The sequence below is a fragment of the Rhinoderma darwinii genome, chromosome 9, assembly GCF_050947455.1.
Source record: "Rhinoderma darwinii isolate aRhiDar2 chromosome 9, aRhiDar2.hap1, whole genome shotgun sequence".
Classification (NCBI taxonomy): Eukaryota; Metazoa; Chordata; class Amphibia; order Anura; family Rhinodermatidae; genus Rhinoderma; species Rhinoderma darwinii.
The window spans coordinates 71031569-71175747 of NC_134695.1; the positions used below are offsets into that span (position 1 = coordinate 71031569).

Here is a 144179-nt window from a genome sequence, read left to right on the forward strand (position 1 = left end):
GTCGTCTTCTGCCCGCATAACAAACAATAAATATTTTATTTTAAAGAAACTTTATACAATGATACAAAATAGAGGAAAAAAAAAAACAATTGGAAAGAAAACGTAGAAAAGCCGGAGCAGCCGTGGACAGGGAATGTTCTAATACCTAAATAGTTCTGATCTTGCATTGCATCACTCATACTCTAGTCACATCCGGAGCTGCATTCAAAACTATGCTTTCCCATTTATTCTGAGGGTGCAGTAGCAACACATCCCACTGCTGCCCCCTACTGGTTTATTGCTCTCTTATGAGAAAGTAGTAATTATATCAGCCAGGTATTGTGTATCCAGAATGCAATGCACCAAATTACAACACTTTATAGAACTTTGACCAGGCTGTTAGGCTTGGGCTATATGCCAGTTTCAGACACATGGGCAAAAGTAGACATTATTGGTCCCAATAGCAAAACTCAGAATGGGACCCACTCTCTAAATGCACTATACCTTTATTAAAGTTACTGTCCGCAGAGCTTTGTTTTTCTGACTTGATAAATGAAATAATTCTGACTGCCTGCAGCCACCACTAGGGTAGCTTACAGCATATGGATTTATACGGCTAGTATTAAACTCTATGGGAACTGTATATATCTGTATGTGGTGAGCTCCCCCTAGTGGTGGCTGCAGGTAGCAGAATCTTACATAGTTCTATGGGAGCTGTATATATCTGTATGCAGTGAGCTCCCCCTAGTGGTGGCTGCAGGCAATAGAATATTACATAGCTCTATGAGAGCTGTATAATATGTATGTAGTGAGCGCCCCCTAGTGGTGGCTGCAGGTAGAAGAATCTTATATACAGCTCCTCTAGAATTATATATCTGTATGTAGTGCGCTCCGCCTAGTGGTGGCTGCAGGTAGCCACTATGACAGGTTCCCATTCACCAGGGGCACCATAGCGGTCACATGCCCTGCTTCTACGGTAGGTACGCCACTGGCAACAAATGCAGCAGTCACAATAAAAGTGAATGAGGACCATAAATGTTGCGCAATTAGGGCTTGTACTACTGTTGTGCCCTGGGTATATGCTGTTTCCTACAAATATCGTTTATACACAGAGATATAGGTATCATAATAACTCAGTGTTTCCTTGTTTAATACATTTTTTAAATTTTCACGGTGGGGCTTATGTCACAGTGGTGTGTTACCCCTGTTTTTAAACTAGTTACTATTAAAGATATCTTTTTACTTAGTTGTCAATTCAGTGAACCTTATAATTAAAATTCTTTATATTGTGGGAGCACAATTAGATTCTATCTAACTATACAGTGAAACTATATTTAATCTATACAGTCAATAATTTTGTTTTATCTGGGTATGGCAGCCTTTGCACTCTCAGATTTAAACACAGAAGGGTGGATGAGTGAGGCCAAAAGTGTTTTCTCTGAATGTGAACTGGTGTATACAGTTCAGGGTGCGTCTCTTAAATCTACCTTTAAAAACCTTAATAGATTGCATAAAGATTATACGAGAAGTTGGTGGGAGATCCAGAGTCTGGAAAATTATTTAAAGAACAAGATAGTTCCCAGAGGCCTCAGGGTCCCCATTGTCCCAGCATTAAGATTAAAAACTGCTAATATAAAAGAAAGGTGGGAACAGGAGATTACAGGGAGTTCACTTAGGCTTATGCAGATTTTGGTAGAGGAGGAAAAAATTCAGTTCGACTTTATTAGTGCTGAGCTTAAAAAAGAGATTGAGGCAGCTAAATCCCTGGTAGATACCCCTGGTTTTGATAAACGGGATAAAATCCTTCAACAAACTTTAGAGAGATTTACTAATCATCTTAAGGAACGCAAACACTTCCAGTTCCAGAGAGATCTACAGGAATTTAGGGAGAAAAAAGCGTATGATTTTGTCCATACACAACAACAACAATATCAACAGACCAATAGGGGGCCGAGGGAATCTGACCCTTCCACATCAGAGAGTGAAACCACAGACTCTGAAAGAGTGGGTCCACTTTTCGGTGGTAGCGGTGGGAAACAAAAGTTTAGGGGAGGAGCTAGAGGTAGAAATAGAGGCCGTGGTAGAGCCTCTTCTAATAGTGGCAATAATTTTTTGGCCAACAATCCTCCCATTTCCCGCTATATGCTGAGGGGACAAAAGGATTAATGAAGGGAAAAAATATGGATAGACTACAAATCATTAACCTATCTGAATACAATTTGAGCGCATCAGAGAACACATTATTAGAGAAAGGACTTTCCTTTGTCCCCACAGTTAAATTTGACTCTTTCTCGTGGATAAAAGATCTTAATTTATTTGCACGTAAACTCAAATGGATTAAATTTTTCAAACATCATAATAGAAAAAAATGTATGGAACTAGGGTTGGAAGAGTCTGATATGGAAGGCCTTGCAACCTTGGAGGGGTTATTAGAGGAATCTGGAAGAGCTCCAGGTCTAGGTCCCTTTACCAACCTAAAAATGAAGAGTAGAAAGCTGCCACCTATAGGAGATTTTACCAATGTGGATTTATTTGTGGATATGGTGGGAGATGAGATCAAAAATCTTAGTCAGGATAGTAGGGGCATGGATAACAATTTGTCCTGGTCCGAACGATTAGCTCTGACCACTCTAGAGAAAAAACAGAACATCGTGTTAAAAGCATCTGATAAGGGTGGTAACATTGTGGTCATGAGTAGGGATGATTATAAAAAAATGTGTGAGGACATATTGTTTAACCATAATTGTTACACCATTTTAAAGGATAACCCCACAGCACTATTCAAGAAGGAGTTGCTGAGCATTCTGAGTGATGCAAAGAGCAGATCCTTGATTAGTGCAGGAGAGTTTGGGTTCCTGTACCCACAATTTCCTGTTATGGCGTGTTTCTATAGCCTGCCCAAAATCCACAAAGGGTATCCTCCCTTACGTGGCAGACCCATTGTTTCAGGCATTAACAATTTAACTCAAAATGTGAGTACTTATGTTGATCAGGTGTTGCGCCCCTTTGTCTTAAGTCTTACATCATATGTACGTGACACCATGGATGTCTTGAAACAGATTGATGGTATTTCTCTGGAGAAAGATACAATCCTGGCTAGTTTGGATGTTGAGGCTTTGTATTCATCCATACCTCACAAATGTGGCTATAAAGCGATTGAGTACTATTTGGGATCAAGAGGTACACAGTTTGCTGCTCATAACCAATTTGTTTTGCAGTTATTACAGTTTGTTCTTGAAAAAAATATATTTATATTTGAAGATAAGATCTTTCATCAGCAATGTGGAACTGCAATGGGGAGTCCCGCTGCTCCCACCTATGCAAATCTATTTCTTGGCTGGTGGGAGGAGACAATTGTTTTTGGTGACAAATTTGTAAATTGGACTTCATCCGTTGGACTGTGGATTAGATATATTGATGACGTGCTTATTCTCTGGAACTCTTCAGCAGACGAGTTCCATAAGTTCGTAGCAGCCCTCAATAAAAATGATGTAGGACTTAGGTTTACATGTGAGATCAGTGAGAATGAACTGTCCTTTCTAGACTTGAAAATCATAAAAACGGAAGGAGGTACAATTCGCACAAAGGTACATCGGAAAGAGACAGCAACAAATAGTTTTTTGCAATGGAATAGCTGTCATCCTTATTCCCTCAAACGTGGCATTCCGAAGGGCCAATTTATGAGAGTACGTAGGAACTGTAGCTCTATGGGTGATTTTGAGTGCCAGGCCCAGGAACTCAAAACAAGATTGAAGGATAGAGGTTTCCCCAAGAGTGTTATTAGAAAGGCCTATGAGGGAGCTAGGGATGCAGATAGGCAATGTCTTCTGGTCCCTAAAAAACGGAAAGAGAAACAAGTTACCAGACTCATAGGCACCTATGACTCAAAACAGAATGACATTATGCAGATACTGAATAGGTATTGGCGTATTCTCAGTTCTGATATAGATCTAGCAGATCAGATCACACAGAGGCCTTCTGTCACGTATCGGAGAGGGAAAAATATAAGGGACAGAGTCATGCACAGCTGTTTTGACCCCATTTCACATAGGGGTACATGGCTGGATAGACAAACACCAGGCACTTTTAGATGCGGTGGTTGTAAAGCCTGTGATTTCATTCTTAAAGGAAATAGCTTTACCAGTGTTGTCACCCAAAAACAATACAATATTCGGGACTATGTCAATTGCAAGACAGTTGGAGTAGTCTACCTTATTACATGCCCATGCCCCCTAAATTATGTGGGTAAAACAGCACGACAATTTCGTCGTCGTATTAGGGAGCATGTTGGAGACATTATTCATGGTAGGGACACTCCAATATCTAAGCACGTGCATGCAAAACACCAAGGCCAGGCAGCAGTGTTAAAATTTCAAGCAATTGAACTTGTCAGACCCCCCAAGAGAGGAGGGGACTGGGATAACCTGATTCTACGGAAGGAAGCGCAGTGGATCCATAGACTGGAATGCATACAACCACTAGGTCTAAATGAGCAGACCAACTATACATGTTTCATTTAAAATGTGTGTTACCATCCCCCTATAGGTGTTTTACCTTGGGGTGGGTGAGTGTTTATCTGCATTTGTGCATTACTTTTTTGAGATGGCTATACTTGTTAGCCAACATACAAAGAGATCGTTTTGTCAGTTTTTCTAAGGAACAGGGACCTCAGCAATTTCTTCCACCTCATATGTGTCTTTTTCTCTTGAGTTCCTTTGTGAGGTTGCCCACTTGCGGTGGTACACTGTGCCGCAAGATATACTTACAATATATTATCTTTTAGCGCTTACCTCCTCGTGTTTGGCAGTCCGGGCGACACGTCCTTGGCTTCCACTGCGCCTGCGCGTTCGGTTTGATGCGGCCGATGATGGCCCCTGGCTGTCAGCTGACGGCGGGGGGTCACATGGGCAGGTGTCACGAATCGAGAGGGTGTTGTGATTGGTCAATTCATGTTTTGCCGCCGTACACGATGGGTGGAGTTTAGCGTTTATAGTAACCTAGCGCCTGCTATGGAGTATGCCGTTGACATCGATACGTGCATCTTCCCGTGACGCACAGCGGAATATCCGCTGTTGAAATACTAATATCGCTGGTGATAAGGCCAGAGTTACCAAGATACGGACCCCTGAAGATGAGTATCTGAAACGCGTAGGGTCGTTTAATGTTTAAGGAATGTGTGCATTGGGGACAATATATTGTGTGAAACCCAGCTTTAGGAGATCCGTAATTGTCGGACACCTATGCTATAATTAGGGCTTGTACTACTGTTGTGCCCTGGGTATATGCTGTTTCCTACAAATATCGTTTATACACAGAGATATAGGTATCATAATAACTCAGTGTTTCCTTGTTTAATACATTTTTTAAATTTTCACGGTGGGGCTTATGTCACAGTGGTGTGTTACCCCTGTTTTTAAACTAGTTACTATTAAAGATATCTTTTTACTTAGTTGTCAATTCAGTGAACCTTATAATTAAAATTCTTTATATTGTGGGAGCACAATTAGATTCTATCTAACTATACAGTGAAACTAAATGCACTATACCTTTATTAAAGTTACTGTCCGCAGAGCTTTGTTTTTCTGACTTGATAAATGAAATAATTCTGACTGCCTGCAGCCACCACTAGGGTAGCTTACAGCATATGGATTTATACGGCTAGTATTAAACTCTATGGGAACTGTATATATCTGTATGTGGTGAGCTCCCCCTAGTGGTGGCTGCAGGTAGCAGAATCTTACATAGTTCTATGGGAGCTGTATATATCTGTATGCAGTGAGCTCCCCCTAGTGGTGGCTGCAGGCAATAGAATATTACATAGCTCTATGAGAGCTGTATAATATGTATGTAGTGAGCGCCCCCTAGTGGTGGCTGCAGGTAGAAGAATCTTATATACAGCTCCTCTAGAATTATATATCTGTATGTAGTGCGCTCCGCCTAGTGGTGGCTGCAGGTAGCCACTATGACAGGTTCCCATTCACCAGGGGCACCATAGCGGTCACATGCCCTGCTTCTACGGTAGGTACGCCACTGGCAACAAATGCAGCAGTCACAATAAAAGTGAATGAGGACCATAAATGTTGCGCAACTTTTTTTAAATGATATAGTTATAGTTTTACACAGATGTCTATTTCCTAGTAGAAGCCAGGAGTTCTCTGAATGCAGCTTGGGAGGTGACTAGAGTAAAAGACAATTCAAGATCAGCGCAAAAAAAAATACAGCAAAGTTGTTTAAATGTATCTGTAGATTGAACATTGTTGTACGAGTTTAGAGGTGGAGCGTCACATCATCACATCCAGGTGCAGTCAAAACCCAAATCCCTTCATATGGGGCAGACCACTGCTCTTCTGTTGCCCATCCTCCACCTCTTGAAAGGTGGCATCGAACGTGTAATTTTGCAGACCTGTTCTCGGAAATCTCCACCAGCGAGGAAACAAAACAGGGGGTTGATACAAGTGTTTAAACTGCACACAGCCATCTCGATGAAGAACAAGGCGTCTGCTCGCTCAATCACCAGAGCACCGTGCGTCCCGAACGCTCTCAAGATAATACACGAGTTCCTTGAGGCGTGATACGGAAGATAGAGGAGAGCGAAAATCACCAGAGTGGAGCACATGAGCTTGGTCAACAGGTCTCTCTTCTTCAGCCTGTGCATCACGATCCTGCGCAGCTCCCCCACGCTTCTACAGTAGCAATAACATAAGGAGGCAAAGGGCAGGAGACAACCGATGGTGGTGGTCAATAAGGAGTACGGAAGAGTCACGCGAGTTTCTTGAGAAAACACGTAGAGGGAGCAGATGGTTTTATTGTTTTCGCAGATCTGGGTTCCAGCCAAGAAGGTTACGGGAAGACTACTCAAAGACGTGGCTGCCCAAACGGTCAAGCAAACGATCAGGGACTGGTGCTTCTTCAGGAGCCGGAGAGACTTGAGAGGATGCACGATGGCCAAATAGCGATCAATGCTCAAGCACGTGACAAAGTAGATACTGCAGTAATAGCAGGTGTGGTAGACCGTCCGGGTCATCTTGCAGATGGCATCTCCGAATATCCAATGGAGTTGGTTGAAGTGATAGTAGATGAGACACGGGAGGCAAAGTATCCAAGTGATGTCGGCCAAGACCAAGTTAAAGAGGAAGATGGTGCTCCTGTTCCAGCGCTTGATTCGAGACACCAGGATCCACATCACGGAGAGGTTCAGGGACAACCCAACCAGAAGAATGAAGAGGAAGGTGACCGGGAAGATGATCCTCTGGATGGTGCCCAGGAAGGTTCCCGCCATTTCACAAAAGTCAGTCTCGACCCTCTACAAAACAAACAAACAGGTTATGGATCTGGATATTGAGTGACACTATATGGCCAAACGTACAGTATGTGGACATGCCACCTAATAATGGAGTTCAGGTGTTTTGTATACTACATTGTTAGCAGTATGGGTCGTACTAAAGAGATCAGTGACTTAACACCCGGCACTGTCATAGGATGCCACCTTTACCATAAGTCTGTGCATGCAATTACTGATCTGCCCTGGTTACCTGTGTTATTATTATCTGCTAGATCTGCCCCGGTCACCTGTAAGTGTTATTATCTGCTAGATCTACCCCGGTCAACTGTAAGTGCTATTATTATCTGCTAGATCTGCCCAGGTCACCTGTAAATGTTATTATTATCTGCTTGATCTGCCCTGGTCACCTGTGTTATTATTATCTGCTAGATCTGCCCCAGTCACCTGTAAGTGTTATTATTATCCGCTAGATCTTCCCCGGTCACCTGTGTTATTATGTGCTTGATCTGCCCCGGTCACCTGTAAGTGCTATTATTATCTGCTAGATCTTCCCAGGTCACGTGTGTTATTATCTGCTAGATCTGCCCTAGTCACCTGTAAGTTCCAGGGGCGTAGCTAGGGGGGGCAGGCGGGGCATGTGCCCCGGGCGCAAGGGAAGGGGGGGCGCCGAAGACCAGCTGATCGCTGCTGACAGGCGCCCTGTATGTCGGACACCTGCAGCAGCTTAGGAAGAGCCAGGAAATTGGGGTCTGTGACAGCCAGGGAGTGGACCAGTCCAGTCACCTGACCTCACATCAGTGACATGAGGTCAGATGACTCAGGTCAGGGGACAGGTCCACTCCCGTGCTGCAGCCTTCCAGCTCTGAAGTTACACATGCCGAGAAGCAGAGAGGAAGCTCCGCCCACAGCCCGTCCTGACCTGTTAGCAAGGAGACACGGTGAGTGTGTGTGTGTGTGTGTGTGTGTGTGTGTGTGTGTGGCGTGAATACAGTGTGCGTCTCTGTGTTTGTATGTGTATATGTTACAGTGTGTGTGTGTGTGTGTGTGTGTGTGTGTGTGTGTGTGGCGTGAATACAGTGTGCGTCTATGTGTTTGTATGTGTATATGTTACAGTGTGTGTGTGTGTGTGTGTGTGTGTGTGTGTGTGTGTCTCTGATATCTACTACATTATCTGTACTCAGAGAGTTATCAGTGTGCTATCTGTAGTGTTACATAGGACAGCAGGTAACATCTACTACATTATCTGTACTGTGTAGCAGAGCTAAGATTGTAATTTAGCACAATGTGTTATCTGTGTTGTTACATAGGACTGCAGGTAACATTACTACATTATCTGTAATCAGAGAGTTATCACTGTGTTATCTGTGTTGTTACATAGGACTGCAGGTAACACTACTACACTATCTGTACTTCGTTATCACTGTCTTATCTGTGCTGTGTACATATGTGCCTGTGTGCGTATATATGGGTCTGTTTGTGAATGTGTCTTTGTGTTTGTATATACGCTGTGTGCGCGTGTGTGTGTGTGTGTGTGTGTGTGTGTGTGTGTCTATATATTTGCCTGTATGTATTCCAGAATGTGTGTATGTATATTTGCCTGTATGTCTAAATATCTGTCTTTATGTATGTACAGTATATATGTTCCAGCGTGTCCATATATGTGGTTACGTTTTGGTTTGTGTAGGGGGCGGCAATAGAGAGTACCGCACAGGGCGCCATCCAAGCTAAGGTCGGCCCCGGCTGTCACCAACCCTAGTCAGAAGGAACTCCATCGCTGCCTGCGCCGCATGACCTCCTCGGCTCCTCCGGTAAGTCACACCAGGCAGAGCGGGGAGTGGTTGCGGTAGGCTACCGCTCACCGGTCTGTTCGCAGTGTGGCGCTAAGTACAAGGGGTGGGAGTGTGGCGCTATTTAAAACGGGGGAATGTGGCGCTATTTACAAAGGGGCAGCGGGCTGTGTGGCACTATCTACAAGGGGGGGGGGGGGAGTGTGCCGCTCTCTACTAGGGGGGAAGCGGGCTGTGTGGCACTATCTACAAGGGGGGCTGTGTGTGGCGCTATCTACAGGACGCTGTGTGGCCTCTTTAATTTATTTTCTGTTAATTTATTTTTATGTTAATTACATTATAGAACTATATCGCTTGTAAAATGTAGAAATGCTTTTATGCTCGCGTTACATTAAAAAAATTGTGAAAAAAAATTACACCTCATTGATTGGTAGGGAAAGAAAACATGGCGAGGGGGAAGGAGATGTCGGGAAATAAGTTGGGGGGGGCGCCAATCTGAATCTTTGCCCCGGGTGCAGGAGAACCCAGCTACGCCTCTGGTAAGTGCTATTATTATCTGCTAGATCTGCCCCGGTCACCTGTGCTGTTATTATCTGCTAGATCTGCCCTAGTCACCTGTAAGTGCTATTATTATCTGCTAGATCTGCCCAGGTCACCTGTAAGTGCTATTATTATCTGCTATATCTGCCCCGGTCACCTGTAAGTGCTATTATTAACTGCTAGATCTTCCCCGGTCACCTGTGTTGTTATTATCTGCTAGATCTGCCCAGGTCACCTGTAAGTGCTATTATTATCTGCTATATCTGCCCCGGTCACCTGTAAGTGCTATTATTAACTGCTAGATCTGCCCGGTCACCTGTGTTATTATTATCTGCTAGATCTGCCCTAGTCACCTGTAAGTGCTATTATTATCTGCTAGATCTGCCCCGGTCACCTGTGTTATTATTATCTGCTAGATCTGCCCCCGTCAGATGTTAGTGCTATTATTGTGGAGTGGAAGTGTCTAGGAGTAAAAGCTCAGCCACGAAGCGGTAGATCTCATAAGTCACAGATGGCGGCGCTGTGTGCTGAACCGTATGGTGTGTAATAGCCGATCCTGTTATATAACGCACTACAGGAGATCTACACTGCTTCTGGACGTGGCAGCTGCACTAGAACTGTGCAACCAGATTCGGCGCTTTCCCGTTCCAGCAGGACTGCGCTTCTGTGCACACAGCGAGCGCCATAGAGACATGGGGTGAGGAGTTTGATGTTGAAGAACTCGAGTGGCAGCGGAGCCTGGACCTCAACCTCCTCCAACACCTTTGGGATGAATTGGAACGGCCATTGTGATCCAGACTCTCCACTAACATCAGCGCCCGACATCACAAATGGGCACAAATTACTAAAGACACCCTAAAATCTTCCATGGTTTTGGAGCAGGATTGCCAACAAGCTCATATAGGCGTGCTGATCAGGGGTTCACATACTTTGGGCAATATAGTGTTTGTAGGACTACACTTCTTTGGTTGATGTAGGATATAGCAGAGCAGACTCTGGCAGTAGATTTACCCGCAGTCCTATAGAAACCACATAACACCGTGATATCACCATTGGTTATGCCAAATGACAAACTTAGCTCTACTACATCTGTATTCTGCTTTGCGCAGAGTGGAGCGGCTGAATCAATGTCTACAATAGAAACCTTGAGGAAGCGGCCCGGAATACATGGTGCTGGACAGAGGTCCAAATCAACATATTGCGACATTTGTTGCCAAGGGGGCGTGGCTAAGCAATCGCTACATAGTATTATTTATTCTGTCAGTCATTCTCTTTAGAAAAATATTACGCAAACAAATCGATACATGATAATCAGTGCGTTCACTCACCAATGGAGCTTGCACTTCAATCCCTCCCCCCCGGCTCAGATACATACACTACAGGAATCAGCATGTTTTACCCTGAGCAAACGCCTGGGGACACGGGAAGAACAGTCCAGCAGATTTTGCCTTCATTCCACTCAAATCCATGACCCCAAGACATGGAAGGCGGTAATTCCAGATCCTGCACCCCCAAAAATTCCAAATATCGTCAGCTCCAGTATAAGAGAAGTGCTTTACAGCGATGTCTCACTATATAGAATTGGGAAATTGCTTAACTAACAACTCCAAAATACATGGTTATCACCTGAGAGGTTAAGAACAACCAGGGGAGGCGCTCCAAAAATACAGAAGGTCCTTTATAACTTCACCCACAGGGATTTTAGAGCCCCTTTATCCTATGGCAGGTCATATTCCTATAGTCTATGGATAGCAGGGAGGGGGGCGACAAAGTTTTGAAATCTCAACGTTCATATTATATTGGGGGGGGGGGGGGGATTGTTACTCAGGTTATTTCCCTCCAATATTCTGCACAATAGGTCGGATTCACTCCAAAACGCAGCGTTCGCCCCCATACGCAGAACGATAGATTTACTTTACGGACACTTTAGGCAACTTTTTGGGACAAGTCAGTCATTGGGTCTCGTAGAACAGAGAATTGGAAGTGTAGGAGCGCGACCAGACGCCATGTTTAACCTGAGGAGGAACACATCTCATACAGCGCCAGACATTTTAAGAAGTCCCATGGCGGAGACCGTGTCATAAAAAAAAATAATTGCACCCAGAAGACGGATCTAGATTTCATATATGACCCCGATATGTCGTTATTATAGAGCCAGAGGCAAATGATTAGAAATGGTTGTGTTACAATAGATCCCTTCTACATATGTAGCAGAGCTGGCTTTGCCATTTGCCTCCTTGGAGTTGCATAGTTTCTGCATAATAATAAATCCTCTGTTGTATGCTTACCTGCAGTCCTATGTAACACCCCTGAAGATCAGGACCAAGTCACAAACACCGCTCTACTACATCTGAACCCAGTAAGAGAATACAGTGGGTTTTCTTGCAGCCCCAATGAAAAAACACCCATCACACCGGGATATCACCATCAGCTGTGCCAAATGACAAGCTCAGCTCTGCTACATCTGTATAGTGACAGTAACTGGGACGCCATGTGTAGTAGAGCACACTGATCTCACGATCGCTGCGCTCACCTGCTCGGAGAGTCGTTCCATCCTCGGGTACAGGTCGCCGTCTGTTCTCCTCGCAGGATCCGAGACGCTGTTTGTTCCTGTAGGACGTTTACTAAGGCAACGGCTGGAGAGTCAGCAATGTCCGGCGGCAGAACATTTCTCCCGACCCTGCGGTCTCTATAGAGCGCTCATGTCGAGTGCGGAGGAGAAAGTGACGAGCAAATACGTTCCACTGACATCTGATAACGACAGGCGAAGCCGCTCTGCAGCGCGTGAAGGGGAACGATGATCTGGTCTACGGCAAACCCTGGACCCTCCTATTAGAGACCTGAAGTAATAAACGGAATTTATACTAATAAAATTGCGCACTTGGTACGGTAAATTTGGCGCAGATCGCTAGGCCTGTTATACACATCACCTCATGGCTGGCGTACAAATACATTAAAATTAGGCGCCACAAAACGGCGGTCAGCTGATAAATTTGGCGCACTTCGTGACTAATTAACCACGTCCCTTTTTCAACACTTATCGAAACTGTAGAGGGAAGAGTAACGCCAATCAGAACATCTCCCCCTTCGTGTTTCAATTATTTACTTTTCAAGATCTCTATTTGCAGTCAGTGAATGGCTACATTCGTGCACATCCTGTACAGACCTTCTACTTCCAACAGCTGAAGGTTTGTTACAACTGTATCCAGTCTAAGCAATTCTCCGTGAGGTCAACAGTTAGAACTCCGGACTTATACATCGACCTGCACCGATAATTTGTAGCAAACTATCAGGACAAGAGAGAAATTTGTGGTGCGAATGTATTAAGCTCATAAATGATGATCTAGATTGGATACAATTGTAACAAATCCTCAGCTGCGTGAGCAATTATCAATCAGGATCATTCTTGACCTAATACTTCTCACAGCTGAAGGTTTGTTACAGTTATATCCATTCTGGACAATTCTCTGTGAGAACATTTTGGACTCCAGGCTTATACATAGACCTGCACTGATACATTGTAGCAAACTATCAGGACAGGAGAGAGAGAGGAGTATCCAGTTCATAAATGATGGTCTATACTGCATGCAATTGTAACAAACCCTCAGCTGCGTGAGCAATAATTGATCAGGATCATTCTTGCTTATATCCAGTAGCTGAAAACCTGGCCAGACCTAATACTTCTCACAGCTGAAGGTTTGTTACAAATTGGATCCAGTCTAGACAATCCTATATGAGAAAAACACATTAAACACAAATTTTGCTTCTGTCCTAATAGTTTGTTACAATGTATCAGCGCAGGCAAGGCTCGCTTAGGTCCAGAACTCTAATGGAGACTCTAAAAACATATCATATGGCAGATGTCACATTGTCACGGCTTACCTTATGAATCCATGACGCTGGCGTGTACACCGCATAAAACGTATCGTCCTGGAGTGCGGCGCGTAGAGCTCGTTGTCAGATTGGAGGAAATCGGAGCCATATATCAATCCCCCGTTACTGCACATCTAAACTTCCAGAAAACTTCTGACATGTCAGAAGTTTTGATCGGTGGTGGTCCAAGCACTGAGACCCCCAACCGATCGCTATACCAACTGCGCGAGAAAAGCCGATCAGAAACCAAGCGGCTCAGCCCTCACCCGAGCGACTCTGCCGCTTCAATTTAGCGGTCGGTGGGGGTCTTAGTGCACGGACCACCCGGATCAAAACTTCGTACATGTCAGAAGTTTTTTGAAAGTTTCGTTACGATTTCTTGTGCAGCCCCCGATTGTAAAGCTTCTAAAACAAGTCTGTGCAGCGGGGAGAGGGAGTCTCTTATACAGAGGAGAGGGAGTCTCTTATACAGCGGAGAGAATTCCTGACAAAATAACCCAAAACCCTTTTAAGTGAAGTTTATTTTCTCCATACAAGCAGCGTGAAAACACAATATAAAAACGGAGGCCGGCGCTGAACCGGCAGAGAAATGTACGAAAATAAAAAACGCAAATTATTCACAGATCAAAGTTCAACGTAGAAAATACAGAAAAACATCAGTAAAAAAATAAGATGGTGACGCAGTAAAGACTTTCCTTCATGTTCTCAATGAATACTGATACGCCAATGGCCTCGGCTTAGAGCGGACCAGTCGTCGGCGTGGTCCGGCGGCCGCCATTTTGGATGTCGACACCGTATGAGTTCGTGATGGATCAGGATATTGGCGGACAGGGGCGACATAATAGTGTTATTGGGGTCTTCATGAAGCTTTGGTATTTTCTGTGAATTGAATCAGGGACCGTATTGGCTAGGATTTATATCCAAGATGGCGGCACAGGAGCACCTTTTAGTGGTATATTCAATATGGCGAATTTCATGATGGCGGATCAGTAATATAATTAGTTCAAATGTTTCTAGGATGATCTCAGCCGCGAGGGCACATCCGTTTTTGGTTGGATGATCAACGATCGTTACGTCTATGGCGGTTTGGCGAAGATTTGACATTATCATGATTGGGTGTTGGATATGACTGGAGGACCACCGGGCTCGTGGCTGCAACGTAATATACACAACAATTGTGATATACGGGGGTTTCCATGGCAAAAATATCGCCTGAATTTTACATTTCCGAAACGCACTAATCAAGGGGAACGACATTATATACCCTGGGATACAACCGACCCCTCCGGCTGAGCGTTGAGGATCGGCTGAAAATCACAGTAGAGCAAGGTCTTATTTAATCGGATCTACAATCACTAAGTTTTCCAAGAAACCAGCAGCACAGAGGATTTGGAGCATTTTTCTAATATACTTGATCAGACTGATGCGCCATTTCTGTATTACAGAGCACTGATCCCCGTTCTCCCACCCAGACACCGTGCCCGCTGTCACCACTAGGGGGCGATCTGTATAGAGTTGTATATGGTTCTATTGACCTAATTAGAAGCTGCATACAGGTCGCCCCCTAGTGGTACTAAAGAAACATAGCACGCCTGCCTTACCAAGTGTATTAGGAAGATGCTGTAAATACTCTGTGCTGCTGGTTTCTAGGAGAATACTTGACAGGGGGTGGAGTAAATATGTCTACAGCAAAATATTGAACTTCAGCATCTTTAATAAATCATCTCATATTAATCAGAAAGAATTAAATTAATGTGACAATGTAAACAAGCGTCTACGGACGACCACCGAGGTCAGTACGAGCATCCCCCCGCCCCCCCCCCCCCCAGATACCAAACGAAATCCCTCGACATCAAGTTATACCCAAGGAACGGCTGAGCCGAATATCTGTTCCTGGGAAAGCTGGATGTGAAGTAATAAGACCCCATTAGAGCTCCGGTGGGAACCCCAGAATGACTTATGTGCCAAGTGTGGGATGTAGCAGAACTAGGCAGAAATGACATTCAGGGGCCTAAGAAAGCTGGGTGACAAATGGTGTGAATGGGCGGATACCCAGAAGCAGATAGATAACTAATTAACAGATGAACAGAACATTGGTAGAAGGAAAGCGGTGGAGGGGATGTAAGTGCCGTCTCCTAGGAGACAGAGATCCCACCACGAGCGATCTTAAAGATCAAGGATTTCCGTTCCGTTCCACGATGTATAAAATAAAAACCGCAAAAAGTGGAAGGAGACGTCCGAGCTGAACCACCGCAGCGACCAGGAATAAACCAGGCGCTGGTATAATCATTGAGGGGTGTTGGATGTGGCCCCGACTTTGAGGGTCCTGCACGGATGATGGGGGTGGTGGTGTTCCTGAGAATCCCCATAATCCGCTGTAATCATGTAAATGACGGACCCTCCGTACCCAAGACGAGGGTCCCAGTAAAGTCCGGCCATATTAACTCAGTGCCCCCAACAGATGAACCCTTGTGAACGATGCCCTATCCAAGGAACCCCCCCCCCCCCCCCCAAAAGGCACTTTAGGAGTTTTACCTCGAGATCAGCTACAAAATACAACAGTCACTTCGTACAAGCGCCACAAATAAATACGGATACGAGGAACATGCTATAGATCTGCTGCAGTTCTCCTTGCCACCACACGGGGAACTATAATCATGCACGTTTATAGAAGGTGCAGTTTTCTTGAAATTAAATACTTCACAAGGGCAAGACATCTGAATAAACAGGGTAAATACTGACAAGTATACGGGACTTGGTTTATATATGGGGCTGTATTACGTTTCCATGTCTTATGAGGGTTTATGGAGGTGATGGGAGGGGGGTGGGGGAGGGGGGCCTGGCTACACCAACCAAAGTAAAGAACTGCTGCAAAGACAGGAGTGAATAGATCAGGCGTCAGCAACCTTGGCTACTCCAGCTGTTGAGAAACTACAATTCCCAGCATGCCCGGACAGCTTTTGGCTGGGATAATGAAGCCTTTGCCTGTCTGGGCATGATGGGAGTTGTAGTTCCTCAACAGCTGGAGTGCTGAAGGCTGCTGATCCCCGAAATAGACGATACAGACCCAACTCCTAACAATAATTATAGACATTGATGGCGCACATAAATGTAAGACCCTCAGACGACCCCCGGCCACTAAGCAGAACGGCGGCAGACATTTTTATGTGGCCCTGTTTTTGTCCCTGGGGAGTAGTCCTATCCAGGAACTTATGGGGACCCGGCAATCACCCGCCAAGTTTGCGCTGCTCTTTGCATTTGTGGGTCCGTTGCAGACAGGTAAATTATGGCTGCCATTCGCGCACCATTAAATATCACCCGTAGCTCAGGCCTTACAATATAGAACAGATGCCAGGACTTACACACACACACACACACACACACACACACACACACACACACACACACACACACACACACACACACACACACACACACACACACACACACGACACACACACACACACACACACGACACACACAGGACTGTTGGCATAAATCTAAAAAACAAACATTTTATAAAAAAACATTATATTAAATAGAAATAAAAACAGAACCGTCTCGTGAGAACAGTCGACGCTGCAGATTTCTTCATAATAATCAAGGTCTGAGAATATAATAAAGCACTTCCGGGAGGTAGGACAGGGTAAAGCGTAAAACCGCCGGAACGACGACCGCACTCCGGCATCCACATACAGATGGCTGCGCCACGTATACAGTCAGTGCGCCACGTGTCACATTGTGGTTAATCACCACCAATAATAAGACCCGTCACATGGCCGGAATCCTGTAAACCAACACTGACGGCTACAAAGAACGATATGTGGATTTATAAAAAAAATAATTCAAAAAAGTGAATCATTCCCTGAAAAAAAAATAAAAAAAATAAAATCAAAGTCCATCATTGGGGCCAATTTAAAAAAAAAAAAAAATTATATATATTTCTGTACTGTGTATGATAAAAAATAAAATAAAACAAAACATTTGCTCACTTAAAGTTAAATGGACACAAATCTGACATATTGCATTGAGGGGGCGGAGCATGAAAGGGGCGGTCTCTTTGTATCCTTGTGTCATGCTCCGCCCCCCCCTTAGGTCCTGCCCGAAGTATAACACTATCAATTTTACCAGAAGTTTTCCTTTGAGCTTATATGTGATTTTTTGCAGATCACAGCGACACCAACAATGTAAGAAAAATGACAATAGAAAGGTGCCATTAAAAATAGGGACTATTCAAGGTCATGCATTACAATACAATATATTGCACAGAATATTAAAAGGCACACTATCATCAAAGTGACAAGACATAGTTAAAGTATTTTTGCAGTGGTTTTTTTAACCAGTGTAAAATTACAATTTTCACACTGGCCACTAGATGTCAGCACAATTACAAATATTCTCAGACCGGTATCTCGTTTTACAGCATACAGTGAAATAAATATTAACCATTCATTATCATTAATAAAGGATTAATGACAGAATAACAGATCTATTGTGCTGCCTGAGCCAAGATAAGCGGCTTTCACAAGAACATTAGCAAAGGGAAGCTTTGTGTAGAAGCCGACACAGCGAAAAGAGAGAGGACAGGCCATAGACCCCCTCATGCTGTGCAGACCGGTTAGGACACAATACCAGTGAGGACTGCCTCCAAAAAGCACAAACATAAAACAATCATTGCATGAAAGATAAAAACTAAAAATAAATCCCCCGCACCTCTAATACTTTGCTCTTTTAACCGAGCTAAAATGATATTTGATGATAGTGCCTTTTAATAAGTAAATGTACACAGCACATTGTAAGGTTATAGGCAACACATGAGCGTTCTCCTTTAAAATATCTGGCAAAACTGAAGGCGGTACAAGGAGCGGGACAGAACTGTGGAGGTGGAACCGTAAGTGAATGAAGTCACAGATAATAATGTATCATTAAAAAAATTGCAATTAATTTGCATAAAGAAGCAGATCTTTGCCTCAATTTGAAGAAAAAAACCAAAACACATTATTGTCCTGTGGCCCCCTAGGATACCCCATTGCCTCATACCCACTAACTGGCAAGCAGGTTACTATAATGACTCATCAGGTAATGCAGTGTGATAAAACAGCAGGACTGGGGTCCCTGTATTTATCCGCAGCCCCAGAACTGGCAGCAGCCATAGTGGACGAGTTGAATGTTTTATAGAGCCCCAGGCAGCGTGGAATAGGGCGCCCTCTGCTCCGTCCTGCCCGCTACGCCAAAACACACAGAAGTAACGTGGCTTTATGATATGGCTTGAGCGCGCAGTGTCCCAGGGTGCAGCGGAGGAACGGCTACATGGCGGCAGAGAGCTGCACTTTCCCTTCCGTGGCTACGACTTGTTTGGCCACCTCCACGCAGTTGTCCTTCTCGCACAACTTTTGCCGTAACTTGCACAGTTCGTACTCGTGAAGAATCTTCTGCGTCAGGTACTTTTCCCGTTTGATTCTGGCCTTCACCTCGGATGGGACATCGGGGATCAGCCAGGCCACAAAGAACTTGACCACAAACACGACATGCTGAAAGATGAGTAAGAAGGTCATTAAGACTTGTTTTATCGGTTTCAGGAAAGCTGGGTGACAACCACCATGACATATAGGAGCTCAGCCTTGGGGGTTGTCACCCAGCTCTCCAGAAACGGGTGCTTGTAAAACACGCTCGTTATTTGAGGGGAGCTCTACGTAACCGCACGAGTCGACCCACTACGGGAGGAAGTGATGCCAGGATTTCGGATTTACAAATCTGAAGCCACGCGCTTCGTAATTGCCGTTTTCTAAGTTGACCTGAGCCGACATCTCTTAAAGGGATTCTCTACGATTACCCTCCATTTCCATGTCCTATGTAGGAAAAGTCAAGTGGGATTTATTCAAATGAAGATTTGATGTTCACGTCAGCTGGAAATGGCCACAGTTAACAACCCCTTTATGATGGGGGAGTTCAGTATTTTAGGTGGAGTCACCTTGTACAATAATATGACATTTAGTGTGGTCCTGTTTGGGGAAAATGCCCTCCAGGCCCTGGGCCAGAATTCTGCCCACTTTATGTATTCATTTTCTTTTTGCTGTGTACTATAAAGAAATCCCATTTTTCGTATAACTACCTCTGATTACTAGGACCCCGATCATACCTCCATAATGATGATAAATGCCATCTTTGCCGCTAGTATGTGCCAGAACTGCATGGTGTGTAAGTATCTCCTCTCGTGGTCTGGAGGGTAGCGATAATCTCTGTACCTGTGAAAACAAAATACAAAAAGTTGAGCTTATAATGGAGACAATGAGCAGGAATTACCAGTCATTAGCAAATCCAGCCAGCAGATGGCGCTGTTCTTACACTGAAATTGTCATTTACTATATAGCCCGGCCCCATATATTGATGATCTTTATCCTTTAAGAGGTTAACAAGCCTGAAGCAGCTGTATATAAGCTGGAGGACATGGCTCGGTAATATTAGGGTATATCCGGGCGTTACATCAGTGACTTTAGACACACGAGAATTATTTGCACTATTCTAAAATGGCTAAGAATCGCCTTCTTTGTGGGGTTTGATGGCCGTGATCCAAACAAGTGACAAACCTGCACATTGTGATGTTCATCTCGTTTTCCAGCGGCATGCTGATGTTATTAAAATTGGAAACGTCAAACACAGAGAGGCTGCTGCTGATATATCCCGACATGGGAGACGCCTGGTTATCAGAGTAGGCGTAGTAGTAGACCAAGCGCGGGATCATGTCCGAGGTGAAAGCAACGATAAAAGCCTGAAATAGAGGAAAGCAACGCAAAATAGTGGTGTAGGAAATACGGGAGCGGGGTCTGTTCATAGTGAAGGGGGTTCCTGATTTTAGGGTTAATGCAAATTGCAAAACCATAGAGCGGAACGTGGAGACCCCTCCCTGCAGAGACTCCGTCCCCATACATCAGACAGAATACCTCCATCAGGTGACCGCCATATGAAACACAAGGTACAGTAGGGTCACAAAAACACGTGTGCGCCCTATTCCGACTCCACAACCCCAAAGTTATAAGGAACCATAATACATCCGTGTGCATAAAGGTCTCATGTAAATAAAAGTATAATAGGAGTATAATAAAAAGTTCTGCAAGTTTCCAGTACACTTTGTGTTTCAATTCACCAACATTTTCAAGATCTCGGCTTGCGGTCAGTGAATAGAAAAACATTGAGATCTAATAGTTCTCGCAGCAGACAGGTTGTTACAATTGTATCCAATTCAAACATTCCGCCGCTAACTGAACAATCAACTCCAGGCGGATACATTTTACCTGCACTGAAACATTGTAGCAAACGATCAGTAGTATTTAGCTGACAGAGTTGCCTAGATTGGATACAATTGAAGCAAATGCACTGCTGCAAAAAGACTAGATCTGTACAGGTCTGTAGCCCCTGGATGCCACATACCAGGTGGTGTAGCCACCGGGACCCCGTCAAATCCCAACTGTAAGTCTGACCACGTGACTCTGGAGGTCAACACATATGTGATCAGCGCTGGAAGACATGTACATAGGGGGCTCCATAGTAAAATATCAATGAGGTGCCCACATCTACTCTTGTCAAGGGGTGCCATCCCATGCAGGAGAGATTGGGGAGAACGAGATTGCAAAACCAACCGACAGAGTCTGCCCAGAATACTCACATTAGTCACGACGGATAATATGGCCATGCCGTTCAGGATCTCCTGCCAGACCCCGATGCTGTGAGCCTTCGCTGCAAATGGCCGTCTAAACTGCGTGGTCAACTTCCAAGAGTCAACACGAACCTCCAGGATGTTATTCAGGAGAGCGAGGAGCGGAGCCAGAGGAAAGGAGGCCACAAATAAAGTGATGAACCCAAACTGGATAACTGGAAAATAAGAGGCAGCCAAAGTGTAAAATACAATAATATCTACAGCCACTCACCCCAAACACGAAAATAGCACTACTTATAATAGTCCATAGGGGGCAGTATTATAATAGTTATATTCCTGTATATAGGGGGCAGTATATTCTTGTATATATGGAGCAGTATTATAGTAGTTATATTCTTGTATATAGGGGGCAGTATTATAGTAGTTATATTCTTGTATATAGGGGCAGTATTATAGTAGTTATATTCTTGTATATAGGAGCAGTATTATAGTAGTTATATTCTTGTATATAGGGGGCAGTATTATAGTAGTTATATTCTTGTATATAGGGGTCAGTATTATAGTAGTTATATTCTTGTATATAGGGGCAGTATTATAGTAGTTATATTCTTGTATATAGGGGGCAGTATTATAGTAGTTATATTCTTGTATATAGGAGGCAGTATTATAGTAGTTATATTCTTGTATATAGGGGGCAGTATTATAGTAGTTATATTCTTGTATATAGGGGACAGTATTATAGTAGTTATATTCTTGTATATAGGGAGCAGTATTATAATAGTTCTATTCTTGTATATAGGGGGCAGTATTATAGTAGTTATATTCTTGTATATAGGGGGCAGTATTATAGCGGTTATATTCTTGTATATAGGAGCAGTATTATAGTAGTTATATTCTTGTATATAGGGGGCAGTATTATAGTAGTTATATTCTTGTATATAGGGAGCAGTATTATAGCAGTTATATTCTTGTATATAGGGGGCAGTATTATAGTAGTTATATTCTTGTATATGGGGGCAGTATTATAGTAGTTATATTCTTGTATATAGGAGCAGTATTATAGTGGTTATATTCCTGTATATAGGGGGCAGTATTATAGTAGTTATATTCTTGTATATAGGAGCAGTATTATAGTGGTTATATTCTTGTATATAGGGAGCAGTATTATAGTGGTTATATTCCTGTATATAGGGGGCAGTATTATAGTAGTTATATTCTTGTATATAGGGGGCAGTATTATAGTAGTTATATTCTTGTATATAGGGGCAGTATTATAGTAGTTATATTCTTGTATATAGGAGCAGTATTATAGTAGTTATATTCTTTTATAGAGGGGGCAGTATTATAGTAGTTATATTCTTGTATATAGGGGCAGTATTATAGTAGTTATATTCTTGTATATAGGAGCAGTATTATAGTGGTTATATTCCTGTATATAGGGGGCAGTATTATAGTAGTTATATTCTTGTATATAGGAGCAGTATTATAGTAGTTATATTCTTGTATATAGGGGCAGTATTATAGTAGTTATATTCTTGTATATAGGGGCAGTATTATAGTAGTTATATTCTTGTATATAGGAGCAGTATTATAGTAGTTATATTCTTGTATATAGGGGCAGTATTATAGTAGTTATATTCTTGTATATAGGAGCAGTATTATAGTGGTTATATTCCTGTATATAGGGGGCAGTATTATAGTAGTTATATTCTTGTATATAGGAGCAGTATTATAGTAGTTATATTCTTGTATATAGGGGCAGTATTATAGTAGTTATATTCTTGTATATAGGGGCAGTATTATAGTAGTTATATTCTTGTATATAGGGGGAAGTATTATAGTAGTTATATTCCTGTACATAGGGGGCAGTATTATAGTAGTTATATTCTTGTACATAGGGGACAGTATTATAGTAGTTATATTCTTGTATACAGGAGCAGTATTATAGTAGTTATATTCTTGTATATAGGGGCAGTATTATAGCAGTTATATTCTTGTATATAGGGGCAGTATTATAGTAGTTATATTCTTGTATATAGGGGGCAGTATTATAGTAGTTATATTCTTGTATATGGGGGCAGTATTATAGTAGTTATATTCTTGTATATAGGGGGCAGTAATATAGTGGTTATATTCTTGTGTATAGGGGCAGTATTATAGTAGATATATTCTTGTATATAGGGGCAGTATTATAGTAGTTATATTCTTGGACATAGGGGGTAGTATTATAGTAGTTATATTCTTGTATATAGGGGGCAGTATTATAGTAGTTATATTCTTGTATATAGGAGCAGTATTACAGTAGTTATATGCTTGTATATAGGGAGCAGTATTATAGTAGTTATATGCTTGTATATAGGGAGCAGTATTATAGTAGTTGTATTCTTGTACATAGGGGGCAGTATTATAGTAGTTATATTCTTGTATATAGGAGGCAGTATTATAGTAGTTATATTCTTGTATATAGGGGGCAGTATTATAGTAGTTATATTCTTGTATATAGGAGGCAGTATTATAGTAGTTATATTCTTGTATATAGGGGCAGTATTATAGTAGTTATATTCTTATATATAGGAGGCAGTATTATAGTAGTAATATTCTTGTATATGGGAGGCAGTATTATAGTAGTTATATTCTTGTATATAGGGGGCAGTATTATAGTAGTTGTATTCTTGTACATAGGGGGCAGTATTATAGTAGTTACATTCTTGTATATAGGGGCAGTATTATAGTAGTTATATTCTTGTATATAGAGGCAGTATTATAGTAGTTATATTCTTGTATATAGGGGCAGTATTATAGTAATTATATTCTTGTATATAGGGGGCAGTATTATAGTAGTTATATTCTTGTATATAGGGGCAGTATTATAGTAATTATATTCTTGTATATAGGGGCAGTATTATAGTAGTTGTATTCTTGTACATAGGAGGCAGTATTATAGTAGTTATATTCTTGTATATATGAGCAGTATTATTGTAGTTATATTCTTGTATATAGGGAGCAGTATTATAGTAGTAATATTCTTGTATATAGGGGCAGTATTATAGTAATTATATTCTTGTATATAGGGGCAGTATTATAGTAGTTATAGTCTTGTATATAGGGGGCAGTATTATAGTAGTTATAGTCTTGTATATAGGAGCAGTATTACAGTAGTTATATTCTTGTATATAGGAGCAGTATTATAGTAGTTATATTCTTGTATATAGGGGGCAGAATTATAGTAGTTATATTCTTGTATATAGGAGCAGTATTATAGTAGTTATATTCTTGTATATAGGAGGCAGTATTATAGTAGTTATATTCTTGTATATAGGGGGCAGTATTATAGTAGTTATATTCTTGTATATAGGGGGCAGTATTACAGTAGTTATATGCTTGTATATAGGGAGCAGTATTATAGTAGTTATATGCTTGTATATAGGGAGCAGTATTATAGTAGTTATATGCTTGTTTATAGGGGGCAGTATTATAGTAGTTATATTCTTGTATATAGGAGCAGTATTATAGTAGTTATATTCTTGTATATAAGGAGCAGTATTATAGTAGTTATATTCTTGTATATAGGAGCAGTATTATAGTAGTTATATTCTTGTATATAGGGGGCAGTATTATAGTAGTTATATTCTTGTATATAGGAGCAGTATTATAGTAGTTATATTCTTGTATATAAGGAGCAGTATTATAGTAGTTATATTCTTGTATATAGGAGGCAGTATTATAGTAGTTATATTCTTGTATATAGGGGGCAGTATTATAGTAGTTATATTCTTGTATATAGGGGGCAGTATTATAGTAGTTATATTCTTGTATATAGGGGCAGTATTATAGTAGTTATATTCTTATATATAGGAGGCAGTATTATAGTAGTAATATTCTTGTATATGGGAGGCAGTATTATAGTAGTTATATTCTTGTATATAGGGGGCAGTATTATAGTAGTTATATTCTTGTATATAGGGGGCAGTATTATAGTAGTTGTATTCTTGTACATAGGGGGCAGTATTATAGTAGTTACATTCTTGTATATAGAGGCAGTATTATAGTAGTTATATTCTTGTATATATGAGCAGTATTATTGTAGTTATATTCTTGTATATAGGGAGCAGTATTCTAGTAGTCATATTCTTGTATATAGGGGGCAGTATTATATTCTTGTATATATGGAGCAGTATTAGACTAGTTATATTCTTATATATAGGGGCAGTATTATAGTAGTTATATTCTTGTATATAGGGGGCAGTATTATAGTAGTTATATTCTAGTATATAGGGGGCAGTATTATAGTAGTTATATTCTTGTATATAGGGGGCAGTATTATAGTAGTTATATTCTAGTATATAGGGGGCAGTATTATAGTAGTTATATTCTTGTATATAGGGGCAGTATTATAGTAGTTATATTCTTGTATATAGGGGCAGTATTAGGGCATGACCACACATGGCGGAATTCCTCCGCAACTGTCCGCATCAATGCCGCACAGAATCTGCGTTGCAGATTCTGCAGCGGATCTGCACAAAATGTGCAGAAAATTGATGCGGACTGGCCGCTGCGGACTGCAGGAAAAGTGCTTCTCTTCTCCCTATTCAGTGCAGGATAGAGAGAAGGGACAGCACTTTCCCTAGTGAAAGTCAAAGAAATTCATACTTACCGCCCGTTGTCTTGGTGACGCGTCCCTCTTTCGGCATCCGGCCCGACCTCCCTGGATGACGCTCCAGTCCATGTGACCGCTGCAGCCTGTGCTTGGCCTGTGATTGGCTGCAGCCGTCACTTACACTGAAACGTCATCCTGGGAGGCCGGACTGGAGACAGACGCAGGGAGTTCTCGGTAAGTATGAACTTATATGTTTTTTTACACATACATGTATATTGAGATCGGTAGTCACTGTCCCGGGTGCAGAAACAGTTACTGCCGATCGCGTAACTCTTTCAGCACCCTGGACAGTGACTATTTACAGACGTCTCCTAGCAACGCTCCCGTCATTACGGGAGCCCCATTGACTTCCTCAGTCTGGCTGTAGACCTAGAAATACATAGGTCCAGCCAGAATGAAGAAATGTCATGGTAGTAAAAACAATACGCTCCGCAGCACACATAAGATCTGCGGACTTCATTGCGGAATTTTGACTCTCCATTGAAGTCAATGGAGAAATTCCGCCATGAGTCCGCAACCAGTCCGCCACTGCTCCGCAACAGACAGAGCATGCTGCGGACACCAAATTCCGCTCCGCAGCCTATGCTCCGCAGCGGAATTGTACGCATCGTGTAAACGAACACTGCTAAATTAAAGTGAAAGTCAATGGAGAAACGGCTCCGCTGCGGATTAACGCTGCGGAGTGTCCGCAGCGGAATTTAAGTGAAATTCCGCTATGTGTGAACCCGCCCTTATAGTAGTTATATTCTTGTACATAGGGGGCAGTATTATAGTAGTTATATTCTTGTACATAGGGGGCAGTATTATAGTAGTTATATTCTTGTATATAGGGGGCAGTATTATAGTAGTTATATTCTTGTACATAGGGGGCAGTATTATAGTAGTTATATTCTTGTATATAGGGGCAGTATTATAGTAGTTATATTCTTGTATATAGGGGTAGTATTATAGTAGTTATATTCTTGTATATAGGGGCAGTATTATAGTAGTTATATTCTTGTATATAGGAGAAGTATTATAGTGTTATATTCTTGTATATAGGAAGCAGTATTATAGTAGATATATTCTTGTATATAGGGGGCAGTATTATAGTAGTTATATTCCTGTATATAGGGGCAGTATTATAGTAGTTATATTCTTGTACATAGGGGGCAGTATTATAGTAGTTATATTCTTGTATATAGGGGCAGTATTATAGTAGTTATATTCTTGTATATAGGGGGCAGTATTATAGTAGTTATATTCTTGTATATAGGGGGCAGTATTATATTAGTTATATTCTTGTATATAGGGGCAGTATTATAGTAGTTATATTCTTGTATATAGGGGGCAGTATTATAGTAGTTATATTCTTGTATATAGGATCAGTATTATAGTAGTTATATTCTTGTATATAGGGGCAGTATTATAGTAGTTATATTCTTGTATATAGGGGCAGTATTATAGTAGTTATATTCTTGTATATAGGGGCAGTATTATAGTAGTTATATTCTTGTATATAGGGGGCAGTATTATAGTAGTTATATTCTTGTATATAGGAGCAGTATTATAGTGTTATATTCTTGTATATTGGGGCAGTATTATAGTAGTTATATTCTTGTATATAGGGAGAAGTATTATAGTAGTTATATTCTTGTATATAGGGGGCAGTATTATAGTAGTTATATTCTTGTATATAGGGGGCAGTATTATAGTAGTTATATTCTTGTATATAGGGGGCAGTATTATAGTAGTTATATTCTTGTATATAGGAGCAGTATTATAGTAGTTATATTCTTGTATATAGGAGCATTATTATAGTAGTTATATTCTTGTATATAGGAGCAGTAGTATAGTAGTCATATTCTTGTACATAGGGGCAGTATTATAGTAGTTATATTCTTGTATATAGGGGGCAGTATTATAGTAGTTATATTCTTGTATATAGGAGCAGTATTACAGTAGTTATATTTTTGTATATAGGGGCAGTATTATAGTAGTTATATTCTTGTATATGGGAGCAGTATTATAGTAGTTATATTCTTGTATATAGGGGGCAGTATTATAGTAGTTATATTCTTGTATATAGGGGGCAGTATTATAGTAGTTATAGTCTTGTATATAGGAGCAGTATTATAGCAGTGATATTCTTGTATATAGGGGGCAGTATTATAGTAGTTATATTCTTGTATATAGGGGGCAGTATTATAGTAGTTATATTCTTGTATATAGGGGGCAGTAATATAGTAGTTATATTCTTGTATATACGGGGCAGTATTATAGTAGTTATATGCTTGTATATAGGGGCAGTATTATAGTAGTTATATTCTTGTATATAGGAGCAGTATTATAGTCGTTATATTCTCGTATATAGGGGCAGTATTATAGTAGTTATATTCTTGTATATAGGGGCAGTATTATAGTAGTTATATTCTTGTACATAGGGGGCAGTAGTATAGTAGTTATATTCTTGTATATAGGGGGCAGTATTATAGCAGTGATATTCTTGTATATAGGAGCAGTATTATAGTAGTTATATTCTTGTATATAGGGGGCAGTATTATAGCAGTGATATTCTTGTATATAGGAGGCAGTATTATAGTAGTTATATTCTTGTGTGTAGGGGGCAGTATTATAGTAGTTATATTCTTGTATATAGGGGCAGTATTATAGCAGTGATATTCTTGTATATAGGGGGCAGTATTATAGTAGTTATATTCTTGTGTGTAGGGGGCAGTATTATAGTAGTTATATTCTTGTATATAGGAGCAGTATTATAGCAGTGATATTCTTGTATATAGGGGGCAGTATTATAGTAGTTATATTCTTGTGTGTAGGGGGCAGTATTATAGTAGTTATATTCTTGTATATAGGGTGCAGTATTATAGTAGTTATATTCTTGTATATAGGAGCAGTATTATAGTAGTTATATTCTTGTATATATGGGGCAGTATTATAGTAGTTATATTCTTGTATATAGGGGCAGTATTACAGTAGTTATATTCTTGTATATAGGGGGCAGTATTATAGTAGTTATATTCTTGTATATAGGGGGCAGTATTATAGTAGTTATAGTCTTGTATATAGGAGCAGTATTATAGCAGTGATATTCTTGTATATAGGGGGCAGTATTATAGTAGTTATATTCTTGTATATAGGGGCAGTATTATAGTAGTTATATTCTTGTATATAGGGGCAGTATTATAGTAGTTATATTCTTGTATATAGGGGCAGTATTATATTAGTTATATTCTTGTATATAGGGGCAGTATTATAGTAGTTATATTCTTGTATATAGGGGGCAGTATTATAGTAGTTATATTCTTGTATATAGGATCAGTATTATAGTAGTTATATTCTTGTATATAGGGGCAGTATTATAGTAGTTATATTCTTGTATATAGGGGCAGTATTATAGTAGTTATATTCTTGTATATAGGGGGCAGTATTAGAGTAGTTATATTCTTGTATATAGGAGCAGTATTATAGTAGTTATATTCTTGTATATAGGAGCAGTATTATAGTGTTATATTCTTGTATATTGGGGCAGTATTATAGTAGTTATATTCTTGTATTATAGTAGTTATATTCTTGTATATAGGGGGCAGTATTATAGTAGTTATATTCTTGTATATAGGGGGCAGTATTATAGTAGTTATATTCTTGTATATAGGGGGCAGTATTATAGTAGTTATATTCTTGTATATAGGAGCATTATTATAGTAGTTATATTCTTGTATATAGGAGCAGTAGTATAGTAGTCATATTCTTGTACATAGGGGCAGTATTATAGTAGTTATATTCTTGTATATAGGGGGCAGTATTATAGTAGTTATATTCTTGTATATAGGAGCAGTATTACAGTAGTTATATTTTTGTATATAGGGGCAGTATTATAGTAGTTATATTCTTGTATATGGGAGCAGTATTATAGTAGTTATATTCTTGTATATAGGGGGCAGTATTATAGTAGTTATATTCTTGTATATAGGGGGCAGTATTATAGTAGTTATAGTCTTGTATATAGGAGCAGTATTATAGCAGTGATATTCTTGTATATAGGGGGCAGTATTATAGTAGTTATATTCTTGTATATAGGGGGCAGTATTATAGTAGTTATATTCTTGTATATAGGGGGCAGTAATATAGTAGTTATATTCTTGTATATACGGGGCAGTATTATAGTAGTTATATGCTTGTATATAGGGGCAGTATTATAGTAGTTATATTCTTGTATATAGGAGCAGTATTATAGTCGTTATATTCTTGTATATAGGGGCAGTATTATAGTAGTTATATTCTTGTATATAGGGGCAGTATTATAGTAGTTATATTCTTGTGTGTAGGGGGCAGTATTATAGTAGTTATATTCTTGTATATAGGGGCAGTATTATAGCAGTGATATTCTTGTATATAGGGGGCAGTATTATAGTAGTTATATTCTTGTGTGTAGGGGGCAGTATTATAGTAGTTATATTCTTGTATATAGGGTGCAGTATTATAGTAGTTATATTCTTGTATATAGGGGCAGTATTATAGTAGTTATATTCTTGTATATAGGGGGCAGTATTATAGTAGTTATATTCTTGTATATGGGGGCAGTATTATAGTAGTTATATTCTTGTATATAGGGGGCAGTATTATAGTAGTTATATTCTTGTATATAGGAGCAGTATTATAGTAGTTATATTCTTGTATATAGGGGCAGTATTATAGTAGTTATATTCTTGTATATAGGAGCAGTATTATAGTAGTTATATTCTTGTATATAGGCGGCAGTATTATAGTAGTTATATTCTTGTATATAGGGGGCAGTATTATAGTAGTTATATTCTTGTATATAGAGGGCAGTATTATAGTAGTTATATATTTGTATATAGCAGGAGCAGTATTATAGTAGTTATATTCTTGTATATAGGAGCAGTATTATAGTAGTTATATTCTTGTATATAGGAGCAGTAGTATAGTAGTTATATTCTTGTATATAGGAGCAGTATTATAGTAGTTATATTCTTGTATATATGGGGCAGTATTATAGTAGTTATATTCTTGTATATAGGGGCAGTATTACAGTAGTTATATTCTTGTATATAGGAGCAGTATTATAGCAGTGATATTCTTGTATATAGGGGGCAGTATTATAGTAGTTATATTCTTGTATATAGGGGGCAGTATTATAGTAGTTATATTCTTGTATATAGGGGCAGTATTATAGTAGTTATATTCTTGTATATAGGGGCAGTATTATAGTAGTTATATTCTTGTACATAGGGGGCAGTATTATAGTAGTTATATTCTTGTATATAGGAGCAGTATTATAGTTGTTATATTATTGTATATAGGGGGCAGTATTATAGTAGTTATATTCTTGTATATAGGGGGCAGTATTATAGTAGTTATATTCTTGTATATAGGAGCAGTATTATAGTAGTTATATTCTTGTATATAGGGGGCAGTATTACAGTAGTTATATTCTTGTATATAGGAGCAGTATTATAGTAGTTATATTCTTGTATACAGGGAGCAGTATTATAGTAGTTATATTCTTGTATATAGGGGGCAGTATTATAGTAGTTATATTCTTGTATATAGGGGGAAGTATTATAGTAGTTATATTCTTGTATATAGGGGGCAGCATTATATAGTTAGTGCTTATAATAAAAGGTTAATGCAAAAATACCCAGAAGTGGTCAGTGTAGGTTTTATAAAATATTATTTGTAGAATCTGCTCCCTTTATGGTCGGCCTAAACAAAAACATTTTACAGAAAAGTTAACAGGACACTAAAACCAAAAAAAACCAAAAAAAACGTAGTGATGACAGATTTGCGTTCTAGTTCGCGCTCCTTCTTACCCATTTCAAGATATTCGTAGAAGAGTCCTAGAGGTCCAAAGACCTGCAGGTCACAGTCCTGCTCCCAGCGGCTGTACAGGTTCTCTGGACTGTTTCTGGCTTTTCTCCTTCCCCACCAGTTCCAGATCCACCTGTAAAATACAGGATTGTTGAGGACCAAGAAAAATTCTTGCAAAAAAGGGACATAAATGATGCATTTATTTATATATAACAAATTTCTGAAACATAAAACGTGAAATTTCACAAGACCAGAAAACCAATGAGAGAATTCCAGATTAGAGTCAAAGTGTCCCTGGTAAATTCTGAACTTTTATATCCCTTTTTCGACGAACATCTGATAATATCTGTTACTAATGGCAGGTATAAGGAATCTTTATATAGAGGAGCAGAGGATTTACTCACGGAACGAAGGCCTCTTGTATATTTCCCCAGATTTGTTTTCCAGCCATGACAATAGTGAGCTGCGTGGTGAGTTCTATCAGACAACCGGCCGGGTCACACTACGAGAGAAGTGAAGAACATATAGAATATATAAGATCACGGTCATATCGAAGATAAGGAACCCAAAAGCATCCGTAGAATGTGGGGAACAGGACTCATTGTCGGGGTCCCACCAGTTACATATGGCCGGTGGGTTCGCACGGCACAGGCTCCACCGGTAAGAAATGACTGAGGTTCTTCCCGTTCACATGCGACCAAAAATAAAATCTGAGCGGATCTTTTTCATTGCAAAAATGGCTTGTGGAGACACATGTAGATTTGCTGGGGATTTTTTGGGGTTGCATGGCAGAAAATCTGCAGCGTGTGAACTGCCCGTGATCATCAAAAGGTGTTTTCCAGAATTAGATAAAGATGGCCGCTTTCTTCCGGCGCCACACCTGTCCACAGGTCGTGAATGGTATTGCAGTTCAGCTGTACTAAGGAGAAGGATGAGCTGCAATACCGCACACAACCAATGCACAGGTGTGGCGCTGTTTCAGGTAGAAGTGGCCATGTTTATCCAATTCTGAACAATTAATGGAATATACTAGTAGCACGCTCTATAAAACTTACCATTGCGCTGACTGAACATTTACCCCCCAAAGTTCAATTCGGGGGGCTATTTAAAGGCACGAGCTGTATACTAATCAAGCCCCTTTCAGTAGGTGCAGTAGCACTCATGGGCACCATTTAAGCAGGACCCTGGTTTGCAGAAGAGGTTCCTGCGAGAAATCCTGCTAAAACTTTAATTTCCTATACCGAGGATTCAGGTTTTCCCGATCAGTCTATGAAGATCAGACTTTATAGAGCGATTAGTCGCGTCTGGCGACAGGCGGAATGGTCACGACTCACCTCCTCATTGCGCCAGCGACTGAACATGTAGGTGTAATCACCGGGGAAGCCAACAAACTTCCCCTTGAAGAATGCCACGTAGAAACACGAGGAGTAGTAGTTTACGAACTGGAAGAGGAACATTTTCATAGTGAGCCGGTTCTCGTACTCCAGGTGAGTCCTGGGGATTTCTGGACAAAGAAAAAAAAAAAAAATGAGATTCCATTAAAATGACCAGAAATGTGATTCAGACGTTGATTTAAAGGAGTTGTACAGGATTGGAAAATAAATAAAATTGCTGCTTTATCTAGAAACAGCGCCACACCTGTCCATGGGTTGTGTCTGGTATTGCAGCTCAGCTCCGTTAAAGTGTAGCTAAACGTTCGACAAACTTCTGACATGTCATAGTGACATGTCAGAAGTGTTGATTGGTGGGGGTCCGAGCACTGAGACCCCCATCAATCGCTAGAACGAAGCAGCTGAAGGGCTCGTGTGAACGCGGACCTGCTTCGTGTCTGTTCGCCTTTTTCCGGAAATAAATGTATCGGTGTACGGAATCAATACAAAGTCTATGAGCCTGTACTCCGATACATCAGTTTCCGGAAAAAGCCGAACAGACACGTAGCAGCCGAGCGCTCACACGAGACCTTCAGCTGCTTCGTTCTAGCGATTGGTGGGGGTCTCCGTGCTCGGACCCCCACCAATCCAAACTACTGACATGTCCAATGCTGATGTGTCAGATTTAGCGCACCAACTAGTGCCGGAGTATTGGAAATTGACAGTCCTATATGTTCACGTATAACCCAACTACTATGTGACCCCCAGAGTCGCTGGAGAACTATTTTAAGCTTTATTTTTGCGGTTTACTCTGGATTACGCAGAATTGATGATTAAGTGTAACGCCCCTTTAAGAAAGCCGCCAACCCAGGACGTCACATGACCGACATCTACAGAGTTTTTCATAGGACCTTATGAACAGACACTGTAACGACTCTCCTCCAGTGTTGCCGCTGCGGACAGACGTCCTCTGTACAAGTCAGATTGTGACGCCGACGTGCGATTCGTTCTCAGCGGAAGATAAAATCGAACAGACGACGGTGTAAAAATATCACGTCCGGCCCTGTGCGAGCCTCCGCGCTATAAAAATACCAGCAATGGCGGCCAAATCCCTCGGCCATCTTACCCATGTCGGTGATCCAGATCGCGACCCGTTCATACAAGAAATTCAGGATCATGATCATGATGAAGTTCAGGCAGGAAGCCGTCACCGAGGTGGCCAGCTGCGGCGTCAGCAACCCACTGATGGGCTCCAACGAGTGGTTGTTCTCCATGACACTGGCGAAGGCGGCATAGACCGCCAACCGATAAACTATAACTGCGATCATGCTGGCTATGATTAGCGAGATCTACAGAGGACAACATACAAGGTTTAATAGGGGACAACCATATATTTAAGCGAGAGTGCAGGATAGATTAGAGATGGACTTAAAGGGGTTGTTCAGAAATAGAGAAACATGGCTGCTTTCAAAAACAGCGCCACACCTGTCCACAGGTGGTGTGTGGTATTGCAGCTCAACCCCATTCACTTTAATGAAGCGGAGCTGCAATATCACATACAACCTGTGGACAGGGGCGGCGCGGTTTGTGAAAGGACGTAGTCATGTCGTTAAGAGGAGGATGGGAAAAGTGGGTGTGGTCGCCAAGGAAACGTACTTTAATAAGTATAGCAGAAAATGGCGCAAATTTTGTTGCAAATCTTAAATTTTGTGCTGTGCCTTTTAATAGATTTGGGGCAAAATATGCCAACTGTAGTACTGGCAACAAGACACGCCGGTCATAGTAAATGTGCGCCAATGTGTTGTTTCGGAAATACATAGACTCCAGCTATGACCACTACCTCTGCAGCCCCCCCCCCCCCCCCGCACTGCAGGTCCCAGTCCTTGCTAGATTTCCACTCTAGGGCTAAAAAGACCACATTTTGTAGGGTGGGCAGGAGGAGGGGGTTTGATTATTGTAAATTTTTATTAAAAAAAATAATAATGAGTTGGTTACCGGCATTTCTTTGCGTTCTTGTTCCGCAATCACGGAAAAATTGACATTTAATGCGAAGATTATGAAAAATCCCGGAAAAAAAAAAAAAAAAAAAAAAAGGAGAAGCCTGGGCCAGTTCACACGGCAGATTTTGCATGAGGAGTCCCACCGCAAAATCTGCCGCGCAACTGTTCCTGCCACCGGCAGGAAGATTCCTCCTTCCCATTGACATCAATGGGAGGTTTGGGCGGAATCCGCTCGCTGATTGAGCAGGACGATTAAAATTAATGGGAGGCAGAATTTTGCAGCGGAATCTGTGGAAGATTTCACCACAAAATTCCTCCTTGTGAACACAGCCGAAGGCTGATATAGTAGAGGGGAGGGGGGGGGGGGGGGGGGATCAGCAGCACCTATACAGAGAGCCCCAAACACCTCCCCCATAAGTTAGACAAAAAGGTCCCTATAGACGAGATTTTGCCAAATCATCGGGGTCCATTAGCAAATAATTGGTTGTTCCTGGATAAAACGTCAGAACCAGCAGAGGTAGTGGTCAGTCCTGGGACAGATACAGCGCCAAAATATCTAACAACATCGGCTTCGTTCACACATGCGCCAGGTCCCGTTCCGACGCAGCTTTCCATCAGAACGGGACCCTGACCGACAGACTGAAACCAAAAGGTTTCTGATCCATCAACATTGACTACAATAGTGACAATTCCGATGCCAATGGTTTCCGTTTGTCTCAGTTATGCAAGGGTTCCGTTGTTTTTCCGGAATCAATAGTGTCGTCAACTACCCTATGGATTCCGGCAAAACAACGGAACCCTTTCACATCTCATACGGAACATTGTTTTTGTTGATAAGAGCGATAGATTAGAGATAGATTAGATAGATAGATAGATATATATGAGATAGATAGATATGAGATAGATAGATATGGGATAGAGAGATAGATATGAGATAGATATGAGATAGATAGATATGAGATAGATAGATATGAGATAGATAGATATGAGATAGATAGATAGGAGATAGATAGATAGATAGATAGATATGAGATAGATAGATAGATAGATAGATAGATAGATAGATAGATAGATATGAGATAGATAGATAGATAGATAGATAGATAGATAGATAGATAGATAGATAGATAGATAGATAGATAGATAGATAGAGAGATAGATAGATATGAGATAGATATGAGATAGATAGATAGATAGATAGATAGATAGATAGATAGATATGAGATAGATAGATATGAGATAGATAGATATGAGATAGATAGATAGATCTCATTTGTTACAATATATCGGTGACTTTTGTGGAGGAATTACAGAACAATCATAGAAGGTGCAGATTAGATTTCTCATTGTCTCCAGTTATTCGGTTATTTCAGCTCCTCATCCCACAGACATAATAATCATCCTGCTAATGTATTATATACAGACCCCATTATGCTCTGGGACCCGGGATAAACAAGATGACAGCTCGTGATTACTATTCACTCGCCGGATCAGGTAGAGTAATTCTGCTAAATCTCCATAAAACTTGTGTAACTTTGCTTTATTTATTCTGTACTGGTTGCCCTTGGAAACAGACAGCAGTTTAGCTCCAACCCGTTGTCAGACATGTGACCTGCTCAGTACTAAATATTTATTGGTCTCCGTTACTCGCAGCCGCTGGTTTCTTCCCAGCAGAGGGCAGTGTGAGAGCGTGGTGGAAGTTGTATTGGCTTTATCTACTGATCGGGTAAAGTCCGGTGGGAACACTAGGGTGGCACATTAACTGCTTGTGGGAGTGAAGTAACTAGTGGTGAGGAACTATTGGAGTACCGAAACGTGTGGGGCACATTCAAATGTGGCGGGGTACTAAAGGGCACTTTAATGTGAAGAGTCACTGAGGGTAGAGTAACTATTCGAGAAATTATGAGAAAAGTAGTGACTAATGTGAGGCCGGTAAAGGTTGCAATAGGTGGGAACTAGAACTACTGTGGGGCATTATATGGGCACGATTATAATTATGGGGGACAATAACTCCTGTCAGGGTGCTGTAACTATAGTGGGGGCTCTCCACAGCAGGGACTGTAGTTACTGTGGAGCCGAGTCAGGGACTACTGTATGATCTCTTCTATGAGACGGAGACCATCCCTATATTCATGTTTCGGCAGAGCAAGACACCAAAAAATTAGGCAGGGGGTGATGTGAACTTAATTATCAGTATTTGAAGGGAGATATTAAATGTCCCCTGAACGATTATCTTAAAGAGAAGCGGTCGCCTCTCGACATGTCAATTTCATAGATAAATATATTACATTAAAAAAAAAATAATTCTGGAAAATATTTTTATAGAACTCTGCTTTGCCGTTCCTCTGTTATTCCTCCTTGACATTTTTTTTTAAATACATTGATAGTTGGGGGGGGGGGGGGGGTGTCCCTGCATCCTAACACTGCCCAATCAGTGCTGACAGAATGAGACCGTGTAGGGACACACCGCAACTGTCAACACCCAAATTTCTAGGAGGAATAACAGAGGGGCGGCACAACATAAAAGTAAGACCGTTTGTTCTAGAATGGTTGTTTCAGGTGGTATACAAGTATTTTCTTAGACATGTCAGGAGAGGAGACCGGTCCTCTTTAAAGGGGTTGATGTCTATGTTTGTACTACTGCACTTTTAGGGGGATGTAGACGTTCCAGATATTACTACATATTCCATATCCCCTGCAGTGGTCACTGCACGGGGAGGGTCCGGCTGGTCGCGGCTTTCCCTGGCAAAATCAGCTGTTTGTCAGGAGCCGGCTCCAATATGAAAGGGATCGTCAGTGACGAGACAACCCCATTAATTATCCAGCCTACATGCGATAAGAGACATACACTATAAAAACCTTCAACCTATGGCGTCGCGGGGGTCTAGACGTGGCAGGAAACGGAGACCATTCATAAGACTCCAAAACGGGACAGACGAGCGCTCGGGCCAAAAACTTATGTCAGAATCTCTGATCCTATAAACATTTCATTCTGGAAATCCGGGTCCAGAGGTCACGGCCTCCAGCCAGGTGGTCTCCTCATCCTTGTTTTTAGCGGTCACCCTATAAGAGGAGAATACGGGGCCCTACGACAAAGGACGACTGATACCGATCCGAATTGTTTAAACCGGGTCACCCACATAGCGGAGATTGGATTCGAATCTTATTCTGAATTTAGGACACAGGGAAGCAGACAGAGAGTCTACAGAGGAGGACGGAGAGGGGGGGACAGAGGACACAGCACCACAGACAGAGGTTAGGGAAGTATTAGAGATATAAAGATGCTCACCCAGAATAGCACCGTGGTTCCCGAGAAGCAGAACCGGGCCGCCTTGCTAGTTAAGGGCAAGTAAGGCTCCATCTCCTGAAACAGTCAAAGCAAGCGAGGCCGCGATTCACCAGTGAGTAAAGACGCTCACACCCAAAACCAGGAGAACATAGGACGTCGGCGATGTGCGGAGGCAAAAGCGGCAGAGAGACCATCCTGCTCCTGGGGCTGGAACCTCATCGGCTCCGCCGCTCCAGGGAGACTACGAGGACCCTACATATTACACCTATGAGGGCGCCCGATCCATTGGATCCAGACATAACCAATCAATCCTACAGACGAGGTCCCCAGATCAGTATCTAAACCCAAGATCTATGTATCACACTCGATTATGTAATGTCTATGGATGTTGGCAGACGCTTCTTCCAATGTCTGATGTAAAGACAAAACAAGAATCTCACCTGGTTGCATTTTAACCAGCCAGATCCTGTGTGTTCCGGAGATAAGCGGCGCCGAATGTGTATGTCGGAGGCTCCTTATCCCCTGCCGTGGTTAAATAGGTGTATATCCAAGCAGAACCCACACAGGAGTTGGGTCGACAGTAGAAATAAGAGAATGGTTTTGCCTGATTGGCCATTCGATTTTGATTAAATTCGCCAAAAGCGATCCTCAAATCTGTCAAATCGATTTCCCAATACAGTCTAATAGCGGGAATCTGATTTACAAATCGGAGAAACAAAATCCGCTCATCTCTGTGATGTTTATAGGCAGCGGTAGACTGGACGTAGTGTAATACCGCCCTGCAGCCAGCAGAGGTCGCTATAAGCACTCGCATCGCTAGATCGCAGGATTATGACCTATACATTGGTAGACGCCAATACGGATTATAACATTGCAGAGGATATTGTAGCATCCGCCGGATACGCGCCTAGTCTATGCCTTTCCCTGGAACAAGATGGTTTCCGCCGCGCGCCTCCGCCTTTCCGCACATCAGACACAAACACCACTCCAGCAAAACCAACAGTGATCAATAAAATAAAGGGTTAGTGTCGGTTAGTGCGTTGGCTTTTGTGAGGCGGAGATCTCGGTCTCTCCCTCTTACCCAGAACACAATGGACATCCAGCACAAGAACACTTTCCCCAGGAGGTCGGCCGGACTTCGCTTTAAAACCAGTTCTATTTCCTACAAATGTAGAAAGGCTGAATGTGTAACAAACCGGAACAGCGGATCAGAGAGGGGTCCACGGGGCACAGGCAATAACACAACACAGGCGTCCGGCCCAGAATGAAGCAGCCATTTTGTTTTGGAGGTCCTTCAGCTCCTTAAAGGGATTGTCCAGTTTACAAAGACCCCATTATGAGTTATTAGAGGGGGGTCCTCTGTTCAGGGTCCTCATCTCTTGGTCAGAGTGGAGAGCGGTCACATAGAGTCTCTCTCTCTGGAGGACCCGTCCTGTATTACAGACAACACACTGATATGAATGGACACTGTGTAATACTTCATTTCTCCTGCGGTGGTGCTGTAGAGAAACTGAACACTTACTACCAGGTTTCCCACTGATTACGGGTGATCGCTGCGATTCCCAGCAGGACACTTTGATCAACTTATTGTCGAGGGACCCTTTTAAGAAGTAGGGATTGTCCAAAGTGGAGAACCCCTTTAAGCAGTTTCTTAGTGACATCTGCCAAGAAAGCGGAGACGACAACCAAAACGGCCGCCATTACAGCTCCCACACTCCGGGATGATAATGATTACTTAGATCTGTGTCTGGGAAAACGGTGTGACGTAGGGTCACCATTACAGCGAGTACACAGGTCACCCAACTTTCTAAAGCTCCAGAATGGCAGTACATTCAACACAACTAGGCAGATTATCTGCGGAGGACTCTAGGAAAGCTGTGACAACCCATCAGGGAGCTGTAATGTGGAGACTTCAGTTGTCACTCGGCTTTTCGAGAAATAACTAGAAAGATTTGCCATTCGGGAGTCTGAGAAAGCTGGTGGCCATATTGGCTGTCACCCAACTTTCCAAAAAAAAAAAAAAATTATTTTTTATTCAACGGTTCCTTAATTTAATCTAACAAACTTGAGAGAAGAACGACCTGGTTTGGGACGGCACATAGTGGATTAGAAAACAAAATGGCTGCCTCCGTAGCGTGATGAATACGATGGTTAATACTGTTAAATATAAATCTGACAAATGAAAATATCGTCTCCTCCTCGCGATGCCTCTAATAACGGGGGAAAAAAAGAAGTGTTACTTAATTAAAGTCTACGGGCGACTCCAGCGGCCTTGGCGGACGGACTGGGGGGGCACAGCTATAGGTTTATTTAAAGGGGCCCTGCACTATGACAGCCCTAGATGTAATAATTCCCCCCCATATGACGAGCGGTCAGTTTCCTCCTCTATAGGGACGATGATGTCATACGTACAGGATATTATAGACTCGATGATAGATAAAGGTGGAGCGTCACTTTATAGACTCGCCAGAACACATCGATGGCAGGAGGAGACGGGTCCAGACTATATTAAAGGGGTCGTCCACTTTCAGCAAATTAACATCACTTTCTGTATAATTAAGAGTTACACACATTGCCAATATAGTTTCTGTATTAATTCCACACAGTTTAAGATCTCTGCTTGTTGTCATTCAGTAGGAACATTCATGGTTTACTTCCAGTGGATAACATTCTGTCCATGGTCAAGTGATGGTCACAGAGGTGCACGGCTCGTTACAGGGTCATGTGATGGACACAGGTGCACGGCTCGTTACAGGGTCATGTGATGGACACAGGTGCACGTCTCGTTACAGGTCATGTGATGGTCACAGGTGCACGTCTCGTTACAGGTCATGTGATGGTCACAGGTGCACGTCTCGTTACAGGTCATGTGATGGACACAGGTGCACGTCTCGTTACAGGTCATGTGATGGTCACAGGTGCACGTCTCGTTACAGGTCATGTGATGGTCACAGGTGCACGTCTCGTTACAGGTCATGTGATGGACACAGGTGCACGGCTCGTTACATGTCATGTGATGGACACAGGTGCACGGCTCGTTACATGTCATGTGATGGACACAGGTGCACGGCTCGTTACAGGGTCACGTGATGGACACAGGTGCACGGCTCGTTACAGGGTCACGTGATGGACACAGGTGCACGGCTCGTTACAGGGTCACGTGATGGACACAGGTGCACAGCTCGTTACAGGGTCACGTGATGGACACAGGTGCACGGCTCGTTACAGGGTCACGTGATGGACACAGGTGCACGGCTCGTTACAGGGTCACGTGATGGACACAGGTGCACGGCTCGTTACAGGGTCACGTGATGGACACAGGTGCACGGCTCGTTACAGGGTCACGTGATGGACACAGGTGCACGGCTCGTTACAGGGTCACGTGATGGACACAGGTGCACAGCTCGTTACAGGGTCATGTGATGGACACAGGTGCTTGGATCGTTACAAGACATAGCTCTGATACACATACTGTAACGAGACGTGCCCCTGTGTATCCATCGCATGCCCGTGAACAGAATTTTATCCACTGGAAGTAAACCATGCATGACAAAAAGCAGAGATCTTACACTGTGAGGAATACAGAAAGGTTTATTTTAAAATTGTATAACTTGAAATTACACAAAACAATAACATTAAATTTGCTGAAAGTGGACGACCCCTCTAATATCTACTACACAACGACAGGACAATGCTGTAATGTTAAATACGAAGTACACAGTAAATTCCCTTTAATCCGGCATCTGATAATCCAGAAATTCTGACCAGAACATTGAGCAGAGAAGCAATTCTGAGAGACGTCCGATAAAAAAAACAACGTTCGCAGCCAGAGGCGAAACGTGTCAAATGTTAAATCTGTGCCTGCCCTCCCCTCCCCCTCCTTCTATAATACTGGCATCTTCTAATGTGGAAGGGGGCCCCGGTGTGACGGCTACCTCTGCACCCCCCTATAGCTACTCCCTTCTCCGCAGCGCATCACGTGGAGCCTCTACTCATACAAGAACATTTTTATTTACTTTCTTAGGACCGTCCAATAATCCAGAATATTTGATAATCTGAAGCTTTTCTCATTAATGCCGGATTACAAGTGACTTTACTGAATTTAATAATAAAACATCATTTGTATCAGGAAATATAAAACCGGTCCGTCATTCCCTGATGGCAGCCATTATGTAGGGGAACACAAACCATGAAGTCTGCGCATTTCAGGAGTCATGAAAGGTTCCTGTCCCTTTAAAGAGTCCCACCAATAGCAATCAGAGGAGGCGCGGCTATATACTAGCGCACGCTGGGCGGTACAATCACACGGTGCCCGGAGGGATTTGTAGGGGTCCTAATAAATTAGCATAGGACCCGTACACGATACTCTCCGGGAGATGTGCGGCTGCATCGGCACTAGTATGATCTACACCCCCAATGTCACAAGGTGGGAGGTCAGAATTGGAGGGACATTTAATTGAACGATCACCATTCATCCCACAACATGGCTGCCCACACCGAGACCATGTGCTCGGCGCAGATGACGACATTTACCTGAGTCACCGGATTCTTCTTTTTCTGGGTGCATTTGGCTTCATATTCTGGTCTCAGCTGAAGTTGTTGTTGTTCTTCCTCAAAGTCAACCAAGTCCCACTCGTACTCCAGCCGAGCCTGCCGGCGCTTCCAGAACTCCAGGAACAACGTCACTGCAAGGCCGGGAGAGCAGGTCAGTGTCCCCTACCACAGCGGTAACTCACAGCACAAACCCCCGGAGTCTCTGGCATCCTGTAACCACTGACGTCCCAACATCACTGACCATACACACATCATATACTGGGGTTCTAGTCCTATAGATTGCAGACAGATCTCCTTTTCTGTCAAGTTGCTGGGAAGGGTCGTTCATCCAACTTTTCTAGAGTCCTGAACGGCCCATCAGCCTAATTTTGCAAACCACCCTCATCTGCATAACAACAGATTTGCCCTTCAGGAATCGGGAAAAACTGGAGGACGAAACCCCAAAGGGAGCGGTAATGGGGACCATATAGGTTGCCACCCAGCTTTCCCAGAATCAGAAAAAAATGGCTGAATAATTACTAATTTGATAGAAAACGCTGAATTAGTCCTTTATGTATTTTGGGGGTACAGAACCCGACTCTCCACCAGTTTTGAGACGGGTGGTCGTGCGTTTACATAAGGAGAACGCACTACATGAATAGATGAAGGCCGGGCACTTACCCCATATCCCCATGAAGATGGCGAAGAAGAGGGTGGCCACATTGTCAAACAAGTGCGAATACTGCAGAGAAGAGAAGACAAGTGGATCAATACAGAGGGCCAAACCCAGAGCTGCCCGCACCCTGTAGATCATGGTCGGCCAATTCCTCCCGACTCCCCCACGTACCCGCATGCTCGGCGCGTTTACATTAGAGAGAGGAGAAGAAGCCGCTGTCGGACTCTTCTCCCGCAGGAACAAAGGACCAGCCAGATTGAAATCCAATATGCCCGATCCCTCTTTCCCCAATATCTGCCGTCAGGGGACAGAGCCGGGACATCCCATAAACAGAGTCAACTGGTCCAACCAAAAATGTTCGGACCAACGTTCATGTAATGTGTGTGGGCACCTGAAGACCCGGGAGTGGGGGCACTCACCTGAGAAGGCGTGCACGTGGAGTTTAACCTCCAGAATTCACAGCGCTGGTCACACAGCGGACACATGATGATATTCCCTCCGATGTCCCGGTCACAGATTTCTTTACTGCAGGATCAAAACGAAACATTGAGACACGGGAAAACCCCAATAAAGAGGACGGCCGCGCTTCATGAAGGAGAACACAAAACCAACTAAATACAGGACAACTCTGCCCCAACCTGAGGAGCCGGACAAAGCTTCCTGTGATTGAGAAATCCATGGTTTACTAAGAGGCTAAAAACCCATCCGGAGCGTCTCCTGCTCACACAGGTGCAGCGCTCGTTACAGTGTATCAGGACTCTTTATAGCAACGAGCCCCGCAACTGTGTCAGCTGGACGTGATCAGGATGGATTTTCTGCCTTTTCAGTACGGGACAGTTGTCCTGCAGCGAGTACATAAGTATGATGCTAGGAGCCCGGCTCCCTGCAGTGTGTTCGGTCCGGGACTTGCGGCCGAAATACGTCCGTCAATTACGGACGTAATGACCTCGTGTGAACATACCCTAAGGGGGAGTTCACACAGTTTTTTGACGCGGAAAGAGTTGGAAAACGCGCCAAAAAACGGGTGAAAATGCCTCCCATTGATTTTAATGGGAGGCGTTTTTTTTCCCCGTGAGCCGGTTTTTCCCTATCTTCGAGCGTTTACGCCTCTGACCTCCCATTGACATTGATGGGAGGCAGAGAAAGCGTATTTCTCCGCGTTTTATGCCCGCGGTGCTCAATGGCCGGGGACGAAAAACGCCAAACGGAATGTTGAGGCAGATTTTCTTCCTGCAAGAGACTGTGAATCCAGCCTAAAAGTTTCCATTCACTGAAAGCAAGCAGAAATCTTGAAAATGGTAAGTTAGACGGTTGCAGTCATGAAGAAAACAAAAAAAGGCATCACAAACTGCACCGTGTGAACAAAGTCTTGAAGAGGCACCACAACCTGGTAACCCCATAAGAACGGTGTGTAGATATTACTGTTACATACGTGTTATGGCGCCCCCTGTGTAGATATTACGGTCATATACTTGTTATGGCGGCCCGTGTGTAGAGAACAGTAATATCTACACACAGGGGGCGCCATAACACGTATGTAACAGTAATATCTACACACAGGGGGCGCCATAACAAGTATATAACAGTAATATCTACACACAGGGGGCACCATAACACGTATATAACAGTAATATCTACACACAGGGGGCGCCATAACATGTATATAACAGTAATATCTACACACAGGGGGCGCCATAACAAGTATATAACAGTAATATCTACACAGGGGGCGCCATAACAAGTATATAACAGTAATATCTACACACAGGGGGCACCATAACACGTATATAACAGTAATATCTACACACAGGGGGCACCATAACAAGTATATAACAGTAATATCTACACAGGGGCGCCATAACAAGTATATAACAGTAATATCTACACACAGGGGGCACCATAACAAGTATATAACAGTAATATCTACACAGGGGCGCCATAACATGTATATAACAGTAATATCTACACACAGGGGGCGCCATAACAAGTATATAACAGTAATATCTACACACAGGGGGCACCATAACACGTATATAACAGTAATATCTACACACAGGGGGCACCATAACAAGTATATAACAGTAATATCTACACAGGGGCGCCATAACAAGTATATAACAGTAATATCTACACACAGGGGGCGCCATAACATGTATATAACAGTAATATCTACACACAGGGTGCGCCATAACAAGTATATAACAGTAATATCTACACAGGGGGCGCCATAACAATTATATAACAGTAATATCTACACACAGGGGGCGCCATAACACGTATATAACAGTAATATCTACACACAGGGGGCGCCATAACACGTATGTAACAGTAATATCTACACAGGGGGCGCCATAACAATTATATAACAGTAATATCTACACACAGGGGGCGCCATAACAAGTATATAACAGTAATATCTACACACAGGGGGCGCCATAACAAGTATATAACAGTAATATCTACACACAGGGGGCGCCATAACATGTATATAACAGTAATATCTACACACAGGGTGCGCCATAACAAGTATATAACAGTAATATCTACACAGGGGGCGCCATAACAATTATATAACAGTAATATCTACACACAGGGGGCGCCATAACATGTATATAACAGTAATATCTACACAGGGGCGCCATAACAAGTATATAACAGTAATATCTACACACAGGGGGCGCCATAACAAGTATATAACAGTACTATCTACACACAGGGGGCGCCATAACAAGTATATAACAGTAATATCTACACACAGGGGGCGCCATAACAAGTATATAACAGTAATATCTACACACAGGGGGCGCCATAACATGTATATAACAGTAATATCTACACACAGGGGGCGCCATAACATGTATATAACAGTAATATCTACACACAGGGGGCGCCATAACAAGTATATAACAGTAATATCTACACACAGGGGGCGCCATAACAAGTATATAACAGTAATATCTACACACAGGGGGCGCCATAACATGTATATAACAGTAATATCTACACACAGGGGGCGCCATAACATGTATATAACAGTAATATCTACACACAGGGGGCGCCGTAACAAGTATATAACAGTAATATCTACACAGGGGCGCCATAACAAGTATGTAACAGTAATATCTACACAGGGGGCGCCATAACAAGTATATAACAGTAATATCTACACACAGGGGGCGCCATAACAAGTATATAACAGTAATATCTACACACAGGGGGCGCCATAACATGTATATAACAGTAATATCTACACACAGGGGGCGCCATAACATGTATATAACAGTAATATCTACACACAGGGGGCGCCATAACAAGTATATAACAGTAATATCTACACACAGGGGGCGCCATAACATGTATATAACAGTAATATCTACACACAGGGGGCGCCATAACAAGTATATAACAGTAATATCTACACACAGGGGGCGCCATAACAGGTATATAACAGTAATATCTACACACAGGGGGCGCCATAACAGGTATATATTAGGAATATTGTTTTGTTAATTAATCGAATTGAGAAATTGTTCTATTTAGTAGTAGGAGCGTGAGGTGCCTAAAAAAAACAAAACCCCTAACAGCAATCTCCCCGGTCACGTCTGTAGCGGAGAATTCGCCTTCAGGACGATTTCTATAAACTCACCTACTGATGCTCTCATCCATTGTGATCCATCCGTACAGGAAGCAAAAAAATCCAACAATAGCAGCAAAAAACAACATTTCTGTATAGAAGCCGAGCCACGCAAAGTAGATCCCAATCTTCTCCCCGTAATATTTCCTGGAAGGAAAAAATCAGCGCAGGTCACCGGACGTGATCATATAAAGGTCATGTAAACACCTGCAGACATTACACACGGCAAACCCGACCAGTAACGTTATGTCAATCACCACCGCGTATGGGGTGTAGAGGGTTAATGTATACTGTGGTTGTGCGCGCCACTTGAACTAGAAGAACGTGTAAATATTGATTCTCATGGCAATTTGTAGCCACAAACACTGCACCTGACCGAAATCACAAGGGGACACGAGGTCATCAGAACCTGCCGGCAGCGCAGCCTCAGGTGTCAGTAGTGCAGCCCCAGGTGCTTTATTCTGCAGTCACAACTCAGCGAAGTCACCAGTCAGAGCATTGCCAACGCTTTTGCCAGGAATTCTGCTCCTAGAGGGAGCCCCGGACGTCCCTGTCCATATATGGACAGTAACGTCAGGGACTCCTCCAGGGGGGGGACTCCAGAGCCAGTGTCGGAAGTGCTCTGGTAGGTATTCCACTCCTAGAGGGAGCCCTAATGGCGCCATCAACAAGGGGGTGTGTGTGGCACCATCTACAGAGGGCACAGTATATATGGGGGAATAAACCAGGCCTAACTTCTATATGGGAGCACAATCTGACATTTTACTGCCGCCCTGAGTTCCCACGCAAAAGGAGCCCACTAAGTCGGTCGCCCAAAGGCCGACATAAACCCGGAGCCGGCGCAGCCTCAGGCTACAGAAGCGCAGCCTCAGGCTTAGGGCCTGCAACTTTAAGTCATCAGAAAGCAGCAAAAAAGTACGATTTTAAAGGGGTTTCCCATCTTGGACATTTGAGGCCTATGCACAGGATACATTTCTGATCGATCTGGGTCCCAGCTGTGGAACCCAAACTTCTCTCAAGAATGACCCGTCATTCTATCTTGTCCCACTTCTTTCTAGCCACGGGCGGTCCAGGTCGTTTGGACTACCGAACAGCCAAACGCATTTTTCGATGCCATTTCCCTATTCCTGGGAGTTATGGAAATGGAGAGTAGATCGGCAAGCTATGCGTTTTCCGTCCTGTTGTGAACCGCCTCGTGCCCTGAGGGACCCCCATTCCGAAAATAGGCGCGTGTCCCAGAGGTGTATCCTGTGGCTAAACCATAAATGTCGGTGGTGACACAAGTTATGAATGAAGTTTAGGATGGATTCTGATCCACCCTCCCCCACTCACCCGACCCTCCACCACGCACTCTCCCGACCCGACCCTCCCCTCCCCCACGCACTCTCCCGACCCGACCCTCCCCCACGCACCCTCCCGACCCGACCCGCCCGCACGCACTCACGCCGACCCTCCCGCACGCACTCACTCCGACCCTCCCGCACGCACTCACTCACGCCGACCCTCCCGCACGCACTCACTCACGCCGACCCTCCCGCACGCACTCACTTCCGCACGCACTCACTCACGCCGACCCTCCCGCACGCACTCACTCACGCCGACCCTCCCGCACGCACTCACTCACGCCGACCCTCCCGCACGCACTCACTTCCGCACGCACTCACTCACGCCGACCCTCCCGCACGCACTCACTCACGCCGACCCTCCCGCACGCACTCACTCCCTCACGCACTCACTCCCTCACGCACTCACTCCCTCACGCACTCACTCCCGCCGACCCTCCCGCACGCACTCCCTCCCGCACGCACTCACTCACGCCGACCCTCCCGCACGCACTCCCTCCCGCACGCACTCACTCACGCACTCACTCACGCCGACCCTCCCGCACGCACTCCCTCCCGCACGCACTCACTCACGCACTCCCTCACGCACTCACTCACGCCGACCCTCCCGCACGCACTCCCTCCCTCACGCCGACCCTCCCGCACTCTCTCACTCACGCCGACCCTCCCGCACTCTCTCACTCACGCCGACCCTCCCGCACTCTCACTCACGCCGACCCTCCCGCACTCTCACTCACCCCGACCCTCCCGCACTCTCACTCACCCCGACCCTCCCGCACTCTCACTCACCCCGACCCTCCCGCACTCACACTCACCCCGACCCTCCCGCACTCACCCCGACCCTCCCACACTCACCCCGACCCTCCCACACTCACCCCGACCCTCCCACACTCACCCCGACCCTCCCACACTCACCCCGACCCTCCCACACTCACCCCGACCCTCCCACACTCACCCCGACCCTCCCACACTCACCCCGACCCTCCCACACTCACCCCGACCCTCCCACACTCACCCCGACCCTCCCACACTCACCCCGACCCTCCCACACTCACCCCGACCCTCCCACACTCACCGACCCTCCCACACTCACCGACCCTCCCACACTCACCGACCCTCCCACACTCACCGACCCTCCCACACTCACCGACCCTCCCACACTCACCGACCCTCCCACACGCACCTGATCAGATCAAGCGGCTGCTCCTTGTAAAACTTTCCAAACTTGGCCCAATGGTTATACAATGTGTATCGCTCGTTCTCACACTTCACGTCCTGGGACTTCTTCCAGTACTGACACTGCGGAGGAGAAGCACGCAACCAGCAGAGAACATTAGACACTGAACCAATATGGCTGCTTTTTTTTTTTTACATTTTTTTTTTAGCACCCACAAGGGTTGTCATCAGGCTTTCCCAGACCCCTGAATGACAACTCTAGTTATACAGAAGGTGAATAATACCACTACATGACCGGATAGATTTGCATTCCTACTAGGACAGCGCCAGCCTCTATTAGAGCTGTGATGACTTCTAGATTGGTGGTCACCAAACACTTCCATTAACAGATCAAACGAATACTAGAACAGAATATTTAAAGGGGTTGTCCAGTTTGGGGGCGGTTTTTCATACTGATGACCTAGCCACAGAATAGGCCATCAGCATATGATCGTGGGGGTACAACACCCGGACCCCACACAGATCAGCTGTTCCGGCCACCTCCAGGCATCGGATTTTACCCAGTGGTCAGTGTCGGTAGCAAACAGCGCCATATGCTGCACAGTGGCCGTGCTGCAGTACTGCAACTCTGCTCAAGTAAATACGAGCACAGCACGGCCGCTGTACTGTGACCAGAGCCCTCTGCTTCCGGCAGGGACATTTGGTGCCCGGAGGCAGCCGGAACAGCTGATCGATGCCGGGTCTGGGTGTCTGACCCCCACTGATCATATACTGATAGGTCATTAGTGTGAAAACTTGCCCCGTGCCCTTTTAATGAGGAATAGGACGACTCTGGGACTTAAAGGGGATGTCCAGGATTAGAAAAACATGGTTGGTTTCTTACCGACACAGCGTCACACCTGTCTGGCGTCTCCACTATTCCAGCTCTGCTTTGTTGAGGTGAACAGCTGATATGCAGTACCAGACATAACCTGTAGAACAGTGTGGCGCTGTTTTTTGGAAGAAAGTGGCCATGTTTTGTTTTGCTTTTTTAAATTCTGGACAACCCCATGAAAATCGAGGTAAAGGTTTTAATTTTGTAGGTGACAACTCACATCATGGAGGGGGAAGGCGGCAGCGTACGTCCCGTTGGTCAACAGCCTCTTAATGCCAAACTTTCTCTTCTCCTCCCCAATTCCGTAGGGGCAGCGACTGAGGATGTAATAGACCTGGAATTGGATAAAAATGTATAAAAGGAATAGTAAAAAATGACGTATTCTCCTACGTGTACGTTATATGGACACGGACCTCTATGTATAGAACATATAGGGACAGACAATCGAAAGTCTCTCCTTTCATCTGCAGTGCGGCTGTATGTAATCTATTGTTCCCTGTTATCAGCCATTTCAAGCAGAGTAGCGGTTGTCTGTAGACTTCTTCAATAGGATATAGAAATATTATGACCCCGGTAACTTTATATTTCCGTGTACAGAGATGCGTGAGGCGACTTTTTGTACGTGGAAAGATGACGTTTTTATTGATACCATTTGGGGGAATGTCGGGCATTTCGATCACTCTTTATTAATTTTTTTTGTGGGGGTGGAAGAGGCAAAAAAAAAAAAAAAAAATTTTTTACAATTTTGTGATTTTACCTTTTTTCCCCCTCTACGACGCTCACCGTAATGGATAAATATTTTTATAGTTAGGCCATTTTTGGGCGTGGGGATACCCAATATGTTTGTTTCTTTTTATATGAAATCTTGGGAGAGGGGGGGGGGGGGTGGTGAATTTAATTTTTATTTACTTTTATTTAGCCCGCCTAGGGGGCTTGAACCTGCGATCATTACATCGCTTTTGCCATAAACTGCAATATCACAGTCTATGGCAAAATTAGTGCTTTGCTATTGAGACCTGCCACAGGCAATCTTCCTATAGCAGGGCTGGGAGCGTCCACAAGGCTCCCAGCCACTATAGGAGTACACCGGGTCCGGCGATCCATCCACGCGGGAGCCGGTGACCACCCCCAAAGTGAAAGGGGCAGTAAAACCCCCTCAGATGCTGTTGGGTCACATAGGACACCGGCATCTGAAGGGTTAAATGCTTGTGATCAGCATTGCAGCTGGGTCCTTGTTGTGCAGCTCTGGGCATCAGAGCGGGCGCCATTTTTCAAAATCCTTTGCCGACGTAAATCGGCAATTAGAGGTCGGCTGTACGTGGACGGCTCCTCCGCACTCGTGGCTCTTACTATTCTGTTCCTGGTGGCCGGGGAGAAGAACGTGTTCTCGTCGTGGATGAGGAACAGCTCCTGCCTCGGCTTGCTGAACGGGGCGGTGAAATAATCGGGTTCCGGGTTCATGACGTCGCCCGGCAGTTTGAAGAGTTGCAGGAAGCAGTTCAGAGGGTTGTCCTTGGTCTGGAGCAGATCGTTCTCCTTGATGGGCACCTTGATATTCAGCACCTCCGCGTAGGTGGAGAGGACTTCCCAGGGAGCGTGGATCTTCACAAAGTAAAGTTTTCCATTCTCAGATTCCTGTAGGGGAGAAAACGAAATGGACAGCAAAATTATTACGTTTGAGGCAAATTTGGCCCTGGTTTGAGGTCGATTTTTAACCCCTAGACAATTGCATGACAGACAATTCCCCAAACTATGGAAATTCCTCCCAGGACAAGTGGGAACAATTCCCACAAGAATGCGGTGAAAATCGCGTCTCCTGCAGAATAGATGCGTCGTCTGTAGACGCTGCGCCCGACAACATTGCAGCGAGTGTCCCATCTCCGCAACACGAGGGGGGGGGGGGGCTTATTAACCAAATCCTGCTCCAATACAGAGACATGCTGATAAGATAGCTGAAGCTTGTAAAGCAATTTCGAGAAATGGCGCCAAACCATTTGATGCTCCGGCTGACGCGTGCGATTTCAAACCATGAAAAAGGAAACCGCGTAACTCGCATGCTGCGCCCCCTCCCCCCCCCCCCCCGCCAGTTGTCTAGATGTAACGCCCCTCGAGCACAACATGGGATTCAGGACCCCCCAAAACCGAAGGATAAGGATGCCCTTTAAATAACCCCCCCCCTATACAATCTGCATCCAGATGTGACCCCCCACCCCACGGCTCGGACCCCCCACTCACCTTCTTGTCCTCGACCTCTAGCTCCAGACCGGCTTTCTTTAAACTCAACTCAAATTCTCGTCTCCGCTCCTGTAAAGAAATAAAACCTTTTAGGATTTTATAAATAATATTAACGCTGAATGGCATCGTGACCTCCGCGCCACCCACCAAGGTGGAAAGTGTAGACATGAAGCTGCTACCGCGGTGTAATCGTGTGCGGGTTTTGGATGATGGGTGGAGTCACCTGAAGACAGTAAAGCGAGCGACGAAGTAAAATCAGCCGTTCGATCGTAATTGAGGGTCACCTAAATATCACGGCCGGTGAAGGATGGGATGCGATAGACAACGCCAGACACGCAGCACTGCAGGTGACGAACTGCAACGCCCGACTGCACCGATTTTTAACGGTTGGTGTAAGGGTCTGTTCACACGTCGCGGTCTTAACACGACCATGTGAATAAGTCCTAATATTATCATACATCCTAATAATACAGCTGCTGAAACTGTTGTGGGGTGTGCAGGCAGAGGGGATGTCTTTTGGGCGGAGTTCTCTTGGATCACCATTATACACCACTAGGTGGCAGTAGTGACCCCCCCAGTAACCGCACCGCAAGGTTTACACACTTTTCCGGAGATAAAAACTAGCGCAGAGTAAACGTGGAGCAGTCGCCAATAGCAAGCTTTTAGGTCATTTCTTCTGCACAAGTTTTAACAAATCTGCCCCAAAAGGTTCTGCGTAAATCCTACTTTGTGATCTTAATATTTGTCAACGATAAAGGGTTTATCACCGTAGAATGACGACGATCAGAACCGGGACCTGGGTGAACCCTGGGTAAGCGCAGGACATGCGGGTGAGGTGAGCGGACACGCCGCTACATCTCCGCTGACCCAGCACTGAGGTCACAAACCACAGGAAGTTCCTGGCCCGGCAATGAACATCTGCTCCACCCAGATCTATCGCCGCTGCAGGAAACAGACGTCAGTCACGAGACGAACACATTAAAAAGACGAAGGAAAAAAAAAAAAAAAAAATGATAAAGTCAACAGCTGGGAGTGCCCCCATATTGATCACGATCAGGATACTGGAGCTTAAAGGGACATGCACGGCTATGACTGGAATACATTTTCCAAGCATTTAATTGGCTGCAACATTAAAAAAAACTCTTTTCATTCCCCCACGATGACATTTACAGGCGCCAGAGGGATTGTCATCCAGCTTTCCCAGCCTTCTAAGCCCCTGTTCACACAGTTTTTTGGTGCGGTTGACACGGAAGCCATGCCAAAAAATGACCGAAATTGCCTCCCATTGATTTCAGAGAGAAGAGTCGTGCCCTTTCTTCAGGCGTTTCCGTCTCTGACCCCCCCCCCCCCCCCATTGACATCAAAGGGAGGCAGAGAAACCGGTTTTAGCAGCATTTTTTTGCCCACGTCGCAGCTGAAAAACGCAGCAAAAAATGTGCCAAAGAGTGCAGGCAGCTCAAAACCTACCTCAAGATTCCTGAAGGAATTTTGAAGCAGATTTTTCTGCCTGCAAAAAAAACAACTCAGTGTGAACAGGGCCTAAATATGCAGCTGTACAGGAGTGGTGGTGGGTGGGGAAGTAGTGGTGTATACCCGGGCAGGTTTGTCATTCAGGGCTCTGGGAAAGCTGAACCACAGCCACAGTGGGCGCTGTAGCTGCAAACATATTGGTAATCACCCAGCTTTCCTAGATACAGCTTGATCACTACCTGTAAAGGGTATGAATACTTTTGCAACAAATCTGATGTTTTCTTGAGCCACAGTATCAAAAATATAAAACGAAGCACCTTACTAAATACTCTTGCTTAAAAAAACAAAACATCCTACCGTTTTGTGTCTACAGTTCCTATGCAGACCTGTGTGTCTCCATGGTTACGGACTAAAAAAAACAAACGGTGTAGTCTGACCCTGCAGTCTTGTGTAACTCCTCTCCCTCTGCATCCCCTCTTGATAACCTGCAGGCAGTATATGAGGAGACCGCTGCAAAAGATTAACACAAATGCAGGATCAGACTACAGGTGGTTTGTTTGTAGTCTGTAGTCATGGAGACACCAAGATCTGCATAGGAGCTGTATACATAGAACGTTCAATTTCAAAACGTTTTTTGTTTTTTTTTTAGATTTGAATTTTAGATGCATTAAAGCAAGAAAAAAAAGAAAAAAAAAGGAGGATCGCACACTTTCAGCAACGGATGGAGTTCCCATCGGAATCGCTCCCTGCGTGTGGGTTATACAGATGGGATTAGTCTCAGGAAACTCTGTCCTAGACTCCTGACTGGAAATCTGAACGTCGGCTGTCACAATCTCCCCCTGCGTCCGTCTCAGTAATGGCCGCTTCCCTCAAACCGTGGCTCAATAACAAAAACACGGAGCCGACAGAGGTTTCCACTTTCCCTAAAAATAAACTCACAAGGATACAAAGTATCGAATACAGAACACAATGACGTGACCTCCGACTGCAACATTTCCGTTAACTCCTCCCCGGGAGACATGACCCTCACCAGAAGCCGCACTAGAAAGGTCTAATTTGACTAATTTTCCATCTATTAGACATGAACGTCCCGTGGCCGACCTTGGTTTCTATTCACTTCTGTGACTATTACCAGTTAAGTTGCACCAGGGGCGGAAATAGACAGCAGAGGGTCCCCGTGCAAGACCAGCATGCGGACCCCTTAGGCCCTGTTCAGACTGAATTTTTTTGACGTTTTTACGTGGAAACCACGCAAAAAAATGGTCAAACGCCTCCCATTGATTTCAATGGGAGGCGGAGGTGTTTTTTCCCTACGTGCGTAAAGAAAGCGCTAGCGGGGAAAAGAAGAGTCGTGCTTTTGCTTTGGGCGTTTCAGTCTCTCATCACCCATTGAAATCAATGGAAGGCAGAGAAAGCGGTTTACGCCACGTTTTTTGTATGCGGCGCTCATTGGCCTCGGCCGAAAAGCGCAGCAAAGAGAGTGCAGGTAGGTCCCGAAGGAATTTTGAGGCAGATTTTTTCGCCTGCATTAAACGGTGTGAACAGGGCCTTACTTTCCAATACCACAAAGAACGTCTCTAACAACCCACCAATAAGGCCTTATTCACACGACCGTGTCAGTTTTGTGCGCGTTACAGTTCTGCGTGACATCCGCGTACGGTGCGCGTCTGCCTACGTCAGCAAAAAAAAGTTTTGTGCAGCGGACACACGCTGCGTGAAAAACACGGAATGTCTGAACGGCCCTATTGAATTGCATAGGTCCGTGTGAATAAGGCCTAATTGCGATCCATCGTCAGTAGCTCCGCCTCCTACAGTCCAATTAACAGTACCAGCTGCTTTTTAGGCCCCCCCTGACCACGCTGAAGAAACATTATTCTGATGATGGAATAGATTTTCCATTGCAGAAGATTCTGCAACAAAATATGCAGCGTGTGCACGAGGCCTTAGGATGGCATTGGGCCCCCGACCTACTGGGCTCTGTGCAGCAGCAGCACAGGTTGCACCAATGGTATGTCCGCCCCAGAGTTGTACCAAAATTAAGCCTCAGCGGTCACCATGTTACGTAAAGCAAATGACTAAACTCCAGTTTGTCCCCATAAAAAAATTTTTTTATTACACTGCCATCCTTATGGTCTGCGCCTGTGGCACAGCAGAGGACTGTACTTAACCCCAACATCACCATATAAAATAAAAAGAAGGTAAAGGCACTTGTGCTGCAAAAAAGTTGAGCAAAAACTTCCTACCGTTTTGTGCCTTTGCGTCTCCATGGTTACAGACTACAAAAAGCCCGGTGTAGTCTGTCCCTGCAGTTACTCCTCCAACTGCCTCCTCTTCTCTGTAGGTTAAGAAACATATGTAGCTGGAGTAGTGTAAGGGTTTAATTCACACTGCGTCTTCAGCGCATATTTGGCGCGTGCACCGGGAGCTGTACGTATCCGTAGGAGCTCATTGGCTGGTAAAAGTCTGTACACCTTTTCAGCTGTATGTAGTAGCACCGTTGTGGAGCTGTTCCATACAGAGGCGTCAAGTTAAAAAAAAAAAAAAAAAACACACATACCGCAAACTATACCGTATGGTTTTTATATATATGAGCCTATGGCAGACCCCTGCCTATACAGTTGAACACATCAGTCAGAGGTAAAGGTTGGGAAATTCCGATGTATAGATCTCGAATGTCTACGGTGACTAGACCCTCATATATGACTGCAGGATCAGACTACACCATGTTTGTAGTCTGTAACCATGGAGACACATGGGCTTGCATAGGAGCTGTATACACCAAGTGGTCAGCAATACATTGGAGTAAGATTGGTTGACTTCACTCATTCATATCACAACGCGCTAGGCAGCTTAGATTGTGAGCCCTACGGGGTCGAGTGAGGACGTCTGTAGAGCGCTGCGGAATACGTTGGCGCTACATAAATAAAAAAAACAATGATAATAAAAAAGGACAGATCACCCCCCGCTGACAATTTTGTTCCCTCCGTGGTACAAGCAGCACAGGGACAGCTAAATCAGCTCTACAGTGTGAGGTTTCTGCAAACAGCTCCCTAGATCTCAGCTTCCTGGACTCCGCGTGGCATCGGGGAGTGCATTACAGGGGGTCGCATTGACTTTTCTGAATTTTCAGCTTTGAATTAAGTTTGGCTTTGGAAGTGAATGGCCGGGACACATCACTCACAGCTCCTGGGTCCGTTGCGCTCTGTCGCCACATTCAGCCCGGGCGCCGCCCTTCTCTGCCGTTATGCAGCATGGCAACCGGCCAGGGCACAGCGCCAACTAACTGTGAAGGAGGGAAGGACTGATATCAGAGGCAGGGAGCTCCATGTATTATTAGTGGTCGGCACTGCCGCTGTACAACATCAGCTAAACAGGAATGTCCTAGATAAGAACAAATCTGATATCACACAAGACATTCCTATAATCCGGCATCCGATAATCCAGCACAGGACTGTAATACAATGTGGAATATCACAGGAGGACATTGCTCTGACAGCGGCAGATTCTTTAATGGACACGTGCGCTTACCCTGGCGAGAATAGCAGAGTGCACGGGAACCCAGTAGTGCAACCCCCCTTATAATCAAGTCATTGTCGGGGAAAGTGACCGCTAAAATAGACATCGGCCAAACCTTTAAAGTACCTCAAGTTGTGATCTCCGACATTGGGAGTAGGGAGACGCTGCTGCATGCCTGGCGGTGCAGGTGCCGGGGCAAATCGGACGAAGCCGAGAGACTATCGTGCATGGGTCCGGTTATTCAGAATCGCCATCGCAACTGGACCGCCCAACATGCAGCGGGAGACCGGAATTGGGGGTGCACTATAGAAGGAGCGGGTCACCAGGACAGGGATCTATTAAGCAGCGTTTGGGACTTGGAGGTACCACGAGGCTGCCGCTGCGATTACGGTGCTGTAACCGGGGCCACGTGATGGATATTTACATATCACATTGGGGGTTGGGGGTCTTCATTTTTTAACTTACAGACTTCCGGTCCATATCTTTGCTTGGTTCGTCCATATAGGAAAGAACAAAGTCGATTCGCCGGACGCCATCGCGGAAGAAGACGGAATCTTTACTCTGGTGATGCTTCTCTATCTGCGGAAAGTAAAGGCACAGTTACAACCTGGAAGGAGCCGGCGGGTGGAGAGAGAGACGCCTACACGCAAGAAGATGGCGGAGCATGCGGCAAACCTGCACGAAACACGAAGAAATGATATACACAGATGGAGGAAAGGAAGAAGATGGTCCCTGGGACTGTAGTGCGGGGGAGGTCTAGTCCCCGTGGAGTCTACATGTCTAGGGCGCACTCCTTCCAAAACACACAATGGTGGGGGAACCAGTTTGACGGCCAGATCTTTTTTCCACCCCCCACAGAAGACAAACAAGGATCCGCAGTACATCGTAAAAATTGCCCAATTTTCTACAAAATTTGTTACAAATCTCATTAAACCTAATGTAACATCTACTGCAGAGGCAAAAAATAATAACGTACAAAGTAATAGACCGCGCAGCCCTCAGGAACGTTAGTGGGATTATTCGGACGTATTAGGGTTAATTCACACGGTGAGGTCAAATTTTGGGTTGTTTTTTTCTCCAAAATTCCACGATTTGACCGCAATGTGTGAATAGACTCTTACCGAGGCACGAAAGCCATCATAAGAATAAAAATACATCCATATGAAGATCTGACGTGACCTCCTTGCTGACGGTTTCCTAGCAGTAAAATTGCACTGGTTGACTATATAGTGAAGTATGGACCGAGCTGGATAATGTATATTTTTATATATCGCTATGTTGATCGGTTACTGGGATAACAGCTCCACCCACGTATCACTACAGGGACGCCGTACCACTGCCGACATACAATCCTCAGTATACAAGGTCCTGGCTGTAACCCAACACCTCAGAGCCGGCACCTACAGAGGTAACTAATGTGCTGCCAGATACGTAACTGCCGAGGCTGAGCGCCAGAGAAACGGGTCATTACTACATGTAAAGAGGGGGGGGGAGAAAAAAAAAGCAGTAGGAACACGTAATATAAAAGTCAACAAATCCACCCAAAAAACAGTCACCCGGCCTAAAAAGTTTCCAAACAGCCAAGAGAAATATAAGTGAAGTAAAAAAAACGTTGCATGATGGGAGTTGCGGCATTATGGGGCACGTCCGTAGTTGGGATCGTGTAACTGAAGTTGTAGTCGAACCCTCGCCTAAAAATATATATATAAAAAACATAAGTTAAAAAAAGTTCCCCTACGTTCACACGAGCGTGACAGATTTACACGTGTAAAAACGTGCGGAAATCTGGTCTGTGTGCGTTATTGCATCTGTGCGTTGCGAGGGGCGTGAGTTTTTCACTCACTCACAAAGCATTGTTTTTTGTTAATGGAATTGATGCGCAAATCATGCTCAGCACACGGATGTGCGTCCTTGTGCGGTCCGTGGTTTTCACACCAATTGACTTCAATGGGCGGCTATGTCCGTGACAACGCACCAATATAGGACATGCAATGAGTTTCACGGCGTGGATTTTGGCACGTTTTACGCATCAAAAACCGCTTCAGCTTCCCATTCAAATCAATGGGAAAGCGAACAGTTAACACCATTCTGTTTGAGCGCCGTGTGAACATGCCCTTAATCTTAAAAAGGGGAACCGGCTGCCACGACAGGTCGATCAAAATAATTATATTACTTTGATCCCTTAAAAGGGGTTTCCCCACCAGGGACATTTCTGACATATCCACAGGATAAGTCCTAAATGTCAGATAGATGCGAGTCCCACCTCTGGGACCTGCAACCATCTCTAGAACGGGGCCCACTAAACCGTTCTACCACCTCCTGCTCTCGCTGGCCCGTGGTAGAACATGGTTTAGGGGTCCCCTTTCTGGAGATGGTTGCAGGTCCCAGAGGTGGGTCCCACATCTATCTGACATTTAGGACTTATCCTGTGGATGTGTCAGAAATGTCCCTGGTGGGGAAAACCAATTACACAAACAAAAACGCCCAACAGGGGGCGTAAAAGAGAACTTCCCGATTCTCTGCAATCACATAATCCATCTCAACCAGTCAGCAGCTCTGAAAAACATCATGTGACACACATTCCACAACTTCTGAGTCACAGACTGCGTCACATGGTCCTTTTCAGAGCTGCTAACTGGTTGAGATGGATCATGTGACAGCACAGAACCAGGAAGTTCTCTTTTAAGCCCCCTATTTGACACTACAAGGGGGCTATTTCGCAGGAATAATTACACTCGATAGTAGAATTCTATTAGTGGACCACACGGATGCTCCCAGAGGTCTGTTATTGGGGGTCTCTAAATAGGGTTAATAAAAGCTCACAACCTCATATGAAGAATCCCCAGAGGCAGCGGTTGTGGGGGCACCTGGTCCCGATTCTGCCGTTTTGCAACTGTAGCACTTTACTGCAGTCACCAAATGTTACATTGTAGCGAATGGGGATTTAAAATATATATGTGAACCTTCTCTTCTGATACCTCCACACCACTTATTATAAGCCCTATTACGGCATCTTGAGCTGAAGCCAAAAAATATAGGACAGCGAGAGACGCTCTCCGAGATCAATGGAAGTGCTGGACGGCTATTGATTTATATTTTAGAAATCGCTTGCTTTCCATTACACGCCCCTGCCCCCCTCAATCGGCTCCTGACTTGGGGCACTCACAAACCAAAACGAAATTTGCAAACCAAAAACACACAAAAAACAAAAGAAAAAAATGGTAAATACCCTACAGGCGAAGACAAACCGAATAAAAGCGTAATTCCACTGTTAACATCGTACGTACAGATTAAATCTGCATCAAAAAGTTGAAAAATTCTGCAAATACTTTTGGTTTGTGTCCGGATTGAGTTATTTCATGTTATTTTCTCCATTCACATCAAGAGCTGTTCTCAAAACCCTGTGAGGCAGTCAGCGGTTAAGCTCCACCCCTTTGTCAGACATGTGACAACCGCTGAGCTTCTTTAATTGTCATGAGCCCCCACAATGCACTGCTATCTGCTGAAGACAGATCCAAGAAAGCAGCTTTAGATGTGAGTGGAGGAGTGGTAAAAAAAAAAAATATCAAATCATATGACTTATGATAAGTACAAAAGGAGTAAAAGTATTTACCAAGCTATTCAACAAAATCACGTAGAAATGACGCCCATAAAGTTACTATATACCAATCTATAGATTAGGACGGATAAGCAGTATACGGCGCCATACAGCACGGCCGCTGGGGTTAATGTTCACACCGTGCACACACAGATCATACGTCCGTGCTCCGGTCATTAAAGGGGTTTACTGGTCTTCTGTAAATAAAGCTTAAAATCGGAATAATAAGTTCTGAAACTTCTAGTTTCAACTCTGCATCATTTTCAAGATCTCTGCTTGCTGTCATTCAATGATTTGTGCTGCTGCGGAGTTTAGTTCACAGACCATTACGTATGCTCCAGGCTGATGGCTTTTACCTACACTGATGCATTGCAACAAATCCTCACCTCTATAAAGGATTAAATCAGGACAGCTTTTCAGTATCCATTCATCGACAGCTAGCAAAGCTCCTGAAAATTTAAAGGAATTGAAATACCAAGTATGCTAGAAAGTTGCATTATACAATGATTAAGCGTTACTCATGTAGTACCGGAAACCCCTTTAAAAACACATTAGTTAAAAAGGGGTTGTCTGGGATTAGAAAAACATGGCTGCTTTCCTCCAAAAACAGCGGCACACCTGTCCTCAGGTGGTCTCTGGTATTGCAACGCAGCTTCATTTATTTAAATGGAACGGAGCTGTAATACCAGACACAACCTGTAGACAGGTGTGGCGCTGTTTCTGGAAGCCATGTTTTAGCTGATCCTGGACAATCTCTTTACCACACCATCGCCCGCTGAATGGTTCAAGGAATCAGCAACAGTTGACAGGCAGCCACAGCCTGGAGCCCGGCAAAACACAGCCCCCATTTAAAGTGCACCTCCAGATAAGTTTTTTTTTTTTTTTTTTTTTTAAAAAGGCCAAGATTATGAGCTGATAGATTTCTTAATATAGATTCACAGGGGGTTAGGGCTGAGTTTTTCTGATACAGAGCTCCAAAAACACATGGATAAAGTCGCATGCTAAAACGCTGTTTGCCTGCAGCCCCCACTAGGGGGAGCTCACTGCCCGCAGGTTGATACATCTCCCATAGAACTCAATAATAAATCTGTCTTCAGTGGTCTGCTGCAGTAATGCAGGGTATTTGGAGCTGTGTGTCAGAAAAACGCATCACATATTAAGATATTCTGAAATAATTCAGCGCAGAATGTTAGGACCTTAAAAGACAAGCGATGGCGACCGTTTCTGCCGCACTTTAACGTTCACACTTTAGGTTTAGTAGCACACGCCAAACGCCAGTCACGCTTTTACCCGTAGTCGACTCTTCAGGAACAGGCCGTGCTTGTGCCATCTCTGTGGAGCAATTAGCAGAAACGTCAGAATTTGCATCTACAAACACTTTGCGCCATTTTTGCCGAATAATCGGTCATGCAGCGCGCAACTTTTTATCCCGTGTATTACTCCTGGCTACGTACACGCAACTGCCGCTCAATTCAATGTTTTCCCACGGGTACAAACAGTCGCCCCCACAGCTGCGGTTGCGTTACAATAGAACCATGGCCTTGAAGTTTTATCATAGGAGCACGTAATGACGTCCTCTATCAGTGACGGAGTCACAACCAGCGCTGGTTCCTCTACAAGCAGCGACTCGCACGGACGTCACCAGGAGCAGCGGGACCTGAACGAGGACTTCAGCATTCCTGGAATATTTACTTCTCAAAACGAAGAGTGAACCCGACTGATGGAACCGGAAGAAGGGGGTAATTATACAGGGAGAGGGTTACCGAAAGCCCTAGAGATGTCCAAAAACAGGAAAATGTGTCATAACGTCACCGAGTCATCCTACAGTCCGTCCCCGGCACGGGTGACAAAGTAACGCTCCAGGAACCGCAGCTGCGTTTGGCCTCGTTCAGACAGTGGTCTCTTCCTGCAGTTTACAGAGGGTATACAGGACAAGGATTTTAGGACCAGCTGTGTCTCAGCATCCGCCATCCCAACATTTATAGGGACCGTCCCGCATGGACCTTAAGGGGTTTACCCATCTCCCCAAATAAAGGTTCTGCAACTTCGAATACATTTTGTGTATAAATTAGTCACCATTTTGTAGATCTCGGTTTGGTGTCAGTGAATGGAAACAGTCTAAACCTTCCTGCGGTCTCACAGCTGAAGATTTGCTACAATTGTACTCAGTGTAACAGCTAAACACATCAGCAGCACAAAGGTCGCACCTGCCTTTATAGATTAGCTGCACTGATACATTGTAGCAAAGAATTTTAGACTATTTTCTAGACTGGATACAATTGTTGCAAACCCTCAGCTGTGAGGAATATCAGGCCTGTACAGGTTTAAACTCATTGACAGCAAGGAGAGATCTTGAAAGTTGTGGAAAATTGAAATACCAGGCATATTAAGAACTGTTCATTATACAACGCTTAGGCCATGTTCACACGCGGAGTCAAAAACGTCCGAAAATAGGCCGTGTGAACACACCCTCAGGGTTAACGTATAGAAGACCTTATAAAAGGGGTTTTCTTCACCGTAGAAACTGACGGCATATCCCTCCCTGATGGGTGGGGGTCCAAATGGCAGAAGTCCTCAGAATTAGAGGGGGGTCCCAAATGTCAGACCTCCAGAGATCACGGTATGGCAGATCTTAGTAACATACCATAACATTAGAAGAAGGGAATAAGCGTTTAATGGGCGCCGCTCTGCAGGAAGAGAGTTGGAAATCTTACAGGGTTCAAAACTACGAGCAGATTGCAGAAGATTTTGGTCGGTGACTAATGTTATGAGGAGAGCGTGCAACTGTATGGGGTCTTGTGAACTTCTCCGTTGGGAGGATGGACGGTCTTTACGTGATACGGACCCCTGAAGGTGGTGGAGAGGCCCCGCTACACCCGTGTTTTCAAGTTGATGTAAAAAACTATAAACTATAACTCCCCTCATGGAATGCTGGGAATTGTAGTTTACAACAGCTGGAAAGTCACAGGTTAAAGCACGCCGGTCCACGCCGACACTGGAGGGCCGCAGGCCGGGAGCAACGGAGAGTTATAGTCATGAGAAGAAAAAAATGTGGGGGAGGGGGGGGGGGAAAATAGCAAGAACAGAAGGAAAGTAAATCCTTCCGAGCTACCGATCATGGATTGCCCTCCTCGTGCTCCCGGCTAAACATTTATCTTTCAGCAACGGAAAAGATTATAAACCATCCGGTGTTACAAATTCTAATAAACAAAACCTGCTCCGGCCTCGGCCTTCCTGGACGATGGTTGCCGGTCCGGCTTCTGAAACCTTAAGTGATCAGATGTGATCACGGAGATCAGCTGCGGCAGGCCGAGCATTCCCCCTGCGGAGACCTCTGTACGGTTACACACGAAGGTCTGTAGAGGTTTCCTGACATGTGCGCACGCGGTCAGCATGATGTGATGCGGCCAGCGCTGCACTAATGATTGCCGGCGCTGAAGACAACATGGCGGGCGCACTGCAAAACACCCCGATGTTCTGTCTTCAGTGTCTGCGCCACCGCTCATTAGTGCAGCACCGGCCGCGTCACCTCATTCTGACCGCGCACGCACTTGTTGTAAGGAGCGGGGCAATGTCTGTATTACGCAGCTGCATCCCCGCTCGAACGGCGGAGATCAGAGAAACGTCTCATTTTCCCCGCTGATCAAAGCTGACCGCAGCATTCAAGGGTTAAATAGAAAAAAGGGGGGATGCCCTTTGGATCGAGTGACATACCATATATGGGCTGACAGCCCAGGGTACATTAAAGGACCCCAGCGCTGTCAGACCATCTTTTCTGTTAGGGCATACTGAGGTCTATCCTAACAACTGCCTGTGTACTATCAGTATATAGATATATGCCGGTCCATTACTATCAGTATATAGATATATGCCGGTCCATTACTATCAGTATATAGATATATGCCAGTACATTACGATCAGTATATAGATATAGGCCGGTCCATTACTATCAGTATATAGATATATGCCAGTACATTACGATCAGTATATAGATATAGGCCGGTACATTACCATCAGTATATAGATATAGGCCGGTCCATTACTATCAGTATATAGATATACTGATATACTGATAGTAATGGACCGGCCTATATCTATATACTGATAGTAATGGACCATCAGTATATAGATATAGGCCGGTCCATTACTATCAGTATATAGATATACTGATATACTGATAGTAATGGACCGGCCTATATCTATATACTGATGGTCCATTACTATCAGTATATAGATATAGGCCGGTCCATTACTATCAGTATATCAGTATATAGATATATGCCGGTCCATTACTATCAGTATATAGATATATGCCAGTACATTACGATCAGTATATAGATATAGGCCGGTCCATTACTATCAGTAGATAGATATAGGCCGGTACATTCCTATCAGTATATAGATATATGCCGGTACATTCCTATCAGTATATAGATATATGCCGGTACATTACCATCAGTATATAGATATAGGCCGGTCCATTACGATCAGTATATAGATATAGGCCGGTCCATTACTATCAGTATATAGATATAGGCCGGTCCATTACTATCAGTATATAGATATAGGCCGGTCCATTACTATCAGTATATAGATATATGCCGGTACATTACTATCAGTATATAGATATATGCCGGTACATTACTATCAGTATATAGATATAGGCCGGTCCATTACTATCAGTATATAGATATATGCGGGTACATTCCTATCAGTATATAGATATATGCCGGTACATTCCTATCAGTATATAGATATATGCCGGTACATTACCATCAGTATATAGATATATGCCGGTACATTACGATCAGTATATAGATATATGCCGGTACATTACCATCAGTATATAGATATAGGCCGGTCCATTACTATCAGTATATAGATATATGCCGGTACATTCCTATCAGTATATAGATATATGCCGGTACATTACTATCAGTATATAGATATAGGCCGGTCCATTACTATCAGTATATAGATATATGCCGGTCCATTACGATCAGTATATAGATATAGGCCGGTCCATTACTATCAGTATATAGATATAGGCCGGTCCATTACTATCAGTATATAGATATAGGCCGGTCCATTACTATCAGTATATAGATATAGGCCGGTCCATTACTATCAGTATATAGATATATGCCGGTCCGTTACTATCAGTATATAGATATATGCCGGTACATTACTATCAGTATATAGATATATGCCGGTCCATTACCATCAGTATATAGATATATGCCGGTACATTACGATCAGTATATAGATATATGCCGGTCCATTACCATCAGTATATAGATATATGCCGGTACATTATGATCAGTATATAGATATATGCCGGCACATTACTATCAGTATATAGATATATGCCTGTGTACTATCAGTATATAGATATATGCCGGCACATTACTATCAGTATATAGATATATGCCTGTGTACTATCAGTATATAGATATATGCCAGTACATTACTATCAGTATATAGATATATGCCGGCACATTACTATCAGTATATAGATATATGCCTGTGTACTATCAGTATATAGATATAGGCCGGTCCATTACTATCAGTATATAGATATAGGCCGGTCCATTACTATCAGTATATAGATATATGCCGGTCCATTACTATCAGTATATAGATATAGGCCGGTCCATTACTATCAGTATATAGATATAGGCCGGTCCATTACTATCAGTATATAGATATAGGCCGGTCCATTACTATCAGTATATAGATATATGCCGGTCCATTACTATCAGTATATAGATATAGGCCGGTCCATTACTATCAGTATATAGATATAGGCCGGTCCATTACTATCAGTATATAGATATAGGCCGGTACATTACTATCAGTATATAGATATATGCCGGTACATTACTATCAGTATATAGATATATGCCGGTACATTACTATCAGTATATAGATATATGCCGGTACATTACCATCAGTATATAGATATAGGCCGGTACATTACGATCAGTATATAGATATATGCCGGTCCATTACTATCAGTATATAGATATATGCCGGTACATTACCATCAGTATATAGATATAGGCCGGTCCATTACTATCAGTATATAGATATAGGCCGGTCCATTACTATCAGTATATAGATATAGGCCGGTACATTCCTATCAGTATATAGATATATGCCGGTACATTCCTATCAGTATATAGATATATGCCGGTACATTCCTATCAGTATATAGATATATGCCGGTACATTCCTATCAGTATATAGATATATGCCGGTACATTACTATCAGTATATAGATATATGCCGGTACATTACTATCAGTATATAGATATAGGCCGGTACATTCCTATCAGTATATAGATATATGCCGGTACATTCCTATCAGTATATAGATATATGCCGGTACATTCCTATCAGTATATAGATATATGCCGGTACATTCCTATCAGTATATAGATATATGCCGGTACATTCCTATCAGTATATAGATATATGCCGGTACATTACTATCAGTATATAGATATATGCCGGTACATTACTATCAGTATATAGATATATGCCGGTACATTACTATCCGTATATAGATATAGGCCGGTACATTCCTATCAGTATATAGATATATGCGGGTACATTCCTATCAGTATATAGATATATGCCGGTACATTCAAGTTAAAAAAATAAATAAATAAGTATCAATACATAAGATATACACATATTCGGTATCATCGCGACCGTAATAAATTTATAGCGTCATTAATGTTTACGCTATTATGACTGCGAGGAAAATGACAGGGTTAATTACTATTAATGTGCGGCACATGGAGGTTCAAAATTCATCATCGCGCCTCGCGCCTCAGATCAGAAAATAGAACTTTTTTTTTTATTGTTGCCAAAAGTATCATTTTGGTATCGAGTATCGCAATACTACACGAAGTATCGGTATCGAAGTCCAAATTCTGGTATCGTCACAACCCCAATTTCAGCAGAGCAGATACCTGGTGCCCCTCTGGACGTCCCATGTACACACGATTGGTCACTTGCAAGTGATTGGACGCTGCAGAAACTCTATCCCTGGGGACAGTAACATCTGTGGGATGAGGATACCCCCGGGGCCTGAAGCTGCCCGTACACCACAGAACTCCCGACAACCGTCACCCTTTTAGTCAGTGGTTTTGATCGTTCAGACGGCCGACCGCAAATAAATGCCTGCAAAGGGATTGGTGTGACGCGGTCGTCCATGGGGCGACTTCATTGGCCACGTGTTGTCTTTATTCTTCGGTGTGCGGGCAGTGCAGGGACACAAAAAAAGTTTAGTACTAAATAAGCGAGTTAGTGCGTCAATACCAAACACAACGATGATACATCAAACTAGAACTACCCACAATCCTACACCGAATGCCTAAAACACATTCCAATATCACCGGCCATATACTGCAGAGAGGACGCGTCCACGGGGAGACTTCCCAGTAAGGGTAAATCCACCCGGGCAGTCTCAGGGGAAAATCACACTAACTTGTGGTGCAGTTTCAGCTGGAATGTACACGACGGAAATCTGGCCGTCCTGCAGCCCGGATTCTTAGAATGAGGTGTCACCCCATGGGACCACTGCAGCAGTCACATGGGGTGAAACATCATCCCCGGAGGCCGGGCTGGACACAGGAGCAGAGAAGTCTTGGTAAGTATAATCTTTTTTTTTTGCGATTTTTGTGGCGGAATCTCAGCTTTTCCGTTGCAAAAATCGCAACATCTTCTATTTGTTGCGGGTTTTACCTCCCCATTGAATTCAATGAGGAAAAACTGAAACAGGAAAAAAAAGCAGCGATTCCGCAAATACAAAATCGACGTCCTGTGGATGAAAAAAAAACTGCACCGCAGGTCAATTTGAGCGTTTTTTTTCGATTATAATTTACGCAGCGCGTGGAGGAGATCTGTTAAAATCTCATCCACTCTGCTGCTACTGTATTATACTGCCGATTTTTCGCAATTAAATACTTAGCGGAAAATCCGCAGTATTTCCGCTACATGTGAACTGACGCTTAGGCTGCTTTTGGATCTCCTTAAATTTATTTTCCTACAGAATTGCCCTTCAGTAGTCTGGGAAAGTTGTGTGACAATCCATGTGGACCTTGTAATGGTGGTCATGCTGGTTGTCACTCAGCTTTCCCCATAGTGGACGATAATACGTAACAACGTGACAGAAGAGGACGACTCCAGGCCTTGATCTCGAGATTATATATAGATCAGGGTAATCCGGAGACTAGCAGACACGTATATGGCAGATAAGGACTGGAATGTGTTCTTTGCACCACTAGACTATGCTACAAGCTGCACCCAGCTCCACCACACCATGCACGGGGCTGCAGCCGCTTACCCTCTGATGATTGCTGATGAGGAACGAACTCTCTGTGCTGCTGAGACCCTGAGAGCGGCATCATGGGAAAAATATATAATGCAGTTAGTAATGGTGAAAAAAAAAAAAAATAGAAGATGCATACGGCATAAAACAGTTAGAGGGGAAGTGGAGCTGATGGATTCGTTACAGTTAATAAGCACAATCAGATCTCATTCTCTATTTCTCAGACCCTGGCGCGTTCTAGTGTTCTGTAACTAGACCATAAAGGATGTGGCCAACTATGAAAACCAATTTGTATCGGTCCAACGCCTGTAAAATAAAAAATGAAGCAACTTTGCAAATAATTTTAATAAAAAAAATTGCCTATCGTTTTGTATCTACAGGTCTATGGGTTTCCATGGTAACAGACAACAAACATATCCGGTGTAGTCTGATCCAGCAGTCATGTTGCTTTATGTCGGACGTCTACGTCTTGCTTACCTATCAAAATGTTGGTAAGAATTCAGGGACTGATGGATGACAATATGACTGCAGGATCAGACTACACGGGATAAGTTTGTTGTCTGTTACCATGGAAACTTACGGACCTGTATAGGAGCAATAGATACAAAACTATCGGAAATTTGTCATTAAAACTATTTGCAACAGTTGCTTTTTATTTTAGATGCATCGGAACAATGAAATAAATTAGTAGTGAAGTTGGACATTCCCTCCAGTCACGGTTTAATGGAAGTCTCTGTAACTTTCTAATAAACTTTGCTTTTAACATTTCTCAGCATTTTCTAGAGTGCCCCTTTGTCAGTGAATGGAAACATGCATGATTTACATTTATAGGCTGGCCTAAGATAATCCTCAGATCTAAATATACCAGCAGCAGAAATCTCGCTAATGGGCTGACAGTTTGCTACAATGTATCAGTGCAGGTAAAACGTATCAGTCTACAGTCCAGGCCGTTTAGCTCACAGAGGATTGTCTAGAATGGATATAACGGCAACAAATACCCAGCTGTGAGAAACATTAGGTCTGGACAGATTTCCAGGCTTAAAATGTAATGTAAACGTTTCCATTCACCAACAGCATGCGGAGATCTTAAAAATGATGAGGAACTGAAACCCAAAATCTATTCGTACTTTTCATTCTACAACGATTAAACTTTATTTACATCAAATTGGATCAAGCCCTTTAACTTATGGTGGCAATACAGGGGCGACTGCCGGTCCGCCGCCACCTATAGCCAACGTATGGAGAGAGATTGGGGGGGGGGGGGCGTTTATTTGTCCAGCCTAAACTCCTCACACGTCAGGTCAATCACATGAAGTTTTCAATATTAGGCCATTTCAGGTTAGATTATATTTGTTATAAATATTAGGATACGTTCACATGCGGCAGATATTTCTGCGACTGTTCCAGAAATCTTCATGGGGTTTGTAATAATAGTCACACATGCAACAGAAACAACCCCACTGATGTTTATGGAACAGATTTTCAATTGTGGAAACTTCTACAACAAACCTGCCGCGTGTGAATAGACGTCACGTAGACAAGGACGTTCTAACAGCTGCATGCTCGGTGAGTGGATTATTGGGGGGGGGGGGAGATTCTGGCATGCACAGTGCAAGAGGGGGTGGGGGCATAGGTGGCCATTAGGATGAGACCCTCCTCATACCCATTAAAAACAACCATCATAATGTATTGCGGAGCTCTGCCGGCCGGGCGTTCTGAATATTAATCATTGCTCCGGTCAGAACACGTGACGGAGCGTTTCTTCACACCGTGTGATCGAGTGGTTGTTGCAACATTTGCAAAAATTCACATCTAGGAGTCCCTAAGGCTCCAAACTTTGCAACTCCATGCGCCTGTAAACAGCTCACACAATGTCCCTGTCCCCAGGAGCTCACAATCTAATCCCTCTGTCTCCAAAGAAGCCAAACCTGCGTGAGAACAGACAATGTCCATGTAGATGTGGCCCTGATCAGATTAAAACTCAGGACCCCCGAGCTGCAAGGTGACACTTCTGACCATGTAGGATATCACAAGAGTCACAACGTCACCATCATGACCCCAGAGGAACAAGAACGCGACTGATGTGACTGTAACCTGTGCACAGTATGAAGAATCTCATCAAGAAGCAATGATCCTTGGGAGACATTTTCCTTGGTCTTGATACCCCCAACACCCACATTGGTCATAGAAAGTCTCCAGTCTTGGGTGAGGGGTGTCTCAATTTTCCTTCATGGATTATGGGAGAACGCCATTCTCCTCCAACGCTGCGAGTCTCATCAAACCAAGGGGGCGAATCTCCCTCCCATGGCTGTGTAGCTGGATGTGTGGCCCCTCTAGACTATAAAGAAGAGCATGTGGTGGTCTGTGGGGCCCCGAGAAGAGGCAGAGTAGACTATAAAGTTGGCTATAGACAGACTCCCTTATAAACATGCTTGTTCGGCTCACATCCAGCGCCACCTATCTCCAGGGTAAAGTATTGCACAGATGGAAGTCCCGACTTCCCGATCCTAGTTTTTTGGGGTTTTTTGGACAGCAGGAAGTCCCCAATAAACAGACGAAAGGTTCCCGTCTAAAGTGGCAAGAAACATCTAAAGTCTACGGTCAGACTTATAATGGAAAATGACAGCCTTAATGGACCTCACTGAGCCCCAATTTGTAGCGTAGAACAAGAGGGGTAGTTCCCGAATAACAGAGAACATACAGAGAACCCAATGACAGCCGGAGGTCCGATCTGCCACATTAGGGAGGTGGAAGCGGAGACGTAGACACTTTCCATAAGAAAACACTTTGGGTCAATATTTGCAAAAGCTTCAACCATGAGGTGGATCTGATGATGATGTGATCACGGCGGAAAATAATCCACTTATCACTCACAGCAAACTGCCTGCCGCCTCTATAACCCTCTCACAGCCGGCGCTATAGATACATAAAAACACTGGGTAATGCAAGGGTTAACACAGAACATCCCAGGATCAGATTTCATTGGTCGGTACTTTCATAACTCTGTGGTTATAAGACGGAGGAAGCAATTAAAAAAAAAAGATTACTAAGAAATCTGTGGACCAAGGCAATAGCTGCTGCTAAAACGTTTGGAGGCCGACCAGTCACAGACGCAAGACTCCGTTCACATCTATACATCGGAGGTACAAATCAGGAGCATTCCTCAACATATACCTCTGATGTATGGCACTGTGCTAATCATGAACTCCGGAGCTGCACTCACTATTCTGCTGGAGGAGTCACTGTGTATATACATTACTTATCCTGTACTGATCCGGAGTTACATCCTGTATTATACTCCAGAGCTGCACTCACTATTCTGCTGGTGGAGTCACTGTGTACATACATTACATTACTTATCCTGTACTGATCCTGAGTTACATCCTGTATTATACTCCAGAGCTGCACTCACTATTCTGCTGGTGGAGTCACTGTGTACATACATTACATTACTTATCCTGTACTGATCCTGAGTTACATCCTGTATTATACTCCAGAGCTGCACTCACTATTCTGCTGGTGGAGTCACTGTGTACATACATTACATTACTTATCCTGTACTGATCCCGAGTTACATCCTGTATTATACTCCAGAGCTGCACTCACTATTCTGCTGGTGGAGTCACTGTGTACATACATTACATTACTTATCCTGTACTGATCCTGAGTTACATCCTGTATTATACTCCAGAGCTGCACTCACTATTCTGCTGGTGGAGTCACTGTGTACATACATTACATTACTTATCCTGTACTGATCCTGAGTTACATCCTGTATTATACTCCAGAGCTGCACTCACTATTCTGCTGGTGGAGTCACTGTGTACATACATTACATTACTTATCCTGTACTGATCCTGAGTTACATCCTGTATTATACTCCAGAGCTGCACTCACTATTCTGCTGGTGGAGTCACTGTGTACATACATTACATTACTTATCCTGTACTGATCCTGAGTTACATCCTGTATTATACTCCAGAGCTGCACTCCCTATTCTGCTGGAGGAATCACTGTGTACATACATTACAATACTTATCCTGTACTGATCCTGAGTTACATCCTGTATTATACTCCAGAGCTGCACTCACTATTCTGCTGGTGGAGTCACTGTGTACATACATTACATTACTTATCCTGTACTGATCCTGAGTTACATCCTGTATTATACGCCAGAGCTGCACTCACTATTCTGCTGGTGGAGTCACTGTGTACATACATTACTTATCCTGTACTGATCCTGAGTTATATCCTGTATTATACTGAAGAACTAACTCCGGATCAGTACAGGATAAGTGATTTTATGTATATACAAAAGAACTCAACTATTTATGTAGATTTAGTCTATATGAACGGATGTCCAAAAGCTGGACATGTGATGTAAAGTGGCCATAACTGTAGAGAATAGATTTCGGCCGGTATACGCTGTTCTCATCAGGGGTGGACAGAATATAGTAGAATTTGGGAGCCAGTCATGAGACTCCACATTTCTAGGGGTCACGATTATCAGGATGAGATCTCTGTCTCCTGCGGACTTTTCCTAGTAAGACAACACAGGAAAAAGGGAGAACAACAAGGTCACAAAGCAACAAATTAAACATAAAAGTAACTTTCACCCACCTCCGAGTTACTGGGAATCTCTGAATCTGCATTGGAATTAATTTCATACAGAGGCCCATTGAGGTCTTCACCTATAACAAGACATAAAACAGCGTTATAATAGAGCGACATACAGGAGCGGACCGCGCCGCGCCACCCGGCGAACACATCGTATATATTATGGCGAGGGGTGATCGGAGGACAAATACAGAACATAACACAAAGACACAAGGAAGGACGCGCTGCGGGGAGATTTCTCACATGAGCCGGAGAGAAGCGGGGCAGTTTCCCATATCAACCAATTAGATTGTAGCTCCAAAAATGACAGCTGAAACCTGATTGGTCGTGATGGGCAACTTGTAAAATCTGAGCAATGTTTTTTGGAGTAGAAATCGGTGTATGCCTGCGCTCTGGCCGCCATTTTTAAGTTTGGAGCTAGCCTGTGTCATGTTCACAAAGCCTCAAAGTAAATAAGTCTGATCAGCCAAAGATCGGACGGCGGTACTCGGAGTCCCTACAGCACGGCACCGTATCCCCCAAAATAACTCATTCCATACCACAGTTTGGGGTTACTTTGGCTCACACGTGGCACTCTTATGAAGTTTTCGGAGGTTGACTCCATATAGCACTAGAGCCAAATTCACACAAGCCTGTGATCTACGTTTACATTTGGCTCATATCTAGTAAAAAAAAAATGGCGCCATTTTCACCAACTAAAAATCATTCAGAAAAATTACTTTTTATTCTCAACCCCATCATTACTTCCCATCTGTTGACAGCCGAGCCATTGAATAATTGATCCCTCGTTCACATCTGCATTGGAGGCTCCGTTAGGGGTCTCCATCGCAGATCCGGCCAAAAATACTTGAAACAGCGCAGCACGTTGCTCTAACGTTTCCGATAAAACCGGACACCCGGACTGAAATCCAACGGAACCCAAACTCAATGAGTTCCATCGGCTGCTGGTGTCCATCGTACAACGCCAAGTGCCAATCTATGACCCTGCTCGTCGACTGGCGCTCATTTGGCCTGTGTAAAAGGGCCCTTAGGCTCGGTTTACATCGGAGCCTGGATACATAAGCCGCTATTCTGAGAACACGGGTCAGATCATTTCTTCTACTAAATGTTTTTGGACAAAACCTCAAGAACAAAAAAAAACCACAAACCACAACAATGCATTAGTAGCTGCGCTCCATCGCCGCGGGGTATTTTTAGCTGCATTAGACGGTACACGTTCATCTGCATCTATCAGGATATACAATACATCGCTGCCGGGCAACAGGGAGAATTTCTTTCCAAAAACACACGGTGGTCACATGGCAGGAGGAGCGCGCACATCACACGATGATAGAGGATAAAGATTCTAGTGATTCAGGAGAACGCCGACACCAGGTCAGGACCAGCCATAGGGGGTCGTACCATGGATAGGAAGGTTACAATTATAGCAGAGCTCTTCCAATAGTAGGGTGGGGGTCTCCTGGTCAAGACCTCCCCAATGTTCAGAGCAGCACTATTCTCTCTGCAGCACCCAATGCGTTCTACGTGTAAGGGCGCAGTCACACACGGCGTATTTGCCTTGTATTTCCGCAACGTAAAGATTTACATTACAATCCTATGGGAAAAATATTTCGCAGAATTTTTCTCATTGTTCAATTTTCTGCAGCGAATTTTTATGCTGCAGAAATACAAGGGAAATACGCCACGTGTGACTGCCCCGTATACTGCCCTGTAATCTCCCGACACTGACCAGTCAGGATGAAGGGGGGGGGGAAAATCACACAATATAATTTATTATTTAATATTAGGCAACAGCATACAAAAGTAATTCCAGAATATGCTCCCTGACAAGCCGAAATCATCAGCATTCATAGTCCACGCCCCAGGCTAAGGTGTCAAAGTGTGATTGGTGGTAGTCTGACCACTAAGACCCCCACTGATCACGAGACCACTGACCGCAAAGACTCACATCGCTAGAGATAGATCTTTACAGACACAGCACCACTCTCATTAATTGGCTGTGTCAGGTACTGCAGTTCAGTCCTTCACCTTTTTGCAATGCCCCTTCATGTTTGTGATCGGTGGGAATCCCAGCAGACAGACATCCACATATCACTAGGATCTAGAAGACCCCTTTAAATGCCTCGCTGCTGACGGAAAGTCTCGTCAGAACGCAGACTTCTATCAATACATAGAATTTAGATTCCATACTTTATTATTGGACTGCTCCCACTCTTATAACACTATTTTGACATTTAGGAATTGCTTTTTATCCATTTCCTTAATACTCTGTGAAGACACATCCAAACAAGATGGAGTCTAAGACTCTCCGAGGGACAAAATCAACGAGAAAAGCAGCCGAAATAATGGAGAAATGAGGCAGCGGGTTGTGAGCACAGAGTGACCGGGGATCTGGGTGGACTTATGTTACAGGGGACACAGACCAGAACAGATACATTGTATCAGATGGACGAGACGACACAGACCAGAATAGATACATTGTATCAGACGGACGAGACGACACAGACCAGAATAGAAACATTGTATCAGACGGACGAGACGGCACAGACCAGAATAGAAACATTGTATCAGACGGACGAGACAGACCAGAATAGATACATTGTATCAGACAGACGAGACGACACAGACCAGAATAGATACATTGTATCAGACGGACGAGACAACACAGGATACATTGTATCAGACGGACGAGACAGACCAGAATGGATACATTGCATCAGACGGACGAGACAGACCAGAATGGATACATTGTATCAGACGGACGAGACGACACAGACCAGTATAGATACATTGTATCAGACGGACGAGACAGACCAGAATGGATACATTGCATCAGACGGACGAGACGACAGACATCAATCCATTAATTACAGAAACTAAACAAAGACACCAGTTAGTGGAGGTTAGTACAATACCTGCCGAGTCGGGAGTCTTGATGTCGGTAAGAACAGAAAAGTCGTCTTTAAACAGAAACAAATACAAGTTTAGGGTGTTAGAGAAGTTAGAGACAAAAACAGCAGCAAAAAATAAAAAGCAGCTCAATATATATATATATTTATTTTAATTTATTTTACTGTACAGTTTACTTCACAGCAGTCTCCTTGGCAACAGAGGGTGTGGCCAGCAGGTGACAACTCAATCTCCACGCACTTCTGAAGATTTGGCATTGTCACGCACACTGAGGAGATCCTGCTAAGGGAGCGGTAAGGACCCAGCGTCCGGTTCCTGGATATATACATTTTTATTTGTAATGGATCGGTATTGGAAGGGGGCGGGATGGAGCGATGACCGACCGGAAACTTGGTGCCTCCTTGAAGCTCCAACTTGGAACCACTTTTAACCTTCTACAATATTAGTGAATTGTAAGATCAGCAAATACTTATTATATATCCATTACCCAAATGGTCCCCTGTACAACCAGGAGTGACTCCGGTAGGAATACAGTAGCATTGGTGAATTGTGGCAACGCCCGCCCGGGCCACTATAGGATACGAAGACAATACCGAAACCGCCGTGCATCATATAGGGGAGCTGGATGTTTTGTTTCCATGGTTAAAAGAGTTGTCCGGCAGGGCAGAGTGGTTTACACAATAAGGAGTGCGGGTCAGTGGGTGGGCCAGATATGGGGCCCACTTTGATTCTGTGCATTCAGCCCAGATTCTGTCTACATAATGCATCTTTATAGGAAGTCATTATGGATGTACGGAGGCGCACAGGCAAAATCTAACCGATTGCAAAGTTTGAGCAGTCTTGGTGCATTAAATGGAATTCCCCTTTAAATCACAAAAAGTCTAAAATTGGCATAAAAAAAAAAGTAACAGCTGCCGTGAACCAAACACGTCAAATTCTTATCCGCTATTACTGTAATGAGAAATAAGCATCTGATTGGTTTATATGGGTCAGACCCGGCTCCTTCTGTTCTCATGTTCATGGGATTTACTGTAAATGAAGAGGATAAGTCGTCTCTATTGAGATCCTGAATTTATGGACTTCATCACCAAGGAGAAGAAAAGAGCCGCACGTCAGGACCACAATGTTATCTAATGAACCCAGGAAGAGCATAAAACGCACATCTCTGAGCTCCAGCGCGCGCGCCATTGTGCGTCCTCGGCTGGGATCACAATCTATTCCTGGAGTCTATTAGATGCTCAATAACCAGCGCTGATTTCCGGGAAGGGTCACTATAGCGGCGTCAACACCGGGCAGAGCTCCCGACCTTATTGACGTGATGTCCATCCTGGAGCCACGAGGAGCACGTCCGACAACTGCTTAACTAGTAATTACAGAACACGTCATCGGAGATTCTGTTTCATAAGATACACCATTAATGTCCAGGTGGTTGGGGGGGGTCGAATCACCAGATATCCCTAGAATAAAGGGGTCGCAGTGCTCAGTAAAGCCGTGCAGCCTCATGGAGTTACGCCACTTCTAACCTAGCGATCGGTTCGTGTAAATGGGGGCAGCGCTGCATTTTTAGACAAATTGACTTGGCCGTGGCGTGTAAAAAAAATCAGAAGGGGATCCAACTCCTTCATTCTAGGCATCTGTGGGGGCCAAGGGTGGGTCCCCGTGCTAATAAGACATTGACGGCACGTCATTCGCTAAACTAGGAATGTTTATTGTAGAAGATCCCCCTCTACCAGGTGAGCATGTAGAGCGTTCGATGGGGAATTGCAATTCCTTGTACGTGGCCCTTTAATAGACTACAGTGGCTCACTTTATGGCACTATTCTCTTACAGCACTGGGGTCATGGGTTCAAATCCGACCGAGGGGCAACTTCTCAAAGTTTATATGGTGGTCTCACGTTCTTGTGGTATTTGGTCAAGGTTCTCCAGTTTCCTCCTAATCTCCAAAAACATCCCGACTTCCTATAAAATTCAGCCCCGAATATGAGATCGGTGATTAGACTGTCAGCTCCTGGGACGGATATGTGAAATTCACATGAATTAAAATGGCCTGATCATCACCGGATGCCCGTAAATGCAAGAGCTGCGGAAAACCGCACTAGATACGCTGCATGTACGCGCGCCCTACAGAACAGCCATATATAAAAAGGAGCATTGACCAATAAAAGACGTCCCAATGATTTTTTTTTTAAGGGTAAACTCTTTTGAGGTCTTTATGCGCCAATCCCATGGTTTTTCGCTCCCTGTCAGGGTTTTAAGTGGTCAGACAGGAGTCCGCTGTCGGCTGAACGCTCTTTTGGCTGACAACCATCACCCGCGACTCTTACCATGTTCGTCGTCTCGGTCCCTCTTAGTACAGTAAATGAGGTATTATCTATAAGGCCAAACTGTATGGCATGATACGGCGGAGTCCTACATGTCTATACAATACCCCCGCTATGTAAAAACGATCACTGCAGATTACTGTCCCTTTAACAACCTGCACAGTAGTAAAATGAAGAGCTGGTGCGCAGCCTCGCCCTGTTAATATGGGCCATAAACCTCACGCACTGTCTATCACAGGACAATAAAACTTACAATGTTTGCGCTTCTTATCTAAGTTTACACTATGCGGCCTCTACGACCCGGGGGGCAGCGCTAAACAAGAACACACCGGAGAGGACAGCGGCATGGAAGCGCTGGGAAATTATCTGCATGATGCACATGCTTTATGGCAGGCGAGTGACTGCAGGTAAATTATAGTGAAGGGTCAGTACATATTATATAGCGCCAACATATTCTGTAGTGCTTTACAACAACTGGAGAACAAACAAAACAATGAGACAAAAGAGAGAGGGCCCTGCTGACCACAAGAGCTGACACTCTACAGGAGAGAGGACACTGCTGACCATAAGAGCTTACACTCTACAGGAGAGAGGACACTGCTGACCATAAGAGCTTACACTCTACAGGAGAGAGGACACTGCTGACCATAAGAGCCTGCAATGTACAGGAGAGAGGACACTGCTGACCATAAGAGCTGACACTCTACAGGAGAGAGGACACTGCTGACCATAAGAGCCTGCAATGTACAGGAGAGAGGACACTGCTGACTATAAGAGCTGACACACTACAGGAGAGAGGACACTGCTGACCATAAGAGCTGACACTCTACAGGAGAGAGGACCCTGCCCATAAGAGCCTGCAATGTACAGGAGAGAGGACACTGCTGACCATAAGAGCAGACACTACAGGAGAGAGGATCCCGCTGACCATAAGAGCTTACACTCTACAGGAGAGAGGACCCTGCCCATAAGAGCCTGCAATGTACAGGAAAAGGGACCCCGATGACTATAAGAGCTGACACTCTACAGGAGAGAGGACCCTTATGACGATAAGAGCTGACACTTAAGGAATAGGAGGAGAAGGCAATAGGTACAAGGCACTAGTTCTGCGACCAGGTCAGCTACTGGAGAACAGGGTGTAGTGGAGATATAGGTGACCAGGTGAGGCTGCGTATGGACCATGGACAGCGGTTATTCATTCACACTTATAGCTGGGAATGTAAGGAGCAAGTCTGATGGTCGGGGCAGCGAGTTCCACAGAACGGGTGCAGCACGGAAGAGGCGATAAGGAAAGAGGAGAGTTGAAGGCCATTGGCTGAGCGGGAAGAACGAGTTTGTCGCTAAAGTGGGAAAAAAAGTGTAGATGTTCGACGGCGCAGCATTGTGGACTAGGAGGGGAATTTTGAAGTTAATTTTGCAAGAAACGGGTAACCAATGTAATGAGCGACAGAGACATCAGCATCAACCCTAGAGGGAGCGATCACCCGGATCAGGGTGGATCGACGTGCAGCCAGTTTGTACAGAGAATGTCACTACGTGGCGCGTTACAGTAGTCTGGGGGAGAAAGGACTAAGGCATTAGTGTCAGTGGTGAAATAGGGACAGAGAAGAGATGGTTTTTTTAGGAGAATGTGACAGAATCCAGTATTAACCCAAAGACATCGGGCATGATGCCAGGGAGGGAGGTGGGGCTACAGACACTTATAGGATGAGGAAAGACACATTGTAGCATAGACTGGTTACGGTATGGGACCCTCAAATCTTATTTTAAAAAAAACCAAAACATTTGATGGCTGCTCACAACAGTATCCAGAGGTCATATGTATACGAAGAGCTGCCAGACATCGCGGGGCCCCGATCACTGCGGACAATTATACAGTTCAAGTCTGTTCTTTATTGCCAAATGATGCCACAAATACAAGCCGAGGAGGGCCGACTATACATGTAAAGGTGCGGTTCAGATGTCGGTTTTAGGAGAGATCTACCTAACCCCATACACTCCTGTGTGGGGGATGGGAGAAGCAAACTGTCCGGTCCCCCCCTCCCCGGGATAATTACCCAGACCCTCAGTGTTGCCCAGAATCTGAGGACGTGTGGGTAACATGGAGAAAAAGTATAAGGCCTTATTCAGACGAGCGTATTTCACATCCGTGTTACACGCGTTAAAGCAACGGACATCACACAGACCTATGCAATTTAATGGGCCCATTGTGACATTCCGTGTTTTTCACGCAGCAGAAACTCATTGCATGTCCTATACTTGTGCGTTTTTTTGCGCATCACGCAGCCATTGAAGTCAATGGCTGCGTGAAAGTCATGGACAGCACACGGACGTCATCCGTGTGCTGTCCGTGATTCACACAACAGTTGCTAAAGAAATTAAGGAAAAAAAAAGAAAACCCCTCCTTCAGTTTTTTTTGCGGACGTAAAAACAGCGTGACCTATGCTTGTAAAAACGCAAACGCGCACCGTACATGAATGCCACACGGAACTGCAACGCAGGAAAAACGTTGCGTTTTTTTATGTGTGCAAAAGGGACACGCGCGTGTGAATTAGTCCTAAATTGCAGGAAAAAAAAAAAGCAATCAGCGTCCGAATCTGCTGGCCAGGTGAGGCTTCTGAGCAAAAACATTTGTTAGGCCTTGTTCACACGGCACTCAAAAACTCCCCCCAAAAAAACGCGTCAAAAAGAGCTTTTTAGTGTACATTTTATGCACCAAGAATTGACCTGATGCTCATTTAAATATTTTTTTTTTTTACATGACGCGTTTTGTTTTTTTAAAAACCGGAGCGTAAAAAAACCAAAACGCGTTGTATGCACTACGATGAGTTTTCCCCTTCAAGTCAATGGGAAGCGTAAAGCAAGCATTTAATTCAGCACATAAACCGCATTGAATACACGCAATGTGAACAACGTCCACATCAAAACGCCAAGTTCATGCAGCTAAAAATCCGTTTTTATGAATCAGACAGCAAAATCCTTCCCCGCATTTATAGTATAAACAAAAAAAAAAGGGTTAACATTGGATTGATCTTGAACTACATTGTAAATAATCTCCAAACATCGGACCAGGAGAAGACACAAAGGAATCCAACAATATAATGATCATAATGAGGACGGAGGTTCCATCTGATACAGAACCAGCGGGAGATCAGAGGAACGGAGAACCACCAAGACCGTCTGCAGAAGGAATCGGGAAGTGACATATTAGGCGTGCGGAGTGCGGGAGCGTTTTGGGTTTTGCTGCGTCACACCACAAAACTCAGGGATGTGCCGACTGGTTACAACATCCCAAAGGTCAAAGAAAGACACTGATATTTCCCGTGTGACAAGATAAATGGTCACAAGGACGCAGCGCGTTATCTATACAATATATATCTATACAGTGTTATTAACGAAGATTCTACGTCATCGAACAGTCCCAGTAATGACCTTCACCTCACAGAACACGATCATAGGAGAAACAAAGGCAGGGTTATATTCTTATATATAGGAGCAGTATTATAGTAGTTATATTCTTGTATATAGGGGGCAGTATTATAGTAGTTATATTCTTGTATATAGGAGCAGTATTATAGTAGTTATATTCTTGTATATAGGAGCAGTATTATAGTAGTTATATTCTTGTATATAGGAGCAGTATTATAGTAGTTATATTCTTGTATATAGGAGCAGTATTATAGTAGTTATATTCTTGTATATAGGAGCAGTATTATAGTAGTTATATTCTTGTATATAGGGGCAGTATTATAGTAGTTATATTCTTGTATATAGGAGCAGTATTATAGTAGTTATATTCTTGTATATAGGGGGCAGTATTATAGTAGTTATATTCTTGTATATAGGAGCAGTATTATAGTAGTTATATTCTTGTATATAGGGGGCAGTATTATAGTAGTTATATTCTTGTATATAGGGAGCAGTATTATAGTAGTTATATTCTTGTATATAGGGGCAGTATTATAGTAGTTATATTCTTGTATATAGGGGCAGTATTATAGTAGTTATATTCTTGTATATAGGAGCAGTATTATAGTAGTTATATTCTTGTATATAGGAGCAGTATTATAGTAGTTATAATCTTGTATATAGGGGCAGTATTATAGTAGTTATATTCTTGTATATAGGGGCAGTATTATAGTAGTTATATTCTTGTATATAGGGGCAGTATTATAGTAGTTATATTCTTGTATATAGTGGGCAGTATTATAGTAGTTATATTCTTGTATATTGTAGTTATATTCTTGTATATAGGAGCAGTATTATAGTAGTTATATTCTTGTATATAGAGGCAGTATTATAGTAGTTATATTCTTGTATATAGGAGCAGTATTATAGTAGTTATAATCTTGTATATAGGGGCAGTATTATAGTAGTTATATTCTTGTATATAGGGGCAGTATTATAGTAGTTATATTCTTGTATATAGGGGCAGTATTATAGTAGTTATATTCTTGTATATAGTGGGCAGTATTATAGTAGTTATATTCTTGTATATAGGAGCAGTATTATAGTAGTTATATTCTTGTATATAGAGGCAGTATTATAGTAGTTATATTCTTGTATATAGGGGGCAGTATTATAGTAGTTATATTCTTGTATATAGTGGGCAGTATTATAGTAGTTATATTCTTGTATATAGGAGCAGTATTATAGTAGTTATATTCTTGTATATAGGGGCAGTATTATAGTAGTTATATTCTTGTATATAGGGGCAGTATTATAGTAGTTATATTCTTGTATATAGGGGCAGTATTATAGTAGTTATATTCTTGTATATAGGGGCAGTATTATAGTAGTTATATTCTTGTATATAGGAGCAGTATTATAGTAGTTATATTCTTGTATATAGGAGGCAGTATTATAGTAGTTATATTCTTATACATAGGAGCAGTATTATATAGTTATATTCTTGTGTATAGGGGGCAGTATTATAGTAGTTACATTCTTGTATATAGGGGACAGTATTATAGTAGTTATATTCTTGTATATAGGGGCAGTATTTTAGTAGTTATATTCTTGTATATAGGGGACAGTATTATAGTAGTTATATTCTTGTATATAGGAGCAGTATTATAGTAGTTATATTCTTGTATATAGGGGCAGTAGTATAGTAGTTATATTCTTGTATATAGAGGGCAGTATTATAGTAGTTATATTCTTGTATATAGGGGCAGTATTATAGTAGTTATATTCTTGTATATAGGGGCAGTATTATAGTAGTTATATTCTTGTATATAGGGGCAGTATTATAGTAGTTATATTCTTGTATATAGGGGCAGTATTATAGTAGTTATATTCTTGTATATAGGGGGTAGGGGGTAGTATTATAGTAGTTATATTATTGTATATAGGGGGCAGTATTATAGTAGTTATATTCTTGTATATAGGGGCAGTATTATAGTAGTTATATTCTTGTATATAGTGGGCAGTATTATAGTAGTTATATTCTTGTATATAGTGGGCAGTATTATAGTAGTTATATTCTTGTATATAGGAGCAGTATTATAGTAGTTATATTCTTGTATATAGGAGCAGTATTATAGTAGTTATATTCTTGTATATAGGGGCAGTATTTTAGTAGTTATATTCTTATACATAGGAGCAGTATTATATAGTTATATTCTTGTGTATAGGGGGCAGTATTATAGTAGTTACATTCTTGTACATAGGGGGCAGTATTATAGTAGTTATATTCTTGTATATAGGGGCAGTATTATAGTAGTTATATTCTTGTACATAGGGGGCAGTATTTGCATTCCATTACATGCATTACCATTTAAAAAAAAGTTACATTACAAAAATCATACATTATTCCTGTATAATTTGGTAGACCGCGCTTTGTTTAGTAATGATCCAGGCTCCAGCATGACATAGACTGTAAAACTAGATTATGACCAGAATAATATTACATAATGTGCTAATCCTACAAATCTATTTATGTAAAACATTAACCTGGGTTTATGAACTTGTTTGGTTAAGATGATTATTTTTATTGTCCTCCGCTCTCTGGTGCGGTCTCCACATTTTTGTTCTAACACGACAAATTACAGGTCTACGGCACGGGCTCAGCGCTATTTTTGTCGCTTATAATATAGACGTATATACAACGGTTTTCTTTGAAGCCACTTGGAGAAATGACAGCAGAGACTTCACTGAACACCACATTTATAGACCCCACCAAATGTTTCAGAGGACAGGGCTGGAAAAACAGGTGCAGATGCGAGAACACATACTGTATACACACATACACACACACACACACACACACAACCGACCCTCCTAACAGCTCCTACACGCACAAAACCAATATACAAAGAGCAATTCCCACTAAAATAATACAAATAAATCCCCAAAAGCCCACACAACTAAGGACAGAATGATAAGCATTCGCTCCATAATTCTGAGCTTGTGCATATGAATGGGAGCCAATCTGAACAAGCAGAGCTTCAGTGTAAAGCATGGGTGATGGAAAGAGCAGTATAGCCTGAGCCTCTGATTAGACAGGAGGTGGATTTCAGGCGACCTCAGACTCCAATAGACACTGTAGCGAAAAATTAGCCAACACTGCAGACAATAATCAAGCAGTCATTTTATATACATTTAAGGCTACAGCTGGACATTTACTTTAGACTGAATATGACCGATATGCAAATATCTAAAACTTCTACTTTTATGGGTTCAATTCAGAGGGATTATACAGACAACTTTTGGTAATCGGATGTTCTGCCATCGTACCTCATTGTGATACTAGAACAGAAAATCTTCCCATTCATTAGCGACTCCCAGGAGCAGCGCTCCCCATGTGACGCAGCTAATATACCGCAGGGCAATTATATCAACTCCCACACAGACAGCTGTTCACCTGACAGATCCAAGTTCATTAACCCTCGCTGAGGCCGACACCAACCGGGGGGGGGGGGGGTTGATTCAGCGCACATGACTGCGGACACAAATGAAAAAATACAACCCAATATTTGTATTCTGCTTCTCCTGCTTATTAATATCACCCCTGTTCCAAAATAGGGATCTGCAGACCAAGCTAAAACCAATCAGCATGTCAAAACCCTACGTTGTACAGCAGCACAGAGTGTTTCAGATGAGAGGTGCAGATCCCAAGTTACACTAAATCAATGGAATTGAACCTAATTCTAGCAGTCAGTGCTTGTCCAACAAAATCAGTCTAACTTTTTACATTGTTGGAAGTGGTGGGGTAGGGGGCACTATAAGATGCTGCCTCAGATAAAGTCATTACAGTCAAAGCAGCTTTAAGCACTTCGGACAATCGTGATCATTTTATCACCACCAGATGTGGAGGACAAGGACTGCTGAACGTGGATTTCAACAAGCTGCTTCTATGAACTTGTCCCTTTCCATGTTGTGAATGCTGGGAATAAAGTTGTCAGAGAACTACTCAGCCATGTAATCAAAGCCAAACTACCCTCTTCTGATAATAAGCTGTATAGTCCAGGCACCCATGATGGATAACGAGACGCTTCATCCTTGGAGACAGATTTAAAGGGGTTGTTGCCCTATTAGTCATAGAGAGGGGGTCCCCTTCTGGCCCCCCATAACAAGCAGTGGCTCTCGTGTACCCGATCAGCTCATGTATTGGTCATTTAACTGTCTGACCCAATATAATATAAATTTTCCCATGTAGACTTGATTTTCCAGGGGCCTTGGAAGCTGGAGCTCCAGTTGATCGCCAAATTGGCTCCCATGTCCGTGACGAGAAGACCCCTTTATCCAACACATGAGGCAGCGGATTATAAATGGATTAGGAAGTTAAACCTGTGCCAGGATTTTGCTTTCTTTGCACTGCTCCACGATACAGACGTTACCTCTCGTAAAGCGAGAGAATTAAGTATTTGATGGAAGAGAACGGCTAATAACGTAATCCCCGAATACTAAAGTAAAGCCAAAGATGGCAAAAAACACAACTCCCGGCTATGTACAACTTTAACAGAAGAAATTACTCGAGTTTTCAATTTAGCATAAAAAGAATTAAAAAAATAAAATAAATAAATAAATGGTGAGCGATTCTCCAGTTACATAATATTAGGGAATTGCATTACAAGCGATTCCACAACATTACCCAGATGATGAGTGTTTATTCCTGCCGTAGTATTAGTCACATGACCCGGTCATTAGAGATTCTATAGGATGTACATAGACCTCACATCAGGCTTCCAATCATGCATGGTCTTAAAATGGGCCTGCTCCTTCCACCATGTAGATCTCAGCCTGTGACCGCCTACTTATCTCCATCCTCACATCATGAAGTCCTGTCCTCACCAACATCACGGAAAAAGACAGCTCACTGCTCCCTCCCCCCGAAGATGAACACACTCATCTCCTGAAATACTCTGTGCTGCTGGGGACTCTGCTCCTTCCACCATGTAGATCTCAGCCTGTGACCGCCTACTTATCTCCATCCTCACATCATGAAGTCCTGTCCTCACCAACATCACGGAAAAAGACCGCTCACTGCTCCCTCCCCCCGAAGACGAACACACTCATCCCCTGAAATACTCTGTGCTGCTGGGGACTCTGCTCCTTCCACCATGTAGATCTCAGCCTGTGACCGCCTACTTATCTCCATTCTCACATCATGAAGTCCTGTCCTGACTAACATCACGGAAAAAGACAGCTCACTGCTTCCTCCCCCCGAAGATGAACACACTCATCCCCTGAAATACTCTGTGCTGCTGTCCTCCCCTTAAGCACCCACTGTCAATTCCAAACTGCTGGTACCATTCAGATCTCATTGACTACTTGATGATTTTTTTATGATTTATTGTTGAACATATCGTATGGGGTGATAAGGGGTGTATGAACCTATACAATGTATATGCTCTATGGTGTCTCCGATGGAAATTTTTACATTCTTCCACCTTATATATCTTCAAAAAGCTGAGCGTGAGAACATGGTTGTCAGATATCATAAAGCAATAGCCTACAAGAATTACAGAACCAGGGAATGGCCAGACAAGGAGCGGTCTGACAACCTTGTTCCCACGGTCTCCCTACAAGAGGAGGATAGAGGAAGGAGTCATCATGGTGGAAAGTCACTTTGACCATTGAAAAGGGAGATTATGCAAATTCCTACTAAAACGGAACTTTCAAATTTAGGTGAAATTTGGCTTTGCTCTTGAGTTGTTCTCAGGTCGAGCAGAATCATTAAGGTGCCAAAAAAACACGTAAAAAAACCATCTACACTAAACGTTACACACGTCTAACGCCCCTCATCTCCAACAGCTTCCGCCCACCACTGGTAATATATAGACTGGTATAATAACGTGGGGCTTATACGGCTGCGGACCTGTCCCTCGCTGCACCTCGCTTTATGTTTGTTCAGGTTACACACGATAAGAATACAGAACCTGTTCTTACAAGTTGCAAAGAAACATGGATCAGGAGCGTGAAGCTGGCTCAGCTCTGCTGCATAGGAGTAGTGGTGGAAGCGTTGTTATGTTTCAGCATCACAATGAAAAAACCCTCAGGGCAAAAAAAAAAACAAAAAACGAACCGGCACATGACAGACCTGACCGGATAATTTCCACGTAACCTTGGAGACCGTTTACAGCTCTGTAAGACGATGTGAAAATTGTAACAATTGTGCGATGGCCGACCCTGGCATGTCAAAAGTCTTGATTGGTGGGGCTCCGAGCACTGACACGCCCACTGATCCCTAAAACTAAGCGGCAGAAGCTCTTGGGTCGAGCCGCTTCGTTTGTGATCGGCTTTTCTCTGAAAACGTGAGCAGTTGGTGCACGGAGTCATAGACTTTCTATTGAGCTCGTACACAAATTGCGCGGCTTTCCGAGAAAAGCGAATCAGAAACCAAGCAGCTCAGGGCTCACCCGAGCGCTTCTGCCGCTTAGTTTTAGTGATCGGTGGGGGTCTCGGTGCTCGGACCTCCACCAATCAAAACTTCGGACATGTTACTATGACATGTCAGAAGTTTTCTGAAAGTTTAGTTACCCTTTAAGCCGCCTCGTTCACATCTGCGTTAGGGGCCTCCGTTGCAGATCCGGTCGTGGTTACCGGAGAATATTGGAAAGAATAGCGTAGCCTGCTGCGCTATAGGTTCCAGTAAAACCAACAGATCCCATTAAAGTCAATCGGTTGCGTCGGTTGTCTTAGTTGTTCAACAGAACTGGCGCTTCCGGCATTTTCATTGTTCTGCTCCTCTGATGGAGCAGAACCGAATAACGAACGCAGATGTGAACAGGTCCCTAGTCCGGCAAAACTGGTTTAACAAAAAGTTAGAAAAATGTAAGTATATATATAAAAAAGCAGCAGACTACAGGCCACATCACTGCCGGAGAATGGGAGGCATTTCTATTTCGGTCGTGTTTATTGGCAGGAAAGTCTCTCTCCCTGACAGCGGTCTGCAGGCGACCAGAGAGAGGCGACCAGAGAGAGACGCGACCAGAGAGAGAGAGGCGACCAGAGAGAGAGACGCGACCAGAGAGAGAGACGCGACCAGAGAGAGAGACGCGACCAGAGAGAGAGACGCGACCAGAGAGAGAGAGAGAGAGAGAGAGACGCGACCAGAGAGAGAGAGAGAGAGAGAGAGAGAGACGCGACCAGAGAGAGAGACGACCAGAGAGAGAGACGACCAGAGAGAGAGACGACCAGAGAGAGAGAGACGACCAGAGAGAGAGAGACGACCAGAGAGAGAGAGACGACCAGAGAGAGAGAGACGACCAGAGAGAGAGAGACGACCAGAGAGAGAGAGACGACCAGAGAGAGAGAGACGACCAGAGAGAGAGAGACGACCAGAGAGAGAGACGCGACCAGAGAGAGAGACGCGACCAGAGAGAGAGACGCGACCAGAGAGAGAGACGCGACCAGAGAGAGAGACGCGACCAGAGAGAGAGACGCGACCAGAGAGAGAGACGCGACCAGAGAGAGAGACGCGACCAGAGAGAGAGACGCGACCAGAGAGAGAGACGCGACCAGAGAGAGAGACGCGACCAGAGAGAGAGACGCGACCAGAGAGAGAGACGCGACCAGAGAGAGAGACGCGACCAGAGAGAGAGGCGCGACCAGAGAGAGGCGCGACCAGAGAGAGACGCGACCAGAGAGAGACGCGACCAGAGAGAGACGCGACCAGAGAGAGACGCGACCAGAGAGAGACGCGACCAGAGAGAGACGCGACCAGAGAGAGACACGACCAGAGAGAACATTAAATCGAACAACGTAAAGTAAACGCTCAGTAGACGGTGACACGGGATCCAGGACGCGCGGCATCAGGAACGTGGATCAGGAAACTTCCATCACGGGGCCCCCAGCAGTGAGAAGTCAGAACGCCCCCAATTCTAAAAATACAACCACCGTTACACAGCAAAGGGCGCTCCTTCCGGAAGATAAAAAAAAATAATCCTTAAACTGCATCTTAGAGTTGGGGGAGGGGTGGTCAATGCATTTTACACCGCACTTCTTATATCCAACTTATTCTCCTATATTTTCCATTAAACCTGTGATCAGCAATCGTCGCAGGCCGTCAGGGCATGCTGGGAATTGTAGTTTCACAACAGCTGGAGTTGCTGACACACAAACGAAACTAAATCCGCTGTAAGATACTTGGAAAAAAAATAAACTTTGCGATCTTTTACCGGGAACCAAAGAGACGGCCGGATCCTGAAATGGCTTCACTTCTGTTTTTCACTTCCCAACTTTTTTTTTAATATCTCGCCTGTGACGAAGCGCGACCATAGAAATAACCAAGATTTCCTAAGAATAAGGGCACATTCACACATTGCAGAAACTCCTGCGACCGTCTCACTCATCGGAGATTCCAGAGCTCCAGAAATCAACTTAAATGCAGCAGAAATTGACCTGCCGAGGATTTAAATTGCGCACCGCAGGTTTACGCTGCAGTTTTTTCCCGCAGCCCGGGCATAATCCACTTTGCTGCTCCTGTAAACGCTGCAGAATTTCCGCACACAATTCCGTTGCGGAAGTCCCGCAGAGTTTACGCTACTTGGCGCATAGCACCCCCACTACGGGCTCTGATCACATCCGCATGGAGCCTCTGTCACAGACGCCATCATATTTGACGGGAAAAATACAGCTGAATGCAGATCCGGCACTGCAGATGTGAACAGGGCCTTAGACAAGGTCAGAAAGCATCAGACAGAATATTTGTATCTTTTTTTTTTTTGCTACGATGTTTGGTTGCTAGGAATAAATTGAACAACAAAAGCCTTTTCACTGGGGGTGTCAGAAAGAAAGCCCCTAGCAACCAGCCCCTAGCAACCAGCCCGTCTCAGATTACTCAAATTTGCTGCAAAACCGGAGCGAACAAAAAAGACAAGACCTGGGCCCCATGCACATGAGCGTAAAAACTACTCTGTAATTGCAGACCGTAACACGATCCACAATTACGGACCCGCTCGGTTCTATTGGCCGCGAACACCTTTCCACAGCGCTACGGATAGGTGTCCGTGCCATAGAACCATGCCGGGAATTATGGAGCATGTCCTACTTTTCGGATTTTACGGGCTGTGCTCCTATACTTTGTATGGTAGCACGGCACAAAAATGCGGCCGTCCATGCCCACAATCGATTATGGGCACGGCTGTGTGCATGAAGCCTTACTCTGTACATTTTTCTTACTTAAAGTGGTAGTCACATATTTTATGGCATATCCATAAGGGAACTCACACCTATTGAGAAAACGGGGCTCCTGTGACCCCTCCGTTCACTAAATCATAGAGGCAGCTTTCCCCATAGAATTCTATGGAGAGGGTTTTGCGCTTGTGCACCTTCCTCTCCATTGAGGTCTATGGTAATTACGGAAAGAGCGATGATTATGAGCGACCACCTCTTCCCTGAATTCAATGGGAACTCGTCCAGTGTGAATCAGAAAATAGGGTCCATGGGACTCCCGAGAAGTGAGGGTCAGAACGTTTAAGATGGGAATACACCTTTAAATAGTCACCTTTCCAGCTACATTTCTTTTCATTGCATTAATTCATCTAAAATAAAAAAAACAGCAACTTTACAAATAGTCTCGGTGAAATATCCAACCGTTTGATGTACGCAGCTCCTATTTATTTTTCATTGCTTACATGGCACCAACGTATTTCGAAGAGCTGTACAGAGATGGTCACCATTCATATCAGACCTTGTCCCCAACTGGGCTCAGTATCTAATTCCCGTAACTCTCGCACCCTGGGGGCAATTTACTGAAGCCAAATATGCGATTAGTAAGCATTATCGGTAAGGGACTAAACGCAACCCACGCAAACGCAGGAAGTACATACAAACTCCACGCAGATGTTGCCCTTGGACGGATTCAAACCGATGACCCCAGTGCTGCAAGGCAACAGTGATAATTACTAAGCCTATGTCTCCATGGTAACAGACTACAAACAACAACCACCACGTAGTCTGACCCTGCAGTCCTCATCTGTCCCCTTGCATGCTGTGAAGAAGTAGAGGAAAGATGGATTGGAGTAAGCGTCCTATTAGACCAACCAATTTTTGTCATAACGAGCGCCGATCAATGAGACATGATCGGCGCGCTCTTTCGCTACAAGGAGCCAAGTATGGGAAAGAGCGCTCGTTACTACGAGTAAAAAAAAAACAAAAAAAAACAAAAACCTAAAACCTAGTGAACGGAGACAAACTGAAAGCAACCGAAACAAAAGAATTACCATTGAAGTCAATGATAATTCTAACGGAACCGCTGCTTTCCGTTTAATCTTTCGATCCTCTGACAGAGAAGAGGTGAACGTACAGTAACGTCAGTGTGAACGGAGCCTATGCGCACTTTGTAAGAATTAAAACTGGACATCTCCATGGGTTAAAAGACGCTGCGTTCAGCAGTAATTTTTCCATTCTGTGCCTCACGCTCCAGATATGTCCTTCATACCCAGCAGTGGCCCCCGCACCTCCCACATCGCGGTTACGTCACACTGTACAAGGTCGCCATCCGTTCCTTGTCACGTCCTGCATTTGTTACATAGTTGCAATGGCGACAAGTGATAAATTTCCAGTTGTTTATTAATTCCCGACCCATAAACCCCACACCCACTCACCCGTTATCTCTACTTATCAGTCGTGTCCCTTCTTTCCACGTACAGCCGGACACGGATGATCTGTGAACCCATTAATAAAAAACCCCCCTAGTGTTAGTTCAGGTCATTGCACCTGCGGAGGGCCCGGTTTTACACTCGTGTTATAAATCTGCACTTACGTCATTTAGGTTTATGGACACCTGGGTGACGACCTCTGTGGGCACCGTCATCGCCGGTACCCAAATTATTTTACCCGGGTAGGAAACCAATGTAACACAGAAATGTCCGAGTAGAATATTCAAAGACTTCCCATAAGACAACGACTTTATATTTTTAGGAGAATCTTAAGAACACCCTTCATAACAACCTCAATTTAAAGCTATAGGAGCTCTATTTATGGTTCAGAGCTCCACCCTGACCCAAAATTATAGGAGTACAACTCCATCCAGAGCATCAATTACAGAGACAAACCTATAGCCCCCCCCCAACTACAAAAGCAGGAGGGGTCTGATGTGCAGGGCCACCACCGATCCTCATACACTCACAAGCCTAAAATAAAGGCCGTGGTATGTGGATGACCTTTCCCCTCGGACCGGTCTGCAGTAGACGTCAAATAGACCGACATTGCGAGTTTACCCATCACAAGAGCAGAACTTCCAAAGGACTATAAAAAAAAGATTGACGCATTCTCCGAAAAGGCTGTCTAGCGTAATTCAATTTGCGTCCCTATGATAACACCTCTTGACCCATGTGCCTCCTGCCAAGGAGTGCTGACATAGTGAACACTTACCTGAATCAATCCACATTAAGCCAAGCCGCACCAGTCAGTAACTCCAAACTGACCCTTTGGGAGGTTCATCTTAAAGGGATTGTCCAATAAAAAAAGAAAAACAGTTCCATACAACCTATTAGTGACTTCTGAGATAATGTGGGGGGGGGGGGGTGTCCTCTGTTCAGGACCCTCATCTCTTGGGCAAAGTGGGGAGGGGTTACATAGAGCGTCTCTGGAGGGCCTGTCCTGTATTACACAGACAACACATTGATATGAATGGATACACTGTAATACCTCATTTCTCCTGTGGGGGCGCTGCAGGGAAACTTAAAACCTCCTGCCAGGTTCTCCCACCATTTACAGCTGATCGCTGGGGGTCCCGTCAGAACACTTTGTGATCATCTTATTGTGGAGTTACCCTTCTAACAAGTTGGGATTGAACAAAGTGGAGAACTCCTTTAAGAGTCTTTCAAGTGACGACAATTAAAGGGTCAATATAGGTAAATCATTTAGGTAATAGAGGGAAGTACCCCAGTCTAGAAGTCATAACTCAGGAGGGTCCCGGTGATCAGACCGCTAGAACGGGGTTATACGTAGTAGTGTACTGCCCCTTTAAGTAGAAGTGATACAAAATATCTAATTTTAAATAACAGGATCCAAGACTGAGGCTTCTACAGGACACAATGAGAGTCACATGAGGAAAGTCACAGCAACGTTTCTCCCAAGAATAAAAGGTTCCCCAAACCTCCGAAACTCAGACTAGAAATCTCACGTCTCCAGCCGCGGCCCGTCCACGAGCGAGAAAACGTGGACAGATCAGAAAGTCCTTACATAGAAACTCTCCAGCCGTCCGCAACGATTCTGGGAAAGCCGGGTGACAGCCAATAGGACGGCTTTACCGCGCCCACAGGGGCCAGAACACCCAAGAACTTGCCACGTCATATTAGACAGATTTGCCATTCAGGATATTAGGAAAGTTGGGTAACAACCACTATAGGAGCTCAGCTTTCCCAGAGACAATATAACGAAGAAACGTCTGAATAGGAATCTTTCCAACATGAAGGAAGACGACGCGAAGACTAAGGCGCATGACCGTATATTTCATCCGTAATTACAGACCCATTCATTTCTATCGGCCACGAACACTTTCGGTATTTTTACTGATTGGCGTCCGTGCTGAAAATGATAGACGCCGTCCTATTCTTGTCAGTAATTACGGCACGGACTCTCCCATAGAAGCCTATGGGCGCTTCCGTAAATATTGACCGCATCCGTAAACAGTCCATATTCACGGAAGAGTTACTGGTACATGTTGTTGGTGACGTTTGCAGCCTCCCTTTTTTACGGATCCGTATATATTTATGGAAAGATGACAACACGGTCGTGCACAGCCAGGGCTGGGTACATGAGGCCTTAGGCTCTGTTCACACATCACAATTTGTTGCAGATTTTAATGCAGATCTTTGAGCCAAAGTCGGAAGTGGATCCAGGAGGAAGAAGACACACGAGTTATTCCTTTATATTTCTCATTCTTTTTTTAAACCACTTTGCCTAAAAATCTGCAACAAATCGCGATATGTGAACACAGCCCAAGTGGGAATTTGGAGGTTTTTTTTTGGGGGGGGGGGGGGGGGGAGGGGGGGTACAACGACGGAGGGTCACGCTCATTATAAACAGATAAGAAGTCGCAGTCATTATTAATGACATCCTATGAAGGATCTGCAGGTAACAAGTCCGGTTGCAGGTGCTGCGAGCTCCGCACCGCTGGGATGTTACGTAATCCTGACAGGTGACACTTTTCACCGCTGCGAGGTACATTTACCTGCCGGTGACTCAGACGCTGAGTGACTGTAACTCTCACTTTCTCCCAGGACTACGGCACAGAGTACAATTCTGCGCAAATAAAAATAGTACATTTTTTAAACGCCATATTTTGCAGTGTACGGGTTTATTTTTTTTGGAGAACTCCGTTAATTCGTAACCTTGAGAGCCCCAGGACAGTTATGTCCGAGCGGCCATGTATAGAAACGCGCACAGCGGGACTCCTGCCTCAGACATTACAGCCTCAGACCCGGCGACCGCTCTACCGCAGCGCCGCGGAAATACAAGCTCTGCAATGGTTTCAATAATTGATGCAATTTTGGCGCAAGACGTGACACTGGTGCCCCAAAGGAAGAGAATGAAGTCTATTGGACCGTAACAGTAGGGAAAAGTTGTGTGACGCGGATGGCAGAAGACCAGGATGCCACTGACCCGGCACCCCATAGGAATGACCCCGCCCCTGCTCCGTGACATCAGCAGCTGTGAAGGTGACATCACAGGAAAAGTCAAGTCGCAGGAAACATTATTGAAATTGATGACACAAGATGTGGCGCTGGTTTAAGTTGTGCAATGTGAGCCATGACCTCACCCCCACACGACACGAGGACATTACGGACACTAGTCTATAGGGTCTAGTAAACACAGGGGACCAGTAGGTCTAGAAGTATCGCCTAATATACAAGTGACTGTTCACAGCACAGACAGGAAAGGTTACAGGGTTTTTCCACTAATAACAAGGCCCGGACCGCGCAGATCACAAGAACAGAGCGTCCGGTTCGGATCAGGAGCGGACACTTGGCGGTTTCCATGTTTCCTATAGAATATAATGGAGAGCGCCCCGGACATGAGCAGCTCATCGCGGCGCCTCCTCCTGGTTCTGATCTCCGCACACGAGAATGCTCTGCAGCGCCAATGAATACGGACGTAGGTGGCTGGTACCAGATTTCACCGCGGATTTACCGTCTGCAAATCTACGGCATTTCCATCCCATGTATAGGAGGCCGGTGTACACGGAAGAAGTACTGATGTATTATATGTATAGGTTATATGCTGAGTATATGGAGGATATGATGAGATATATATATGTAGCTGATGTATGGATTATATACTGGATGATATGATGTAAGTACTACATGTATATAAATGTAAGGAGAAAGAGGCAGCACTCCACTATATGTATATGCTGTATAGATTATGTAATGTATATGGACTATATACTGGATGATATAATGTGTGTATATATTCGGATATAATCTCTAATGTATGTATTATATTCTGTGTAGATGAGATCTATATATATATATATATATATATATATATATATAGGAGAGGATGTGCGGACACGCGGGCTCAAGTCCTTGTATGTGTTATATGTGGCGTAGATTATATATATGATATATAGGATATGATATGATGTATATAATGTAGTGTACGGGCTCCAGTCCTTGTATGTATTATATGTGATGGAGATTATATATAGGAGGATATAATATATAAGATCATGGGATGATGTATATAATGTAGTGTACGGGCTCGTCCTTGTATGTATTATATGTGGTCTATATGATATGTAGGATGATATGATATATAGGAGGATATGATGTATATAATGTAGTATATGATCTCCAGTCCTTGTATGTATATGTGGTGTATATGATGTATAGAATGATGTATATAATGTAGTGTACGGGCTCCAGTCCTTGTATGTATTATATGTGGTGTAGATGATATATAGGAGGATATGATGTATAGAATGATGTATATAATGTAGGATATGATGTATATAATGTAGGATATGCTCTCCAGTCCTTGCATGGAGACACGCGGGTTATCCCAGAGCTGAGACATTCCAGACATGAGTCACCCCAGACCCGGAGTCACCCGATCCCCCCCGTCCTGCCTGCACACTCACCGTCCGCGGCCCCGGACATCTCTATGAGGGTCTCCTCTTCTTTCCTCCCGGAGCGGCTCATGGTTCCCGGTTATCCCTGTTATTCCCGGGACAAGAGAACGGAGAGGCCGGGAGCTGCCAGCAACGCGGGACACACCGACACCGAGCAGCGGATATAACCGAGACTGACACGGCGGCCGCCTCCCCGCAGCCGGCACCTCCGAGAACGCTTCCTCCGCCTCCTCCTCCTCCGAGAACGCCTCCTCCTCCCCGGCTCCGCCCCTCCTCCTTCGGCTCCTCCCCCGGCTCCACCTTCAAGACCCCCCTCCTTCCCCGTGTATACTGCGGGCGCCGTGCTACCTGATACTACTACCCTCATCTGCTTGCTGGGAGTTGTAGTATTAGCACAGCCATCAATAATACCGCCATGTGCAGCTCTGACGTCACCTCTGGGAGACAATAACCCAGGCCGCAGAATGGAGCCGTTACCCATAGCAACCGTCAGATTTCCGCTCTCATTCACACGATCAGGATTTGATGCGGATTTCAGCACGTGTTCTCCATCATTTCAGGCCGACGACCATTTTTCTTATTACTTTTTAAATTTATTAGTGATGAGAAAAGTCGCAAAACCGGATGTAAACAGCATAATAAATGTGGGCCTATGAACGTGGTGTGAACAGAGTCTTAGGCCCCTTTCACGGCGGTTTCCCTGTATGTTTGACATATGCATCGGGAAAATTTCCGGCATTTACATCACACGCACCCACCGGCTCCCATTATAGCGTCAAAAGAACGTCGGGTATAACGTTTTACCGCTGGACGGAATAGCTTAGTGGACTCCGCTATTCTAACCAAAGACATCCAGTAAAAAAAACGTATATGGATTGAATGTACGGCATCCGTCACGGCCTCCGCTTATTACATACGCGATGGGCTTCTCAATAGCTGTTCATGGCGTACACATTAAACGGAGGCCGCGCCGCATGCCGCTGTTCGGTCACAGCCTGTGTAACAGATACGTCAGGGGATTTACCCGGCGTATACGTGAAACGGAACCCATTAAACGCAGTGTATACAGAGTCCTACAGTTCTAGGAGATGCAGCAATTTTTTATCTAGATCTTCCGGATATCTTCATATAGAGAGGAGCTCACGGACAGCGCTCTCCGCTACACTCGACCCGCAGATCGGGGCCAAGTCCGGGCACGGAGGCACAAGGGACGCCAAGCGTGTGTCCTAGCCATCATTAAGGGGAAATGGCTGCGGCCGCATGGTTTGCCCCTTACCTGGCCATCCCTTATCTCCCCCTAAACCCCTGCCCACTTTACCTGACTGACCATTCGTTCATCTGGGTTTTCCCGCCAAAACGGCCCCATTTTCACCTCAGGTGGGCTACCTACCCAGCCCACCCCAAACATGCCTGCGCCACAAACCATGTGGCCGCAGCCATTTCCCCTTAATCATGGCTAGGACAGACGCTTGGCGTCCCTCATGCCTCCTTGGCCCCCGAGCTCGTCGTTCTTTAAAAGGGGTCGTATAAACCAGAAATCCCTTTACGAAATGGCAATAATCTGGTTCCCAGCCATATAAGACTTCTGAGAACGTCGGGTGACAAGCAATATGGCTGCCATTACAGCCGCGCTGTCTCCCCTGACTCCATAAATGGGTTTCCCCATATTAGACATTTATAATATACCCACCTATTATGAGAGTTGGGGTCCCCTGACCGCCATGCCGCACCCAGTAGGAATATAAATGTGCGCAGCGCTCTCCATCCAAGTCTTAAAGCGCCGCGAACAGCCGAGCATTGAGTGCATACTTGGACGTGACAAACGTCCGTTTGTCACATCCGCGTTGCCTCCGTGCCGCTCCCGTTTTCACGGATCCCCAAACACTCCAGTCAATTGAGGGACCATGAAAACTGAAGAAAATAGGACACGTTCTATTTTTCAACGGACGCTTCACACGGACGTACTCTACGGTCATCTAAATTCGGCCTAATGGTGAGAGTCCGGACCGCACTCCATTCATTCGCCACCTCAGTGCCGCAGCCCCGGCCACCTTGTAAAATGGGGGTCTGGGGAACCCCCCACCCTCTGCTGTTCGTTAAAAGCCCAAGAAGTGGGACTATCAGACATTTACGGCATGTGTCATTACTGTCTTAGGGGGGACAAACCCAATGCTGCCGAGATATTCAGCAATACAGGAGCAAGGAAGGCGGATTTGCTGCTCAGTACTCTAGGAAAGCTGGATTACAACCCATGTAGGGGTTAATGGCGGCCATATTTATGGCCCCCAGACTTCACAGAAGTCATTATAATGGGGGAACGGCTGCATAGAATAGGATTATCCCAATGGGACAGAATAAAGGGGAATGCTGCGCTCTTATTTAGGATCATTTTCGCTGCGGGGGTCTCTCGGTGTTACGTGTAGTTAGTGACCAACCGTGGCCGCTCAGCTGGCAGCCCGCATGGCGGTGACTGCCCACGTGAAGTAGTAATCAGCCGCCGTGGATTATATTTAGCCAGGAGTGAACGGCGGGCTGCGCCTTGTAATCTGGTATTTTCTTCATACAGATTCACCACAATAAAGACGGAAAGCGGCGCAGCGAGCTCTACGTGGGAGATTCCGCGCGTGTTTGTGGGAAGGAACGTCTTATATTATACAACTTGTAGCCCTGGAGGCTGAAGATGAGGCCGAGCGCTGTGACCTCAAGTGCGGCGAAAATACAACGTTCTAATTTAAAAGATGAAAGCTGCTCTGAGGCTCTGCCACACGTTAACGCTGCCGACTCCGCAGACACTAAAAGCTCAAGGTGATTTTTATACTTTAAGAAAACTTTCCTTTCATCACAAAAAAAACAATTTTTTTTTATATGTTTAAAAAGGAATGTAGGAAAATTAAAGGGATATTCCCATTTAAGACACTTATAGCATATCTGATAGGTCCAGGTCCCAGAAAGGGAGTCACACAACAACCACCGTCCCTCTTGTGAGGCGGCCGCGCTCGCCACATCCAGGCGATCAATCAATGGAGAGGGGGTGCGCGTCTCCCTCCATTGGTTCCTATAGAAGTTATGGAAACAGCCGAGTAGTGGGGGGCACAGGTATCAATAGAGAGAGTCACGCACATGTTTCTGCCCACATGATGATTTCTTTACCGGGCTGTGACTGCCACCGCAGGCGGAGTGCAAGTGACCCCTGTTCCTAGACTTGGGACCAGCATCCAGCAGACATTTATGGCATATGCAGTGGAGATTAATGTCTTAGATAAAAATAACAATTTAAGGAAATATGTCCATAGAATAACATCAAAATAATAGAAAATTAAATATAAAACAATAATAATAATAATAACAATAATAATAATAATAATAATAATAATAATAATAATAATAATAATAATAATAATATATAACAACAATAATAATAATGTTAATGACTTCAACATATATATTTTTTTAAATACTAACAAATAGAATCCAACCACGAATATACCAGATCAACAGTTTGTTTCACCCAAAAAGTTTTTATCTATATTTGTGACAAATCATTTACATTTGTATTTTCATGAAGTAATATCATTTGTAATTTAAAAATAATAAAAAAATATATATATTAATAATTAAGTACTATATCATAATAAATAATTTCAGCCCAGAACTGATACCTGATGATGATATCTATCATCATCATCATCATCAAATACCTATATTTGTCTTTATCTGCATAACCAATAATAATAATAATAATAATAATAATGTTAATAATATAATGATATTAATGATTTATGATAACAATACCTTTTCCACCCAGAGACAGCGCCACTCTTGTTCATAGGTTGCATTTGGTATTGCAGCTGAGCCTCATTCAAGTGAATACCAGCCACAGTCCATGAACAACAGTAGTGTTTTAAAAAATCCAGTCCCTTTTTTCTAATTCCTGGACACCCCTTTGCTGTGGGTTGACCACCGGCCGCTTCGATTTAGCAAACGGTCACGTTATATGTAGGGTCCCAGGGGAGGGACTTCTAAATATGCCATAATTGTATATGATGGGAAAACGCCTATAACTTCTCTGTTTATGACCTGGACATAAAGATCCCACCGGAAAACTGCTGTCCTATCCCTGGAAGTGACCACAGTCCTCCTGTCAGACAATGATGTGATCCTGGACTCGGCTCGGCACCATGTGATGACCATGATCTGTGGGAACGTTTGCTTCATGGATATGCAACTCAATCTAGAATGCTTTTCAGAGGCAAAAAACATTTGGTGGAATTTCCTTTTTTTGGGTGATATTTTTATGCCATCTAGTGGACGGGCTGTGAAATGCTCATTTTAGTGTTCAGATTTTCCCACAAAACCCATTTATCACCTATTTAAAGGATAAGGGTCAGTTCACACGTTGCGTAAATACTGAGTTTTTTCCGCATCGGAATTTGTTGCGGAAAATCCGCAGCAAATACGGCAGCACAAAGTGGATAAACCAAACCTCACCCACACGCTGCATAAATAGTGATGCTAACAGGCCGGCAAGTGCTGCAGTTTTTCACAGTGGATATTCTGGGGCACTGGCATTATCTACAGAGGGCACTGGCATTATCTACAGAGGGCACTGGCATTATCTACAGAGGGCACTGTGGCAGCATGTACAGAGGGCACAGCGGCAGCATCTACAGAGGACACTGTGGCAGCATCTACAGAGGGCACTGTGGCAGCATGTACAGAGGGCACGGCGGCAGCATCTACAGAGGACACTGTGGCAGCATCTACAGAGGGCAGTGTGGCAGTATCTACAGAGGGCACTGTGGCAGCATCTACAGAGGGCAGTGTGGCAGCATCTACAGAGGGCACTGCGGCAGCATCTACAGAGGGCAGTGTGGCAGTATCTACAGAGGGCACTGCGGCAGCATCTACAGAGGGCAGTGTGGCAGTATCTACAGAGGGCACTGTGGCAGCATGTACAGAGGGCACGGCGGCAGCATCTACAGAGGACACTGTGGCAGCATCTACAGAGGGCACTGTGGCAGCATGTACAGAGGGCACGGCGGCAGCATCTACAGAGGACACTGTGGCAGCATCTACAGAGGGCAGTGTGGCAGTATCTACAGAGGGCACTGTGGCAGCATCCACAGAGGGCAGTGTGGCAGCATCTACAGAGGGCACTGCGGCAGCATCTACAGAGGGCAGTGTGGCAGTATCTACAGAGGGCACTGCGGCAGCATCTACAGAGGGCAGTGTGGCAGCATCTACAGAGGGCACTGTGGCAGCATCTACAGAGGGCACTGTGGCAGCATCTACAGAGGGCACTGTGGCAGCATCTACAGAGGGCAGTGTGGCAGCATCTACAGAGGGCAGTGTGGCAGCATCTACAGAGGGCACTGTGGCAGCATCTACAGAGGGCAGTGTGGCAGCATCTACAGAGGGCAGTGTGGCAGCATCCACAGAGGGCACTGCGGCAGCATCTACAGAGGGCAGTGTGGCAGCATCTACAGAGGGCAGTGTGGCAGCATCTACAGAGGGCACTGTGGCAGCATCCACAGAGGGCACTGTGGCAGCATCTACAGAAGGCACTGTGGCAGCATCTACAGAGGGCAGTGTGGCAGCATCCACAGAGGGCACTGCGGCAGCATCTACAGAGGGCACCGTGGCAGCATCTACAGAGGGCAGTGTGGCAGTATCTACAGAGGGCACTGCGGCAGCATCTACAGAGGGCAGTGTGGCAGTATCTACAGAGGGCAGTGTGTGGCATTATCTACAGAGGGCAGTGTGTGGCATCTACAGAGGGCAATGTGGCATTATCTACAGAGGGCAGGGTGTGGCATTATCTACAGAGGGCAGTGTGGCATTATCTACAGAGGGCAGTGTGTGGCATTATCTACAGAGGGCACTGTGGCATTATCTACAGAGGGCAGTGCGGCATTATCTACAGAGGGCAGTGTGGCATTATCTACAGAGGGCGCTGTGGCAGCATCTACAGAGGGCAGTGTGGCATTATCTACAGAGGGCGCTGTGGCAGCATCTACAGAGGGCAGTGTGGCATTATCTACAGAGGGCACTGCGGCATTATCTACAGAGGGCAGTGCGGCATTATCTACAGAGGGCAGTGTGTGGCAGCATCTACAGAGGGCAGTGTGGCAGCATCTACAGAGGGCAGTGTGTGGCATTATCTACAGAGGGCAGTGTGTGGCATTATCTACAGAGGGCAGTGTGTGGGATTATCTACAGAGGGCAGTGTGTGGGATTATCTACAGAGGGCAGTGTGTGGCATTATCTACAGAGGGCAGTGTGTGGCATTATCTACAGAGGGCAGTGTGTGGGATTATCTACAGAGGGCAGTGTGTGGGATTATCTACAGAGGGCAGTGTGTGGGATTATCTACAGAGGGCAGTGTGGCATTATCTACAGAGGGCAGTGTGTGGCATTATCTACAGAGGGCAGTGTGTGGCATTATCTACAGAGGGCAGTGTGTGGGATTATCTACAGAGGGCAGTGTGTGGGATTATCTACAGAGGGCAGTGTGGCATTATCTACAGAGGGCAGTGTGTGGCATCTACAGAGGGCAGTGTGTGGGATTATCTACAGAGGGCAGTGTGTGGCATCTACAGAGGGCAGTGCGGCATTATCTACAGAGGGCAGTGTGTGGCATTATCTACAGAGGGCAGTGTGTGGGATTATCTACAGAGGGCAGTGTGTGGCATTATCTACAGAGGGCAGTGTGTGGGATTATCTACAGAGGGCAGTGTGTGGGATTATCTACAGAGGGCAGTGTGGCATTATCTACAGAGGGCAGTGTGTGGCATCTACAGAGGGCAGTGTGTGGGATTATCTACAGAGGGCAGTGTGTGGCATCTACAGAGGGCAGTGCGGCATTATCTACAGAGGGCAGTGTGTGGCATTATCTACAGAGGGCAGTGTGTGGCATTATCTACAGAGGGCAGTGTGTGGCATTATCTACAGAGGGCAGTGTGTGGCATTATCTACAGAGGGCAGTGTGTGGGATTATCTACAGAGGGCAGTGTGTGGCATTATCTACAGAGGGCAGTGTGTGGCATTATCTACAGAGGGCAGTGTGTGGCATTATCTACAGAGGGCAGTGTGTGGGATTATCTACAGAGGGCTCTGTGGCATTATCTTAAAAGGGGCTGCCCAATCTTGACATGTGTGTCTGCCAACTGAGCCGCCGGACTGCATTTAGTGAACTGTATTGCTGAAATGTGGCCCGTCAACTTCTAATTTTTTCTATATGTGGCCCACTTACCCGGCCGAGTTTGAGACCCCTGATTTATAATGAGTTGTTGCTATGCAATGGTTCAAGTTTGGGATGTTGCTTAGCAACAAGTAGCACAGTGGAAAAAATTGCAGTCGATTCTTATAGCAATGCCAATACGTCACTTAACCCCTTGGCGACATACAACGTACTATTACTGAAATGTCGACAAGGGGAAGTATGGAGCGCGCTCACGCCCTGAGCTGTTATACAGCCGTCACCTCACTCCAGCGGGAGGAATCAAAGTTCACTTTGATTCTGCCCGTTTAAACCTTAAATGCTGTGGTCAATTGTGACCCCAGCATTTAAATTGATAGAATCAGGGGGGCGCCCCCTCAAACACACCGTCACCCCCCCCCCCCCCCACACGGCCGTTTACATGGTTGTTATGGCAGCCTGGGGGCCTAATAAAGGAGCTGGAGCTGTCCGTATCACGATATATTGCAATACATTAGTATTGCAGTATATTGTGCAAGCGATCCAACGACCGCTGGTTCAAGTCCCATAGGGGGACTAATAAAAAAAGTAAAAAACTTTTAAATAAAGTTTTTTTATGTTTAAAAAATAAATAAAATAAATATTAAAAGTTCCAAAAATACCCCTTTTCCCATTTTTCACCTAAAGCACTGTTAAAAAAAAAAAAGTTTACATAACTGGTATCGCCGTGTCCGTAAAAGTCCAAACTATGACAATATAGCGTTGTTTAACCCACTCGGGGAATGCCATAAAAAAAAGAAATGATAAAACACGCAAATTGCTATTTTTGGTCACCTTAGCACTCCAAAATATGAAATAAAAAGTCGCATATACCCCAAAATATATATTTTCGGTGAAAACTACAAAACATGAACATGGCGACACAAAATATTTTTTATTTTTTTTAGGTGCACATGTAGTTTCTACCGCCTGATGGACGCCGTAAAAACAAAACCCTCAAAAAAAATGGCGTAACCGCTGTTTTTTTCCCTTTTCACCCCACAAATATTTTTTTTCATCTTCCCAGTACATTATGTGGTACAATAAATGCTGCCATGACAAACTCCAACTTGTCCCGCAAAAAACAAGCCCTCATACGGCGATGTCGATGAAAGAAAAAGAAGTTATGGCTTAAAAGGCGGGGAGGAAAAAACGAAAATGAAAAAACTGAAATTGGCCGCGTCCCCAAGGGGTTAATACTCTGTGTTTTAGATGAAAATTCTGAATATTCTAAACTTCATGAATCGGTACTAAAAACGAGATGACGTCCGATGATCTGATGATAGAGAAGACAATAATCGCTACATAAAATGAATAAGTTGTTCTTCACCTCGGGGGGCCGGGTACTCGCGGGTTCCTACACATCCAGAGATTTTCTGATGCTCAAATACATTCATTTCTGAAATGCCAGTCTCCTATTTTAGCATGACCGGCATGTATATATGTATGTGTATCTGCATGTATATATATATGTATGTGTGTATCTGCATGTATATATGTGTGTGTATCTGCATGTATATATGTGTGTGTGTATCTGCATGTATATATGTATGTGTGTATCTGCATGTATATATGTGTGTGTATCTGCATGTATGTATGTATGTATGTATGTATGTATGTATGTGTGTATCTGCATGTATATATGTATGTATATGTGTATCTGCATGTATATATGTATGTGTGTATCTGCATGTATATATGTGTGTGTATCTGCATGTATATATGTATGTGTGTATCTGCATGTATATATGTATGTATGTGTGTATCTGCATGTATATATGTATGTGTGTATCTGCATGTATATATGTATGTGTGTATCTGCATGTATATATGTGTGTGTATCTGCATGTATATATGTGTGTGTGTATCTGCATGTATATATGTATGTATGTATGTATGTATGTATGTATGTATGTATGTATGTATGTATGTGTGTATCTGCATGTATATATGTATGTATATGTGTATCTGCATGTATATATGTATGTGTGTATCTGCATGTATATATGTGTGTGTATCTGCATGTATATATGTATGTGTGTATCTGCATGTATATATGTGTGTGTATCTGCATGTATATATGTATGTATGTATGTATGTATGTATGTATGTATGTATGTATGTATGTGTGTATCTGCATGTATATATGTATGTATATGTGTATCTGCATGTATATATGTATGTGTGTATCTGCATGTATATATGTGTGTGTATCTGCATGTATATATGTATGTGTGTATCTGCATGTATATATGTGTGTGTATCTGCATGTATATATGTATGTGTGTATCTGTATGTATATATGTATGTATGTGTGTATATGTTTGTGTGTATCTGCATGTATATATGTATGTATGGAAGTATGTGTGTTTCTGCATGTATATATGTATGTGTGTATCTGCATGTATATATGTGTGTGTGTGTGTGTGTGTATCTGCATGTATATATGTATGTATCTGCATGTATATATGTATGTATGTGTGTGTATCTGCATGTATATATGTATGTGTGTATCTGCATGTATATATGTATGTGTGTATCTGCATGTATATATGTGTGTGTGTGTGTGTGTGTATGTGTGTGTATCTGCATGTATATATGTATGTGTGTATCTGCATGTATATATGTATGTGTGTATCTGCATGTATATATGTATGTGTGTATCTGCATGTTTATATGTATGTGTGTATCTGCATGTATATATGTATGTATGTATGTATGTATGTATGTATGTATGTATGTATGTATGTGTGTATCTACATGTATAGGGATGTATACCTGCATGTATAGGTAATCAGCATGTCTCTGTCTAAGCTGCAATACAACACATTACCACTGAGTGGCAGCAGAGTCACATATAACTTGGTTACTGAGCCGCAATGTCTGCTGGAGGGTCTGGAGTAGTGGTCTACAGCTTGTGGCTCTCTAGAGAAAGTGACTCCATATTATGGGGTGACTACATATAATGGGGTGAGTACATAATATAGGGTGACCACTGGTGACATTACTCAGCGGTAACTAAAATGCCAGAAAACTAGAGACATGTCAGAAGATTTGATCGCGGAGGGTCAGAGACCTGAGACCCCCAGTGATCACTAAAATGAAGCGGCAGAAGTGCTCGGGTGATTGCTGAGCCGCTTAGTGTCTGAACGGCTTTTCTCGAAAAGCCGAGCAGTTGGTGTACGGGCTCATAGACTTTCAATTGAGTCCGTACACCGTTAGGGTATGTTCACACGGCTTATTTTCGACCGTTTTTCGGGCCATGAACGGCTGAAAAATCAGAAGCAGGACGCCTCCAAACATCTACCCATTGATTTCAATGGGAAAAACGGTGCTCTGTATCGACGGAGCTTTTTTTTACACGGCTGTTTGGAAAAAACGGCGCGTAAAAAGACTCCCCGTAAAAAGAAGTGCATGTAAGGGTATGTTCACACGCTTACTAAAAAACGTCTGAAAATACGGATCTGTTTTCAAGGGAGAACAGCTCCTGATTTTCAGCCATTTTTTAGCAACTCGCGTTTTTTGCTGTGTTTTTTTACGGCCTTTTTTTGGAGCCAATGAAAAACGGCTGCACAACGGCTCAAGAAGTGACATGCACTTTTTTGCGGGAGTTTTTTTACGCAGCCTCTTTTCAAAACGGCTGCGTAAAAAAATGCCCCGTTGGAACAGAACGCCGTTTTTCCCATTGAAATCAACGCCCCAATTAACGGCCAAAAATAAGCCGTGTGAACAAACACTTAGGCCCTGTTCACACAGAGTTTTTTGCAGGCAGAAAATTCTGCCTGCACGCCGTTTGCCATGTTTTTCACAATGTTTTTCGCTGCGTTTTTCTCTTGCGCCTATTGAGTGCCACGGGCAAAAACGCAGCGAAATACGCTTTCTCTGCCTCCCATTGATGTCAATGGGAGGTCAGAGGCGTAAACACCTGAAGATAGGGCATGTTATTCTTCTTTTTACCGCGAGCCTTTTTTACCGCTCGCGGTAAAAAAACGCGTCCGCCTCCCATTGGAATCAATGGGAGGCATTTTCGGCCGTTTTTTGGCGCAGTTTTCGCGTCAAAAAATGTGTCAAAAAAACTCTAGTGCAACTTTGTAATTTGTTTTTATTCAAAAAATTTAACTTTTTGAGATGCAGCCGTTTTATTTCCTGGATAACTTGCGCTGAAACCGGAATCCGTCGGGTCAGCAGGTTTCAGCTGGTTCAGATTCGGGATCAGCGCAAGACACCGCGTCTATATAACCAGGAAACATAGAAGCTTTATCTCAAAAAGTAAATATTTTTTTTTAATAAAAATAAATTACAAAGTTGCAGTAAACACCATAATACAATGTTTACCTAAAAGAATAAAATAAAGTCTTTAATGGTTTCCACAGCCTTTAGTAAAGCCGCAGCATCAGAGGTCAGTATTTTGGGTTGATGGGTCAGTCCGCAGCATCAGAGGTCAGTATTTTGGGTTGATGGGTCAGTCCGCAGCATCAGAGGTCAGTAGTTTGGGTTGATGGGTCAGTCCGCAGCATCAGAGGTCAGTAGTTTGGGTTGATGGGTCAGTCCGCAGCATCAGAGGTCAGTAGTTTGGGTTGATGGGTCAGTCCGCAGCATCAGAGGTCAGCAGATTGGGTTGATGGGTCAGTCCGCAGCATCAGAGGTCAGCAGTTTGGGTTGATGGGTCAGTCCGCAGCATCAGAGGTCAGTAGTTTGGGTTGATGGGTCAGTCCGCAGCATCAGAGGTCAGTAGTTTGGGTTGATGGGTCAGTCCGCAGCATCAGAGGTCAGTATTTTGGGTTGATGGGTCAGTCCGCAGCATCAGAGGTCAGTATTTTGGGTTGATGGGTCAGTCCGCAGCATCAGAGGTCAGTAGTTTGGGTTGATGGGTCAGTCCGCAGCATCAGAGGTCAGTAGTTTGGGTTGATGGGTCAGTCCGCAGCATCAGAGGTCAGTAGTTTGGGTTGATGGGTCAGTCCGCAGCATCAGAGGTCAGTAGTTTGGGTGGATGGGTCAGTCCGCAGCATCAGAGGTCAGTATTTTGGGTTGATGGGTCAGTCCGCAGCATCAGAGGTCAGTATTTTGGGTTGATGGGTCAGTCCGCAGCATCAGAGGTCAGTAGATTGGGTTGATGGGTCAGTCCGCAGCATCAGAGGTCAGTAGTTTGGGTTGATGGGTCAGTCCGCAGCATCAGAGGTCAGTAGTTTGGGTTGATGGGTCAGTCCGCAGCATCAGAGGTCAGCAGTTTGGGTTGATGGGTCAGTCCGCAGCATCAGAGGTCAGTAGTTTGGGTTGATGGGTCAGTCCGCAGCATCAGAGGTCAGCAGTTTGGGTTGATGGGTCAGTCCGCAGCATCAGAGGTCAGTAGTTTGGGTTGATGGGTCAGTCCGCAGCATCAGAGGTCAGTAGTTTGGGTTGATGGGTCAGTCCGCAGCATCAGAGGTCAGTAGTTTGTGTTGATGGGTCAGTCCGCAGCATCAGAGGTCAGTAGTTTGGGTTGATGGGTCAGTCCGCAGCATCAGAGGTCAGCAGTTTGAGTTGATGGGTCAGTCCGCAGCATCAGAGGTCAGTAGTTTGGGTTGATGGGTCAGTCCGCAGCATCAGAGGTCAGTAGTTTGGGTTGATGGGTCAGTCCGCAGCATCAGAGGTCAGTAGTTTGGGTTGATGGGTCAGTCCGCAGCATCAGAGGTCAGTAGTTTGGGTTGATGGGTCAGTCCGCAGCATCAGAGGTCAGTAGTTTGGGTTGATGGGTCAGTCCGCAGCATCAGAGGTCAGTAGTTTGGGTTGATGGGTCAGTCCGCAGCATCAGAGGTCAGTAGTTTGGGTTGATGGGTCAGTCCGCAGCATCAGAGGTCAGCAGTTTGGGTTGATGGGTCAGTCCGCAGCATCAGAGGTCAGCAGTTTGGGTTGATGGGTCAGTCCGCAGCATCAGAGGTCAGTAGTTTGGGTTGATGGGTCAGTCCGCAGCATCAGAGGTCAGTAGTTTGGGTTGATGGGTCAGTCCGCAGCATCAGAGGTCAGTAGTTTGGGTTGATGGGTCAGTCCGCAGCATCAGAGGTCAGTAGATTGGGTTGATGGGTCAGTCCGCAGCATCAGAGGTCAGTAGTTTGGGTTGATGGGTCAGTCCGCAGCGTTCGCGCTATTTCGTCATTAAACCAACATTATAAGAAGATTTATTGCCGGTGGATGATCCCCCATGAATGAAGGAACTGGAGGTCGCAGGTAATTTCAGCAGTGAAGAATCTGATAGGAAAGAGAGAAAAACCTTTCAGTCACCATTACCCACCACCAAGTGCGGAGGATGAATCGCTGCGTAACCGCAAATATCTCCGCTCCAGGGTGCCAGCGGCGGCCATATTGGTTATCAGTCCTCTTATTATTAATGGGAATTACGTTTTATTTTAGAGCGAAACTGCTGTGTAATAATTGCCTGGAAACTCCGCACATCGGTAAATGGGGTCAGACCGGTTTATTACATTGCGATGTCCTCCCGGTACCCCCCCCCCACACGGCGTACAGACCCATGGCCAGGCTTACCTGGTTGTAGCGATGTCAAATGGGGCTTTGGCCTGGATCGGAGGGTAGAGGTCTCCCCCAGACATCATGTGACCCCCGACATACATCATTTGACCCCCCACACATCATTTGACCCCCCACACATCATGTGACCCCCCCACACATCATGTGACCCCCATACACACCATATGACCCCCCCACACATCATGTGACCCCCATACACACCATATGACCCCCCCCCCACACATCATGTGACCCCCACACATCATGTGATCCTCCCACACATCATGTGATCCCCCACACATCATGTGATCCCCCCACACATCATGTGACCCCCATACATCATGTGACCCCCCCACACATCATGTGACCCCCCACACATCATGTGATCCCCACACACATCATGTGATCCCCCACACATCATGTGATCCCCCCACACATCATGTGACCCCCCACACTTCATGTGTCCCCCCCACACATCATGTGATCCCCCACACATCATGCGACCCCCCCACACATCATGTGACCCCCATACTCACCATATGACCCCCCACACATCATGTGACCCCCACACATCATGTGATCCTCCCACACATCATGTGACCCCCACACATCATGTGATCCACACACATCATGTGACCCCCACACACATATCATGTGACCCCCATACACATAATGTGACCCCCCACACATCATGTGACCCCCACACACATATCATGTGACCCCCCATACACATAATGTGACCCCCCACACATCATGTGACCACCCTCACACATCATGTGACCCTCCACACATCATGTGACCCTCCACACATCATGTGACCCTCCACACATCATGTGAGGCATATGGAGGTTCAAAATTCATCATCACACCTCGCGCCTCACATCAGAAAAACCCTTAAACCTTTTAAGTCATATCCTGAGGAGGTTTATGGAGTTGACTGTGGACATTGTTGTCGCACCTCCTTCTATAGACGTGAACCTCAACGGGTTTTCTTTCAATCTCCGAGTCTTTGCCCCATGAAATAAGCAGTGACGAGTAAAATGATCTGGACGAGAGGAGGTTCCAGCATCACGACAGGCTTCTGTTTTAAGCCGCATCCATCTTTTGGTCGGTTACCCCCATAGTAACGGCTTGTCTTAATCAGGACAATTTTAGGGCGTTGTGAGTGATACAGTTACATCGTCATATTACATTGTGATATATTGTGCAGAAAATGGATACAATATATATATATAGTAATATTTGGTCGTATGTACTCGATTGTATCTTCATATAGGGCGACTGTAGGACGATATAACCATAAAATGCGAGAGACCATCCAGTCAATGGATTATCCCGCTGTTCCGCTGGTGTTGCTCAAGACCGCAATACAAGACAATCGCTATCACATGGGTGAAGCACGCATCAACACAGACAGAATGCAAAAGGCACAAGTAATTCACCAGTGGATGAATGGAACTGAATACTGAAGGTAGTGGAAGTTAGAGACGATGCATAAATGGAGTGGATGGCAGATGAATAGCATGCAAGCACTCACTCACCCTATCTGAATACTGTATCTCACGGCAGGGTAAGACAACAGCTTGGCAGCAGACCAAATGCACAGGAAAAGCAAACAAACCAGTGAAACTATTGATCCCAGGCAACACATCAAACCACTATACAAAAACTAGCTCTCTCAGAGGACCAACAGGTCCCACAGTGCAAACAAACACATAGACAAGAACAAAGTCACAAACTAGAATCTGGAAATAGTTTAGCACATGACAGAAACAGTATAACCAGCACCTAAATGATCCAGGCCTGAAGTATATGTAGGCCCAAGAAAAGTACTTCCCCCCTTAATCATCCAGGCAAAACTAAATGATGAACAAATCTAGACTCAGACCAAAGGCATTGCCTAGCAACGTCCAAATGTAGAGATAACAGAATCATTGATTAGCAGCAGTCCTGCTGTTAATCATAACACCTGTCTGAACAATGAGGAAATGCAGCTTTAGGCCTCATGCATACGACCGTAGCCGTGTGTACGGCCAGTGATTATGGCACGGACGGCCGCGGAGAGTCATCTCTGGGCCGCCCGCAAATCACGGACCCTGCACACATTGATTTCAGTGAGCCTAGACCGCAAATGCGGCCCGTATAATGAAATGTCCTATTTTTTTGCGGTCCGAGCTCCCGACCAATGCATGGGCCCATAGAAATGAATGGGTCTGCTATTCATCCGCATTTTTGTGGATGAATTGCGGACGCAAGAAAAGATTTGTGTGCATGGGGCCTAAGTCTTTGGGTGTATGACCAGCAGACCCCCGAAAAGAAAAAAAATCCCCATAAATATGGGGTCATCATGTGACCCCGACATTTAATGAGTAATGGGGTTATATGACAAAGGACATGTGATGGGTGAATACATAAGATGCATCCTGCAGAGCAAATATAGTATTACATGGCGGCCATTCAGAAGAATGGTAATACAGCAGCGGGTCTTCATTTTGGCTTATGATGATGACTTCCCCTCCATGATATATATATGCTCATGAAGACAACCCCTTTAAGCGGGTCCCACGTGACAAGGTGATTGCCTAGGAGTTACTTAGCATTTCACTGTAGGCATCCCATGACATCCATGCAAAGCATGCATTACACAGGGGTACAGCTGCGAGGGGCTGAGGAGTGGTGTGCTGGGTGCCTACAAGCCGCTCCACCTTTGCCTAGGTATTTAGATACAGAACTAGGGCAGTGGACTAAATCTTTCCCCCAGGTGTAGGACTGTAATACAAAGGTTAAGTGTGACGTTTCGGTCAACCCGACCTTCATCCGGCACTAGGCCGTACTGGGGACTGTTGTGTGGTTCCATCGGCGCTGTATATTAATGGCGACTGACCGCTACTTGTGACGCTCTTAATGAATATATAGCGCCGACGGAAGCACACGACAGTCCCCAGTACGGCCTAGTGCCTGATGAAGGTCGGGTTGGCCGAAACGTCGCACTGGCATAAATGAAGACAAAGAATATTTAATCTCCAACTTTGGTGCCGAGTACTTTCTTACTGTTTCACAATTGGGTTGGGCTCCTGTTCGTGCACCTACTTAAACTGGGGCTGAACCTCTACACATTGTATTACAAAAGCGTCCTCCAGAACCTCCGATCAGCAGACCCTTTTTTATTAACTCCGTATATTCCAACACGGCATATTGAGAGGAGCCCAGAACCCCTTGAATGTCAGACTCCTCCGTAGCTTTTATTACACACAATCCCTTTACTCCATCAGCAGTTCCCATAATCCTCAGCGTTCTACCATTGCGCCTGAATCCCCCGTGAATCCTGCGATGGTTACATTTTATCAAATCAATTCTGTCCGAGAAACAAGGTATTTCCATGATTTCCAGATGCTGAATTAGCGATTTTCTCCCAAATGCAATTTATTTCTATTGTTTCTTTATATTTCCGCCGACACTATACCGATAAAACAGATCTTATTAAATTACGCCATTACAATGTAAATTGTCTGCGATTACGCTACCAGGTTACAGTACTTGCGCTTTTTATTTGCTCCGCACTGAAGTTCTCAATATAATTCCGTTATAACAAAAAGCGCAGTCATTTAACCAAATTTTTGTTTTCAATTAAAACCGTGCCTTTTTTGTGTATGCAACATCGATTTTAATGTATGCGAAAAGTTATCTGACGAAGACGAGCAGAGATTACTTTCATCATATAATATCCACAATTAGCGTTCCTGCTACAAAAATGAAAAGATTATATAAAGTGCTTGGGGTAAAAATACGGCTGCAAATGAAATGAAAACTATGTAGTAAAAAAAATGTACAAAATGAAAATACTGCAGTCTAAATGTACACATATAGGCGAAAAACAAAAATGAAGAAGAAATTAAAAGATTTTACAAAAAAATTAAAACTGCAGCCTAAATGTGCAAAAAAAATAAAAATAATTTAAATTAATTAAAACAATTTAAAAAAATGTAAAGAATATACAGGCAAAAAAAATTTCTAAATTAAAATACTACAGTCTAAAGTTTCTACATGTACAAATATAGGCGAAAAACTAAGATGAAGAAACCAATAAAAACTGCACAAAAAAAATTACAAGAATCTACAGATACAAACGTGCAAAATTGAAATGCTAAATGTAAAATATAAAAGATGGACATACAAAAAGATACATATTGGGATCCAAATAGGCAAACATTAAAACACTACATTAAAAATGTACAAAAATTGAATTTTTAAAAACAAACAAACAATGTAGACAAAAAATGAACAAAATTAAAATAATAAATCTAAAATAAAGAAAAGAATAAAAAAATGTTTGATTAAAAATTAGATAAAAAATACCGGCATCAACTTGCCCCATGATCAACAATTCTCCGTATGAAAAGAAAATTCCAGGAAGACAAATGTTTCCATCTCCGCGTGCTCCTGTACCTCTGATATTGGGTAATAATTATATTTATGTCCGTCTCTCCAATAAAAATATGAATAGCGCAGCGATCCGCGACCCACAGCTCGGGGCAGATGACGTCGCACCTGCACAATAATTAAAAGAAACAATTTTGACAATTTCAAAACATTTTTTGCAACATTTTCATTAATGTTTCGTTTTGCAAAAAGGAGAAATTATTTTTAGACTGGTGCTTTATAGATTTTGTGTTCACCTGTGTTCTTTCGCATTGCAAATCTGGTGCGAGGCTGTAAGGATATATTCACACACTGTGGTGATTCCGCACCACAAACGTAATATGACCGTGCCGTGTAAAAAATACCCCGAGAAGTTTGTCGATGGCGATGTGATTTTTTTCCAGAATTAAAGAACAATTCCACCTGCAGCCGCATGATATTTCTATTATTCCCTATAGTTGCGAACAACAACTGACAGCAGGATGTGACAACCGAAGGCCTGTTGGGAGTTGTAGTTTGGAAATAGCTGCCCTTTAGGATAAAAAAAGTACAGCCCAGAAATATTATTTTTTTTTTCCCCCATAGGAATAAAAGAAGTTGTAATTTCTATGGTATTCATCATGTAGTCCTGGCCTAATGGGGCCCTATACTTAAGGGAGTTTCTGTAAAGGATCTGCCAGGTACAGCTTCGGCGTTAACGCCCATAGATAATCAGTCTGCACCTGAGTCTATGTCTCTGAGACTGACTCCATCTTCCACCACTCAGGATGGCAGGCTTAGGAGTGGGAGAACCTATCACAGCCTGGCCAGACGGAGCTAGCTCCCGCCCTCTGTCTATTTATACCTGCCTTTCCTGTTCCTCCTTTGCTTGTGATTCTTCTTGTTTGGTTTCCTGGCCCTGCTGCAGCTTCTTGTACCTTTGTCCTAGCTTCTTATTGACCCCGGCTTGCTGACTACTCTCCTGCTCTGCGTTTGGTACCTCGTACACTCCTGGTTTGACTCGGCTTGTTTACTACTCTTCTGCTCTGCGTTTGGCACCTCGTACTCTCCTGGTTTGACTCAGCTTGTTCACTTCTCTTGTTGCTCACGGTGTTGCCGTGGGCAACTGCCCTTTCTCCCCCTAGCTCTGTGTACCCTTGTCTGTTTGTCTGTCGTGCACTTATTGAGCGTAGGGACCGTCGCCCAGTTGTACCCCGTCGCCTAGGGCGGGTCGTTGCAAGTAGGCAGGGACTGAGTGGTGGGTAGATTAGGGCTCACTTGTCTGTCTCCCCACCCCCGTCATTACAGTTTCCCAAGATTCCTTAGGATAGGCTATCAAAGTATGATTAGTGGGGGACCCACTCCTAGGACCCCCACCGATCAGCAGAACAATGGAGCTGCGGCACTTGCTGCCCGGCACAGTGGCATCAATACTTTTGTGAATGACGCTGTGCCAGGTGCTGCATGTAAAGGGCCCCTTCATTATGTTGATCGTGGGGGTCTCGGTGTGGGATCCCTACTGTTTAGATATTTATGGTCTATATTTAAGAATCCAGTAAAATGAAAAATCATGGAAAAAACTCTTTACTAAAGTGACTTAATCACAATATATATATATTATTCCGGATGCCATGACTATGTATAGATCTACTGCATACTTTCCTACTCTCCTGGTTTGTCTAGCAGAGCAGTCAAATATCCTGCCACTAGGGGGAGCTTGCTACATATAGATGTAATGCTCCCATTGTCTTCTATAGGAGCTGTATACATCTGAGTACAGTCAGCTCCCTCTAGTGGTGACTGCAGGCAGACAGAATTTTATCATATAACTATGACTATACAAGGGACTTGGAGCTCCGTGTCACAAGGAACAGAGCTCTAACCAATATAAAGATATACGGTATTATGATATATTTACAGTACATAAAACTCTTCTGTCACAATAGTTTATTGGGGACACTGTGCTTGCAGGGAGCACTCTATAGAGGCACTCTGCCTGTCATTATGAGGGTGTGGTCTGTATTTATGGGCGGGAATTATACAGAAACGAGAAATCTGCCGCATCTCAAGGCTTACTGAGTAGCATCTCCAGATGTATGGGTGCACACAAAGGAGGGAAACCCCCAACATGGGTCTTCATATCACCAAACCTACCATCTCAGGTGGACCCCATGCTTATTGTCTTCCTCTCTCTTCCCACTACCCCACCAGGGCACTATGGTCATTAGGTTGGTTCTTTTAGTGTTGTTTTCAAATGTTGTGGTGCCAGCCCTGGTAGGGCCCTTCTCCACCCTCAGCTGGATCCTATAAATGAGGGGGGGACCCGTTTTTTGCTCAGCACATGTCCTGGATTTGGTTGTTAGTGACCCGCTCTTATGTTCCAGCTCTCGGGCCTCACGTCACCGCCGTTTCTGCTTCTGAAGATGATATTCAACGACTTTGGAAATTGCTGTTGAGTCTGCACTTCAGGGTCAGGACTTTACAAGCTACTGACTTCCCCAGACAATTCCCTGATCCTGCAGAATCGAGAAATAATGAAAAATAAACAGCGGACAGAAGACCCCGGGAAAACAGAACGTAGGAGGAAGCAAGGACTATTCTATCTATCTATCTATCTATCTATCTATCTATCTATCTATCTATCTATCTATCTATCTATCTATCTATCTATCTATCTATCTATCTATCTATCTATCTCTCTCCTATTTTTGTTACATCTGTTATTGGGAAATCTGAATGACGACCAATGAGATTGTCAGCTTGACCTCTAATTATATGACTGCATAACAAGGAATAATTGACATTCAGGAGTCTGGGAAAGCTGAAACCTAATTGATACCTATATAAAGTTGAATACAAACCTAATGACTTATTGTTTAATGTTCTTTCCTATAAGTTTGTGCTCCAGATCCGCCGTCTCTCACCCTGAATCACGAGCGTCTGTCACATTAGTCGTGTTGCGTGTTTGTCCTTGAGTTGGAAACATTTCCGTCAGCGTTTTTAGAATTATCTTACGCCAACCTGCCGCTCCTGGAAATGTCACCAGTTGGTGTTTCGAGTTAGAGCCGTTTTATTGCGGAATTGACAACTGCGGGAAATTTACGGCCATTGTCTCTGATGAATTTATAATCCGTCGGACTTCACCGCCAGACAAAAAGTAAAAGTCTGCTCTTTTTTTCCATCCTAGGACCCGATCAATATATCACCGCAATAAAAGGACGTAAATCACCTTCAAATAGCAACGCAGTCCTTATGGTCTCAGGCATGAATCTGCGGAGTCACCGCCGTTATCTGCGCTTCTGACACATGATGTTACTTCGTCTTATGAATTTATTCTCATTGAACGGTTTGTAGCAGATATTTTTTATTTTTATATTTCATGTAACAAAACTGACTGGAAATGTAACATTTAAAGGGCAATAAAGGGATTTTATCAGCAGTAAATTTCATTAAACGGAGGAGCCCTGGGCCTTATGGGGCTGTCAAGAATTGGAAAAACGTGGCCGATCTCTTTCAGAAACTGTCCACAGATTGAGTGTGGTATTAAAAATCAGCCTTGTTCGCTTCAATGGGGCCAAAGTGCAATACCGGACACAACCCATAGACAGGTGTGGCGCTGTTTCTGAAAGACAGCAGCCATATTTGTCTAATCCTGAGCATCAGGCTTCTTACATGCGCATGTCCAGGTTCTCAAGTAGTGGAAGGGGTGGGGAACCCCTAGGAAGGGCATAGACCTACCAAAGAAATTAGTGTACATGGAGTACAGGTGGATTGGGATGTGGCTTGGATGTTTGGGTGTCCAGCTTTGGCTACTACCAAGAGCCCCATTCTGGAGGCTGTTCTCTACACAAACCATTGATTTTGTTAAATTAAATCTAATGTTGAAGTTTGGAAATACATTTTATATGTAAGTCTCTACCTGTGAGTAATACCTGCAGTTTATGTTCTTTAGTATTGGCAGTTTTTTTTTAGCTCTACTCCATTAGGGCACAGCAATGATCAGTGACTCCAGCTTAGCTGCAATGTCTATTGGGGTCTGAGGTTGTCTGAAATTCACCTCCTGTCTCATCAGAGCTTCAGACGGCTGCTCTATCCCTCCTTCATGCTTTATACTAAAGCGCTGCTCGTTCATATTGACTTCTGTGCATAACCACAAGCTCACCAGGAGGATAGTTCATGAAGAGGATTTCCATTATAGAGGACAATGATTATACACCTCCATCTCCTGGTGGTTTATACAAGTGAGAAAAAGATTATCAGGTCACTGCCACATATAGACTGAGAGATTTGAGCCTCTATTAGGAGGTAAACTGGAGATCTGATCTGGTGCTGTGGGCATTCCCTGATAAATCAGTGGTGTTGTGTATAGTCCCTGATGAGCCAGTGGTGTTGTGTATAGTCCCTGATAAGCCAGTGGTGTTGTGTATAGCCCCTGATGAGCCAGTGGCGTTGTATATAGTCCCTGATAAGCCAGTGGTGTTGTGTATAGTCCCTGATGAGCCAGTGGTGTTGTGTATAGTCCCTGATGAGCCAGTGGTGTTGTGTATAGTCCCTGATGAGCCAGTGGTGATGTGGACAGTCCGTCCCTGATGAGCCAGTGGTGTTGTGTATAGTCCCTGATGAGCCAGTGGTATTGTGGATAGTCCTTAATAAGCCAGTGATGTTCATCATAGGCTCTAATGAGCCAGTGGTGCTGTGAACTGTCCCTGATGAGCCAGTGGTGTTGTGTATAGTCCCTGATGAGCCAGTGGTGTTGTGTATAGTCCCTAATGAGCCAGTGGTGTTGTGGACAGTCTGTCCCTGATGAGCCAGTGGTGTTGTGTATAGTCCCTGATGAGCCAGTGGTATTGTGGATAGTCCCTAATAAGCCAGTGGTGTTGATGATAGGCTCTAATGAGCCAGTGGTGCTGTGGACTGTCCCTGATGAGCCAGTGGTGTTGTGTATAGTCCCTGATGAGCCATTGCTGTTGTGTATAGTCCCTGATGAGCCAGTGGTGTTGTGTATAGTCCCTGATGAGCCATTGGTGTTGTGTATAGTCCCTGATGAGCCAGTGGTGTTGTGTATAGTCCCTGATGAGCCAGTGGTGTTGTGTATAGTCCCTGATGAGCCAGTGGTGTTGTGTATAGCCTCTGATGAGCCAGTGGTGTTGTGTATAGCCTCTGATGAGCCAGTGGTGTTGTGGATAGTTCGTCCCTGATGAGCCATTGGTGTTGTGTATAATCCCAGATGAGCTGGTGGTGTTGGGGATAGTCCCTGATAAATAAATTGCACTATGGGCATGTCTTGATGAATTAGTGATCTTGTGGATAATCCCTGATGAGCCTGTGGGGCTGTGTACAGTCTGTGGTCACTGAGTTGAACGGTATGAATTCTCTGGTGATTAAATAACGAAGCGTCAACGTGCCGGTGGCTTGTAATATTGCATGCTCTCTATAGTTTTGCTCCTTATTGGGGCCTGGGTGCAGTACCCGCTCCCTGTGTAAAGTCTGGTGACCCAGAGGATACCTCTGAATCTCCAGGTCTCCGTGCTGTAAAAGCAGACAAACTAGACATGACCGAGCAGTCACTGACTAATCTTCCATCTGCACTGATCTAATGACAGCCGCTCCACTTTCTCTAACATGACGGCTCAGATTTCTATGAACACGGCAGACAGATGATTATAATAAGGACAATGCTTTCTGCTCTTCTAGACCTTTCCTGTCCCGCCTGATCCTCAGTCCATCCCGTAGTTGCCCCTCTGTCCATTACCAGATACATCATTTGACCCTCCGCGCTTTTTTGCTCCATTATATCAAAGAATAAAATTCCCAAATATTTGATGGCGCCTGCACTTTGTTTCCGATATCAACCAACGCAGACGATTTTTAATGGAACATTTAGTCATCTTAATTGGTCTCATCAGACTGCGTCATTCCGCTGAGTAATTGCCAACACTTCACCTAAACAAATCTACGACTCTCACTATCCTATTCTATGAAATGTGTCCTAAGAGAGATGAATCCACTCTCATCCATTTCATGAAGCCACTCAAGCTGCGAAGAGCAATTAGACTGTCTGTTTATTCCTGGTGCAAGATTTTTTTTGTAGCAATTAAAAAACAAATATTGAAATATTTTGACTTCGAGTATAAGGTTTGGCGTATCAGCGCGGCGGATTTATCACACCGGATACTTCTGCTGGGCGCTTAGTAATTATTTCTATCGGCTGCTGGTGAAGACAAAAAAATACTCAGCAAATTGCCTGCTAGCGCTTTGGCTTTGCTGATACAAGCAAGAACTCGGTTTTTATCCATTAAACTCTACCTTACCGACCATAATGACCACTTACTATTATCCTCGTCTGTCGACAACCACACAGGACCCGGCGCTCAGGCCCGGCAGCGCTAGATTTATGGTAATGACAAGACGCTTATTTGTTTATTTTTTCGCAAACTAATTTGGTCCGTAGAGTGCGTGGTCTTAAGCTGCAAATGTATTCATGTCCTGGAACGAGGAAGGAGTGTATAGTATATATCTAAAAGGAAAAAGCTTCACAGAAACACAGTATCCCCCTCGAGATGTAGAAAAATCCTGCCACTTCCATATAGGAAAAAATGTCACTCCCAACTTTGCAACTGTCGTAAAACAAATTCCAACGTTACCTCCCTTGATGTAGTAGTTCTGCAATTTTATCGCAACGCTTTACCTTAAAGCCTACTGTACCTCCAGTGTACAATAAAAACTTCATAGTGATTTTAGATCCTCATATATAGAACTTTTGTGGAGCCTTTTGCCTCACAGCTCAGCCATTTGTGCTGCAGAGATCTCATTCTGACTAATTCATTAACAGGAACATTGTTATCATTGTCTGCCATGGTACAGATACAGTAGAGCTGCAGCCCGGTCATGGTCACTGTCTCTGCTGGCCTGCTAAACATACATTACACTTCTCCCTCCTTCCTTCGCAGTTTTCAGTATACTTCTATGGGGACACCCCTCTCACATTGGAGAGAGAGTAAGATAGAAAGAGAGAGATAGAAAGAGAGAGAGAGAGAGAGAGAAAGAAAGAGAGAGAGACTGATGAATAAGTGCAGATGCTGCTGTAATCACAGGACTTCATCAACTTTTAAGTTTCCTTTATAGAGACAGTGTTAGGGCTAGTTCACACAGTTTTTTGGCGCTGTTTTTGACACGTAATCCACACGGAAACAGCGCCAAAAACCGTCCGAAATCGCCTCCCATTCCTGCGAGGCGAAAAAAAAAACACTTGCAGGGAAAAAAGAGCGTCGTGCTCTTTCTTCCCGTGCTTCCGTCTCTGACCTCCCATTGACATCAATGGGAGGTAGAGAAAGCGGTTTTCGCTGCATTATTTGCCTGCTGCGCTCAATGACAGAGGGCCAAAGAATGCCACAAAAAAAAAAAGTGCAGGCCGGTCAAAATCTGCCTCAAAATTCCTGGAAACACTTATAGTTTTCACTAGCAAAATAGATACTTGATCTGCAATTAGTTTGGTGCGAGGTAAACTGAGATGCAGAGTCTTAGAAATCTCTCCGTTCTTCACCTTTAACCCCTGCAAGGAGATATGGACTTTCCCAGTTGGACTTCCAGGTCACGATCTCCAGAGTAGTTACCAATTGGCAGCAGGCTCATTGCTCGTAACGTCTGGAGAGGAGGCAGATATGAAGTCAGGAATGAAGTAGGGTTGGTCACCGAAGGAGCGGCCAGGATGATACAAAGACGTCATCAGAAGATGGGCCAGAAGTAAAAACCGAGAGGTTGAACTACATTGACTGGGCGACAAATCCAAAGACGCAACAAAAAAAGCAGAATTAAAGTAACAAGTTCAGGGTCAAGAGAAAAGATAAAGCAGCTCAGGAGAAGGTGCCAGGCCTAGTAGCAGGATTTTTATTATAAAGATGCCGCTCCGTGATATCAGTAGAGTGGGCCGATAACCATGGAGATGCGTCCGCGAGCAGGATCAGGGTGCTTAAGCGGGGCGAAGTGAGTAACATACAGACAGCTTGTAATTCCCTATTTGAGCAAGATATTCCAGTTATTTAAGCTATATATCTCTCACGCCCGTGGGGTATGTGGACTCACTAGGCCGCTCTGCCGTAGCGGGAAGCAGCTGGCCAAACTACAGTCAATAACAGTCTCTTGTGTAACAGTACCTGGGAGGATGTTCAGGCAGATCCTCGGAGTAGCAGACATGTGGCACAGGTGATGCTTGGCGTGGCAGATGACACCAGGCATGGCAGATGATACCAGACGTGGCAGATGACAGCAGACGTGGCAGATGATACCAGATGTGGCAGATGATACCAGATGTGGCAGATGACAACACGATTCCAACACTAGATGCAATTCAGGAACAAGCAGATGATACCAGACGTGGCAGATGATACCAGATGTGGCAGATGACACCAGACATGGCAGATGATACCAGACGTGGCAGATGACACCAGACGTGGCAGATGATACCAGATGTGGCAGATGATACCAGACGTGGCAGATGATACCAGACGTGGCAGATGATACCAGATGTGGCAGATGACACCAGACGTGGCAGATGATATCAGACGTGGCAGATGACACCAGACGTGGCAGATGATACCAGACGTGGCAGATGATACCAGACGTGGCAGATGATACCAGACGTGGCAGATGATACCAGACGTGGCAGATGATACCAGACGTGGCAGATGACACCAGATGTGGCAGATGACACCAGATGTGGCAGATGACACCAGACGTGGCAGATGACACCAGACGTGGCAGATGATACCAGATGTGGCAGATGATACCAGACGTGGCAGATGATACCAGATGTGGCAGATGATACCAGACGTGGCAGATGATACCAGATGTGGCAGATTATACCAGATGTGGCAGATGACACCAAACGAGGCAGATGACACCAAACGAGGCAGATGACACCAGATGTGGCAGATGATACCAGATGTGGCAGATGACACCAGACGTGGCAGATGACACCAGACGTGGCAGATGACACCAGACGTGGCAGATGACACCAGACGTGGCAGATGATACCAGACGTGGCAGATGATACCAGATGTGGCAGATGACAACACGATTCCAACACTAGATGCAATTCAGGAACAAGCACATTTACGGGATACAGGATACAGGTAGTAGGGGACGGGGACACTGGAAGCAGGACTAAAACGAAGGGACCATTTGCAAGACTAACATGGGAATACAACAACATTGCTCATGCAAGGAAGGAAGGGCAGAACCCTTTATATAGTCAGGAAGTAAGGGGATAGGTTAAGGAACATTTTAGTTGGTGCCCTTTAAGGCAGGGGACGCACCCTAGAAGCAGGAGGAGGCTTAAGTTCTTAGTGTCCCGCGGACTCAACAATATCTATCTCGTTTACATGCAGAGACTGGAAAAATGCACAGCTGTGGGTTTGTTACAATTGTATCCAGGTTTAGTTTAGATCTTTCCTGGTGTAATCTTTCTATACAGGCATCTAATATTCATTTTATCTACGGCCGCTTCTTTTAATTCTAGATCAAGGCCATGACTTTGGAAGACAATGTCGTTTTCTCATGACAGACGCATTGTAGCCGGAGCGCCATTGTTTCATTTTAAATTCTATTATTTTCTAAAAGATAAAAGAACGCTGATCCCGACAAATGAGATGAATTTGATACATTTTTACTTTTTGCAAAATGCTGCAATTTTTAAAACTGGTAAATAGAAAACAAAATCCTGTATAATTCACATGAGAAGCGGCGTGGCACACGTTCTCCACAAAGTAGGACACGGATCTCATTAACTGGTACACATTGATTATTCGCAGCCTTTGTCTCTCATGTCGTTTTTTTTTACCCAAAGACAAAAAGACAGAAAAACAATTTTTTTTCTTATTTGCACAGTAGAAATAAAAGATACATTTGCATTGATTCTTACATGTTCCTTCTAATCTAATGGCTGACATTGGGATCTGACACGAGGCCTCATGGGTCCTGTAGTGGCCGGGGCCTGAACACCTGCGCCTTATAACAGGTAACACTAGCCTGGGGTCTAATGAAGCAGAGGACCCAGCCAGGTGTGGACATGGATTGCAGAGGGACCCTGTGATAGAACAATGTGTGGACTCTTCGCTCACCAACAGTGAGAGCACCTCCCGAATGTCTTTCAAGCCCCTCACTGGTGTCCTGATTCACTCATGGACTTCAATCCACCATTGATTATGAGCCTTCAGATTTATTAGCGCAGTAAGTTGTATGCAATCTAGTAGACCGTAGAAAACGGTACACTTTTTTTTTTGGTGTTGGCAGGACCCCTTGGCGAACACAGTCCCTGTGCATAGGCTGCAGATGTGGTATGTCTGTTGGCCCCAATCTTACCTCATTCAGTGGTTCAATTACACCACAAGGTCTTGGCACCAAACCAATCAACACCAAAGATGATGACAAATAAAATGATACAAGGCAGTAAGTCACGAGACGCCAGGGACAGGAGCACCAAACCACAAGACACCAGGGACAGGAGCACCAAACCACAAGACACCATGGACTGGAGCACCAAACCACAAGACAGCAGGGACTGGAGCACCAAACCACAAGACACCAGGGACTGGAGCACGAAACCACAAGACAGCAGGGAGAGGAGCACCAAGCCACAAGACACCAGGGACTGGAGCACCAAGCCACAAGACACCAGGGACTGGAGCACCAAACCACAAGACACCAGGGACTGGAGCACCAAACCACAAGACAGCAAGGACTGGAGCACCAAACCACAAGACACCAGGGACTGGAGCACCAAACCACAAGACACCAGGGACTGGAGCACCAAACCACAAGACAGCAAGGACTGGAGGACCAAACCACAAGACACCAGGGACTGGAGCACCAAACCACAAGACAGCAGGGACTGAAGGACCAAGCCACTGGACACCATGGACTGGAGCATGAAACCACAAGACACCAGGGACTGGAGGACGAAACCATTAGATACCAGGGACTGGAGGGCCAAACCACTAGATACTAGGGACTGGAGCACAAAACCACTAGACACTAGAAACTGGAGCACCAAATCATTAGACACTAGGGGCTGGAGCACCAAACCACTAATCAACAGAGACTGGAGCACCAAATCACTAGATACCATAAACTGGAGCACCAAACCACTAGACACCAGGGACTGGAGCACCAAACCACAAGACACCAGGAACTGGAGCACCAAACCACTAGACACCAAGAACTGGAGCACCAAACCACTAGACACCAGGAACTGGAGCACCAAACCACTAGACACCAGGAACTGGAGCACCAAACCACTAGACACCAGGAACTGGAGCACCAAACCACTAGACACCAGGAACTGGAGCACCAAACCACTAGACACCAGGGACTGGAGCACCAAACCACTAGACCCTAAGAACTGGAGCACCAAACCACAAGACACCAGGGACTTGAGGACCAAACCACTAGACACCAGGAACTGGAGCACCAAACCACTAAACACCAGGGACAGGAGCACCAAACCCCTAGACACCAGGAACTGGAGCAACAAACCACAAGACACCAGGGACAGGAGCACCAAGCCACTAAACAGCAGGGACTGGAGGACCAAACCACTAGACACCAGGAACTGGAGCACCAAACTACAAGACACCAGGGACTGGAGGACCAAACCACTAGACACCAGGAACTGGAGGACCAAACCACTAGACACCAGGAACTTGAGTGCTAAACCATTAGAGACCAGGGTCTGTAGCTACAAACCACTAGACACCAGGTACTGGGCTGATAGTTGATATTGCATACTGAGGCACTAAACCACTAAGTTACAAACCAAAAACAGAAACGGGTGCAAAAGGCAATGGAAAACAGGGACAGGGATACCAGACCACAAGACACCTGGGACTAAGACACTAAACCACAAGATAACAGGGACAGGGGTATTGAACTACTGTATTTTAAAGACTAGGAATTGCACATCACACTGCTGCCACCAGGTACTGGAGATCTAGGCACCGAACAAATACAAGGCAACTGGGCACAGATAGCGGGACTGCTTTGGGCATCAAAACAGCTTGTATGCAGCAATATTTCACCTCTGACTGCTCCATCCAGGGCTGGGATTCAAATGTTTAACAACAGGTTCCCTGTTTTTCGGACGAAGAAATCCGGGGGGAGGGGGGGGGGTGGTTCACGGTGTTTTGTGGTGTATCGCAAAATTGAAAATTATTCTAATAATAAAATAAGACAATTATGATATTCCAAATACCCCCTGCATTAAAGTGGACTCTAAATAAAGAAATTCCCTGTCCAGAATGTTTTAGTGTGGATTGCCACACTATTTATATAATTACATAAGCGTAGAGACACATTATATTAAACTCACCCTTTACGTATAGGCCTATATGGGCACATTCAATATCCTAAGCGTGCTCAGCCCATTTAGTTAAGCTGTGCATATGAGAAGGGTGGAGGACAGTGCGGCATGCGCAGTAAGCCGCGACAACTCTCCCGGCTAATGCACAGATACGGCGCCAGGAGCAAGCTCAGTACACATATACAGCACCAGAACAAAGCTCAGTATAGATATATAAACATATAAACATTTACATTTAGTGACTCACTGGTGATGACTTCTCAGATTCTAGTCGTTCTCTTTACTTTTCCATCTGGTCCAGAACTCTATGATGCCTCCTGGCCATGACCCATTTCTGCGGAAATGGGTACATTTGCTGCTCAGATTTCTTCGGAAGCTCACTTTTTCAACATTTCTGCGCCTATAAACGAAGAGCAAATTGTTATGGTACCACACTCTATGCCACTAAATATAATAGTATCATACACTGTGTCCCCAAATATAATAGTGCTACACACTGTACCCCTGAATATAATAGTAACATACACTGTGCCCCTGAATAAAATTGTGTCAAACACTGTAAAGTAATGCACCACACACAGTGCCCCCTGTAGATAATTCTCCCCATAGAGCCCTCTGTAGGTAGTGCTCCCAGTAGAGCCCTCTGTAGGTAGTAGCGTTCCCTGCAGACAGGGCCTCCTGCAGCGTTCCCTGTAGATAGTGCCCCCTGTGCCTTTCACTGTAGTGTTCCCTGTATAGTGCCCACAGTAGAAGAAAAAAAACCAAAACATTTTCATACCTGTCCCGTTGCTGCGCCATCCTCCAGCGACGTCAGTCCTCCATCGGAACGATGCAGCGGCGCGATGACGTCATCGCGCTGAATGCATCATCACTAAAGCGACGAATGGCGAGGCAACGTGTACCTCGCCAGGGCAGCGCTCATCAACTCAATTACATCTGCGTCCTAAGGACGCGGATACAATTGAGTGCAGGGGACCGGTTCCGGCTTCCGGCTTCAGCCGGTTCTGCGAACCGGCTGTCATTTTAACAACCGCTTCGGGAGAACCGGGGCGATCCGGCCGGATCTCACCCATGGCTTCATCCACTATGTTCAGTTTAGAAGATGAAGTAATGATATTCTCAGAGCTGGCAAATGCCCATTGTCCACCCGTCTTTACAGCTCCACCAATGCTGCAAAGATACAGATCACCTACATGTATTATAGAAAACACTCTGACATATATTGTAAATTTACTTCATCAGTGACCCGGTAAACACATCAAATCACCAGCAGATGGCAGTCATGTCCCATGTTCTACCTGTGAATCTCTGAGCTGCCTGTACCTTTATCTGCAACAAATAAGGTCATATCAGAGTTTACAAAGGATCTTACAAAATGCTTCCCTTTCCTTGTGCAGATATGTAGTAAAGACTGGAATTGCAAATTTTATATATAGAATGTACACATCAAGATGAGTCACTTCAGAGCTGCACTCACTATTCTGCTGGTGGAGTCACTGTGTACATACATTACTTATCCTGTACTCCAGTATCCTGTATTACTTATACATTACTTATCCTGTACTCCAGAGCTGCACTCACTATTCTGCTGGTGGAGTCACTGTGTACATACATTACATTACTTATCCTGTACTCCAGAGCTGCACTCGCTATTCTGCTGGTGGTGTCAATGTGTACATAAATTACATTACTTATCTTGTACTAATCCTGAATAACAACAGATCCTCACTATTCTGCAGACTTCAGAGTTGAAATATCCTAGCATTCCCTTCTTGTTCCCTACACAGTGCTAGCTGGTGATTTGTATTCTGGGAAGTGTCACCTCACCTTTCGATTAGATACTTTACGGTCAACAGATGTAAGATAAATGAACTCCCCCATATTAGTAGGAGTTCAGCTGTTAGGGGGTTATTACTACCTGTTTCTAGCAACAACCATAAGAATTTTATATTCAGCTCTGGAGTTTAATGTAGACAAAACATTGCCAGTAGAATACATCCAATAAACAAAAGTGTCAGAAGAGTGTTTCAACTAAATGACACTGTTTTACTTACTGTAAGTAGGTTAAATATCCTTCACGTAGCCATATAATGTAAAGGTTAAATGTATAGCTACCTGCAGCCACCACTAGGGGGAGCTCAATCAGTACAGAATCATACATGCAGCAAGCTCCATCTAGTGGCAGCAGCCAGCATGCTTTGTGGCAGGTTGCAGGAGATTTCCCCTCCGGAGACGACTCCATTTTTTTTTTAGGATATTTCTATTATCCGGAAAGTCCTGTAGACATTTCTCAGAAGTTTCGGTAATGTCCTCAGGTGCGCTCCGTCTTTGCAGTTTGCTTAGTTACAAGAACGCTGCCAAATGACAGAATAATTCACACCGATCAATAACATCCAAATGGTGAAACGGATCAATAGTGAAATGTGGATTAATTGTGTCTATGGCTGCGGCATCAGAGGAGCTGCACCTGTCACCTCATGAAATATTCATCTGTATCGATAAAGATAAAACGTTCCTTCTTATTCATGTATCGTGTCAGACACAGTTACAGTAAAGACGACGACTTGCTGCGGTCTTCATCTACATCTCACCCATCACATCTATTCTACTAAGCTGGTGTATCTAATCCTATCATGTGTGATACTGTCTGCTGAGCCATGTATCTAATCCTATTATTATGTGATACTGTTTGCTGAGCCGTGTATCTAATCCTATTATGTGTGATACTGTCTGCTGAGCCGTGTATCTAATCCTATCATGTGTGATACTGTCTGCTGAGCCGTGTATCTAATCCTATCATGTGTGATACTGTCTGCTGAGCCATGTATCTAATCCTATCATGTGCGATACTGTATGTTGAGCTGGTGTATCTAATCCTATCATGTGTGATACTGTCTGCTGAGCTGGTGTATCTAATCCTATCATGTGTGATACTGTCTGATGAGCCGTGTATCTAATCCTGTCATGTGTGATACTGTCTGCTGAGCTGTGTATCTAATCCTATCATGTGTGATACTGTCTGCTGAGCAGTGTATCTAAGCCTATCATGTGTGATACTGTCTGCTGAGCCGTGTATCTAAGCCTATCATGTGTGATACACTCTCAGAGACATTACTGGCTCCCTGATCATTTCCTGTGTTTAGAAGCCGCCTCCTAAAGAAAAGACCCAGCGGCGACACAAACTTATTGTATCTATTAATGGAACTAAAGCAAAGACAATTTTTTTTCCTGCTGCTTTTTGTGTTTCAATTTCTTTACCTGCTGAGACAAAAAACTGCGGCTACAATCCCGTCTCCTGCGCGCAGAACATTCATCTCTAGGTCTGCTGGATCTGCGCCGCTGATGTCTTGTATTATTGGGTTTTCTGTATATATAAACAGTGTTATTTTCTTGCGGATAAGCAGAGCGGAAGTAAATGTGCGCAGCGGGGGCCACAGGGGGCAGAGACGCCCCGATCCTGTGTGTGCAGAGGTGGGGGGCAGGGAATATTGCTGCTGTTAAACGTATGTAAATAATTAGAGAGAAAGGGTATGAAATCAGATAACAGGGCTGAGGTGATGAAGGGTACTACACAAAGGACAACGGGGCCCATAGCACACTCAGTAGACACAGGGCCCCTCTACTGATGTGGGTCCCTGGTCAGTCTCACAAACCGATCCTGTACCTGTGTCTGCAGCCTATGCAACCAGCCAAAACCATACACAGTGTACACAGTGACTCCACCGGCAGAATAGTGAGTGCAGCTCTGGAGTATAATACTGGATGTAACTCAGGATCAGTACAGGATAAGTAATGTCATGTATGTACACAGTGACTCCACCAGCAGAATAGTGAGTGCAGCTCTGGAGTATAATACAGGATGTAACTCAGGATCAGTACAGGATAAGTAATGTAATGTATGTACACAGTGACACCACCGGCAGAACAGTGAGTGCAGCTCTGGAGTATAATACAGGATGTAACTCAGGATCAGTACAGGATAAGTAATGTCATGTATGTACACAGTGACTCCACCAGCAGAATAGTGAGTGCAGCTCTGGAGTATAATACTGGATGTAACTCAGGATCAGTACAGGATAAGTAATGTAATGTATGTACACAGTGACTCCACCAGCAGAATAGTGACTGCAGCTCTGGAGTATAATACAGGATGTAACTCAGGATCAGTACAGGATAAGTAATGTAATGTATGTACACAGTGACTCCACCAGCAGAATAGTGAGTGCAGCTCTGGAGTATAATACAGGATGTAACTCTGGATCAGTACAGGATAAGTAATGTAATGTATATACACAGTGACTCCACCAGCAGAATAGTGAGCGCAGCTCTGGAGTACAATACAGGATGTAACTCAGGATCAGTACAGGATAAGTAATGTAATGTATGTACCCAGTGACTCCACTATTTATGTAGATTTATCCTATGTATAAAGTAATTTGTAGATCTGAGGAGAACATATTCTTTAAGGGTGGTCATATAACAGCCCGAATATCTTAATAGGTAAAAATGCAAAATAGCTGCACAGGTAAACAGGAATGCACTCACACAGTAATAGAGGAATAAATGCTGTAAAATGACAACAGTAGAACAATATACAATCTATACATTGATCTTGCCGACTGTCTGAGCGCCCTGCGGGTCATGGATGTTGTTGACTTGAACATCTGTTGACAGCCTCTGAATTATCACCTAGCTTTTTAAATACATTTTGTGTGAGTCTCAGACCTGGGGCAACGTCTTCACAGGTCTGTAATTAAACTTGAGTAGGTGTTGATAATGGATAAGTGGCACCATTAGTCCTGGGTGGAAAAATAAAATATGTAATGGATCTAAAAGCAACCACCGAGGCTGGGATAGGTTTCCAGAGAGCGGGTACATAGGGCAGTAATGGGCATAGATAACTGCAGTCCATCAGATATGTTAGAAATCCTTTATCTTTCTTTCCATGTAGTCATGTACCAGGCTGCAGTTGTTTCAATTTTTATTGAAACCCAAGTAGGAGGAGAAGTTAGCTACTTCCTCCCTCATTGATGTCACCATGAGACTGCACTTTCCACATTCGGTGCTTGTGTTAAAATAAAATAGGACTCCATAGGCTATAAATAAGGGTAAAGAGGAAAAGTCACTGTCTTTGACTGCCAAGGAAACCAAAGAGATAGAGGGGCTGAGCCTCTGACTGAACGGTGACAGATAAATAGCCCCATGAGAGCTAAAATGGCTGGCAATGATAGATGTCACACAGACTGGACACAGGAGCACAAGGACATTTTAGTTTTCAGGAGATTTTGTATAAGTACTATATTAAAAACCTTTTTGTGTACATACAAAGAAAAAAAGAAAGCTTACTTCTTCATCAGTTATCTGTGGTTGATGGTACAAACCCAACGTTTGTAGCTTCTCTGCTCCAGAGTCACTATGACAACACTTCCTACCCTGAGGTCTAACAGTCCTGGAATTGTCATAGGAAACGCTGGTGAATTCAAATCACCATCTACATCAATGTTCATACCTAAGCGTCACTTTTTAAGCTACTGTACTTAGAATTTGGACTGGTATAGAGATTCGGGCTGCTGATATGTTTAGTTCACAGACTGGATAAAACTGTAACAGACTGTCAGCTGTGAGAAGCATTAAAGGCTTTGTATGAGTTAGAAAACAGTTTACTTTTTTTTCTAGAAACAGCGCCACTCTTATCTACAGGTTGTGCCTGGTATTTACTTGCCTGGGGCTGATCTAAAATACCAGAACCACCCCATAGACCAGGAGTGGCGCTGTTTCTGGAAAAAAGCAGAGCCTATTCTCATAGCTAAGGGTTTGCTACAATTATATCCAGTCTACACAATCCTCTGTGAGCTAAACATATCAGCAGCGCAGATCTCTCTCCTGTCCTAAGAGTTTGATACAATGTATCAGTGCAGGTAAATTGTATCAGTAGCAAACCCTCAGCTTTTAGAAAAACCAGGCCTGCACAGTAGAGATCAAGAAATTTCCCAATTCTTTCCGATTGCCCAGAAAACTTGTGTCTGACTCTCTAATGTCTTCTAGGACTGTATCCAACTGTATCCAACCTCTTTCAAGCTCTATAACGCCAAGCCAGCATTAGTAATGTCACCCACCTATACCCCTCATGATTGGCTGTGCTAGAGGGAGGGATACTGCAGTGCCTTTTGGGAAGGCTGTCTGAAAGGCGCTATGGCATTATACTCGTTTGAGGTCATGTGATCCATCTTCTAATCTATAAAAGGGTGACCGGTGTTTTGCCACGATTTACCCCCGTGAACCCCAAAAGTCTCGGATTTGGCTGAATCCCAACCTTTTGAGAAATTTGGACAGAATTAGATTTGTTTATTTCTTCAGTACAGGTTTCATGTAAACAAGAAGGATATGTTCACACGCACTAATTACGGACGTAATTCGGGCGTTTTTGCCCCGAATTACGTCCGAAAATAGCGCCTCAATAGCGCTGACAAACATCTGCCCATTGAAAGCAATGGGCAGACGTTTGTCTGTTCACACGAGGCGTAATTTACGCGCCGCTGTCAAATGACGGCGCGTAAATAGACGCCCGCGTCAAAGAAGTGACCTGTCACTTCTTTGGCCGTAATTGGAGCTGTTATTCATTGACTCCAATGAATAGCAGCGTCCGTAATGGACGCGGCGTTCAAGCGCCTGCACATGCCGTTACGGCTGAAATTACGGATATGTTTTCAGGCTGAAACATCCCCGTAATTTCAGCCGTTACGGACGCCCGCCGTGTGAACATACCCGAATGTTCTTATTCACTGACAGCAAGCTGTAATCTTGAAAGCGGTGAGAAATTGATGCACAAGGTATATTAGAAAGTTGTAGAACTTTTCATTCTACAGTGATTACGCTTTATTAACATGTGAACGGGACTTCTAAAAATCAGTGTTAGGGCTCGTCCACACGTAACGGAATTGCTGCAGAAAATGTCTGCAGCAATTCCGCAGAAACTAGCAGAAGTTCCTCTGCGGAAAAACCGCACCGTTTCCTGCCTTTTGTACCGCAGAAAATTGTGCGGATTTTGCTGCGTTATTGTCAGTGTTGGGGGATGGTGACATCTCATGAAAAACGCAGCAACTCAGTCCACTTTCCTGCTGCGGTACGAAAAATACGTACCGCAGGTCAATTTCGGCTCGGAAATTTTACGCAGCGTGGATGAGATTTGTTGAATCTCATTCCCTTTGCTGCTACCGAATTCTGCTGCGTATTTTCCGTCCGCAATTCCGCTACGTGTGGACAAGATTCGGGTCATGCCAGTCCCAATCTGGAGTAGTTTTCTCCGCAGCTGCAGGAATGATGCCGTTTATAAAAATAGGGACACTGCAAATTAAAAAATATAAAAAAATGTTTTATAAGTAACCAATAGATATGAGGAACGTCTCCTGCCAGAAATTGCTTGTAATGATAGTGCAGCGAGAATCCGCGGAGCCCGGGGCAGCTGTGGAAACATCCGGAGACAGCGAGCAGGAGGAACTATCGCAGGAACCGGGATACAGTGACAAGCTGTCAGTACCTGGACCCGGGGAGTGGGGAGGTCAAGATGAGGAGCAGCTTCAATGGAGACGACTGCAGATTCCAAGACCAAACCTGGAAGAGAAAACGCTGGCAATATTCCGACTGGAAGCGAAGGAAGCGATGGGCAAGACCGCGTAAGACTCGTTATAAAAGAGGCTTTAATGAGTGATGTTCTGCGCTGGTCTTACATGGATGGGGCTGCCAGCTGTGCCCGTCCTGACTGCTACAGGAGGCTCTTCTATTAATATGTATGAGACCAAAGGAAAGCAGAAGATCCCACTACAGGCAGCAAGATCACGTCTCGCTGTATACAGTATTGGGCTACATGGTGCCTTTCGATGTCATGGTGTAGACAGGTGGAACGCCAGCGGTGCCCAGGCACATCACAGTGATATAGACATGTCTATGGTCAGGGCTGGAATAACAGGTAGACAGAGTAGGCAGCTGCCTAGGGCGCCATTGAGGAGGGGGATGCAGTTTATGGATTAAGAATTGTGCTTTTTTTTTGGACACTGTGACAATGCTGTAATTTTTAGCATTCCCTTTAGTTTTGCCTGGGGCAATTTAAAAAATGATTGTCCACCTGACAGCATCATCCTGAATTGCAGAGACCAACGGCGGAGGGTGGGGGGTGAATTCTGAACACTCTGCCATAGAGCTTATCTTGCCCTTGCCATGGGTTGGCGCACTAATGGGGTAGTTAAAATCCCCTGTAAGTATAAGCCAGTGATTTGTCTTCATCTCATTGTATGGCTGGTTTTAGAGAACTATAATTTGGCCACATTTTAATTTCCATATTATGGCTGCAAGACCCGAGCCCCCTATGGTTCTACTGAGCCGACCCCTATGTGAGCAGATGTATTGTTCTGATTGAGTAGATGAATAGCGGATGAGTGTCCCCCAGATTATTCCTGGCTGGTCCTCCGCGTTCTCGTCCGGCAGGTTTCTCTTCCACGTCTTGTTACTATGTATAATATATGATTGTTTATCTGCTGCAGTTACATTATTACAACCTCCCTCTGTCAGTCAGTGACGTGTTGCTTAGCAACCTCCACACGGAATCCCCAGTCACATGACCTACAATATATATATATGTTCTCATTCAGTCAGCGAGCGCTCTGGACGCTCGGCGTCGCTCTGTTCGGCCGCTATACGTTTCCAGCTGCTTCAGGTCTTTTTCTTCGCAGGTTTGTATAATTATTCGGAGCTGTTAGTCAGCGCCGTGATCACACGGTCCCCGGAGGCTTTCATGTCCAATATCAGACACAGCTGTATACAGAGAATTGTTACGGAGGTGATACATTGCACTCTATCTGGATACATACAGTTATCTCATGTGTATATATATATATATATATATATATATATATGTACTATTCAGCCATAACATTACAACCCTGTGCCTAATACTGTGTAGTTCCCCCTCGTGGCCCCCGGACAGCTCTGACTCCTCGAGGTCTGGACTCCACAAAATCTCTGATGATGTCCTGTAATATCCGCCACAAGATGTTATCGCCGATCCTGTAAGGTGTGAGGTGCGGCCTCCATGGATCGGACTTGTTTCTCCAGCACCTCCCACAGATGATCGATCGGATTGAGATGATGTCAGCAGTAACTTTTTCAGCAATTTGTGCTCCAGTAGATCTTCTGTGGGATCGGACCAGACGCCTTCACTCCCCACACGCAATAATGAGCATTGGGAACTCATGACCCTGTCGCCGGTCGTCCTTCCTTGGAGCACTTTTGGTAGGTACTGTCAACTACATACCGGGAAACCCCACAAGACCCGAACACCCCACAAGACCGGGAACACCCCACAAGACCGGGAACACCCCACAAGACCGGGAACGCCCCACAAGACAGGGAACACCCCCACAAGACCGGGAACACCCCCACAAGGCCGGGAACACCCCACAAGACCGGGAACACCCCACTAGACCGGGAACACCCCACTAGACCGGGAACACTCCATAAGACCGGGAACGCCCCACAAGACCGGGAACGCCCCACTAGACCGGGAACACCCCACAAGACCGGGAACACCCCACAAGACCGGGAACACTCCACAAGACCAGGAACACCCCACAAGACCGGGAACACCCCACTAGACCGGGAACACCCCACTAGACCGGGAACGCCCCACAAGACCGGGAACACCCCACAAGACCGGGAACACCCCACAAGACCGGGAACACCCCACTAGACCGGGAACACCCCACTAGACCGGGAACACCCCACAAGACCGGGAACACCCCCACTAGACCGGGAACACCCCACAAGACCGGGAACACCCCACTAGACCGGGAACACCCCACTAGACCGGGAACGCCCCACTAGACCGGGAACGCCCCACAAGACCGGGAACGCCCCACAAGACCGGGAACACCCCACAAGACCGGGAACACCCCACTAGACCGGGAACACCCCACAAGACCGGGAACACCCCACTAGACCGGGAACACCCCACTAGACCGGGAACGCCCCACTAGACCGGGAACACCCCACTAGACCGGCCGTTCTGCAGATGTTCTGACCCAGTCGTCCAGACATCACAATTTGGCGCTTGTCACAGTCGCTCAGATTCTGACACTTCTCCATTTTTTCTGCTTTCAACAAATCAACTTTAAGTCACTTTCTGCCTCCCCCTTCCCTTTTCAGGCGCCATTGTGGCTGATCGGTGTATATTGTGACTATCTGCCGGCACATTTACTGGACACAGGGAATAATAGTTTTAAGGCCCTGTTCACACAGCGGATTTTGCTTGGCGGGCCCCGATGTCCGCTAGCTGAAAAAATGAGCTAGCGGAATAAAGAATCATCCGACTCTCTTTGAAATGAATGGGAGGCGGAATTTTGTGGCGGAATCTGTGGTGGGTTCTGCCGTACAAATTCCGCTGTGTGAACAGGCCCTAATAGTTTTACATTTTTCTCCTTTTGGATTCAAAGCCAAAAGTGCAGTAATATTGGTGCAAATAAAGCTGTATAATAAGAAGTTCTAATATGTTGTGTTTCAGTTCCTCACCATTTTCAAGATCTCTTCTTGCTGTCCTGTTTGTATGCATGCATATCTCTCTCTCCTGCCCTCTCTCTCTCTCTCTCCTGCCCTCTCTCTCTCTCTCTCTCTCTCTCTCCCTCCACCTCTCTCCCCCTCTCTCTCTCTCTCCCTCCACCTCTCTCCCCCTCTCTCTCACTCTCCCTTCTCTCTCCTCAGTTTTCCCCTCTCTCTCTCTCTCCCCCCTCTCCCTCTGCCTTCCCCTCTCTCTCTCTCCCCCTTCCCCTCTCTCTCCCCCTCTTGCTATTCCTCTCTCCCCCTCTCTCTCCCTCTCTTTTTTTCTCTCTCTCTCCCCCTCCCCCCCCGTCCCGTTTCACCATGTAATGCCTCCAAACCACCAGAGACGCCCCCTTTAAAGACAAATTAACATAAAGCCTGTCTCTTTTTGCTCAAGACTGTCGGCATCTACGCATGACATGTATAGCTGAGTAGGTCTGAATACAGCGCACCATTCTTCTATTCCACCATTCCTGTTGCCTCCACTAGAGGGCGATCTTAATTCAGTTGTATACTGCTCCTATTGGCCTGTATAGGAATTACACAAAGCAACAAATGATTGCCCAGCTATCTGTATAAATGTTGTGTTTTATCTTATTTGTAAATATATAACAAAATGTGTCCATAACTTCCAGGGGAGCGACGTGGATGTTTTTACCTTTTCCGGACCCTGTGAAGTTTGTCAAACTTTTATCTAGGAAACGGAGGAATGATTGTTTAGAAACCTATGGCCGTTTCCCCCTCCCACCGAGATAAGCAGACGGCAATGTATGAGGACAGGGCCGCTATAGGGACATAGGGGAAAAGCTTTCCTCCTAATAGGACTGACTAAATGTATCTCTAGTCTGTGAAATGTGTTCTGGCAAATCCAGGCCTCTCGGTAGGGATCCCACTTATACATCCCATTTCCTCTGTAAAAGAGGATTAAATCCATAATGAGGATTAGAATTCAGAGTCTCTGTAGTGTGCAGGGGACGCACTCAAAAACAAGCTGTTTCCTGGAGAATAGGGACCTTATCTTGGAAAATGTAAGGCCGTGTTCACACTGAGTTTTTTTTGCAGGTAGAAAAATCTGCCTTAATATTCCTTTGGGAATTCTGAGGCAGATTTTGACCTGACTGCAATTACTTGCCACGATTTTCATGGCGTCTTTCGCAGCATTTTTCGCCTGCGTCCATTGAGCCCCGCGGGCAAAAGACTCAGTGAAAAACGCTTTCTCTGTCTCCCATTGATTTGAATAGATGGTCAGAGGCGGAACCACGGAAAGTAAGAGCATGCTGCTTTTTTTTTACGCCGAGCAGCTAAAAACCGCTGCGGAAAAAAACGCCTCTGCTTCTCATTGAAATCAATGGAAGGCGGTTTCGACCATTTTTTGCCACTTTCCGCGTCAAAATCAGCTTAAAAGAACTGGGCCTTAGGGGCTCTTTCTACACCCCACGCATTTCAGCCTCAGCGTTCGCAATCTTGCCTAATAAACATCTAAACAGAAGTTCGTCTTTGTCCTTAACAATAGGGGGATGTCGGGGGCAACAAAGGGATTCTTACTCCAATGCACATGATTCTGATTTTCAATTACATCACATTATATTCCGGTCACATCCAGATCTACATTTAGAACTTTGCTCGCTGCTGCTTGAAATCTGTCAACATGATGCTGACAGACACACCCCTCATAGCTTCATAATGTGTCAGTTTGTTTGCTACGCTTAGGCCCCATGCACGCGTCTGTAGATTTCATCCATCCGTAAATACTGTCTGTAAATATGGATCTCTCCTGGGGGTCTAGTCCTGGGATTTCCCTAAGAAACAGAGGTCCTCAAACATTACCCAGTTTCTCACCCCAGAAAACCGGCCTCATTTTCATCTTTGCAGGTCATTTCCTATGATATAGAACAATGTACAGGGTGAGAGAAGGAATAAGCGCTGGACATTATTATAGATCTGAAGACGAGAAGCTGTTACAAGTATTATAATCTAATATCGATAGACGGTATCTGATATTGTGAACTGAGAAGACGAGACTTCCCTCCCCCCACTAATTCTACCACAGTGCGGGGTGTGAGCGAGATCTAAACATATAACAAATCACGGCCCGCGCACCACTACGGTCTCAGGCCGAAGGGTTGCGCGAGGCATCGGCCGCCCAGCTTAGTATTGTAACCAGGGCTGGCCGTAGGATAGACGGAAAATTATCTTTAGGCGCGCCACCCCATGATAAAAAAAATGCCCCATAAAAAAGTATAATGCCACCCCCACAGTATAATGCCCTATATAGTGCCCCCACACAGTATAATGCCCCTTTAGTGCCTCCCATACAGTATTATAATAATATTTAAACATATAATATATTATATCCCCTTCAAGGACACAGTATTTTGTCCTCTAATTGTGCCCACACAGTATTATGCCCCCTAAGTGGTACACACAGTATATTGCCTCCTGTAGTGCCCCTACACAGTATAATGTCCGCTTAGTGGCCTCCACACAGTATAATGCCCTCCTCCCCTTGTTGTGTCATACAGCCTCCCTGTAAACAGTGCCATAATCCCCCACCTCCTCCTTGTAGACAGTGCCATACAGTACCCGACCTCCCCATGTAGACAGTACCATACAGCCCCCCCCCACCTCCATCTTGTAGACAGTGCCCCTAAACAAAAAAAATTTACTCACCTAGGCCCCATTCCTACGACAAACTGAGCTGATCCACAACGCCGACCACGACATCCTTGCATAGGCCGGCGTGATCCTGTAGCCTAGTACAGAGTTTCCCAACCTTTTTGGACTTGAGGTACCTATGGAAAACAAAATCAGCCCCCCACTCACAGTAAAATGACCATCAGTCCGCCACTCACAGTAAAATGACCATCAGCCCACCACTCACAGATTCCCCCTGTAGATAGTGCCACACAGCCCCTTGTAGGTAGTGCCACAAAGGCCCCTTGTAGGTAGTGCCACACAGCCCCCTTGTAGGTAGTGCCCACAGCACCCTGTAGGTACTGCCACACAGCCCCCTTGTAGGTAGAGCCACACAGCTCCCTTGTAGGTAGTGGCACACAGCTCCCTTGTAGGTAGAGCCACACAGCCCCCTTGTAGGTAGTGCCACACAGCCCCCTTTTAGGTAGGTAGTGCCACACAGCTCCCTTGTAGATAATGCCACTGTAGCTTCCTGAAGGAGCGGAATCCCCCTGTGGCCGGGGATTCCGCTCTTGGACGGAGCGCTTGATGTCTCTGTCCATATATGGACAGTGACATCAGGGGCAACCCCTGAAGCGGAATCCCCGTCCACAGCGTTGCTGACACTGTGGCCGTGGATTCCACTCCAGGAGAAGCCCCTGACTTCTCTGTCCAGGGGCTTGTCCTGGACTAATTATTACCTGATTAATTATTAGGGTATGTGCACACACACTAATTACGTCCGTAAATGACGGACGTATTTCGGCCGCAAGTCCCGGACCGAACTCAGTGCAGGGAGCCGGGCTCCTAGCATCATAGTTATGTACGATGCTAGCAGTCCCTGCATCTCTGCAGAACAACTGTCCCGTACTGTAATCATGTTTTCAGTACGGGCAGTAGTTCCACGGAGAGGCAGGGACTCCTAGCATCGTACATAAGTATGATGCTAGGAGCCCGGCTCCCTGCACTGTGTTCGGTCCGGGACTTGCGGCCGAAATACGTCCGTCAATTACGGACGTAAATAGTGTGTGTGCACATACCCTTACAATGTCATTCGTCAGTAAATAATCATCTAGTCTTTTTTTAAATGCTGACATATTATCTGCCTTCACTACCTCTTGGGATCGGGCATTGCATAGTTTGACTGCTCTAACTGTAAAGAACCCTTTCCTATATTGATGTCTGAAATTTATTTTTTCCACGTGCAATGAATATCCCCAGGTTCTTAGTAGAGTCCTTGGAAGGAACAGATCATGTGCTAGTTCTCTGTATTGACCACACACATACTTATACATGTTTATAAGATCACCTCTAAGATGTATTTTTTGCCAAGCTGAACAAGACCAATTTCTCTAGTCGAGAGGGCTTGAGAAAGCGTTTTACGTGCAACTGCTTTTTTCTGACACTGTCTTCGTCGTCCCCCCTCACCTTTTTTTACAAGCATGAAAGTATTTTCCACGTCAGAGCAGGTGAGTGCGGCTTTTTTCTCTCTACTTGCATTGTGTCCAATTTCTCTAGTCTTTCATTGTAAGGGACGCCTCTCATCCCATTTAATAATCTAGTCGCCCATTTTTGAACCCTCTCCAGTTCTCCTATATCCTTTTTTAAACGTGGAGCCCAAAACTGAATTCCATATTCAAGATGTGGCCTTACAAGGAATTTATTCAAGGGTAATATTACATTTGAATCACTTGTTTTTATCTTTCTTTTTATGCACCCTAAAATCCTGTTTGCTTTTGCAGCTGCTGCTTGACATTGAGTCCTCCTGCTAGCTAATTTGTAACCAGAACAGTGAACCGATGAACTTGAGAAACTTTCAATTGCTTCTGGACCCTAATGGATATGTGAGAGAATTATAAAACAAAGTAGATGTTGATATCAATGTCCTTTGATGGAGCTGGAAGCTTCGGGACGTTTCCTTGTACTTTTATTCATTTATGTAAAGTCTCCGGATACATCAAAATATTCACTGTCTGAAAACTGTCTTATCCTACCCTGTAATTGTGACACTTTGGCAGGGACACAACCTTTTTCATGTCGTTTAAATGTGCAAATCCATCTCTGCCATTGGAACTTTTTCATTATTTCACTATTTTTCCTCATTCCTCATTTTCCTCACCCATGAACATCCTTTTACAGCTTTACATATAGAATCATTTTACATAAAAAGTTGAGTCTTTTTGTAAATATATTACATTACTTAGACATTTATTTTTAGTATTATGACGTGACATTTGCATTTTTCAGCTGTATTATGTATTTCTACCAGTTGGTGGCACTGTAGAGTATTGTTGTACACATTGCTTTGTGCTCACAGCACACCGTATGGCCAGGTGGGGTATTGCATGATACAATACACATTTTTTTTACATAGAAACCATGATCCAATGATCAT

At 44.3% G+C, this 144179-nt stretch overlaps 2 protein-coding genes and 1 long non-coding RNA gene across 7 annotated transcripts; all 3 read right to left on the reverse strand.

Moving 5' to 3' along the window:
* Positions 1–6301: 6301 nt before the first annotated feature.
* LOC142660200 (P2Y purinoceptor 1-like) lies at positions 6302–7258 on the reverse strand. Its single transcript, XM_075836780.1, has one exon. It carries the CDS (start codon positions 7256–7258, stop codon positions 6302–6304), a length of 957 nt encoding a protein of 318 aa, XP_075692895.1.
* A 10712-nt stretch (positions 7259–17970) lies between these two features.
* ANO5 (anoctamin 5) lies at positions 17971–98286 on the reverse strand. Of its 5 annotated transcripts, none has more exons than XM_075838105.1 (22): positions 98043–98286; positions 77189–77233; positions 74277–74347; positions 69672–69719; positions 58183–58296; positions 52732–52800; positions 51847–52131; positions 50717–50830; positions 49630–49745; positions 47116–47250; positions 43889–43994; positions 43475–43535; positions 42794–42945; positions 38261–38335; positions 34098–34320; positions 32936–33105; positions 32006–32103; positions 31604–31734; positions 21125–21330; positions 20049–20230; positions 19601–19706; positions 17971–18992 (listed from the first exon to the last, which is right to left on the reverse strand). In XM_075838105.1, the coding sequence occupies exons 1-22, from the start codon at positions 98101–98103 to the stop codon at positions 18768–18770; spliced, it is 2793 nt and encodes a 930-aa protein (XP_075694220.1). In that variant the 5' UTR covers positions 98104–98286; the 3' UTR covers positions 17971–18767. The 5 variants fall into 5 exon arrangements, with proteins under 5 accessions (XP_075694220.1, XP_075694219.1, XP_075694221.1 ...); XM_075838104.1 differs by lacking the exon at positions 38261–38335 and adding an exon at positions 39342–39422; XM_075838106.1 differs by lacking the exons at positions 38261–38335; positions 77189–77233 and adding an exon at positions 39342–39422.
* A 17663-nt stretch (positions 98287–115949) lies between these two features.
* LOC142660449 (uncharacterized) lies at positions 115950–134266 on the reverse strand. The gene is made up of 5 exons (XR_012850487.1): positions 133871–134266; positions 129759–129853; positions 128772–128924; positions 118324–118685; positions 115950–116319 (listed from the first exon to the last, which is right to left on the reverse strand). It is a non-coding gene; the product is annotated as an uncharacterized LOC142660449 (long non-coding RNA).
* Between the last annotated feature and the right edge of the window lie 9913 nt (positions 134267–144179).

Coding starts and splice junctions, on each gene's coding strand:
- ANO5 (XM_075838104.1), bottom strand. CDS start 98,103: ATGAGCCGCTCCGGGAGGAAAGAAGAGGAGACCCTCATAGAGATGTCC. Junction 52,801..58,182: donor AAGATATGGACCGGAAGTCT/GTAAGTTAAAAA, acceptor ATTTCTTTACAG/GAGCGGAGACGAGAATTTGA. Junction 43,995..47,115: donor ATGGATGAGAGCATCAGTAG/GTGAGTTTATAG, acceptor TTGATCCTGCAG/TAAAGAAATCTGTGACCGGG.
- LOC142660200 (XM_075836780.1), bottom strand. CDS start 7,258: ATGGCGGGAACCTTCCTGGGCACCATCCAGAGGATCATCTTCCCGGTC.